Here is a 135,217-nt window from a genome sequence, read left to right as displayed (position 1 = left end):
CATTTAGTTTTCTCATATGCCCTTTCTTCAGTCTGTGTTCTGCTTTACCGTTTTTCAGCAACTGGGAGGCTGTAATGCCAACAAAGCCTGGTGTACCTGCAGATATACCATCTAGCTTTTTGAACACTCTCCACGCTTTCCAACTACTGTGATCATGTTAACGCTTTCTACAGTGTGTTGCCACTTCTGTCTTCTATTTTCAATCATTGTTGTTATGACTTCTTCACCGCCTCCATTGTACCTGGGGAGAATGGGTTGGCATCATAGAGATCACAATATGTTTCGTATTTCTCTTTTGTCTCTTCACTGTAGCTTGGAATGTATGATTTCCTACATTCTCTCGGTATACTGTGCCATGCACAGTATTTTAAAGCTTTAACAAACTCACTGTATTTTTCTGGTAGAGGCTGAAGAAATGAAAGTTTGTTGTCCACTCTTTTCAAGAAAGCTTCCCAGTTAGCTTTATGGAAATTAAATCTATTTCGAACGGGAAACTCTGTTGGTTGTATCACCGGGTTGATTTTGCAGAGTATTGGCCAGTGCTGGGACTTTGGGATGGGATTCAATATGAGCTTTTGGCTTATGTTTGCAAGAGTATTGCTAGTGAAACATCGATCTGGATTATAGCCTCTTTTCCATCTGCCGCTGTTGAATGATGGAGACAATTTTAGATTGTGGATCAAATGGAGCTTGTTGTTTTCAGCCCACTGTTCCACTAGTTCCCCTTCTTTGTTAGTTTGTGTATATCCCCAGGCCACATTGTGACTGTTGAAGTCTCCCATTATTATGTCTGGTACATCGTTGTTCTTCCCCAGGGGTGTACTGAACTGATATGGTACGTAGGGCGGCTTATATACAGAGTGGATATTTATGTTACCCAGCCTACAGAGACTATTTCTATGCTATTCTGATCATTAATTCTAGCTTCTGTGATTTTGAAATCATACTTGATGAAAATTGCACTTCCGTACTGGTTATGGGGAATCTCTTTGATTAGCTACATGCCAGGTATTTTTGGCCTTGTGGAGTCTGGCCCTCTGTGTGTTTCCTGGAGGCACAGAACATCACACCTATAATCCTTGCACATATTTGAAATAAGATCTTGTTTTGCCTGTGACAGTCCTTCTGTGTTGAATGAAATAATTGTCAGTGTTGGCTCTGAAATGAGCCTTTTGTGATCTCTCATTTTCTGCACTCTCATGAGGTTTGTAGTCGCTGGGTAGAAAGATTAGTCAGCAAAATGCCGTTGCCCATGGGATGCCTGAGTGGATATTTCTCACTCTTCTTGGAGGCTCTTTCTTTGTCCCCCCCTCTTCCCTGATGCCTGATCAATGGAAGGAGTTTGGTGGACACTACAGTCAATTTAAGTTGCTTTAAATTAGTGAACTACTAAACTCCCTTGGTGGTTACTTGGTTATCAGTGATGAACAACTGGCTTTCATTAAAGTACAGTCTTACTCGTTACACTAGGCAGATACTTAGGTACCAGCAGGCACTCTATCATCAGGAAACTGTTATTACTCAGTCTATTTTGTTGGGTGAGCTGTTGAACATTGTGGCCGTGCTTTGTTTAACTCTCAGTCTTGCACAGTGTCAGTTGCAGGCATTCACTTGGCTGGGCTGAGCAGGGAGGAGTGTTAATCCTTGTGCAATTAACTTGCACTATTATACAGGGTGAAGTGAAATTCATGCACTTAGGCTTTGCAACACGACTCCTTTCAAGCCACTGATAAGAAAATGTCTGTCACAAAATTTCATCCAGTCAGTACATCTGGCAGAAAAAGGATGTTAAGGAGTGGCAATCTGGCAACACTGTAACCACATGTATGGTAACTACTCCAGACAGCACATGTTAGTCATGCCATACAGTTGGTGCAGTAGACAGAGTTTTGGGCTAGCATGCAGGAGGTCAATGGTTCAGTCTGGTTGAAGCATTTTTTTTTTATTTGCTAATTTCATTCTGGCATTTCATACAGTAATACACACTGTTTCTTAGTTCACATGTATACTAAATTTAAAACATTTTGTAAAGCTGAACATAACAAATATGTGGTTAGACAAATAAGAAATAGACAGTTGAAACAAATGACCTGTCGTAGGACAGAATAACTACAAAAACAATATCAGTTTTGAGATGCTAAATATGATATTGCAGTACAATAACACAACATCTACTTGTCATTTATACTACATGTAATATGAGAGCTTAGTTGTCACACATTAGCAACAAGTGACAATAATAATGTCCATATTAATGACTACATGACCTTCACAATAGAACACATTGTCCTCAGAACAACAGATGCTCAAAGCAACCTCCCTGGATGTCCAAATATTGCTCAATCCACTGGATCATACAGCTCTGGACCCTTTGCAGCAAAGCTGCATCCACACTAACAGGAGCAGCATGAACACACGCTTCCAATTCTTCCACATTCATTGGCAGAGCAGAGTACACGTGCTCTGTCAGATGTCCCCACAGGAAGAAATCCAGGGTATTTAGGTCAGGTGAACGTGGTGGCCATACAACTGGACCTCCATGCCTGAACCATTTCCATGGAAATGTTCTGTCCAAATACTGTTGCACATTAATTCCAGAGTGTGGAGGTACACCATCAGGTTGGAACCATATCCTCTGCCAAACATGTAGTGGAACATCTTCCAGTGCATCAGGCAGGTAGTTTTAGAGGAATGCATGATACCTTCATGCAATCAACTGGTAAGGCAACATGCAGGGGCACAAACACCTGTCGCCCAATATTCCAGCCAAGATATTGATACCAAAGTGAACGAGTGAATGCTGCTTCATCCAACCATATTACGGTGTTCATGAAGTCATCATTGGTTTCCTGTTGTTGTTGGAACCATCCACAGAATTACATCAACTGATAGCAACTTGCAGGATGCAGGTGTTGTGTGAAAGCCTAATGATAGGAGTGCAGCCCATGCTTGTGCAGCACATCAATGACCATGCATTGTGAGACATGCAGCTGCCTTGCTACACTACATGTATTTTGCTGAGGTTCTTGGTGTATGACCTCCAGAATAGGTTCCTCAGTAGCTGGAGTATGGTGAGTCTGTAGATGATCTCTGTCACTCAGTGGTGGAAGGAGAGGACCTGACTCCTGAAGGTACAGCTCCAGACGACAAAACCCTTTTTATTTGGATGGCATTGATGAGGCTATCTAGCAGCATATTTATGAGTGCCAACACCAGCCCGGTTATCAGATGCACCAAGGACCAGAAGCATATTCACACATTCATCATTTGTGTGTGCCGTACATCTGCCACACTGGTTTAAATGTTTACATGAGAAAATTCGGTATGTGTACACATGTACATTGATGTCTGTCACAGATGCATTACTTCACTCGCAACTAGTCCCTGTCTGGTGGACAGCACATACAGTATAAACACGCCATCAGTCGTGCATACTGTTCCACCTAACGCACATTACCCCTCTAACAGATATTGTTCCTCATAATTCATCCCAACACCGCTAATTATGAAATGTTCAGTTTTGAATTACACTGTTTTCCTAATGGTAATAGACATGATGTTTCCACAATCCCATTGATAGAAAATAATAATAACCCCCGTGGAGGCCCGGGAAAGGAATAGGCCTCCGGTATGTTCTGCCAGTTGTAAAAGGCGACGAAAAGAACAAACCACTAATAGGGCTAACCCTCCTTTTAGTGTGATTAGTTGGTTCAGGACAGAACTAATGAAGCCTTGGACAAGCGCTGTCATGGTCGGGGACGACGCTTGAACGCTATGCCCGTCCACAATGGTAACGACACTGCTAGCCACATGGAAAATGATTTAAATCCAAATAGAGGTGTTTTGCAGGATATGCTTCCTGCAACCACTCTAGAAGGAAAACAAAGACAGAGGATGAGATGGTCAGATGAAGTTAACCGACACCTGATGTTCTGTTATTACCAAGCAACAAACTTAGGAACCAACACAACTGATTACAGATCTCAAGTATACACAAAATTTATTACCAGATACCCAGAATTAAAATTTTTAACAGAACAACGACTAGCTGATCAGATCCGTGTAATAATCAAAAACAACAGGATACCCCAGTCAGAATTAGAAAACATCAAACAACAAGTACAACAAATACTGTAACAAAATAATGTGCAATCAGAAGAAGAAGAAAATACAGTAATGGACTCAAACATCCCAGAGCAAACAAACAAAGAACACCACGCATCAATTCAACAATCAGAGGAAAACGACATCTTAAGACAGCCACCAGAACAAGCACAAATAGAACATGAAGTGACACACATGTTAGATATAGAAGAAAAATTTCAGCTAACATATATAGAATACAAAGACACAAATACAGACATTAGACCTTTCTTGCATAGACCACCAAATAACCCACAAGTCGAAACAACAATAACAACTATCAACACAATCATACACAACAAAATAAATTAAAATACAACTATGGCAGAGTTACAACCACTGGTTTATATAGGAGCACTCGCTACACTAAATATACACACTAGGCAGAGATCAGAACAAACCAACACACAGAAGAAACCCACAAAACCAGCATGGCAACACAGGCTACAGATCAGAATAGAAAAACTGAGAAAAGACATCGGACAGCTAACACAATTTATAAGAAATGAAACATCACACAAGAAATGAAAAAGATTAGGTAAAATCTCACAACAAGAAGCGACAGAGCAATTAGATGAAAAGAAGCAGAAATTACAAGCATTCGCCAAACGACTTAGAAGATACAAAAAAGTGAAAATAGAAGGAAACAAAACCAAACATTCAACACAAACCAAAAGAAATTTTATCAGACAATAGATAACACACACATTAAAATAGACAACCCACCAAACATAACAGACATGGAACACTTCTTGAGCAACATATGGTCAAACCCGGTACAACATAACAGGCAGGCACTGGGGATACAAGTAGAAACAGACACTTGTAAGGGGTGTCCCAAGAGTATATGTCTAACATACGATGACAAGAAGATAGAAGAAGTGGACAGTGTTAAATTCTTGGGATTACAGCTTGATAATAAATTCAACTGGGAGGAGCACACCACAGAACTGCTGAAGCGTCTTAACAAATCTCTGTTTGCAATGCGAATTTTGTCAGACATAGGGGATATAAAAATGAAAAAGCTGGCATACTATGCTTACTTTCATTCCATAATGTCATATGGGATTATTTTTTGGGGTAATTCATCAAGTCAAGCTAAAGTTTTCCGGGCACAAAAACGTGCAGTGAGAGTTATATGTGGTGTGAACTCAAGAACATCCTGCAGAAGCCTGTTTAGGGAACTAGGGATACTAACTACTGCTTCCCAATATATTTATTCCTTAATGAAATTTGTCATTAAAAATATATCACTTTTTCAAACCAGCAGCTCAATTCATGGAATCAATACTAGAAATAAGAATAATCTTCACAAGGATGTAAAGTCACATAGTCTTGTACAAAAAGGTGTGCATTATTCAGGAACACACATTTTCAATAACTTGCCAGCAGCCATAAAAAGCTTAACAACCAATGAAATTCAGTTTAAGAGAAGCCTAAAGGATTTATTGGTGTCCAACTCCTTCTACTCCATTGATGAATTTCTTAGTAAAACCTACTGATTTGTATATAAGTACAACTTAACTTCTGCACAATTTCAGTGCAGTAATGTGTTCATTGAAAATTTGTGTGTCTGTGTGTGTGTGTGTGTGTGTGTGTGTGTGTGTGTTAGTATAATCTAACTTCTGCACCATTTCAGTGCAGTAATTTGTTCATTGTAAATAAGTATTACAGTAGTTGTATTACTTTATAGATAAATAAAAAACTTTTTTATTTTAAATTCAGTGCATTAGTATTTGTAAAATGACTCTTAGTGTTCATTAAAAAATGACGATCATTCCACTTGGGACCTGTGGAATGGTACATTAGCTTATTTGTTTTAGTTGTAAATATTTGTCATGTATTGTTGTTTTTCTGACATGTTCCACATCCTGGAGGACCTCCTCACTACGGATCAATTGGAATGAAAGTAAATCTAATCTAATCTAATCTAATCATACAAGATGATACCACAAATACCCAAAGCGATAATTTTGCAACATGAAGTCACCCGAGCAATTAATTCTACGCACAATTGGAAAGCCCCTGGATAAGATAAAATAGCAAATTTCTGGCTAAAGAAGTTCACCTCAGCACATTCACATCTAACTAAATTATTTAACAGTTACATGGCCGACCCATACACATTTCCTGATACACTTACACATGGAATAACTTATCTGAAACCTAAAGATCAAGCAGACACAGCAAACCCAGCAAAATATCGCCCCATAACATGCCTACCAACAATATACAAAATATTAACTTCAGTCATTACACAGAAATTAATGACACATACAACACAGAACAAAATTATAAATGAAGAACAAAAAGGCTGTTGCAAAGGAACACGAGGATGTAAAGAGCAACTGATAATAGATGCAGAGGTGACATATCAAGCTAAAACTAACCAAAGGTCACTACACTACGCATACATTGATTATCAAAAAGCTTTTGATAGTGTACCCCACTCATGGTTACTACAAATATTGGAAATATACAAAGTAGATCCTAAATTGATACAGTTCCTGTACATAGTAATGAAAAACTGGAAAACCACACTTCATATCCAAACAAATTCAAATAATATCACATCACAGCCAATACAGATTAAGCATGGAATATACCAAGAAGACTCATTAAGTCCTTTCTGGTTCTGCCTGGCTCTGAACCCACTATCCAACATGCTAAATAATACAAATTATGGATACAAATTAATAGAGGGAAACATTCCACGTGGGAAAAATATATCTAAAAAAACAAAGATGATGTGACTTACCAAACGAAAGCGCTGGCACGTCGATAGACACACAAACAAACACAAACATACACACAAAATTCAAGCTTTCGCAACAAACTGTTGCCTCATCAGGAAAGAGGGAAGGAAAGGGAAAGACGAAAGGAATTGGGTTTTAAGCGAGAGGGTAAGGAGTAATTCCAATCCCGGGAGCGGAGAGACTTACCTTAAGGGGAAAAAAGGACGGGTATACACTCGCACACACACACATATCCATCCACACATATACAGACACAAGCAGGCATGTCTGCCTACAATGTGACGCATTCTATGTGGGAATGACCAACAACAAACTGTCCATTCGCATGAATGGACACAGGCAGACAGTGTTTGTTGGTAATGAGGATCACCCTGTGGCTAAACATGCCTTGGTGCACAGTCAGCACATCTTGGCACAGTGTTACACCGTCCGGGTTATCTGGATACTTCCCACTAACACCAACCTATCCGAACTCCGGAGATGGGAACTTGCTCTTCAATATATCCTCTCTTCCCGTTATCCACCAGGCCTCAATCTCCGCTAATTTCAAGTTGCCGCCACTCACACCTCACCTGTCATTCAACAACATCTTTGCCTCTGCACTTCTGCCTCGACTGACATCTCTGCCCAAACTCTTTGTCTTTAAATATGTCTGCTTGTGTCTGTATATGTGTGGATGGATATGTGTGTGTGTGTCCGGGAGCGGAAAGACTTACCTTAGGGGGAAAAAGGACGGGTATACACTCGCACACACACACATATCCATCCACACATATACAGACACAAGCAGACATATTTAAAGACCCCTGCCAGCACTTTCGTTTCCCTCTATTATATTATATATATATACAAACACAAACATACACACAAAATTCTAGCTTTCGCAACCAATGGTTGCTTCGTCAGGAAAGAGGGAAGGAGAGGGAAAGACGAAAGGATGTGGGTTTTAAGGGAGAGGGTAAGGAGTCATTCCAATCCCGGGAGCGGAAAGTCTTACCTCAGGGGGAAAAAAGGATGGGTATATACTCGCATACATACACATATCCATCCACACATATACAGACACAAGCAGACATATTCAAAGACACAGAGTTTGGGCAGAGATGTAAGTCGAGGTAGAAGTGCAGAGGCAAAGATGTTGAATGACAGGTGAGGTATGAGTGGCAGCAACTTGAAATTAGCGGAGATTGAGGCCTGGTGGGTAACAGGAAGAGAGGATATATTGAAGAGCAAGTTCCCATCTCCGGAGGTTGGTGTTAGTGGAAAGTATTCAGATAACCCGGATGGAGTAACATTGTGCCAAGATGTGCTGGCCGTGCACCAAGGCATGTTTAGCCACAGGGTGATCCTCATTACCAACAAACACTGTCTACCTGTGTCCATTCATGCGAATGGACAGTTTGTTGCTGGTCATTCCCACATAGAATGCATCACAGTGTAGGCAGGTCAGTTGGTCAATCACGTGGGTGTTTTCACACATGGCTCTGCCTTTGATCGTGTACACCTTCCGGATTACAGGACTGGAGTAGGTGGTGGTGGGAGGGTGCATGGGACAGGTTTCACACCGGGGGAGGTTACGAGGGTAGGAGCCAGAGGGTAGGGAAGGTGGTTTGGGGATTTCATAGGGATGAACTAACAGGTTACGAAGGCTAGGTGGACGGCGGAAAGACACCCTTGGTGGAGTGGGGAGGATTTCGTGAAGGATGGATCTCATTTCAGGGCAGGATTTGAGGAAGTCGTATCCCTGCTGGAGAACCACATTCAGAGTCTGGTCCAGTCCCGGAAAGTATCCTGTCACAAGTGGGGCACTTTTGGGGTTCTTCTGTGGGAGGTTCTGGGTTTGAGGGGATGAGGAAGTGGCTCTGGTTATTTGCTTCTGTACCAGGTCGGGAGGGTAGTTGCGGGATGCGAAAGCTGTTTTCAGGTTGTTGGTGTAATGGTTCAGGGATTCCGGACTGGAGCAGATTCGTTTTGCCACGAAGACCTAGGCTGTAGGGAAGGGACCGTTTGATGTGGAATGGGTGGCAGCTGTCATAATGGAGGTACTGTTGCTTGTTGGTGGGTTTGATGTGGACGGATGTGTGAAGCTGGCCATTGGACAGATGGAGGTCAACGTCAAGGAAAGTGGCGTGGGATTTGGAGTAGGACCAGGTGAATCTGATGGAACCAAAGGAGTTGAGGTTGGAGATGAAATTCTGGAGTTCTTCTTCACTGTGAGTCCAGATCATGAAGATGTCATCAATAAATCTGTACCAAACTTTGGGTTGGCAGGCCCGGGTAACCAAGAAGGCTTCCTCTAAGCGACCCATGAATAGGTTGGCGTACGAGGGGGCCATCCTGGTACCCATGGCTGTTCCATTTAATTGTTGGTATGTCTGGCCTTCAAAAGTGAAGAAGTTGTGGGTCAGGATGAAGCTGGCTAAGGTAATGAGGAAAGAGGTTTTAGGTAGGGTGGCAGGTGATCGGCGTGAAAGGAAGTGCTCCATCGCAGCGAGGCCCTGGACGTGAGGAATATTTGTGTATAAGGAAGTGGCATCAATGGTTGCAAGGATGGTTTCCGGGGGTAACAGATTGGGTAAGGATTCCAGGCGTTCGAGAAAGTGGTTGGTGTCTTTGATGAAGGATGGGAGACTGCATGTAATGGGTTGAAGATGTTGATCTACGTAGGCAGAGATACGTTCTGTGGGGGCTTGTTAACCAACTACAATGGGGCGGCCGGGATGATTGGGTTTGTGAATTTTAGGAAGAAGGTAGAAGGTGAGGGTGCAGGGTGTCGGTGGTGTCAGGAGGTTGATGGAGTCAGGTGAAAGGTTTTGCAGGGGGCCTAAGGTTCTGAGGATTCCTTGAAGCTCCGCCTGGACATCGGGAATGGGATTACCTTGGCAAACTTTGTATGTGGTGTTGTCTGAAAGCTGACGCAGTCCCTCAGCCACATACTCCCGACGATCAAGTACCACAGTCGTGGAGCCCTTGTCCGCCGGAAGAATGACGATGGATTGGTCAGCCTTCAGATCACGGATAGCTTGGGCTTCAGCAGTGGTGATGTTGGGAGTAGGATTAAGGTTTTTTAAGAAGGTTTGAGATGCAAGGCTGGAAGTCAGAAATTCCTGGAAGGTTTGGAGAGGGTGATTTTGAGGAAGAGGAGGTGGGTCCCGCTGTGACGGAGGATGGAACTGTTCCAAGCAGGGTTCAATTTGGATAGTGTCTTGGGGAGTTGGATCATTAGGAGTGGGATTAGGATCATTTTTCTTCGCGGCAAAGTGATATTTCCAGCAGAGAGTACGAGTGTAGGACAGTAAATCTTTGATGAGGGCTGTTTGGTTGAATCTGGGAGTGGGGCTGAAGGTGAGGCCTTTGGATAGGACAGAGGTTTCGGATTGGGAGAGAGGTTTGGAGGAAAGGTTAACTACTGAATTAGGGTGTTGTGGTTCCAGATTGTGTTGATTGGAATTTTGAGGTTTTGGAGGGAGTGGAGCTGGAAGTGGGAGATTGAGTAGATGGGTGAGACTGGGTTTGTGTGCAATGAAAGGAGGTTGAGGTTTGCTGGAAAGGTTGTGAAGGGTGAGTGAGTTGCCTTTCCGGAGGCAGGAAACCAAGAGATTGGATAGTTTTTTGAGGTGGAGGGTGACATGCTGTTCTAATTTGTGGTTGGCCTGTAGGACGATGCTCTGAACAGCCAGTGTGGATGTAGGAGAGGAAAGATTGAGGACTTTTATTAAGGATGGGAGTTGACGGGTGTGTTCATTGGCTGAGTTGATGTGTAGGTGAAGGTTTAGGTGGGTGAGGGCAATGGATTGTTCAGTTTGGAACTGGTATAGGGACTGATGGAAAGAAGGGTTGCAGCCAGAGATGGGAACTTTAAGTGTGATGCCTTTGGGGGTAATGCCAAATGTTAGACAAGCCTGAGAAAATAGAATATGGGAGCGTAATCTGGCTAGGGCGAAGGCATGTTTGCGGAGGGAATGTAAATAAAACTTAATGGGGTCGTTGTGGGGGTGTTGTGAGGGTGACATGGCATTAGAAGCTGGAAAGTGTAACATGAGGCTGAAATGAAAATGAAAATAAAAATATATGGGGAGAGATAAAGGTGAACTGGAAAGTAACTGGAGATCTGGTGCGAAAAAAGGCGAAAAGGTGTTGGTTACAGCTGGGCTATGTTGGACTTGTGTTGGTAGACAACGATGTGCACAAAGGTTAGGTGGTTGTGTTGCCGCCAAAACTCGTTAAGGGACGGAGAAATTCGGGAAAATTTCGAAAAAACTGCGTGTAAATGTATTAAAAGGAGTGGTTTTGTGGTAGCAGACTATGAAAATGAGGCTAACAATTGTCTAACGAAGAAATAATGACGTTAAAACCTGTGGGAAGCGGCTGAAAATTATCAGTGATGTGGGAAAAACGGGAATGGAAATAAAGCGAAAGTTATTAGAACTAGCCAAAATGGTTGTTTAATAGGTGAAAGGAACTGTTTGTGAACTAGAAACGGTGTATTTTATAGCAGCGGTAGTGTTGAAAGCGGAAAAAAAATTTTTTGGTTATGGTTTGGAAGTGGGTTACGTATTATTGAGTATATATAGGCGGGATAAAATGGTATAGTAGATTACGGTAAAATGGAGAAGGTGAATACAAAGTGAAACTACTGGCAAAAACAGAAAGAGAAAATAAGGCGACAGAAAAGATTTCGAAATGCAACAGTGACAATAACAAACGTAATTGTTGGGTTCAAATTATGATATCAATATAATAGAGGGAAACATTCCACGTGCGAAAAATATATCTAAAAACAAAGAAGATGTGACTTACCAAACGAAAGCGCTGGCAGGTCGATACACACACAAACAAACACAAACATACACACAAAATTCAAGCTTTCGCAACCAACGACCTGCCAGCGCTTTCGTTTGGTTATATATATATATATATATATATATATATATATATATATATATATATATCCCCCAAGATGCCATCGCTCATACCTCACCTGTCATTCAACAACATCTTTTCCTCTGAACTTCCACCTCGACTGACATCTCTGCCCAAACTCTTTGCTTTTACAAATGTCTGCTTGTGTCTGTATATGTGCGGATGGATATGAGTGTGTGTGTGTGTGTGTGTGTGTGTGTGTGTGTGTGTGTGTGTGTGTGTGTATACCTGTCCTTTTTCCCCCTAAGGTAAGACTTTCTCCTCCCGGGATTGGAATGACTCCTTACCCTCTCCCTTAAAACCCACATCCTGTCGTCTTTCCCTCTCCTTCCCTCCTTCCTGATGAAGCGATCGTTGGTTGCAAAAGCTTGACTTTTGTGTGTATGATTGTGTTTGTTTGTGTGTCTATCGACCTGCCAGCGCTTTCGTATGGTAAGTCACATCATCTTTGTATATATATATATATATATATACAAAGATGATGTGACTTACCAAATGAAAGCGCTGGCACGTCGATAGACACACAAACAAACACAAACATACACACAAAATTCAAGCTTTCGCAACAAACTGTTGCCTCATCAGGAAAGAGGGAAGGAGAGGGAAAGACGAAAGGATGTGGGTTTTAAGGGAGAGGGTAAGGAGTCATTCCAATCCCGGGAGCGGAAAGACTTACCTTAGGGGGAAAAAATGGACGGGTATACACTCGCACACACACACATATCCATCCACACATATACAGACACAAGCCAGGATGGATATGTGTGTGTGTGCAAGTGTAAACCCCTCCATTTTTCCCCCTAAGGTAAGTCTTTCCGCTCCCGGGATTGGAATGACTCCTTACCCTCTCCCTTAAAACCCACATCCTTTCGTCTATCCCTCTCCTTCCCTCTTTCCTGATGGGGCAACAGTTTGTTGCGAAAGCTTGAATTTTGTGTGTATGTTTGTGTTTGTTTGTGTGTCTATCGATGTGCCAGCGCTTTCATTTGGTAAGTCACATCATCTTTGTTTTTAGATATATTTTTCCGATGTGGAATGTTTCCCTTTATTAATATATATATATATATATATATATATATATATATATATATATCTAAAAAGAAAGATGATGAGACTTACCAAACGAAAGCGCTGGCAGGTCGATAGACACACAAACAAACACAAATATACACACAAAATTCAAGCTTTCGCAACAAACTGTTGCCTCATCAGGAAAGAGGGGAAGGAGAGGGAAAGACGAAAGGATGTGGGTTTTAAGGGAGAGGGTAAGGAGCCATTCCAATCCCGGGAGCAGAAAGACTTAACTAAGGGGGGGGGGGGGGGGGGGAAAGGGACAGATATACACTGGCACACAAACACACACACACACATCCATCCGCACATATACAGACACAAGCAGACATTGTAAAGGCAAAGAGTTTAGACAGAGATGTCAGTCAATGTGGAAGTACAGAGGCAAAGATGTTGCTGAGTGACAAGTGATGTACGAGGGGCGGCAACTTGAAAGTAGCGGAGGTTTAGGCCAGGTGGGTAACGGGAAGACAGGATATATTGAAGGGCAAGTTCCCATCTCCGGAGTTCTGATAGGTTGGTGTTGGTGGGAAGTATCCAGATAACCCGGATGGTGTAACACTGTGCCAAGATGTGCTGGCCGTGCACCAAGGCATGTTTAGCCACAGGGGATCCTCATTACCAGCAAACACTGTCTGCCTGTGTCCGTTCATGCGAATGGACAGTTTGTTGCTGGTCATTCCCACACAGAACGCTTCATGGTGTAGGCATGTCGGTTGGTAAATCACGTGGGTGCTTTCACACGTGGCTCTGCCTTTGATCATCTACAACTTCCGGGTCACAGGACTGGGGTAGGTGGTGGTAGGAGGGTGCATGGGATAGGTCTTACAGCGGGGGCGGTTACAAGGGTAGGAGCCAGAGGGTAGGGAAGGTGGTTTGGGGATTTCATAGGGATGAACCAAGAGGTTACGAAGGTTAGTTGGATGGCGGAAAGCTGGAGAACCACATTCGGAGTCTGATCCGTTCCCGGAAGGTATCCTGTCACAAGTGGGGCACTTTTGGGGTTCTTCTTTGGGAGGTTCTGGGTTTGAGGGGATGAGGAAGTGGCTCTAGCTATTTGCTTCTGTACCAGGTTGGGAGGGTAGTTGCGGGATGCGAAAGCTGTTTTCAGGTTGTTGGTGTAATGGTTCAGGGATTACGGACTGGAGCAGATTCGATTGCCACGAAGACCTAAGCTGTAGGGAAGCGACCGTTTCATATGGAATGGGTGGCAGCTGTCAAAATGGAGGTACTGTTGCTTGTTGGTGGGTTTGATGTGGACGGATGTGTGAAGCTGGCCATTGGACAGATGGAGGTAGCGTCAAGGAAAGTGGCGTGGGATTTGGAGTAGGACCAGGTGAATCTGATGGAACCAAAGGAGTTGAGGTTGGAGATGAAATTCTGGAGTTCTTCTTCACTGTGAGTCCAGATCATGAAGATGTCATCAATAAATCTGTACCAAACTTTGGGTTGGCAGGCTTGGGTAACCAAGAAGGCTTCGTCTAAGTGACCCATAAATAGGTTGGCGTACAAGGGGGCAATCCTGGTACCCTTGGCTGTTCCCTTCAATTGTTGGTATGTCTGGCCTTCAAAAGTGAAGAAGTTGTGGGTTAGTCGAGGGCCTCGCTGCGATGGAGCACTTCCTTTGAGACCGATCACCTGCTACCCTACCTAAAATCTCTTTCCTCATTACCTTAGCCAGCTTCATCCTTGGTTACCCAAGCCTGCCAATTCAAAGTTTGGTACAGATTTATTGATGACATCTTCATGATCTGGACTCACAGTGAAGAAGAACTCCAGAATTTCCTCTCCAACCTCAACTCCTTTGGTTCCACCAGATTCACCTGGTCCTACTCCAAATCCCACGCCACCTTCCTTGACGTTGACCTCCATCTGTCCAATGGCCAGCTTCACACATCCGTCCACATCAAACCCACCAACAAGCAACAGTACCTCCATTTTGACAGCTGCCACCCATTCCATATGAAACGGTCGCTTCCCTACAGCTTAGGTCTTCGTGGCAAACGAATCTGCTCCAGTCCGGAATCCCTGAACCATTACATCAACAACCTGAAAACAGCTTTCACATCCCACAACTACCCTCCCAACCTGGTACAGAAGCAAATAGCTAGAGCCACTTCCTCATCCCCTCAAACCCAGAACCTCCCAAAGAAGAACCCCAAAAGTGCCCCACTTGTGACAGGATATTTTCCGGGACTGGATCAGACTCTGATTGTGGCTCTCCAGCAGGGATACGACTTCCTTAAATCCTGCCCTGAAATGAGATCCATCCCTTATGAAATCCTCCCCACTCCACCAAGAGTGTCTTTCCGCCATCCACCTATCCTTCGTAACCTCTTGGTTCATCCCTATGAAATCCCCAAACCACCTTCCCTACCCTCTGACTCCTACCCTTGTAACCGCCCCCGCTGTAAGACCTGTCCCATTGTAATGGTCCGCCAAAGTCATTGATATCGCTAATTGCTGTAAACGCACTATTTCACTCCAATTTACGGAGCTTGTTAGCACTTGATGTTAGGTTGGCGCCATTACAATGTATTGTATTGTAGTAATCGCTGCTGCTTGCTGGATCGCTGCTGTGTCTCGATGCTGATGCTGGCTCTAAATCTGCTTGTCTAGGGTTAAAAAACATGAGGTCCCGTGTTTTTCATGTGCTTTTGATGATAAAGAACGAGCGAAACCAACACGTATGTAAACATCAAATATTTATTACTTTAGTGGCCATATTAATTCCACTGTCCACCAAAGACCATAACACAACACAAAGTAGTACTTCCTTTACATGTTCTTTGCCTTGTTTTGCCAAACAATAACACAGAAACACACTTCACCAAAGTGACATTCCGACTGCCCGACTGCCTCCGACTGCTCTTTCGACCCTTCTTGCTGCTTGTATTTATAACATTGTCAAAGAACTACTAAAAAGAGATATAGTTTATGAGTCACATGTACATCTGTTATCATAATTTGTGCAGAAAAGTTATTAATTTGCATCGAGTGACATAATTTAACATGTTATTAAAATGACAGACAGATTTGTTGACTTGACAGAATAATTCTTTGTTACAAAAAGGCCGTTTTTTAGAAGTTTGTCAACTGACTTCTCTAATTTGCATAAATAAGTAAGTAACATGAATTATTAAGAATTAAATTGGTTTTCGTCTAAAATAGGATTGATTACGTGAATACTGAGTGAAAACGCTCCTAGTGAACAAATAGGTTTCACTGGGTGATTTTTATTTAAGGAGATCCAAAATACCTATGTTGGCCACTAGTTTTCGTACTTCATATTAATTATTTAAGATGAACTTAGTGTTTTTACATGATGACATTTGCTGTATCAGTGATCAAGTGATATTAACTTTTGTGTGGGTCAGTTATTCAGTATAATTTAATGGGTTGACTGTTTATGGAGACATGTTATGCAATCATTGTTAACATACACAATAACTTTTCTATAATCATAAATACTCGTTAAACTGGTTGAATTTGGAAGGGATCGCATACTTCATTAAAGTAAAGCCTTTAATATGTTCCGTTACACCATGCACCCTCCCACCACCACCTACTCCAGTCCTGTAACCCGGAAGTTGTACACGATCAAAGGCAGAGCCACGTGTGAAAGCACCCACGTGATTTACCAACCGACATGCCTGCACCATGAAGCGTTCTGTGTGGGAATGACCAGCAACAAACTGTCCATTCGCATGAACGGACACAGGCAGACAGTGTTTGTTGGTAATGAGGATCATCCTGTGGCTAAACATGCCTTGGTGCACAGCCAGCACATCTTGGCACAGTGTTACACCATCCGGGTTATCTGGATACTTCCCACCAACACCAACCTATCAGAACTCCGGAGATGGGAACTTGCCCTTCAATATATCCTGTCTTCCCGTTACCCACCTGGCCTAAACCTCCGCTACTTTCAAGTTGCCGCCCCTCGTACATCACTTGTCACTCAACAACATCTTTGCCTCTGTACTTCCGCATCGACTGACATCTCTGCCTAAACTCTTTGCCTTTACAATGTCTGCTTGTGTCTGTATATGTGCGGATGGATGTGTGTGTGTGTGTGTGTGTGTGTGTGTGTGTGTGTGTGTGTGTGTGTGTGTGTGCGCGCGAGTGTATACCTGTCCCTTTTTCGCCCTAAGGTAAGTCTTTCTGCTCCCGGGATTGGAATGACTCCTTACCCTCTCCCTTAAAACCCACATCCTTTCGTCTTTCCCTCTCCTTCCCTCTTTCCTGATGAGGCAACAGTTTGTTGCAAAAGCTTGAATTTTGTGTGTATGTTTGTGTTTGTTTGTGTGTCTATCGACGTGCCAGCGCTTTCGTTTGGTAAGTCACATCATCGCTTGTGTCTGTATATGTGTGGATGGATATGTGTGTGTGTGCGAGTGTATACCCATCCTTTTTTCCCCCTAAGGTAAGTCTTTCCGCTCCCGGGATTGGAATGACTCCTTACCCTCTCCCTTAAAACCCACATCCTTTCGTCTTTCCCTCTCCTTCCCTCTTTCCTGATGAGGCAACAGTTTGTTGTGAAAGCTTGAATTTTGTGTGTATGTTTGTGTTTGTTTGTGTGTCTGTCGACCTGCCAGCACTTTCATTTGGTAAGTCACATCAGGAAGATGGGCTGCTGAACTGACAATAAGGCAGTAGTAGCATGAAGGCTACCTAGATGTCAAACTTGGCAACATATGTGTAAGTTACAGTGGATCTGTTAAGTTGCCTACTTTGTTAAATAATGTTCTAGGTTAATGTTGTGTGTAATGTGTTAATGAATTGCTCAGATTTTGAAAAGGGTTTATATTGTATGCTGTATTAGCTGAGCCAGAAAGAGCTACCTGTTAATTGACAAAAGGCTAACTAGTTACACTATTTCTTGTTTCACCTGCTAAGGAAATGTTTAATTTATAGGAAAAAAAGGATTGTAAGGTTGTCAGTTTTTCTGAGCCAGCTATTGGCAGAGGCTGAATAATGACTAATTGTCAACTTCATTATTACTATTTCTTAAAACTAAGAGAATACTTTCATTTTGGCTTTTAATTTTAAAATGGGTAAAGTTTGTCGTGAGGATGGCCAAGGTGCTGCATAAGGCTGCTTGAATTAACATCTTTCAATACTACCATTGTTTGTATGTCCCAACATAAATCTACCCTCTCCCTCACCATTTCTCTTATCTATCCTGATGTGTAGTGGCCCAGAATAGGTAGGGACGTTATGGATTGTTAATAAATGGGAGTGACAGTGTATTTCCCTAAAAAATGAAATGTGCTGTAGTAATACCCAGTTGTGAAAGTGGAGATAAGCATGTGGTCTCTAAATTATACAGTCACTCCCCTTGTTACTGTAAAGGTTTCTCTACTGAGAAAGCATTATATGGACTCACATACTCAGTTTTGTGGAACTCAACCATGAAAATTACCCTGCTGTCATTCTCTAAGATCTTGTCATGGCTTTGAAAGTGTAGTTTGCAAAATTCCACCAGGGATACTAAAATGTTATGTTGTTAAATACACTTTCTTTATCTAAATATTTCGATGACAGAAAAAATAGGGTTATATTAACAAATGATAAAATAGGACTAAACCAAAATTTGTAGTGGAGATGTTCTAAATATAGCATTTCACAAGGTTCAGTACTTAACCCATTCATGTTCTTGATGTACATAAATTGTTAGCTACAGATGATTTCGCCTCGCACCCACCATCTGCTGCCACTAAAAACCCAGTAAAAGACAGTATCATGCAGCATGAAAACTGATACTTGCAGCCATCCTTATGTGACAGATGCTGAGGAGGCTGGAGCAGGAGGAGCAGTGTGCAGTGGCGGTGGTCATGAAGCAATTCCGACAGCGATGATCTGTCTCGTGTGTGCGAATGATATGAGACGAGGAACAGTTGCAAAGCTTGATCCCTGGTGTGTGTGGAGTGAAGTTTAGCCATCTGCTACTTGAAGGTTCTGGCAAAATGTTCTGTTCGCCATTTGACTGTGGATAGAATGGTGCACTAGTTAGATTCTGTATGCCATTGCATTCACAGAATGTTTCAAATTCATTTGATGTGAACTGAGGGCCGTTGTCTGACACTATGACTTCAGGTAACACTTCAAGGCAAAAAAAATCAATGAAAACACCTGAATTGTGATATGTCATGTTGTCAAGCTCATTGGCACAGTAAAACAAACTTGCTATATGCGTCAGGCACAATCAATCAATGGGTGTTCCAAAAAGGTCCCACAAAGTCTACGTGCACATGTTGCCATGGTGAATGCGACTTAGGCCAAGCAAAGAATTTTTTTGCTGGAGCAGACTGATTTTCCACACTGTGATGTCATCTGTTCTATTTGGGCGTCCATACCCTGCAAGTACAATGTCGACATGCTAACTGTTGTACAAACAATACTCCAGTGTCCTTGGTAAGTAACTGCAATACTTTGTTTTGCTACACTTTAGGGATCAACACACTTGAATGTCCATTGTCATTTTGAAAAACAATTACACCTTTCTGTACAACAAGGCTATGCCAATGTGCAAAACATTGGCACACTACAGAGTTCTTGATGCTACACAAGGAATGAGGCCAAGATGTGCAAATGTAGGTGAGCAAAATGTTCAAATCTGGATCAGCTTCCTTGGCCTGTGAAGTTTTCCTATAGTCCAGCGGAAAAAATTAACGTATCAATATGACAACAAGATGCAGCAGAAGAGTCAAAGTCTGTATCAGGACCAATCGGAAAACGTGAAAGAGCATCCGCATTACCATGATGAGATGTCAAATGATACACAATCTTGTACTGGTATTGAGACAACAACAGAGCCCATCGTTGCAGTTTTTGGGCATTTCATACAGGAATTGATTTTGCTGGATGAAACAAGGACAGCAAAGGTTTGTGATCCATCAGCAAGTAGCATTTTCTGCTATACAAATAGTGGTGAAATTTGGTGACACCATACACAACAGCCAAAGCCTCTTTTTCAATTTGTGAATAGGTACACTCAGCTTTGGACAACAGTTTTGATGCGAAAGGAATAGGTCTGTCTTTACCACCAATTCTGTGTGAAAGCACTGCACTGATTCCGTAAGAGGAAATGTCAACTTGCAATACAACTGGTTTTCAGGATCAAAGTGAACTAAGCATCAATCACTGAGCAATGCATCTTTAAGTTTTTGATAAGCTCCTTGGCACTCATCTGTCCAAACGAAGGGGACATTCTTACAATGCAAGCAATGCAATGGTGAAGCCATTTGTGCAGTATTCTGTATGAACTGAATATAGTAGTTTATTTTCCCCAAAACTGACTGCAATTCTATGATATTGCAAGGAACTGGCAAGTCTTGTACGGCTAACAAATGTGACTGAAGAGGATGTACACCTTGACTGTTTATGACATGATCAAGATACTGCAACTCAGATTTTTAAAAAATCACATTTCTCCAGCCTACACTGAAGTCCCGTATCAGATAACACACAAAACAAAGCACATAAATTTGCAGTCTGTTCTTCACGTGTATGACCTGCTACCACAGTGTCATCCAAATAGTTTGAACAGTTTGGCACTTGAGCAGTCAGCTGTCCCAAATACCATTGGAAAATGGCAGGTACGGAAGCACTGCCAAAAGGCAAATGCAAATATTTAAACAAGCCCAAATGAGTATTTATGACACACACTTTTTGAGATTCTTCACCATGCGGTGTTTAAAGATATCCATCATGCAAATCAATGTTTGAACAGTACTGCCCAGCACCTAGTTTGTCCATAAGATCCTCTGGGTGTGGCAATGGATAAGTATCAATTACAGTTCGTGGGCTGACTGTAGACTTAAAGTCAACACAGAAGCGAATGCAACCTGAAGATTTGGGGAGCAAAAACAGTGGACTTGCCCACTGACTAGCTGATATGAGGACAAATTGGTGACACCATACACAACAGCCAAAGTCTCTTTTTCAATTTGTGAATAGTTACACTCAGCTTTGGATGACACTTTTGATGCAAAAGGAATAGGTCTTTCCTTACCACCAATTCTGTGTGAAAGCGCTGCACTGATTCCGTAAGAGGAAATGTCAACTTGCAATACAACTCCGTTATCTTGTAATTCTTGAAGTTCAGCTGTGACTTTGACCTGTAAAGCAATTGGAACAGTTCTGGCCCAGAAAAATTTCAGCTGAGCATTGTCTTTTAGAGTAATATCGGCAACAAAATTTTTAGCTTTGACTAAACCTTCAGGAAAGAGTTCTGGGAATTCTTTTAGCAAGCTAGTTACACTGTCTTTTGAATTGAATGCAGACACTGACAACACATTGTCCTGGATGTTAAAGCCAAACAAATCAAAGAATCAAGACCAAATATATTCTCACACTCGCAGGATTGTAGCACTGTAAAAGTCACTGTTCACATATGCAAGCGATACATGGCAGGCAAAGTGCATGTTCCGAGAACAGGGATGTTTCGTCCACGATAAGCCATCACTTGTGTGCTAATTTTAGACAGGTGTGGGGAGCCTAACACTTCATACGTGTGACAATTTAGCAGTGTGACAGAGGCACCCGTGTCTAACTGAAATTTCACAAGTTTCCCACAAATAAGTAAAGGAACAAAAAGTTTGTTTGACTGACATATCACTGTAGAAACTGCACGATTGCTAGTTTTGCTAATGGGCCATTTCAGACCAGGAATATTTTTGTGAGTGTACCAAATTCTTATGTTTATTCCATTGCAAACATATGGATTGTTAATGTCCTTTCCTACAACAAGCGTAACACTGAGCTTGTCACGAGGGGCAGTCTTGGCGTTTGTGCTGTGAGTAACACCCAGGGCAATACTTCACTCTGTTTGCCTGTGTAGCTGACTGTTTAGCAAACTGCTTACACAGTGTAGAAGATTGTTCACTTGAGAGGGCTAGCGCACACCGCCAGTGCAGAATGGGGCAACCATGAGAAAGGTACTCAACCCGACAAATAGATGGCTGCTCAAATGTGTGAGCTGACAAGGCACCAGAATTGTTCTGACCTAGCATTTGCACTACCTGCTCAAATGATGGATCGGGTTGTTTCAAAATTTGTTCTCTGAGTTTGACATCAGGCACATTTTACACGATTGCATCATGCAACATAAAATCTGGATATAAACCACGGCAGGCACATTTGAATTTACATTTCCTCATCATACCCTGCAAATCTGTTACCCACTCACGATAAGTTTGTTCTGACTGTTTTTTGCAATTGAAGAATTGATACCCAGCTGCTACCACATTCACTTGTTGGTGATAATAGTTTGTTAGGGAATGTACTACTTGGTCGCATGACAATTCACTTGGAGTGGCATTAGGATATAACTTCTGGTAGATCTGAACATTGCACTTCCTACTATTGATAAGAGATAGGGAAGTTTTACAGTACCTGGTACATTGTGGACGATGAGACAGGATTCGAACAGGGACAACCACTTAAGCCAGTCTTCTTCTTGTTCACGAAACTTTCGAAAAGCTGGTATAGCAGCTGTAATAGGTGGTGCTTGTTCCACCGGGCACGCAGTGTTGGCGAGTAGCTGCAGCACCATGTTGAGCAGTGCTGATATTTGCTGTATCTAATGATTGCAGCTGTGGTGACTGAGCAGGGGGCAGGACAGGTGAGAGGGTCATGTTGGAAGACACAAATGTAACAAAAAGACAAAAATATGTACAAAGAGATTTTCTGCAATGCCCACTTGAAAACACTGATTAGCAAAAATGATAAGAAACTTTTAAAGCAAAGCAATAAGTAAAGACAAGAGAGAATTAAGGCGCTGCAAAAAAATTTTCGTGGAATTCGGCTCTGGGTTCGGAGGAGACTCATCGCCAGTTGTTGGGTCCTGCCCACTCATCTCATATAGGGTGCCTAAGGGATGCTGTGTTCTCAGAATGCTATACAAAAATTCAAGCAAATAACATTAGTAGTTTTATTTCAATAAAGCATACTGACAATACTTAACTTGTATTTACAAAGGTGTCTCAAACGATGGGCTATATGCTATATAATTCAGAGTCCTTGGCTATATGCAATGTTCCTTCAAGTTGACACACGTCACTAATACTGCTCCATGAATGTTGTCCACTAATGTCTACTAATGTCCATATACTGAGCCGATCTGAGCGGCTGAGGCTGGCAGGAGCGGTGCCCATATTCACTTCGGCTTGAGCGTGCTCCTGTTGTGGCACGGTCCTAATCAGCGCACCATTCGCCGACTTCATTTCACCCCTTCTCTGGTCTGGCATCCTTCGTCTTCATTCCAGCACCTGTGGTTATGCCAGAACAGTGTGTCGTGGCCTTGAGGCCATAACAAGAAGATATCAATGAACCTGAATCAAACCAGGGGTTTGGGGTTTTGGGAGGCTAGGAAGGTTTCCTCTAGATGGCTCATAAACAAGTTGGCGTAGGAGCATTCCCATGTGGGTGCCCAAGTGGGTGTCCATGGCTGTGCCACAGCTGGTTGGTTTGTGGGATTTAAGGGACCAGACTGCTACGGTCATCAGTCCTGTGCCACAGCTCTATATGATTTAAATAAAAAAAAAAAAATTCATGTAGCCATTGCCTCCTCATCTAGAGCTCAGATTTGGGTTATGTTCTCTGGAGCAAAGGTACACAAAAAGAAAAGAAGAAATCGAAAAGAGCTAACAATTCAAAAGCAATTTAAAAAATATATAAACATGATTGGCCACTCCTACACATTATCTGATAGTGTAGCTTCAACAATACTTGTTAGCTACATGGTAAGTAGCATTGTTCATCGTGTAGTGATGCAACCCAGTTTGGTCAGAAAATTGTAAGTCCTTAACAGAACATAGGGGAAGTAGCATGGAAATGCAATAGGGCACACTACATTAGCAGCCATGAGCTGCTAGCCACCAATGTGGCTACATGTGAGTGACAATAACAGACATGCCAGTGGATTTCACAGCTAGGATAGCTGAGCTCAGCAGTAAATGGTGCTACAAAATAACCATGTGGCAAATGGGAAGCTGTCAGCACACCAGAGTAAGTCTGTTGTTACAGTAACATGACTAGGTACCTGGCTTTAACCCATTAGCGCCGGAATTAATTTTTTCTCGATTTTTTTTTTTAAATTGCGTTATTATGTCTGTAAAAGGCATAAATTACACAACAGAGTTGTTTTGACGAAAGTCATTACCGCCATTAGCGAGATATTTTATGTTGCCATATGGCAACGCTAGGCACTTTCACTACCTAAATTTAGATGGATTACAACTTCAAGTAAAATAAGTAGGTTATTGAAATTTCTTATTACATATACAAGTTTTGTGCAAATTTATTATTCAGTCTTCATCATACAGTTGATACTGTATAACACAGTACAATTAATAATCAAAAATCAAACCTTGAACTCAGCATTATTTGACATGAAACGGAATAAAACAGTCAATACACAATCCCACATTACACTTTGAACACATTGTTCTCACAATAGATTTACAGTCCTTGTGTGCACACCTTTTCTTCTTCTTTCCTTCTGTGTGCTGGACAAGGTGGTCAATCTTATCAAACCTAATTGAATCTGATATGTGGCTGTCGGAACATGCCCTTGATGCAGGTCTCCTGGCTTCTTTTGGTACAGCTTGGTGTCTTTGCAAGTACACTGTTGCTACTTCTCTCTTGAAATCAAGCTGAGAAATAGTTTAGTTTCTTGCTTTATTATACAAAATCCAACTGTTTTGTATGACGACATCTAATATCCATGTAAAGAGACACCAGTACCATTTCTTGCTTCTTATTGCAATGCGATAGCACGCTAGATTCTGATCCATCTGATCAGTACCTCCCATTATGTATTATATTTGGCTACCAGTTTTGGTCTGGGAATCACTATATTTCGCTTTTTTAGTTCTGAGAATCTCTTGACTTGGTCAACTTCTTGTGCACCACATGAAGAAGAGATCATTGTGACAACTGAGCTGTCCAGCCACCGCACATACAATAATCCATCATTCTTCTCTATCCGGATCTAGGGGATCAACAAACACATCGCCTTCAATATCATCATTATAAAGAATCTCCAGCGCCTCAGCAACCGAGAAACCTCTTCTAAAACAAAAAAGAGAAAATTCATCCTTTTACTGAGTACAAGTGCCTAGCGTTGCCATATGATAACACCAACGTTCAAATGGCCTAAATGAACGTAATTTATTTCTCAGCAAGCAGTAACCACCAAATAATATATATTTGAGTATTTAAAGCACAACCATACTAAAAAAACAAATTATATATTGTAAGTTTCTTTGTAAAACATACTTACTCAAACTTATACTCCATTTTTCTTCGTCATTCAGCAAACGACGACTTCCAATACTGCTTACGTCGCAGAATTTAAATGTATTGTTAAAACTGTAGCATTGCAATGATCTGTACAGTCTTGCAGAACGGAATCCAGCGCTGCTAACACTCTCGCTTCATTGATGTCATGGAATCAATTATTTTAAAAAAGTGTTACAAGCGTTGCCATATGGCAATGCACGGCACTAATGGGTTAATGAAACAAATGGTCATCAGAGGCATATAAATAAGTTTAGGTGTGAATCCAGCAGTACCACCATGACACTAGACAGACACTGGGCAGAGAGATGAATGGGCTCCTCCAGCTGCAGCCATCGGTTTGAGACTGGCCTGTGCCTGCTGCACACAGTAAGTCCTTCACAGTACTTGGTGTCACAACCCTCTCGGTCTGCCATCCATGCCTGCTACCACTAACGTTAGTTACAGTGGGACTTGGCACCACAGTGCCAGCTGCCTGCCAACTTCTGTCCAAGAGCAGTTGTTTTTACCTCGTACACAGAAGACTCCACATGCCATCACCATGGCCACATGAGGAGCCAAGGGCCCATCTCACACCACTGCAGCAGAACATGGCGTACTGCTGATGCCAAGGGTCATGGCTTACAGTGGCTGCCAGCCTCAGCGGCATGAGATCCCAGCTCAGTAGCACCAAGTGGAAGCTGCCATTCATCAACCCCAGCCAGGGTCAATGAGGAGAGGCATGCCTGCCTCACTACACAACATATTGAGATCAATAAAAGTTCTTTGTAAATGTTAACAGTGTTTGCACTGGACCCCCTGCCTCTGTCTCTATGACACTGCAGAGTGATGTCAGGAGAGCCGAAGTCACTGCAGTCAACAGCAGAGGGATGCTATCCCACAGCGCATCATCCAAGCCACAGCCTGCGGTATCATTGACAGGTTGAGTGAGAGTGTTTTTGTTCTTGTGTGATGATGGTGATAGTTATGGGGTCAAAGTTCAGAGGAGCCAGCTGACTTATCACAGTTTAAGGGGAATTCTAGAGATGAGTGTTTGGGGTCCATGTGTTGTACTCAGTGACTGGGTACTCTACCCCCTGTAGGCTAATAGAGTACTCAGCAACTAACTGTTCTGTCTAATTAGTTTTGTTGTTTCTTTTTGTTTGTTTGAGTTATGAAAATGAATAAGGTTGAGGAAGAGGCAAAGTCAGAGACACAAGGTGTTGCCAGTGAGGAGGTTTTGCAATCATTAGTGAATCAGATAGCCCATTTAAGAGCAGATAATGTAGTTGTAAATAATTTATTGGCTGAGAAGGAACAGAATTGTTGAGGTCTCAGGTTCTAGGGATGAATCAAGCTATTGCTAACCTTGTTTCTCTCTTATCTATCAAGGCATCTGATTATGTGATAGTATTTGTGGAAGATCTCAAGTAACTGGCTAACTTAGGAAGTTGGTCAGATAAGCAGTTACTGCAGATTGTAAGGTTATGCTTGATGGAGGAAGCAAAGTTGTTCATAAGGTGCATAGAAGCATTATGCAGAGACTTTTGATCAACTGAGACAGAACAATGGTAGAGAAAGCAGAATAGTGCGCATTTTTTTCGTAAGCAGCTGGGTATTGTTTCCAGAAGACATGATGAGGCATCAGAGGATATTGCAGATGGGATTAGGAAGTTGAATGTTCAAACTTATGAATTAGCACAGAATGATGAGGTGAACAAGATGGTGCTGCAGGAGGCCAAGTAGGGCACTTGTTTACTGGGCAGATTTGACTCCAGAGATGCTTAGGAGGGTGAGTACAGGGGTGCTTAAAGATCTCCACTCTGGCATTAGGTAGCATTGGCACATGAAAAAATTGATAGATTAACAGAGGTGAGGGATTAGAGGCATGTATTCATTGATTGTGAAGTATTTTAATTGTGGATAAACATGACATATGCATAGGCAGGGCTACCAACCACAAAGGAGTGATGGATTTAATTGAGCTGGCCAACAATTTAATGGGAATGGTAGTGGAGAAGATGTAGGTCACTGACAAACATATAGGGGTGGTAATAGAGATGGTCCAGGGGGAAGGAAGGGTCCATTAAACTTAGGAAGAAACACCAGGGCCACAAACAGAAGTATGCAGTAAAAATAAATTCAATAAGAAGCAGTGTGTGAAAGTGATGTCTCATGTAAATAAGGGCTAGAGCATGATTCTAGAGTTGAACTTCCTGCTTCCAAATCAAGCCATAATTGATTTTTGACAATGTGTAGTGGAACCTAGTGGGAAGACATTCTGGCTAGGGCAAACTGTTATCAATGCTGATCTGCCATTAGGAAACAATCCAGTTAAACCATGAGCAACAACATTAAGGATTAATTCACATGATTGTGTTTTAGGAGGTACGAGAAAGTCACTGTGGGTGACTGTGGAGCCTGAATTACCAGTTGATATTTTATATATAATAGAACCACCAGAGGGCAGTGAGATATCGGATGCAGCACTTTGTTTGGTGAAACATAGTATTGTATGTGTATAAGAGAGGGGCAGAGGCAAAGGAGTATCTGTCCATGTTGATAATTTTGGTGCCAATGTAGTTATGTTGTTAAATGAAACATTATTGGTTACACTAGAGATTCTGAATGAGGAAGATCACCACACAGGTGCTGCTGGCTATGATGGGCACAGGACTGCTAGGACTGCACTTTATGAGAAATTGAACCATTCAAAGGGCATAGTGAGGGCACAGATGGAGGACCTGTTGCTAGAATTTCGGTATTTGTTTTTCCTGCAATGGCCTTTGTTGGCTATGACAGTAACAGAACACAGGATTCCAACAGGAAATGAAGCACCACAATTGCTGCAACTAGCTTTGGAGGAATTTACAAATCAACAGTTTGCTGATGGAATTACAGAAGAGAGTATTAGTCCATGGGGGCAGGAGTTATAACTGTGCCAAAGAAGTCTAGATAGGCTCAAATCAGTATTGGATTTGTTGTAATTACCACCATTTGAACAGTAAGATTATGACAGATGCCTACTCAGTTCAAACATCGCAGAGATGATAGATACCCTAGAGCAAAGCCAGAACTTCTCCATAATGGACTTAAGGAGTGGATACCATCAGTTACAAGTTACTCTGGTTACTCTGAAAGACAGACCAGAAATGGTATTGAGCACCTTTGGGACACTATCAACATGTAAGGGTGCTCTCTGGGTTGAAGAATGCACTGGCAACATTCCAACTGTTGCTGGATGGAGTGATAAAGGGGCTGAAATCACATCAATGTCTTGTATATCTTGATGACATATTTTTCTTTTTAAGAGATATGTAAGAACATACACAATGTCTGAGTGAAGTGTGAAAAAGTTAAGATCAGCTCATTTGACACTCTAAAACTAAACTGAACTCCGTCTGAACAGGCTGTGAAGGGCCGATGGTACCAACTGGCCGCCATGTCATCCTCAGCATACAGGCATCACTGGATACAGATAAGGAGGGGCATATGGTCAGCATACCACTCTCCCAGCCATATGTCTGTTTAAGAGATCAGAGCTGCTACTTCTCAATCAAATAGCTCCTCAGTTTGCCACACAAGGCCTGAGAGCTTCCTGCTTGCCAACAGCACTCAGCAGACTGCATGGTCACTCATCCAAGAGCTAGTCCAGCCTGACAGTGCTTAACTTTGGTGATTTGATGAGAACCAGTCTTACCACTGCAGCAAGGCTGTGGGCAATTTGACGCTCAGTATGGACAAATGTCACTTTGTGCATGATGGGGTTAACTATGTGGGTCACATCATTTAGTAAGGATGGCATGAAGACCGATCCAACATTAATACAGCAAGAGCAAGAATTTCCGGTACCACAAGCAACTAAGGAATTACAATCTTACCTCGGTCTCACAAATTATTATAGAAAATTCATGAAGGGGTTTGTACATATTGCCAGGCCACAAACCCAGTTGCTGAAGCAGGGGGGTTAAGTTTGTATGGTAAGAAGATTGCCATGAAGTATTTTTAGCATTTAAGAGACTGTTGACATTGAGTCTGGTTTTGTGTTTCCAGATTTTCAGGAGTTCTTATTATCATGTGATGCATCGAGTTGAGCTCTGGGGAGTGTTTTGAGCCAGGAGATTGATGGTCAAGAATATCTCATTACCTACGCGTCAAGATAGTTGAACATGGCAGAGAAGAATTACTATACAATAGAGAGGGAAATGTTTAGCTTGACATATACAGACCACGCTGCTCCTAAGTGGTTAACTAAGTACAAGAGACCCATGCAGTATATTGGCAAGGTCAGCATTAAAACTCAGTGAATTTTAGTGTTGTACAAAGTAATCCCTAAACCAGGAAACCAGCTTGGAAATATGGACAGGTTAAGCAGAAAAACAATGGTAATATAAGCACTAGGTCACAACCTTGGGGAATGGGAAGTAGTGCAGAGTGCTGACAAAGAGTATAAGCAGTTTGGCAAGCAACATTGGTTTAGTGTGTATGACAGAGTATTATACAGAGAGACAAAATAGGGACCATGAGGGGTGGTGCAGGCCAAGCTGAAACTAGAAGTGTTATGTGAGATATCACATTTTATCAAGCCATGGAAAATGTCGGGCGATACATCAGAAAGTGACAGAAAAGTATTCGTGGAAAGGTAGGAAAGATTATGTCAATCGATGCATCAGGAATTGTGTGGATTGTGCACAGTGAGTGGATTCAAGACAGAAACAGGTACTGTTACAGAGGCTGCCAGAAGCAATGAAACAGTTCGTTTTGTAGGGGTGGATGTGTTAGGCATCCAACCAAACACCAGCAGGTAATCATTTGGAGCTGGACATAATAGACCTTTTTTTTCTTTCATTACATCAAGACGGTACCCATTCCAAACTGGCAGGCAGTCATGGTCACCTAAGCATTCATGAAAGACACATGAAGTTTGTGTTGTCAGAGATAATGGCTAAGGACTACGGGACAAACTTCACGCTAGACCTGATGAAAGAGTTTCCTGGGAAACTAGCCTGGACCTTCTCAATTTGCATGACAGCAGCTGAGAAGGGGCAGATCATTGCATAGCAACTGTTGCAGCATGTGGAACAGAACCAGGATGGTAGACATCAAGTAATTATGACCTTGAGTATCACAGTCCATAGCACCACTGTGATTGCTGTTTTGCTCTGCCTGCTCTGCCTGGAAATGGTGAACTATGTTGAAGGCCAACACAGAACCAATACAAGTTCCTGCAGACTTGATACTCAGAGCAAGAGATACAAGATTTATGGAGTCAGGGTTTAACACAGGAATTTTTGTAGCTGTTAAGAACAGCTGACTTCTTGTTGGGTATTAGGTTTATGGAATAAGGGTAGAAATAATTGAAGTAAAGAATCAGGCTGGGATAAGATCTGAGTGACCAGGTCTTCTCCACAGGGGTGGGCAGTGTAGTGCCACAACCCATTCATTGGTCAGAAAATTATTAGTCTTTAACAAAAGTGAGGAGGAGGAGCATGGAAGTGTCATAGAACATTGCATTATCAGCCAAAGTCAGTAGCTGCCAGTGTGCTAACATGTGGACCACAACAACAGACATGCCAGTGGGTTGTGCAATGGTAAATGACACTGCGCATCAAAGCAAGTCTCTTGTTATGGCAATGTGACTAGCCAATCGGTTTTAATAGAACAAATGGGTACTGGAGGCCTATAAGTAAGACTGGCTTTTAAGGCAAGGATTGCTCATCTTGGCTGGAAGCCAGCAGAATCACTACCTCAACAGACCAACACTGGGTAGCTAAGTGACTGAGCTCTTCCAGCTGTAGCCATGTGTTCAAGATTGGGCTGTGCCTGCCAGCTACATTAAATCCTTCACAGATTTGTGTCACCACCCTGACCATCTGCTGCTCTTGCCTGCTGCCACCAACACTGAGTTCCTAGTGTGGGACTTGGTGCCACAGCCCCAGTCACCGGTTGACTTCTGTCCAAGAGCAATGGGTTGTACCCTGCCCACAGCAGACTCCATACACCATCACTGAATCTGTGCAGCGTCCAGGGGCCATCTCCTGTGTGAGATGCCACTGCAGCACAGCACAACAGTGCACTGATGTCAAGGGTCATGGTCTACAGAGGCTGGCCTGAGCAGCATGAGGTACCAGCTCAGTTGCCTCAGGTGGAAACTGCCGCCCTTTCATCAGCTCCAGTGGGAGTCAAAGAGAGTTATGCCTGGTGTGCTTAGCCAAAATGTCAACAATACCATCCAGTGGCTTACTTGATTAGCACATTGGCTGGACTGGCCTCCACTGCCTATCTGCAGTAGTTATAAAACTTACAAAATTCACAATTTACATGCCACAGCAAAGGTAACTTGACAGACATTACCAAATCAGCACAAGATATCAATACTTTTGTTGAAACAGTGTCATAGCCAAAAGAGTTACTGCTTTTCAGTGAATGAATGATGTTTTGTAGTCTTGCTAACAGGTGATTTGGCAAAGCTGACATCTGCTGATGGAAGTATGTAATGCCTGTCTGAGTAAATCTTACAAATCTGCTTTTGTTTGTCCATTTCTCCTTGTTTTCTTTTTTTTCTTTTTCATGCACTTTTTTAATCTTATTTTTTGCTGGAAACAATGCAACCATCCAGGTACTATTAGGAAGAATAATTGAATTTATTGGACAATGATTTAGATCCATCATCGTCTGCCTTGCTTCTACAGTCAACTGGCAGTTTTGTATTACCAGACTTATGTGCTTCGTTTATAAGTGTGTTCCAAAACTATCTTTATCTTATTTTTGGAATTTAAAACCTTTTTCCATTGTGCTTGATTGCTGCTATTTTGCTGAAATGGTGAAGAATTGTGCATACTGCTTGTAGAACACATTTAAGTCTTTATTACAGCTAGTCTTCTGCACTAAATAAATCTTTCTCCCAGGCACAAGAGATGCAGAGGGGCACTTTCTCTCAGCTTGCTCTGTAATTGTCCTTAATACATTGTCACATAAAACTCGATTCATTGTGTTCTAAGAATATTTGTGAAACAATTAAATTTACCATCTACTATGTCTCCTTGATGAACTGCTTCCCATTGCCTGTCCATAAATTCTCTCTCAATAATAGATAAGGGTGGGGACTGTCAGATACCATATTGATTTTTGAAGTTTAACCTAATTAGAAAGTATTACTTTTTGTTAAAATTAAGTTTGAAGGTCATGCATATTTTGTAAAGGATATTAGGACATTCACACAATAAGCATTTGCCATATAAATTGCCAGGGCAAAATAAAAAGAATATCAGCACTGATAGGGAGAGAAGATAATGTCAGATACAAATATCATCCTCACATATGAAGTGCAAATGTGCACTTAAATTGTATTCATATCATAAATAAGTACTTACAATAATTTCTCTCAGTGTCTAACAGAAATAACACACAAGTTGTTGATTCTATGCATCTGCGCAATCAGCATGGTACTAGTCTTCACAGATAGTACATTGCACCCACTGCTCAACTTCTACATTCTCAAAGAATTTTCCTAAGCAATATGCACTTGTTGCATTTTGAGTTTGCTTGTCAGCATTATGGACATTAGATGACAAACTGCTGCTCACATTTATAGTTTTTTTATTTTGTTTAGCAGTGTATTTGGGCATCTATTGTGAGTTCCCTTACTAATGGAATCCTCCAATTGCTGCTTGTAAGGGGACCATGTAATTAAAGCTGCTGAGTTTTTGGGTCTGCTGTGTCTGAAAACTGTATTTTTCAAATTAGGAACTGGTGATATTTCTTCAGGAATGACATAAGTTTTTGAAGTTGGTGAAACTCCACTGGACTGTATTCAGAAGAATATGGTTGTTACAAGAAAACTGAGCTGACTGATGAACGGAACCAGACGTAGAGATATTCAAATTACCTGTTTTTTAGGGAGTGATGGATAGTGGCATAGAGCCATTGCTGTTGAATGTTGTGGATGCAGGATCAGAATTTACAACTGATGTGCTTCGTGCAGTGAGCTGTAAAACTGGGATACTTTCTTCCTCTCCTTAGGCCACATCAAAATCAAAATCATGCAAAATCAGTTTGTTTACTGGTAACCCCATAGCCTTGAATGCATTCAGAGCTATTGCAACTGCCTGAACCTTTAAATATGTTCTACCAAATGCCTCAGAAACTTCATATTATGTTACTACATGTTTATTTTGCAATTGTGAGTTCCTGATTTCCTCACTGGAGTAATGTCTTAAAAAATGGCCCATGAAGGTTCCACCAAGGGGTTGGAGCTTGTGATTAGTATTTATTTAGTTTATTTATTTAGTCCTTCAAACCCTACATGTATAAAAGATTACACAGATATTGGACACAGTTAGGTAAGACGTGATAGGCAAAGAATATTGAGATGAGATTCCTGAGCTCTGTTGATCAGTAGAAGATTTCTTATATGGCTGAAGCGGCCATCCAAGATGGGAGCTGGATCTGCCTCTGAACATAATGTAGTGGAAACAAAATGATCAAACAAGTCCAAGAACATTTTTTCCATGAAATATCATAAGAGGAGGAATAAATATTCCACGTGGACTCATTGATACTACAATCATAATTATGGAGCCCCTTTCAGCAGAAATCATTGACCGTGTTTGTCTTTTATCTTTCAAAGCAAGGATTCTGAGCAGTTTGCTCTGGACTACAGAGAGCCCTTTTCATACACGTTAAATAAACATGACAGAGGGTAGTTTTGGGCTTCTAATGCTTCTTCATGGAGGTCAAAGAACTTCCCCACTCTTTCTCTATTGTAGCTCTTGACCCTAGCAACGGATGTACCAGACAGAGTATGCAGCAACAATTGCTGATTATGTCTCTGCATGAAACGTTTGAACCAGCCTTTAACTGCGACTTTTTTATCAACAGAAAATGAATTTGGAATATTATTCAGTTCACCTTCTGATACGCAACCCTCTTAACATCATTCCTTGTGCAACCACAATATTTCTGCTCCACCATTACCAAATATTCATCCATTTTTTTTTCTTTAATTTCAGCTGGTAATATTGGTTTACATACAAGTTTAGACTTTACAGCTTCAGTGGGCTCATAGTTCAATCATATATTATCAAAGAACATTGACCAAGGTACATTGAATCTCTTGGAAGCTGCAAGATAGCCCATTCTTTTTTCCTGGACTGAAATATAATATTTATCGTATTATAAGAAATTCACATTTTCAGGGTGCTACTTCTTTTTTTATTTGGATTCAGGCATCTGCAAATATTGCAAGAAGAAATAATTTGTTGCTTTCAAACTTTTGAATGGTTAAGCATATTTAATAATTAAGTAAATATTTTTATTTTGAACACCCCTTCGAGCAAGTCTTTTAAATATTGTTACACCTTGAAATAAATTTTGTTACTTATTTTATCAATTATGAACAGTTTATTAAAGATTTCTAGCAATATATGAAATTTGATTAATTAAATTGATTGAAATAAACATGGATAAAAATGTTGCGAATCCCATTATTCATGGGTTTGAACTAGCTTTTAAAAGCCATGCCGTATTGAAATGCAGCAGCTAATGTTGGATACTATTCGTCATTGCAGTAGGCTACTATCCGAGTTTAGCCAACTCCTCACAAACAGAATAACAAGCCATCTACCTGAAATACGTGGTCTGCAGAATTTCTACAGTTAGGGGATTAAGAAGCCCCATTCACCCATCAAACAGTGCATTTTATTTTGGGTGATAACTTATAACCAAAAAATCATTTTACTTGCCCTTCAAAGATTGTTACTTGCAAAGAAATAGAAAATACACTTTTCACGCATAATGAAGCAGTCAGCAGTAATGACTGCCCTTGCATACATTTGCCTAGGTGTAGAGAACATAATTCATTACTCTCATAATTCATTACACCAGGTGGCATCACAGGATGGACAATATACCAGCCATCTGGCAGTATAAGATCTATAATTCAAGAACAGACTTAATCGCATTTATTATTATTATTATACTGCCAACCGGTTTCAACCCGACGTAGGGGTCATCTTCTGGGCATTTACACCATTGGTCAACTGCTGGTGGTGTCACTCCTGTCTACATAACGGCAGGAAACTAGTTGATAGTTTCCTGCTGTTATGTAGACTAGTTGATAGTTTCCTGCCATTATATAGACAGGAGTGACACCACCAGCAGTCGACCAATGGTGTAAACGCCCAGAAGATTACTCCTACGTCGGGTTGAAACCGGTTGGTGGTATAGTAATTATAATAAATGCGATTAAAACTGTTCTTGAATTATTGATTAATCATACTATTCGCTGCTTCTCTCCACAACCATGTTGTCCAAGAATCAGTATAAGATCTATCCAACAGTACCCCCCTTACTCTATGACTGAGACAGCATTTATGATTTTGTGGAATTGTACTTTTTCCTTTTTAGCTAAATTTGATTGTTGAGGATCTGTTATTGCTGTCATTTGACTGCCTTCGCCAGATAAACCATTTATTTTGTGGTTCACATTTATTTCATGAAAGACAGTTGACTTTATGAGGGACATTCAATAGGTAAAGCATTACATTTTTTCTCAGCCAATTTTGTTTGCAAGAAATGTAGAATTTGTTGTGGGACATCGTGGAATATTCCCACTTCAGCCACTACAGTTTCATGAAGTTCCAATAGGTGGTCGCACTATACATAGCCTTCAAAATGGCACCTGTAATGGAGGAGCATTCTAAGGAGAGAGCTGTCATTGAGTTTCTTTTGGTGGGAAACCAGAGCATTACAGATTCTCACAGATGCTTGCAGAATGTCTACAGAGACCTGGCAGTGAACAAAAGCACAGTAAGTCGACAACTGGATGTCTCTGTTGGTAGTGCTGACACACTCATCTACCAGCTCACAAAACTTTAGAGGATTGTTCTTCGTCATCCACCCTACAGCCCAGATCTCGCACCTTCCGACTTGCATCTGTTTGACCCAATGAATGATGCACTCCATAGGAAGCAGTATGGGGAAGATGGGAATGTTATTAATGAAACAAGACATTGACTCTGAAATCAACCAGTAGAGTGGCACCACGTGGACATACAGACCCTCCCAGTAAGGTTCCATAAGGCCATTGCGTTGAATTGATATTATGTTGAAAAACAGGGTTTTGCAGCCAAACAAGAGTGAGGAATAATATAATGAATCCTGAATAAAACCAATCTGCTTTCAGAAAAAAATGTGTTCCATTATTTACTGAATGCCCCTTACTGGAAATAATAATCAACCACTGTTGCTCTATGTCAACCTATTCTTGTTGGAAATGTTGCTTTGGGAAGCAAAACAAAGCTGGACATCAGTACACCATATGCTCTTGGTCAGTATCAAAGATAAAACTGATAGTGAAATCACCTCATACGATTTCTCAGTTTTTTCTACCAAGTGTTACTGATACTCTCAAATTGCCTGATAAAATAAAAAATTCCTTTTGGGGAATCATACCCTGACAGAACCAGAATCTTGTATGTTTCCAAGTCTATTACCAAACCACAAGTTCCAAAGATCTATCCAATGCAGTAACCTACTAATTTTGGTCCTTGCCCTGGGAATTTCACTTTTTGTGAATGTAACCACTACTCCTTTATTTATATTATGACTGCAGTAATGAATTTGTATCCGACTAGGTGCATATGTTGAATTTCTGTGACTTTCAAATTATGTTCCATTGCCTATAACAGACCTGGAGAAATATTTTTAGATGTTTCAGTCCCCTGTAATAATACAGAAAGTTCATTTTCCTTATTACAGAAATTCATCATGTTTTGAAGAAAACTTTCAGAAGTGTTTTGAACTTAACCCTTTGTGTAGGCCAAGCTACCACTTATTTTCACCCAAATTGCTGATACTGTGTCTATAGATAGTTGAGACTTCTTGTTTGATAACATCAAATCTTCATAAATAAAAAAAAAAAATGGCTCTGAGCACTATGGGACTCAACTGCTGTGGTCATCAGTCCCCTAGAACTTAGAACTACTTAAACCTAACTAACCTAAGGACATCACACACACCCATGCCCGAGGCAGGATTCGAACCTGCGACCGTAGCAGCAGCGCGGTTCCGGACTGGAGCGCCTAGAAACGCACGGCCACCGCGGCCGGCCTTCATAAATACCTTGACAAAATATTGGAAATCACAAGGATTGGGAGACAGTGCTCATGCTACACTAAAACCTTTCAAAAATTAGTGGTTCATATAAATGAAATGAAATGAAATGAAATGAGCGAATGGCATTGTTGGCCAGGAGGCCCTGTTTGGGGAAGGGGAAGTTTGGCCGCCAAGTGCAAGTCTTACTCCGCTCGATGCCACATTGGGTGACTTGCGCACTGGTGTTGAGGATGACATAATGATGAGGACAACACAACACGCAGTCCCCAAGTGGAAAAAATCTCCAACCCAGCTGGGAATCAAACGTGGGCCCGCTTGCATGGGAGGCGAGCATATTACCACCCAGCTAATCAATCAGACCGTGGTTCATATAATCTCTCACCAAAAGCATTCAGTCATTTACTATGCTACATCTGGTGCAATTGTGTTGGACCAACACATCAGTTCATATTCATGTGTAATTGCCTCTTCCTATGGGCTAGCTCTTGAAGCTCTGCATTTACAAGTTTGACAGAGCATTTTATCAAGCGATGGTCATATTGCACAATGAATGACACAAATTCCACATTAGCATGTGGAGCATTCTCAGTAATGTGTCTGGTATCATCCTCCAATATGTATTATCAATTTCATAAAGACTGACACTTGACTTTGAGTTCATATTCAGGGTACATCACATGACAAACATTAGTGTGTTGTACCTTGCCAGAACTGTGATAATGTTTATATATTGGTGTGTGGATATTACATTTCAGTTGAAAAGGGGGTGACTTAATATTGTAATATTAAACAGAAAGCATACTTTTTTCAAATATTTTTTGGCCAATGTCAGCTCAAGTGTCACGGAAGCCTGACTGAAAGTAGGAGAAAAATCTTCCTTCCATTGTTTAAATATAGAACCCTTTTCCACTTGCAGATGGATTTCCATTGTTTTTTTAATAGTGTTTCATTGTTATAATGATAATACAAGATGCTGAAATTGAGCTTAAGGTTGAAGCTGTCATGGTGGAGAGAGCACAGGTGTAAAGCTTGAACTTTTGACAGTTACATCATATGTTATTACCAATGAATAATTCCCCATCTGTCAGCTATAAGACTGTAAAGCAGTTGAGTTAGTAGCTGCAATCTATGTGAGGCTGTGGCAGAGCATAGTTGTCATATCAGCATGTTGCCCCAGTTGTAATACGCAGTAAGCACATATTCACTAGTGGAGAATGGCAACTTTATATTTGCATTCCAATACAGCATTGCTACAATCAGCTGTTGTTGCTAGTGGAGGGCAATAAAATGGGAAATTGCAAGTGAGCACTTGACAAACAAGTAGCTCTCAATAAATGAACAATGCACATTTTAACTGTAAATGAAAGTCAATTATCTTGAATAAATTTTGCAGGGAATTTTTGAATGCAATAAAATTTACCTTAATCAATGTCACTATTGGCAGAGGTCTCACTGCTGCTTGCATCGTCAATGGTTTTATTGCTGTTTCAAGACCATTGGCTTTCTGTGCATTCTTTTTTCAAGTTTGTGCTCATAACTCACTGACACTTTGGAGAACTTTTTCCAGAGTGGAGGGACACAATTGTAAAGTATCATTTCTCTCAAAATCTTTGTTCTTCTTTGTTACTTTATTCTTGAGAAAGGCCCAAATAAGGGTGTTGAATACACGCTGTGTTACAGGCAACCATACAATTTTAATTTCCTTGTCCATTGCACAGTAAACTTTCTGAAAGATAGTCTTGTGGTCTGAAGTGTGGTCGCATGTGTTCCACTAAGACTTTCTTCCATACATTCCTCATATGATGTAGCATTAGATGGAAGCTCTAAGTCACTGTTTTCCACACATTCAATAACAGCATCCTTCCTCCATTTCATAGATATATTTTGTGGTATTGGATTTATCATCATGTAATATAGAGCCTGATCTATAACAGCCAAAGAGCTGTTTACTAAATTTTTGAAAATGCTTTTAAATCACTCTCATAGCGTGTGAATTTCATATTGGAATGATAATGTGCTTCTCCTTTTCACCTAGTAAAAGAAGCCAGTATTTTGCGTAACCCATCTTCATCTCCAATGTGGCACACGATAATCATTTATCCAGAACGAAATTGTGTTTGAATTCCATCTTTCCAGCCATTCCACTCTTGAAGAGTTCCTCTGTGGTAACTGTGTACATTTTCTGATGCATAAAGCATTTTTCATTCCTGCCATTTAAATTTTCTGGGATGATCTGCAGCACACCATCTCTCACCAGTGTAATAAACAGTCCATCCAGTGTTTCACAAGTGTCTTATTTTCCACAAGAACTCATCTCTTTTTTACTGTTGCTCACTTATTTCCCATCAATACAGGCTTTTTGTTGAACTTTTTGTATGTGATGCCTAATTTCAAAATAACACACCAAGAGATATTTCACTCATTTCAGGAAAGTCTTCCATTTCAGTCTTCAACTTTTCCAATATGGCTGGTACAACTCTGTGAATGATGTTTGGTTTAACAGAAGTACAAGGCAACTAATTATATCAAGAGGACTGTCTCACAAGTCGGCTACATAACATCGAATGGCAGCACAATTGTTTCCCATCTGATAGGAAGCCCTGATACAAACATTGCAACAACGAACAATGAAATGGAAATACTCTCCAGAGGTTCAGCAACATAACATCCACAAGCCCACGGTTTATAAGGATGCAAAAGCAAGTGAATTAAACATCTGATATTAGATTCATGTGCATAAACACACAACAGCTGTGAAAGGCAACTGGAGAGATCATATTTACAGCTTTGGTCTTGTTCATATGCATCATCAACAATGTAGGAAAAGACATATTGCTACTTAACATAAAGAAGATGTGTCAATTTGCAGTCAGACACAGTTAAAAGACACTTACATGAAGCTTTTGGCCACACCCTTCATCTCTAAAGAGAGACACACACCATTCACAAACAAGCAGGTACACCTAATGCACACACAATTGCCAAATCCAGCATCTCAGGCTGGAATGCAACTATCACGTGGGATGCAAGCAGCCATCTGGAGGGGCCAGGGAAGGAAAGGGATAGGGATAGAGTAGTGCACAGATTGGAAGAGAGATGAATGCTATCTGGTGGAGTGTGCAGGAACTAGACTGCCAATAGGCACAGTGTCAGGAGGTTGTGGGGCAGTGAGGTGGGGGAAAAAGGAACAAAAAGGGAAAGGAATAGGGGGAGTTGGGGGATGTGCTGGGGGAGGGTTGCAAGTAAAGAGGGTGGGAGATGAGAATTGGGAAGAGATGATAGGACAGATGGGGGGGAAACTGTTGAGTGGAGGATGTGAGGGACAGTATATTACCTTAAGCTGAGGCTGGTATAATTACTATCTGATTCAATATGTCACTTGGTTAAATTAATATCACATTAATAGACAATTTTCAACAAAATATGTTTACTGATTGTGATTTAGTAACTAACACTACAGCAGAGAATGAGATTAGATTAAGTTACATTTGCTATAAAAGTAAAAAGGGAACAGAAATTTCAAAGTACAATAACAGTATTTGATACAGTTCCTCAGCATTGTTTCGTAAACAAAATATGTGTATGTAGAAGAATATCTGCAGAAAAAATTAATATTAGGGTCAACATTTGTAAAACTCTAATTCCTCTCTCTCAAACTTCAGCCTATGGGGAGAGAGGGAAAGTTTTAGTTTTAGCGAATCAAAATTTACAAAGTAAATAAGTATTTTTTATTTATCTTTAACCATTTTCCATGCAAAAATGAGAACATGGATTTTCTTGAATTACAGCACCAACTACTAAGAATCAAAACAAATGTTTAAGACAAAATGTACATAGTTTTTTATTTAGAATCTGATCCTGCAATAAAAAAATGGGGATTCCCATTTGAAATTTTAAAAGTGCCTCCCACCCCACCCCCAGGGGGCTGCAGTGGCGAGCTAATTTTAGCACCAGCAGATGTCCCCCTCAAAAATAATCAACTTTGGATTCTACACATTTTTTCGTATGAAGCTTATTTTTCAAATTATAGTGGTTTGTCAACTTAAAATTTACACTCTGCATATTGCAATAACTTTTTCTATGTACTGAATAGTATTGAAAATATTCTCAGTAAACTTCTGAATGTGAATCTATTTGTAGCGAAAGGATGACTGAGTTATGTAAAGGATCATAAGCATCATACTTCATTTTAAACTCTCGTTGTTACATTACCTGCCACCTTCAAACCATTCTCACTTAATATGTTGTTGTGAGAGTACTGTAATACTAGTCTTGTGCAACCAAGAATACAAAATTGCCCCTATTCAGTCTGGATTATTTGCAGTGAAAATTGCTGAGTAATGCCTGCAGGATAAAAACAATCTTTCTGTTGTACCTGAAGCATCTGCTGGCATCTCATTGTTCCAGTATAACAGAGGGTTAGTAGAAGGAAATACAATCTAAAGCAGATAGAATAGTAAATGATGAAGGATAGTTATACAGAAATCTAAATATGAAAGAATTTAACAATCATTTCAAGCCTTGCACGCGACACTCTACAACATTCACACAGATTGTGAATCCCCTGAGGACTAAGTGCACACAACTACAACCACCCCATCCCAGTGGCATTAAAAAGTGTATCGCAAGAGGCATTTCTGGATACATCAGTCAACGCATACAAGGTGCTCAGGAATTCACATCACAAACATCTTGGACTTGTAGAGGGGAGTGGTTAAATAATATTTTAAATAGGAATCCATGTCCGAAAACATACCATTTCTGCACTACAGCCTTTGAAAGCACGTTTACTAGATAAGTATGCAACAGGATAGTCATGGCGGAACTGGTTATGTCGGATAGGATGACATCATTTGACTTCTATCCTACCTCTATGACATGGTTCAAGCCTCATTTATATGTCTATGAGTGTTAGAGCAGAATGGTTGAATACATGTTTGCAGAATACACCAGCATGATTCTTCGCCACAATTGTGCAACAGCTTTGAAAACAGGTACCTTCACTGTCAGCAGGCATGTCTGTGGTGTTCAAAAGAGATGCTGCACACCCACATTGAAAGAAGCTGTACTGCATCATGTTGAAGAGAACTCATCAACGAGTATGTCAGCCATTTCTTTGGCTATTAAAGAATGGAACTGTAAAACAAATGATGCACTGGGCCACACCTAAAAATTACTTATTAAGTGGTCGTGTCAGCCACGTTTTCAAATTGTTGCAGATCGGATATGATTTGTTTCCAGGCATGGGTTCTAGTTCAAAATATTATCTACTCACTCCCCTCGACAAGTCCGACAAGCTTGCAATGAGAATTTCCAAAAACCTTGTATATCAGTTTGTGTAATGAAGGCACGAGGCCACCTACATTCCACTTCAAATTTGCCTTTTTATTTCTCTTCAATTTTCGACAGATATTTGTAGCTATCATTCGTTGTAACTTACTGTTTAAATGTAAATGTGCAGATATCCTTTTGTTGGTAAACACTTCAACAAATGTTAACATTAAGTTGTTGTTGTGGTCTTCAGTCCTGAGACTGGTTTGATGCAGCTCTCCATGCTACTCTATCCTGTGCAAGCTTCTTCATCTCCTAGTACCTACTGCAACCTTGGATTCTACACATTTTTTCGTATGAAGCTTATTTTTCAAATTATAGTGGTTTGTCAACTTAAAATTTACACTCTGCATATTGCAATAACTTTTTCTATGTACTGAATAGTATTGAAAATATTCTCAGTAAACTTCTGAATGTGAATCTATTTGTAGCGAAAGGATGACTGAGTTATGTAAAGGATCATAAGCATCATACTTCATTTTAAACTCTCGTTGTTACATTACCTGCCACCTTCAAACCATTCTCACTTAATATGTTGTTGTGAGAGTACTGTAATACTAGTCTTGTGCAACCAAGAATACAAAATTGCCCCTATTCAGTCTGGATTATTTGCAGTGAAAATTGCTGAGTAATGCCTGCAGGATAAAAACAATCTTTCTGTTGTACCTGAAGCATCTGCTGGCATCTCATTGTTCCAGTATAACAGAGGGTTAGTAGAAGGAAATACAATCTAAAGCAGATAGAATAGTAAATGATGAAGGATAGTTATACAGAAATCTAAATATGAAAGAATTTAACAATCATTTCAAGCCTTGCACGCGACACTCTACAACATTCACACAGATTGTGAATCCCCTGAGGACTAAGTGCACACAACTACAACCACCCCATCCCAGTGGCATTAAAAAGTGTATCGCAAGAGGCATTTCTGGATACATCAGTCAACGCATACAAGGTGCTCAGGAATTCACATCACAAACATCTTGGACTTGTAGAGGGGAGTGGTTAAATAATATTTTAAATAGGAATCCATGTCCGAAAACATACCATTTCTGCACTACAGCCTTTGAAAGCACGTTTACTAGATAAGTATGCAACAGGATAGTCATGGCGGAACTGGTTATGTCGGATAGGATGACATCATTTGACTTCTATCCTACCTCTATGACATGGTTCAAGCCTCATTTATATGTCTATGAGTGTTAGAGCAGAATGGTTGAATACATGTTTGCAGAATACACCAGCATGATTCTTCGCCACAATTGTGCAACAGCTTTGAAAACAGGTACCTTCACTGTCAGCAGGCATGTCTGTGGTGTTCAAAAGAGATGCTGCACACCCACATTGAAAGAAGCTGTACTGCATCATGTTGAAGAGAACTCATCAACGAGTATGTCAGCCATTTCTTTGGCTATTAAAGAATGGAACTGTAAAACAAATGATGCACTGGGCCACACCTAAAAATTACTTATTAAGTGGTCGTGTCAGCCACGTTTTCAAATTGTTGCAGATCGGATATGATTTGTTTCCAGGCATGGGTTCTAGTTCAAAATATTATCTACTCACTCCCCTCGACAAGTCCGACAAGCTTGCAATGAGAATTTCCAAAAACCTTGTATATCAGTTTGTGTAATGAAGGCACGAGGCCACCTACATTCCACTTCAAATTTGCCTTTTTATTTCTCTTCAATTTTCGACAGATATTTGTAGCTATCATTCGTTGTAACTTACTGTTTAAATGTAAATGTGCAGATATCCTTTTGTTGGTAAACACTTCAACAAATGTTAACATTAAGTTGTTGTTGTGGTCTTCAGTCCTGAGACTGGTTTGATGCAGCTCTCCATGCTACTCTATCCTGTGCAAGCTTCTTCATCTCCTAGTACCTACTGCAACCTACATCCTTCTGAATCTGCTTGGTGTATTCATCTCTTGGTCACCCTCTACTATTTTTACCCTCCACGCTGCCCTCCAATACTAAATTGGTGATCCCTTGATGCCTCAGAACATGTCCTACCAACCGATCCCTTCTTCTAGTCAAGTTGTGCCACAAACTTCTCTTCTCCCCAATCCTATTCAACACCTCCTCATTAGTTATGTGATCTACCCATCTAATCTTCAGCATTCTTCTGTAGCACCACATTTCGAAAGCTTCTATTCTCTTCTTGTCTAAACTATTTATCGTCCATGTTTCACTTCCATACATGGCTACACGCCACACAAATGCTTTCAGAAACGACTTCCTGACACTTAAATCTATACTCGATGTTAACAAATTTCTCTTCTTCACAAACATTTTCCTTCCCATTGCCAGTCTACATTTTATATCCTCTCTACTTCAACCACCATCAGTTATTTTGCTCCCCAAATAGCAAAACTCCTTTACTGCTTTGAGTGTCTCATTTCCTAATCTAATACCCTCAACATCACCCGACTTAATTCGACTACATTCCATTATCCTCATTTTGCTTTTGTTGATGTTCATCTTATATCCTCCCTTTAAGACACTATCCATTCCGTTCAACTGCTCTTCCAAGTCCTTTGCTGTCTCTGACAGATTAAGTTATTAGTATATAATCTTATGAAAACATGAGATATGTTAGATAAATAGGAATCAAATGCCACTAGACAGTGAAAATCCAAATAACCATTCTAAATTGTTGACTAAAATCTGTTGTGTAATCATTCCGTCAGTTCAGTTGAAACTGCAATCCAAAATTAAGTAATGTCTGCCAAATAGATCGATTGTGTCATATGATTAAAGAAGTGTGTCAACAGGTAATGTAATATTTTTCCTGTTCATTTCGAACAACTAAATGCTCTTAACCCTTCTCCAAAGTTTCAGAAGTAGAACCTGACATTGCCGTTACATCTAATTCTTTATTCTATTCTAATGCATTTTAACTGATTTCAGTGTCTGGGACTTATTTATGTACTTTAGTAAATTCTAGTACAGTAAAATCTTTAGCCACCTTAAATCTTTATTCAGGTCTCTAGATTGTTCATTAACCTCAGTCTTCACTAAGTCACATTTTATAACAATTTCAGAGTGTAACTACTGTATTGAAATTGAAATTTCAGCTTGTAATTTACCTGTTTTAATATTTATTTTGAATTTCCTCGTTTCATCTCAACTATGTGCTCATCTAGTTTTTATTTCGCTACTTACAATTCCCACTTTAAGTCATCACTTTGAGCCTTTATACTAGCGTTAGTGGTATTCGACCAAACACTTTTTGTGCCTGTTTTCACATTTGACTTAGTTAACTGCTCAGTAAATGTTCTGAATATATTTTTTAAACACTGCTCCATATGCATAGTCAGTCCAGGCTTACAATTCTAACAATATTCAGTTTAAAGCTAATGTTCTCTAGCTAACAATACAACTACACTAGAAAAAATATCTTTTAAAACATAAATACTTTTTAATTGACTAAAACAAACAAACACACACACACACACACACACACACACACACACACACAGAGTAAATGTTGTCTGAAGATAGCCTTGTAAGCCGAAAACCGGTTAACAATAAAAGTAATATTGTAGAACAAAATCAAACTGGTGCTTTTCATTTATTATAATGTTGTTCTATCAAGAACTGATGGAAGATTCTGTTAACATTCAGTTTGACTTTAACACAGCTCATCAGAGTTACTTGTGTTGGCTTGTAGCACCTAAGTGATGATGGGAAACCACATGAACTGGGTTGCTGTTGGCAGGTGCACAGCTGACGTTGCTACCTTCTGCTGCTGTGGCTTAGTTTTGGACCTGAGGGACACGTCATTGCCCTTAATAGAGTCGGATACCAATCTTATGAGTTCTAAATCTTAAAAATTCTTTGTAGTTGTAATAGTTGTTGATTAATTTGGTTACTGTTCATTGACAATTATTTCCTCACAAATCTTATCTTCATAGATGTAACTTGTTACTTATTTCGTTGTAACTTTCGGCTGTTGATGTACTTGCTAGTGACAACAGCAAGAATCATAGGTAAATCTTCAACTGTATATCACATTCTCGATATATTCCATTTAAAGTGGATCTTTCTTCTTAATTTTCATTGATTTATAGCACATCATTAAGCCAGGTCCAGTTGCCATGGTGTCAGAATGCATTGTTCCCCTTGAACTATATATGTGTACAAATTCAAATTTGTTATCTTGAAGCTCTGAATTGCTTCATCTATAATTAAATTTTCTTCTTAGACCATGATGGAACTGCTTGAGGGAGTTTGTTACTGCTGCAGTTTTGCTTGTGCTGAAATCTGATTAACATCAACCAATTCTTGACTTTCTACAAACGAATGTGGAATAGTTCTTCTTTCAACAACTCCTTACATTGTACCACACTGCACAATATTACTTACCAAATTAAAACATTTAGTAATCAGGAAAATACTTCATATGTACGATTTGAGATGGTACACCAGACTGTTGAAATTTTTTACAATTCTCTAGACATCTTCAGTTCCGTCGTAATGTAATACTACATTTTCATGGTGCACTCTTTACTCAGTTGCACATTATACTACTCCAGACCGGGGCATCAGCTCATGGAGGTTGCACAAACCCCACACAGACATTGCATCTCATAGTAATACTGTAATCATCGTTCCAGCTTGAGGGTGCGTGGTGTACATCCATATGTCACATTCAAAACCGTTTACAAAAGCCCACTAACACCTTTCTATGCTGGACTATCATATGATTTCAACCATTCTAGACATCAGTTGTTGGCTAAGTGGACGCAGGGTTACACATCACTGCCAGAGTGATATGTTGAAACACAAAGCTCTTGCAATAACTCAGATGTGGAAGAAAACAATGCCAGTTTGAGTATTATAATTTTTCTGAAATGCAGACAGAAGTACTATAAACTATAGTTTACAATATCATGAAAAGGAAACTTGCTACTCACCATATAGCAGAGATGGTGTGTCGCAGATAGGCACAACAAAAAGACAGTCACAAATTGGAAACGTTCATAACTGGGGAAAAAGGGAAAGAGAGTAGCCATTTTGCTTCAGGGCACTTTCCTCTCCTGTGATCTTAGGAGAGGAGTAAGTCTCATTTCACTTATACTTTTGCCATTCCTCATCTTTCTTCCTATAGCATAAATGTCGTTCATCTAAAACGGAGGCAATGCTTTTCCAATGCATGTGTGAAGCAGCTAATCCAGAAAGGATTGTCGACATAGGGCGATGAACGTTTGATCATGGTTTTAAGGGAGATGGCCAACATCTGAGATTTGATGGAGATTTAGTCACAACAAATTTCAGCTGCATAACTACACACATCAAAAAAAGTTTGGATCACCCTGGTTGCCAGAACTCCTGAAGGCAGACGTTGTCTGTGGATATTGTATCACAGACACAGTCCCTTTGACTGTGCGCAATAGGCTGCAGCCCAACTTCACTCCCAACATCCATGGCAAGGTCCATCTTTGCAAACACAGCATGCAGTGTGGTACAGCTAAGCCCCAACAACATGCCGAATGGACCGCTCAGGATTGGCATCACATTATCTTCACCAATAATGGTTGCATATGGCTTCAACCAGACAATCATCGGAGACGTGTTTGGAGGCATCCAAGTCAGGATGAATGCCTTAGACCCACTGTCCAGCGAGTGTGCAGCAAGGTGGAGGTTCCCTGCTGTTTTCGGTGGCATTATGTGGGGCCGATTTACGCCACTGGTGGTTAAGCAAGGTGCCATAATGGCTGTATGTTACGTGAATGCCATCCTCCAACCGATAGTGCAACCATATTGGCAGCATATTGGCAAGGCATTCGTTTTCATGGACGACAATTCAGCCCCTAATCGCACACATTTCGTGAATGATTTCCTTCAGGGTAACGACATCGCTTGACTAAAGTTGCCAGCATGTTCTCCAGACATGACCCCTATTGAACACGCCTGGGATAGATTAAAAAGGGCTGTTTATGGACAAGGTGACCCACCAGCCACTCTGAGGGATCTACGCTGAATCACCATTGAGGGGAGGGACAATCTGGACCAACAGTGCCTTGATGAACTTTGTCATATTGTGCCACAGCAAATACAGGCATGCAACAATGCAAGAGGATATGCTACTGGGTATTAGACGTACCGGTGTGTACAGCAATCTAGACAACCACCTCTGAGAGTCTCGCTGTATGGTGGTACAACATGCAATGTGTGGTTTTCATGAGCAATAAAAAGGGTGAAAATGATGTTTTTGTTCATCTCTATTCCCATTTTCTGTACAGGTTCCGTAACTCTCGAAAGCGAGCTGATGCAAAACTTCTTCTTCTTCTTCTTCTTTTTTTTTTTTTTTTTTTTTGTTCTAAATGTTTGTCATATTTTGTTTTCTGGCATGTTCCCCATATGCAAGTATCCCCACATCTTTGAATACATGCAATGAAAAATTAATCTAATCTAAACAAAAAACTATTTATTTGTTCATAGTGTATTATACACAGATATAATCAGAATAAAATCCAACAAATTTGTATATATGTATTATGTGTAATCTCCAAGTATTATTTACAGAAGCTGAAAACTCTGCAATCTTTTAGCTTCTTGAAAAAAATTGAAAAACTCTTTATAGTCATAATCAAAATTGATTTCAATCATAACTTTGATTTCATCAGTTTGCTGCTGTTTCTCTGAATACTCCACTTATTGTTTGTATGTGAAAAAATTCTTTTGAAGCCTTGTGAAATGTTCTCCTGTTGTATGAGTCAATTTAGAAATAAATAACATAAACAGCACATTTAAACATGAATGTCTCTATAAGCCTCTTTCCTGAGTCCTTGTTACTTCCTTGTGTTAGTTGTACCACAGCTGCTGATCAGTACCCAGCAAGCACATCTGTGGGTTGTCAGGACTGAGCGAGACACAAGTGGATGTTCTCCCTCTACACATTATGTTGTTCTTTCTCCACTCCTCACACTCTCTTACAGTCAAACCATCTTCCTTCCATAGAAACAAGTACCAAAAAAAAAAAAAAAAAAAAAGACATGTTGACAATAGTATCAGTTATTATACGAAAACTTTTCAAGATCTGTCAGTGACGGGACTTTAACAATTGATAGTACTTCATGGGTACAAATTTTTCTCTAGTCACCAACAATATCTTGTAGAACAGGCTTCACAACGGGCAGTTGGTGGCTAACAATGCTCAAGTAGGTTCCAGACTAAGTACGATACAGTAATTGAAAGGATAGTTTTGATATAGGTACAGCTGAATACTTTTTCGCATCATTCCTATAAGCAGGGGAATATGTGGTGTACATTTCTTTTTGGCATAGTGATGTGTAATCTTTTGTCTGTCTAGCCAACAAATGACGGTCATGATAGTTGAAACAATATGATCGTTAAACAGTGAATAGAAAGCTGTTTGTGTATTTTTATTACCTCTTTTGCATATGACACTTCTATGACGACCGCAGTATTGCCACTAATTGTGGGAATCGTGTGAGTGATTTACGTGCCTCCCTGAGTCAGTGTCCCGGTTCAAGGTAGCATAGTGAGCCACCAGGTAAGTAGCATACCAGAGACAGCCCAGTTGCATACTAAAGTGACCTACAATTGCTTCACGGTAAGCTGTTGGTCTTCACGGTACAAAGACTCACATTATGCATGTTTAAACAAACAAACAAAAGTTGGTTCCAGAAGCAGGCATTAAAGTTTGTGCCCGAAATGAAACTGTGTTAGAATTCTTTGTGGTCCATTGTAGTTGGCCCTTGATTAGCATGCTTCCATCATCATCAAATGTTACAGATATTGAACAGTCCTTTAAAGCAAATTAATTTTGATCAAGAATAGTGGGACTGGCATTTTATATGCTCCATTGCGAGTTCAGTTTTATTCAGTTTGCCCACATATGATTCAGTTTTCTGTTAAGGATGTGTGATTCCATACATGAAAGAGATATACCACTGTATCATAATATTTTAGTTTTTGAAGTAAAATTTTATTGTTCTTACAACCAAACACCTAGTAAAATAACAGAATAGACAAAAAAGAGTTGTTTTCTCATTTAGTTATGGGAGGAATTTACATAGTTTTCTCTGCAGGGAATCCTTTGCTGGAGCCAAACAGAAGCAGACAGTGAAATGCTGTGGAAGATTAAACAGTGTTCAACTGCACAGCCTTTTATCATTTTTTTAAGACTGGAAAGAATTTAATTAGAGGTGACTGACTATATTCAGTTTCTGGTATGGCGTCACTACAGGGTACTGGGGACACACAAAAAAACGACCCTTAAGTCACTGACTGATTGCAGAGATAGCTCACAAGTAGTCCTATCAAGTCAGCATAAGATTGAATATTCTGCCATTAATAATATCACAGCCAGCAAAATTACCACTTTCTACTAGTGATTCTTGTAACCACCTAAGGATTCGTATGTTTGATGCTAGAGACAGTTAGTGGTGTACACTGTGTCTATTGGAGTGCATCTAATGAGTACGATCCAATCCAACATTCTGAAACCTGCTCTGAAATATTTTTATAAAGAATACACCAAAAGAAACATCACGTCAAAATTTTAGCTGCTAAGATGAACTGCAACTATATATATCACCAGGCGGCTGGAGAAATGTACACCCCTACCTCAGTTGTAGCAGACAGCATATGCGCAATACGGATCACACTCATCCTCAGTTGTCTTCACATCGGTAAAAAGGTAACATGGTAAAACACATCCGTAATTTGTAAGGTGATTTTGTTTTCGTCAATAGCTTCTCTGTTACAATTGTTCACAATTACTATTCACTAGGATTTTCAACTCATTTAATATCCATAATTATTAACAGTTCCCTTTGTTGTATTGCCATTAACAATGGAGATGAAACTGAATTTAATTCTCTTTGTCTCCTCTTTGTTTGTGCTTGCTATTAGCATCTGTCTGTGTGTGGGTTAAAGAGTTTCACAGTAATGTGAAACCCAATATATTTTACATCTTCCAAAGATAAAACATGAATATCGAAATCATACATTTCTCCTGAAGACCTATATACATGTTATTTATTAGTTAATAACTTGGAAATTTATTCCAATGACATCAACATTTTATCAGGAATAGTGTAAGCATTAGAAGAAACTGGCAATAACTGACGATTCCATGAACTGCGGTTTGCACAATGACACGTGCTAATTAAAGTCCAGAACAAAAATACAATTACCTTCCAAGCTCAAAGAAACTTTTACAGTAATAGCTTTCAGTGACAAGAAAAGGCTGTAAAATTTTTGGTTAAACAAAGGAAAGAAAGCACTTAAAGTGAACTGTTTCGCTTCATAAAATCTGAAAGTAAATTGTATAAATGGAAGAGAGATTTACCTAAATGTAAAGTATGCATCAAAATGAAACTCTGAAAAGAGTGAAAAAAACCTATACGAAAGATTTAGAGCTGCTTGTGATAGTCAATGCACTATTACTGAGAGAGATGTACGAGACTGCGCCATCTGGTTATACAGATTCAGGAAATCACACAGAAAAGGAAGTTGCAAAATTATTTACTTTACTTCAGGTAAACATCTACAAATGTCATTAATAGGTAATACTATAGAGAAATTTGTAGCTGACGTGATCCTGTTATCCCTTAAAAAGGTAAGTATAAAGGCCGTCAGTCAACTTCGTGCAAGATCTATGTGCAAACTGCACTTGAAAATGATAAAAGAAGACAGAGCCGCTGTGCAGTCATTGAATGCTATGGCACATTAGTATACAACAATGCGAGTGATAAGTATCAGTGGATTAAGGTTTCCACAACTTTATATCCGTTTTCATGAACCTCAAGGCAAATTAGGACCAGTTGCAGAAGTCTTGTAATTGACACAGTACTAATAATTACAAAGAAGTGCCTGAATGCATTGATTTGTATCAGGTGTGGCTGATGTAAAGAAAATTGCTTGTTTCTGTCATCCAACAGACACATCATTTTTGACAACTGCAGGGAACAAGGATCTGTGTCACTGTACGTAAAATATGTGTTATTCAAAAATTAACATAAGAACTGCGTTACAGGGATTGCTATAAAATATTTCATGTCAATAAATTAAAGTCCCATTTAATGGCAGTCTTCTGTAATGTAATATTACACACTGCCTCGATTTTCTCACCGCTCGTGTAACAATTACACATCCAACAGCTTAGCTGTTGAGTTCATGTTGTTCAAAAAATTAATGATTTGAGACATTTTTGGTATGATTTAAGCAAATTTATCTGTGTGCACTTTTGACATTACGCAATGTTACTTGTCATCACTGTGTCTGCGTATTCACCGACTCGCTCAATATGCAGTAACAGCTGTGCAAACCACTGCTCTAAGAGGTTCTCCATACAGCAAAAATAAGGAACTTCAACATTAAAAAAAAAAATCTACTTGCAGTGAGTCTTGGCAGCTAACATTTTGGCAGTGTCTTACTTTCAGTGTATTCTTCTTGTGAGAAAAGTTTCAGGGTAGGCTTCAACATGTCGGGTTGGACCATGCCCTTCTAAGGCATCATTACTTGGTTATTTGTTACCATATGCAATGTTTGCTGTGACATTTTTATAAATGGGTGGTCAATGATTTCACTGGATCGTTGTTTCTGCCACTTTTATGATTTCAGCACTCAAAGTAACCGCAGTAACTATTTGTATTTGATTAATGAGTAAAAAAGCTCTAGATTATATCTGTCTCTTTCTTCAACTAATTGATTTCTTGTAGGTAATTTTTTAACAGATTAGGATTTAGTAATAGTTGTAGTATTAAAGTTTTGATTGTTAAAGCCACACAAGAGTGACAATCAAAACTTAAGTGTTGTTCACACCTATCATATGACAATGCTAGTCTATTTAAGAACACAGAAGCAAATATTGTTGCAACTGCAGTCCTCCTTTCTCAGATGTAAAGATTAGTAATTATTTTTACATTGAAAAGGTGAGGGGTTTGCACAGAAAAGACTTTATTTTTCTGCTGCACTTATGTGAAAGTTAAAAACAACAGATACAAATATATATATAAAAAATTTATTTGTACAAATAACAAATGACAGTGCCTGGGCTGCCATTTTTACTTTCACTGTCTTTAAAACCACCACGCCACATTTATTATCTGTTTAATTTAAACAGAATAACCACACAATATAGCACTCATAAATGAAAAACCTATTTCTCTTTCAAATGGCTCACTCCATAAATTTCACGCTGCCTCACCTTCTTCCTTCCTTTTATCTTTATCTTTATCTTTCTTCTTCTTTTTCTTTTTCTCCTTAGTAGGTTCCTGAAACAAAACACCATAAAGGACTTACACATTTGTATAATCAATTATATTTTTACAATGTGTCCTCTTGTGGGTGTTAGATCAGCTTTTTAGACTGTTAAGCCCAAATCATTCGTACCTTACTAAAAACCTTCCATGTTTTTACAGCTAACGCTCCCAAATGCAACATTGTAGAACACTGCCTCAGAAAAACACAACTAATAGTTATCATAAATTCATGGAAATTCAGAAATAATGGACATAAATACTTGATTTGTAGAAAAAATGTTCAGTAACATATTTGGTAACCTGTTAGCAGCATTGCAACTAATACTGTAAGAAGTACCACTGGTAAGTATGCTGACAAATAAGAATAGGATGCTTCACAATGTTCTTTTCAACAATTAATTTATCTAAATAGTACAACAGCAGACAGTTACAGCATGTCACAGCTGCCTCTCTCGGGATATGTATAGTTTACACCTTGAGGAAGGCAACTGTAATACTCTTAAAAATCTGTAATTTGAGTATCATTTTAAATCATGATGTAGCTATACAAACATAAGGATTTTAATACTTTCACCAGTCAGAAAATTCTATGTGCTTTCTTTAATGACAATATTCTACACAACTCAGAAAGAAATACTTTCCAATTGCTGACAACTGGTTCATATTTAAAAATGCAAGTTAACCTTCAGCCTACCAAGTGGTGTAAGTCAAGAACCCAAAGCTATATTTTTTCTTATTTTGACATGAAATCAGTGGTTGTACTTAATGACACTTTCTCTTATTTTCAGATAGACTCGTTACCTCACGTCTCTTGTATTGGTTACATAACTAGGTGATTAAGATGAGAACTTATTTTTCAGGATATGATTTGTCTTCATTCCACTGGTGTGCCTGATCAAAGGAAAATGCCGGTCTTTGTCATCCAATAAACACTTTGCATATTTGTGACAAATGCAAGGAGCAAACAAGGAACTGTTTCATTGTTAGTAAAATACACATTATTCAAAAATCATCATAAGAACTGTGCTACAGGAATTGTTATAAAATATTTCATGTCACCAAATTAATTATGCCACTACCAAACATTTCAGTACCTTCAATATTGGCAGCATGACTAGTTGTTTTGTCCAACTTCATTTAGTTTATTATTTGGCACTTATCTGAGACCTCAGAGTCTTCGCGGCAGCATGCCTGAATAAAATAATCTCCATTTTCAAACCGCGTCAATTTGAATAAAATTCTCGAGCTTTTATGGGCTCTCTCTGCCATCATCATCATCATCATCATCATCATCATCATCATAATCATCATCAGTAAAACCACTGACTGCCAGGTTGGCATGGTTTTCCACTTATATGTGATTGCAGCCTCTGACACCAATCAGAGAGGGCCAAAACAACACGTGCGGAAAGTGAGTTCGGCAGCTCATAGCAGCTCCAGCACCCCAAGGACCAAGTGACATCAGGTGATGTGAGGGGCCGGAGCCACATTTGAAACTGCCATTCTGCCTCTGTACAAGCATCAAGCATCTGTCTTTGTTTCCTTTTGACATCTGAGGCTCACTCCCCACACCCTATGAACTGTATATCCCAGGGTCTCTGTTAAAATTGTTGCTTATCATGCATTTCCCAGTCGCATAATATTCCAATATGTTGACACAAGAGCCAAAACTCCCATGTTTTCAAACGGCATCTGTGCCCCTTTTCCAAACAGTGCTGAACATGGCCAACTTGTACTCACTTCGTTTAATATTCTGCTTGTACTCTATACAACACTGTGCAACTGTGCAAACCTGTGATCTACATAGATGTTATCGCATTCGCAATGGACACCATATATACTGGACACACAGAGAACTGTGTCGTCTTTGACAGGGTGCAGACACTTTGTTTCTTGGCGGCAGAACGGAACACCGGTCTAAGTCCATGTCTCTGCAGCACACATCCTAACTTGATGCTCTTTGTCAAACATTATGGCAGGAAAGCAGCTGGCTTGGCCTCTTCTGCTGATTCACAAGGCATCCATCTTTGGTGGCACCTGAAAGTGTTTGCAATGTCCCTCTTGCTATAACCATTCTCTCTGGATACATGTCTCAAGTGCTGCAATTCAGACTGTAGGTGGTTGTCATCAGAAATAACTTTTGCTCCATGTATTAAGATGTTTAAGACCTCTTTCTTGTGTACGGGTTGGTGAAATCTATGGGCGTTGACGGATTGATTAGTGTGGTGGTGGTGGTGGTGGTGGTGGTGGTGGTGGTGGTGGTTAGTGTTTAACGTCCCGTCGACAACGAGATCATTAGAGACGGAGCGCAAGCTCAGGTTAGGGAAGGATTGGGGAGGAAATCGGCCGTGCCCTTTCAAAGGAACCATCCCGGCATTTGCCTGAAACGATTTAGGGAAATCACGGAAAACCTAAATCAGGATGGCTGGAGACGGGATTGAACCGTCATCCTCCCGAATGCGAGGATTAGTGTGTGTCAGTTTCCTGTATACTGAATGACCAGGCCGGCCTCCTGCCTTTTCCTAACTAAAACATACAAGAATGGTAGCTTGCCATCCTTCTCCATCTCGATGGTAAATTTAATGTGGGAATGGACACTGTTAATGTGATAAACGAACTGCTGTAGTGGACTTTCACTGTGAGGCAATATCAGGATGGTGTCTTCAACATACCTTAGGAAGCAATATGGACGCAATGCTGCGAAGTTCAGAGCAAACTCCTCAAAGTGCTTCATAAAGAAATTCACTACTGCCAGAGACAATGGTGATCCCATCACTGCCATCCGTCATTTCATAGTATTCATTGCAACACAAGAAGTCTGTTGTCATATGATGGAACAACTTGACGCTTCCAGATGGAAACTGTGGTGCCAAAATATCCAGTGTATCCTGAATTGGCACCCTTGTAAAAAGTGACAATGTCCAGGCTAACCATTACATCATTTTGGCCTATTTTCATTTTCTTGAGTATTTCAACATGGTGTTCACAATGTTTCAGTTTTGGCACTAATAATTCTGCAAAATGTTTTGCCACTCTGTAGGTGGGCAAACTGATCGCACTAACAGTGTGTGTAAGGGGGACATTTTCTTTGTGTATCTTCAGCAGTAAATAAAGCCTGGGAGGTCTTTCAGTACAAGGCCTTAATTTCTTAACCACCTTTTCTGGTAACCCACAGTCTTTTAATAACTTCACTGTCTTTCTGATGATGGCCTGTGTCGGACTGCGACTAAGCTTCCGGTTTAAGTCATCTAATAAATGTAGTACCTTCAGTGTTCAGAACCACGGTGTCATTTCCTTTGTCAGATGACAAGACAGCCAAGTTGTCATTCTCATGCAATAAGCGTAAGCCATGTCATTCCTCTTGGCTAGTATTAGATTTCGGTGGCTTAGCTTTCATTAGTATATGGCTGGAAGTTAGTCTGACATCCTCAGCTGCAATCACAACCTATATGCAGAAAACTGTGGCAGCCCCGGCAATCATAGGGTTTACTCCTAACAATGGCAGAAACAGCCATCAAAAGCTCGGGAATTTTAATCCAATTTACGCGGTTTGAAAACTGAGAAGATTTTATTCATTGATCTGAGAGGTTAAAAGTGTTGTTTGTGTTACTGAAACAAAAATGTCATAAAGGTACCACAACATGTATGACCTAAATAACCCAAGAACCTTAGTGAAGTAATTTCCATGACACGGAATGATAGTGATAGCGAAGAACTAAAGAATAACATTGAATCAGAATCTTCAGGAACTGAGTATATGTTAGAGGTAATAGAAGAAATAGCAGATGAAACAGAAAATAGTGTTGATGATGATACTGATAATATACCAAGTAATAAAAATTTTGTAAGTAAAAATGGAAGATCTTGGTCAATAAATCCACGAAAACCTACGCATCAATCAGTTCATAATAATATTGAAGTGCTTCCAGGAGTTGCAGGAGCATCTACTGGAGCTAAATCAGCAAGTGAAGCTTTCAAGTAGTTCTTTGAAAACAGCATTTTAAAAATTCCTTGTGGACTTCACCAACAAAAAGGTATACAGATATTATGAGGAATGAAATGCAAGATATCCAGAAAAAGCAGAAACAATGGTTGCCGAAAGATGTTGATGAAATGTACTCATATTTTGGAGTGCAGATAACTGTGCGTGTTCAGAAAATTAAACAGGAGTCTATAGAATTGTTGCAGATCACAGATGATATGTACAAAGGAGACATTTTCCTTGCTTCAATGTCTCAAATTTGATTTCAGCAGTCGTCTATGTTCGTCAGATTTGATGACATCACTACAAGAAACAAAAGGAGAAAAAATTATGAACTTGCTGCTATCAGGGACAACGTCAAATTGTTTGTCAACCAACTCAAGTCAAATCACAATCCTCGTTCATGTGTTTCAATAGATAAACAATTTTTCTCTTTCTGAGGGTTATATGAAGTCGAAACCTATGTAGAATGTGTAAGTATGGGCTTTTGTTGAAGCTGAATCAAATTATGCACTGAGCTTGCAAGAGTACACTGGAAAAAGAAGGGAGTGCTCCAGAAGAAAACAAATTAAGGACAAAGCGTCAAGCTGGATCTAACTAGCTCTCAGAGCAGGTTACAGCATCACTACCGATTTTTTTTTTTTTTTTTCCTCTTCCAATTGCAATTTAATGTTGCTAGAGAATCAATGAGGAAGAATAAGCAAGAAATACCTGAAGCTTTGTTACCAAACCCTATAAAGAAAGCAATGTCATCTGTCTTTTTCATTTTTTCATAATGAGGTTACTTTGGTGTACATGTCCCAGTGCTTTGACTTTGCGTAGTACTGAGCATAACAACATAAATGTAGGAGGCAACACTGAAAGCTACAAACAAAACATAATTTTGCTTTATAGCACAATCAAAGAGGATGTAGATACAACAGACAAGATGTGAATGAATATTCTTTGAAAAGAACCACAAGAAGATGGCCTTACTTCTTATTTCTCAACATTGTCGACATAGGATATTTGAATGCTTATATGTTACGGAAAAAAAATCAAATTCTTCCATGAAGTTCTACGCAAGATAGGAGAAATTTTCTGCTGAATGTTGGCAAGGATTTGAATAGCCCAAAGGACATACGAAGATGATAACTGTAATCAAAAAGGTCTTGTTCGAGAACCTGGGGTACGGGAAGACAATATAGTGAACCTCCCACAGAACTCCAGCTTTCAAAAAGACGCCGATGTCAGCTGAGTCCAAGAAAGTTTGACAGAAAGTGTGGTACATTCTGTGAGATGTACAAAAAAGAACAAGCATAAAACATTCGAAGAAAATTACAAAAACTGCTTGTGTTCCATGCAGTGACAACAAAAAAGTAGACAAATGCTTGGAAAACCTTAAATTTTGTATTCACAGCCACAGCATTGTAAACTTCATTAATTGTTTAAATGTGTTATATTAACAAATAAAGTTTCATGTTGCTTAAATAAAGTTTTCTGTTACAGTTTGCAGTCATTTCTACTCAAAAATCACTATTATACTGATTAGAATCTATGAAAATCAAAGGTGCACCAATTTTGTGATTTGAAGTTGTCACATTCACTGTCATCGAATTGTTGGAAAGGTATGTTAGAAGCTAATTAATAAATTTTTATGTGCAGTCAAAATATTTATTTTTAATCGTGTCCTGCTGAAATGAGGTCCATTCTATACAACAGGAGAAGGAAGCATCTGCCTCCGCCTCCTCCGCCTTCTCCTCCTCTCCTCCCCCCCCCCCCCAAAGAGGTTTGTCTTTTAATCTTTTAAAGACAACACAGAGTAAGCTAACTACTTGCTTCTGAAACTGCTGTTTATTTAAGTCCTTACTATTGAAGAATCATCAGTTGTTAACACCAACCACAAGCCTGGAATTTTGTTGGATAACGCTTGCTACACAAACTATTGCAATTTGAGTAGTTTACAAAGCTGTGGAATTTTATCTTATCTTTTCTTCTGTCAAAAGCAAATCCATCCCCATAGTTCAACATATTCTACACTGGAAAATAACAGATGCAACATGTACAAGCATTTGAAAGATGCTATTTGGCTCTCACAGCTTGAAGAATTGGGTTTTGAATTTAGAACACAAGAAAAGCAAATTTCAACAACTATAGGATTACTTACTTTATTTCAGTAAGCAAAGAGGACAACTGATTTAGACCAGGACTATATTAGCTTGTAGATATTCAAAAGAAGAGCTCTGAAGCAGCTACAAAAATGAGATAAAGCAGTAAATGAACACAAATCAGTCAAAGAAAGAGTGGATAATGTGACAAGTGGCAAATAATTAAAATGTATGCTGAAACTACCACACAATTTGCACCAAGCAATTGTTGGTCTCTTCTCCAAGAAAGGGGTCACCTGGCTTCAGGCACATTCAAATTTCATCATCTCTCCTGAATAGTAATGAGGCAGTATTTCAAAGCTAGGCTACTAATCCCACAAACAGCCTGTAATTATTCTTACCACCCACCACACATTCTCTGTGACAACAAGACTACAGCATAGAAACTGCCCTTCATACCACCATGTCAACCACACAGGTCTTCTTGACATTGCTCATTTGTCGAATATGAATGTAACTGGTGACTAGCAGCACGAGTACCATTTTATAAGCATAGTTAGACATAAAACAGTTGTGGATGTTATAGGTGTGTTTTTCTCTTGGGCATATTGATTGAACTGCTCTAAGAATGTTGAAGAAGATTAGACATGTGAGTGGTGGACGGACTGCATTTTAGATGCTACATTGCTATCATGATTAAAATATATTGACATACATCCAAGGAAACAACAGACCCATTGCCCTACTATTTGCAGGCAATTCATGAAAACCTACTTAAATTGTACGAAATGACACAGAATGCTACTGCTGAGGAAACAAAATGTAATGGATCTGAAAACCTAACAGAAGCCTTTTATATTGAATCAAATGTACTTATGGCCTGCAACAGAAGTATTTAACAAGTCTCATAGCTTTGATCTTTCTTCTACGCATAGTCCATATCAATTCAGGCACGCTAGGAAAAACTCTTACCTTCACAGTCTCGGACATTATTGAATTTAACATATGTTAAAATGAAGGACACATATTTTTTTTCTGTTTTCCCAAAAAAAAGGGGGGCGGGGGGGGGAAATGTACTCAGAAGATAACACTGCGCATACCATTTTGAAGATGCAAATTTTGGAAAAAAATTTAAAATGCTGTATCTGTGGAACAATTCTAGATATTTTGTTGTTTTTTTTTGTTTTTTAAGGTAACTGCTTTATGATTACAAAGAAATCCTCCATTTGGAGTTCTGAACTTTCTTTACAATTAATAGTATTTTTTTTTTTTTTTTTTTTTTTTTTTTTTTACAAAAATACCAATGCATAAAATTTTGATTTTTTCCTGTCAGTTAGTGCCATATAGTTCTACATTCTCTGAAAAGGAGAGCTTCCACTTTTAGATGGTACAAGTTTTATTAACAATTGAAATTTCTGCCATACATAAAACCTGTTTTATTACCACATTATTACATAACAGGCTCATAAAAATCAAAACCTAGCCTTCTTTAACATAATTTTAGTTTTGAAAGATGAGTAAGAGACTCATGTTTCAAGCATTTTAAATGGTTCCAAAATGTATGTGAAATATCCAAAGACAAAGGTTTCAATTTATACAACTTCTGTGGACTCTGTTTTGTACTCAAATTAGCCAGTCAATTAATTAAAAATGTGTTCCACTGCTTCAGTATCTCCCTTTGATATAGAGTGATGCCTTCCTGATGAACCAATAGGAACTGGAGCACTTACAATCTTCAAAACATTGTGAACAGGAAGTGAGCACTGATGGCATTGTTGCTGTCCTCCAGCTGGAAACCTATATAGAGCAGCTGGTTCATGTGGTACCATTAAGTTCACTACAATTTGATTTAACTCATAACTGGTGTCTATAATCTCTGTCACCATCCACAGTCACACACACCACAAGCATACCCCTTCTCAGGTTGTGAATCTGAATATTATCCTGCTGTTTCTGAGGTGTTCGCCGAATGAATGAAATTTCTTCTTACATGCTGTTAAAAGTGCATGCATTATAAGTTCGTCAATCACTTTGAGTCCAAAAATGTGTCTTCTGAATTCCTTTCACAGGAGTAGTTTGTTTGGACCATTCTTCTCTTTTCTGCTCACGGAATTCTTCGATTTCCTCTTTGGACAAAATAATGAGGGTTGTGGATGTGCAAAATTTCACGACTCTCGTAAAATCCTCAGCATTCTGAATCGCAGCTGTATTTGATCTGGAAGGATTATGTTTTGTAGCATGGTACTTCAGCAAGCCTCCAACACCATCACAAGGCCCCTTCCCATGACCAGTACCACTGCATACCCGGTCAGTTAGCAGAAGTAATTTGCTCAATTCAAACAGCTGGTAATAATTTTTAAAATGGCTAAGAGCACCATCAGAAATGATGATGATCTTCTCTGTGCCTGTTTGCAGTTGAAGAGTTTTGCGCATTGCTAGTAAAGCATGTGCTGAGTCATGTCCTGTGTCATCACTTATAACTGCAACACTTGTGGGCTTGTTTTGGAAATATGTCACTCCTGTAAAAAGTGAAACCTGGTCATTACTCCAATGATACCCTTGTACTTCCTTTGGGAGAATTACAGTTCAGTTCTCAGCAAAATCACAGTGAAGCACTAAACATAGTTCTTCAGCCTGTACACACCCTTCCACTTCTGCACTGTGTTGTTGCAATTTCTTCAGATGCTGGTGTGTTACTGCTTTCACTGACCATTTGCCAAGTTCATCAATGAAATTGTCACAGGCAACAGTTTTCCTAATTAGTTTATTTTGCTCCAATGTCGCATATGTAATTTCTGCAGAGTTATCTGCTACGTCTTCCAGGCCAAGTGCCTGTAAAGACAGTCCTCCCTTCCCAGGGTAGTCACCACATTCTTGAAACAAACAAGTCTTGGGAGAATTACAGTTCAGTTCTCAGCAAAATCACAGTGAAGCACTAAACATAGTTCTTCAGCCTGTACACACCCTTCCACTTCTGCACTGTGTTGTTGCAATTTCTTCAGATGCTGGTGTGTTACTGCTTTCACTGACCATTTGCCAAGTTCATCAATGAAATTGTCACAGGCAACAGTTTTCCTAATTAGTTTATTTTGCTCCAATGTCGCATATGTAATTTCTGCAGAGTTATCTGCTACGTCTTCCAGGCCAAGTGCCTGTAAAGACAGTCCTCCCTTCCCAGGGTAGTCACCACATTCTTGAAACAAACAAGTCTCTCGCTTTATGTCAGAGACTACTAATGACTTCACATGCTCAAGCAAGGTGTCATACGTCACATGTTCTGGTAAGTTCTTCAAAGTTACCACACAAAGTTCAAAATTCACACAGTTCACACCAAAACAGACATCTAGGTGGGTGTGGAACTAACCACTCAGTTAGTACATAACATTTTGATCTTCCAATATTTGAAGTTGTATAGTTGCTCTTATAAACTGCAAAAGTTTCTTTAATGCTGCGAGTCATGTACCTCTTCACTTTCACAACTATTTTACCTTTAACTGTTACCGTTATAGTGTCTTTTTTGTTGTCACTCTGGTGAGAACAAACCCATTTATCTTAGGAGTTCTGCACTATCTGAACTTGAGATGCTTCTACAGCATGACCAAAATAGTGATCTGGTCTTCCAAAGACTCCTTTTACAGACCTCACATTTCTTGATTTGTCTACCATGTACTTTGATACTGATGGAATGTGGTTCAAAAATGTTCTCTTTGAAAATGTCTCTGGAATAATAGTTAAAACTTGCATTTTTTTTCACTGCGGGATGCACAATATTCAACAGCTGAATTGATATTTGTGAAAAATTCCTGGCAAGAGGTGCAAGAGTGCTTTAGTTCATTTTCTTCTGAAGATGGAATTTCTACTTTGAAGAGTGTGGTCAGTTTTGCTGTGGTGTTCATCCATAGCTTTAGTAAGTTCTCTGTGCTTTCTTGATGCATAGAGCTTATGACTCTACTTCATTGACCACTGATTCTTAACAGGACTAACACCTCCCTCTGTAGTAGGGTATTTAATTCTTCCTCTAGATGCAAAATCTGTATCATCTACACCATGGGAGGCTTCACCTTGTTCAGATACTATCATTGTTGTTATTCTGTCAAAACATTGATGTCTGTTTTTTTTGTTTTTTGTCTTATGTATCACTCTTTTATAGATATGCAAATAGTCAGCACACTTCACTCTCCTGTGGCCCCAGTCAGAAGACATTTACACCAGTCCTTTTCACAAAACACACTGCAACTGTATCAACTGGCAAATTCCTCACAAAAACACAGAACCAACTGGATGCTCTAAGATTTTTTAGAATCCTCTTCAGTAAACAAATTATCACTAAACAACTACAATGCAGAAATCTGCAATGAACAACCACGACAAAGAAACTAACAAGAAACTACAACAAAGTGTAAGAAATAACTGCAACAAAGAAAGTGCTCATAACTGCAACAAAGAAAGTGATAAGAAATAACTACAACAGAAATGAACACTGTAACAAAGAAATTAGTAAGAAACAACTTCAGTGAATACACATTACCTTTGAAAGTTAAAAAAAAAAAAAAAAAAAAAAAAAAAAAAAGCTTTTTAAAAATAAAATCTGTCCAACTTAAAAGTGGAAGCTCTCCTTTACATAGAATATAGTACTACATGGTATTAATCAACAGAAAAAAAACAAACTTTTCTGGATTGGCATTTTTCAAAACAAAAATTTTTTCTGTAAACTATAAAAAAAATTCAAAAGGTGACAGTAAAAGAACTTTGTTTCACAGATATGTCCAAACAGAGGATACCATTGTAATCATAAAGCGATTATCTTAAAAAAAAACCGACAACAAAATATCTACAACTGTTACAGAGATACAGAACTTTAAAAACTTTTCCAAAATTCGTATCTTCAAAATGGTGTTCACAGTGTCATCTTTTTGGAGGCCTGTATCTCGGGACAGGTTTTATTTATCTTTTTTTTTTTTGTTGAGAAAACCAAAAGTACGCATTTCTTACTTACTCCTGAATTTTAACATATGCTAAATTCAGTAACACCCGAGACTATGAAGGTAGCCCCCCATTGCATGAAGTGATACGGATTATTCCTCTAATTCTTACAATTCTGCTCATCGTGCTACGTACTACATTAACTAGAATTGTACTGTACCTTTACAACACCAGGCAAATTTGTCAAATGAGACCCCTCAAATAATTACAAAAAAAGAAAATTGACAACTTTTTCCATTTTTCCTCCCTCCCCTATTCTTCTCCAAATACTATCTATAATCTAACTGGATGTACATCCCTACAGTTTCTGTTAATCTTTTAACTGTTGAGGCATTGTCACATAGACGGAAGAGAAGTCTAACAATGGAAAATCCAGGATGGAATGTAACAACATGAGGGAAGGAAAGTTACCACTCACCATATAGCGGAGATGCTGAGCCGCGATAGACACAATAAAAAGATTCACACAATCATAGCTTTCGGCCATTAAGTCCTCTGTCAGTAGTACACACACACACACACACACACACACACACACACACACACAACTTCCACACACATCAGCAGTCTCAGAGAGCTGAAACTATACTCTGGAAGAGCCCCCCTCCTTTTTTTTTGTTATAACACCAGGCAAATTTGTCAAATTAGAGAGTTTCAGCTCTCTGAGACTGCAGATGTGTGCGCAAGTTGCGCTTGCGTGTGTGTATGTGAGTCTATTGCTGAGGAAGGCCTTAATGGCCGAAAGCTATGATATGTGAATCTTTTTATTGTGCCTACCGCGGCTCAGCATCTCTGCTATATGGTGAGTAGCAAATTTCCTTCTCTCGTATTGTTAGATGGAACAGAAGCATAGACATGTAAATATACATGCAATATCATTAACAAGTAAGTACTCCATAACTTCTAATGATCGAGCTGGAGTGTAGTTTTACTTTAAACAGAATTATGAGGGATACCAATCTCAGTGTCACAACTATCTGATATGACATCACTTACACAATACCTAACAGAACTGATAATACACAGATGGGTCAAACCAATGACTGAGGAAATGCACACTGCATGTCTACCCAGACATCATGTGTCACTGAACTTGCCGAATGTATACTAGCTGATCAATTTCTTGCATTCCGAAACCCATGGAAGGCCACAGCAGACATGCTACAGGGTCTTTCTGATCCATTTAGGACAACGTTATTTTACTGTGGTATGTAAGACCCTCACCGAAATTCAAAAGTCATACTGTAATTGCTTTATTGTAGTATCAGGAAAGTGTTCTACCAGGCAGAAAGCAAATATAAATTGGAAATATAATTTCTTTTTAGCAATTTGTGAGGCTTTGCAAGATATTGTAACAAATATGAACGAGGTGCATTGAAGTAACTCATGTAATTTACAAAACTGTTTCATATTGAGAAATGGGAATTATATACCATAGTGCAGATTACAATAGTCTCATAATTGCCATGCTATATGTTACCATTGTAGTGCAGAAAAGCTATGTCCTCTTGCATGTGTGTCTTGATATACATGTGTTTTAACTGTGGCAAAAGACTGTCCCCAGAAGCTTAGTGAGTTTTTATCCTTATCTACATTCCTGTTACTCAGTGTGGGAGAAGTGAACTGTCCAAATACATAATTACATTTCATTCTGCATGGTTCACAATTTTAGGATTACAAAATACTAACCTCTGTACTAGCCTCTAACCCTTCTGCAGCTTGTGCTGTTTCCTCTGCATTTTCTAGCTCCAGTTTGGCCTTCTTTTTCTTCTTCTTTTTCTTCTCTTTTTTTACTTTCTCAGTAGATGCTCCTGATTTATCTAGGTCACTCTGCAAACCCGAACTGCTTGTACTCAATGTTCGCTGCAAATAAAATGATGTAATTAGCCATTTAATATACCAGAATTATCTGATTTTGGTTCCATAGCATATTTAGTTAATTAATGTTTTAGTCTTCTGGATAATTCCTGTGCATATAAGTCATTATACATTTAAGAGCAGCTAAAAGCTACTTATGTATATACTGATGAAACATACTAAAGTAACATTTGGAACTACGGAGCACTATTTCGTTACACCAGCCCCTGACTTTCAGGTGTATGGGCCCTGAGGCAGAGTAAACATGCCAACAATAGACTGAATATATAATGCCCAATGAATCATTACAATGGTTAGTTGGGCAGATTTTGCTTAAAGAAAGATGACGTAATGCAGTGCAAGACAAAGTTTCCATCAGACCTGTGTGATCAATCCCCTCTACGGGATCAGTTTCCAAGCTACACCTTTACACGATCACCATATGTTATTATGAAGCTTATTACGTTATCTTTGTATCGTGAACAGCAACATCTTGTCACGTATACAATGTTTGTGTATTACTGTAGTCCACAACTGATCAACTTTACAGGAAAGTAGCTATTCCTCCACAAAGCAGAGTGAAATTGATGTCCAACATTCCAATGAATTATGTTCAGGTCTTTGTATGCTGTATTAATGAAGTGACAAACATGAATGTTAATTGTTTTGATAGTGTACAAGTCACAGCTGAAATACAAACAAGATTTTTATACAGTTAGTACTGCTGTATTCTGAAGATCTAACATATCAGTCTGATAGTGCTGAATTGGGGAGGAAGGTAGCTACTCAGCTAAAGTTTTAACTCATCATTCCAGGTCATACCTGCGGGCCTGTTCAGTTCGCTATTATAGACACCAGGTCTATTTTCCAGTATGCATGGAACATGAGCTATTCTCCAGAGGTGATGGGGGTCATTCTTTAAATAATTCTTAAAAATTGGTTTTGGTTGAAGCCTACTATGCTGGTGAAGGGGTAACAACTTTCTCATGATGGCATAGGGTGGAGACGCTTGTGTATGAACATATATATGTGTGTGTGTGTGTGTGTGTGTGTGTGTGTGTGTGTGTGTTCAGAAAGCTTAGTCTACTTTTATATGTGTGACTACCATTCAACATCTCTCGTGTGGTGAGTACCAATCAATCACAATTCATATTGTTATTACTCACACAATATTATTTCAAGTCCATTTGCAAGCACAAAGGGCTCGGAGAAGACATTTATTTTGTAAACACTAGACGAAATGTTCAACTAAAAGTAGCAACTGAAACACAAAGTTGAATGACATTACAAACAGAACAGTAAAACCGTACTCGCTGTTGTAAGGAGATGTCGCTCCAAAAATATTGAAAAAGTCATGCGAAATATTTTTAAACATGGGTGGGAGAACAGAGACCTCTCACAGATTACATTATTTCCATCATTTTACAAAGTAGTCCATGACAGTCTGAAGTACAGAATTTTTATGTAATTAAAATTCAGTAGATTTCTCTGAGTCAGACTTGCGAAGTCTTCCATTCCCTCATCTTCATTTTTAAACAAGTAATTGTGTCGTTTATTGATAGTATACTAAAGTGCACATTTCAAACAGCACATAGCTCCACATTTTTGCATAGAATATGCTAAATTAGTTCAAATAGTTGTTTGTGTTTTGTTGTTATTGGTTTACGTGGCATGCAGTGGCAAGAGTTTGCCAGCTGACATATTTACAGCACAGAAAGTACAACATGGAGTTTCCAACACTGCACAGACACAGAAGGGGAGCCTCAAAGGAGGCAACAGTGGGGATCACATTACAAGATCGTATATTAAAAATACAATTAGGATAAAAAGGAGAAGCTATTAGTTTTGTTTTAACTGTACTCAGATATCCACACTTCAAGTACACTAGTAAATCCTCATGTAATAAATGCAAATTGTTATACAAGCCAGTGGAAATTCATTGGAAATAGTTCAACCTCTGTCTTCTTTCCGTAAAGAACAACCAACACACTGTCATTCTGGGATAACTAAGACAGTTTTGGCAGAGTTACATAAAAGACTAATTTTCTGTGGTGTCACCAAGACAATGAATATTCACATAATGAAATTTTATGAGAGAAATTAAAGTGGTGTATTGACCTCTCATTCCCTTCTTGAAAGACTGAAGTCTTACCATCATCATAAAAAATATAACTTTAGATAACAGGACAAAAAATGTATTTCTGACATTATCTTAAGTGTTTTTTGACATACCTAAGCCTGGCTCACAGTTACTCTGTATGTGTCTGCTTCCTTAGATCTATTGTAGATGTACTTAGTACTTCCCGGAACCACTCAGTACAGAGCAGCATTTTGTGGAGCAGTGCAATACAGCACTGTTTCTTCCGACATATGGTGCAGTATTTTTCGATCAACATGATTCAACTTGGCAGAATCAAAGTGCCACTGCTTTTTATGCCGCTCTATTTGTTTGTGGTTTAAAGGAATTTGAAAGTGTAGTGGTTGTTGCAACAGTACATACACTCAAAAAGATGTAATCTATCAACCTATTGTCACAAGGCTTTGAAAATGACAGACTCAAACCCCCCCCCCCCCCCCCCCCCGCCATACAAACAACGAGAAATCTCAATGTCTATCATGTAGTCAGTCACATAATGGCCAGGCACTGAAAATTTGCTGTGAGTGTGAGTGGCATTACAATACAAAGTATAAAGAATTTAAAAATTTAGTTTGCAATGACAGAGAAAAGGAGTTGGCAGACCTAAAAAGACGCAATCCAATCCCAGTGTGAGAAACCCATACAAATATACTAATCACAGAGTTTTTGCTGTTTTTATTTGTACATATTTGCTTGTAGAACTCCTACGTGTTCACAGTCAGTTTCACTGTTTCTTGTTCTTAGCCAGCAACCAACTACACCAGGCCACCATTAAAAGCAAGCTACAGCATACTGCTTAAACTTTCCATATCAAATAAACTTTTCAGTTCATAAAAGAATGATTTACTGAGGCGGCAGAACTCGTGAAAAGTTTATGTACGTAAAAAAGTTGCTACTGTGAAAGTACAATGCCTGAAAAAGAATTCCACTAATTTCCCTAAGCTCTTTGGTCTTAAAGAGAGTAGAATTTTGAAGAATTGATTTTGGTTTTGAAAAATACGGGAACAGTTTTCAAAACTTTCCAGGATCCTGCCAACCTCACATCAGTTTTTGTGGTCTTTTGGAGATTGTTTGCAATTTTGACTGGAAGCACCCCTGTGCATTTGCACATTGAACTGATCGGCCTGCAGCATTCAGTTTAAAAAACAGGTTATTTCACATTAAAACTGTCCTGGAGTTCTACATAGGTTTGTTTGGGAAGATTTTCCACGTCTGCATAATGAGGCTGCAAAAGTGGTCAGTGATTGGATCAACACGTGTGTGACAGTTTTCTCAATAATTAAACAACATGGATCATCATTATAGAGGAACCTGAAAGATGACGTTTGGTTTGTGGGGCGCTCAACTGCGCAGGCATCAGAGCCCGAACGAAGTCCCAATTCTCTACGAACGAAGTCCCAACTCTTCGCACAGCCCAATTCTTCACACAGTCCAATCGAGTCACTGTCAAGAATAATGATGATGATGATGACAACAACACAAACACCCAGTCCCCGTACAGAGAAAAACTCCAACACGGCTGGGAATCAAGCCCAGGACCCCGTGATCCAGAGGCAGCGACGCTAGCCACTAGATCACAAGCGACAAACACAACCTGAGAGAGGAAAATCTGTGAAACTGTCTGCACCTATCTGTGTGCCAATCTTCAGTAAAACAAAAATAAATAATGGTGAAATTTTGAGAGGTATATTGTTGAAAATTTTAGCCACTGAAATGTCAGTAGAGATGTAGATAATAAAATTTGTTTCTTTCACACGTAGTTAAAATCATTTATTCCATCTTTAATAGCACGCTATAGAAATTATTTGCTTTTGCCTCTTATTATATCTCAGCTTAAATGTTGCACGAATAAATTTTAATGTTTTTAGGTATATTCTCTTGTACCCACCGCCAGTAACAGTACAATATTGCTCATCATGGTATGTTGTACATAGCTTCAGATTTTCGAATTTGCTAATACATCATAATAAGAAACGTAGCCACACACAATCTGTTCAGTGTTCCATGAACAGTTGCTCTACCATCAAATGCAGCATGTTCGTAGTTAACCCTTCTACACACTCAAAAACCACAGTGAAGGGGGAAAGTGAGTAGTTAAGATGAGATACATCCACATGTGTGCAGAGTTCTTGGCTGTCCCTGAGCTACACAGAAACTGATACAATGTGTCTCCCCCCTCCCCAAGTCCAACAGTAATTGTGTCTGCAGTACAGCTTATGACTGCATTAACAATATAAGCAGTCTGTCTACCACATTACATTTTACAGGAGGTACAAATTTGTTCTTGCTCTCCCCCTGCTACCCTATACTACATTCTTTTTCACAGGCCCCACAGAACGCATGTTTAATATTTAAATCTAAAAATATGTAAGTGTGTGCTTTAATGTGCTGTTGCCATTCAGACAAGAAAGAACAGCACCACTTATTGTATTTAATTTTAATATTTCAGTATTCGTTTGTGGTAGCTGTAAATAACTACAAGTAGAAAAAATTAATGAATATCACTACCTTTCTTGTCTCTGTTGTTTCTTCTGGAATTTCAGATGGAGCCGCTGTTGCAATCTCACTCTCTGGTTTTGGAAGGCTGCAAAGTATTAGCAATGAAATAAAACATATGCTGCAAAACATCAAATAACAGAAAATTGGAAATGGAGCTCCTTGGAGCTGACTAGGGTTGCAAGCTTTAACTTACATAATAAAATCTGGTTTTTAAAAATACTGTCTTGGTTAGTAATTGCATATTCACTAGTGGCAGAAAATCCCTGTAAAAGTTAAGTTTGGTAAGCATTAAGCACTGGCATCAGGAAGGTAGGAGACATGTTCTGGCAGAAGAAGAGCTGATAGGTTGGGTCAGGAATCATGCTTGAATAGCTTAGTTGGTAAGAGCATTATCCGAAAAAGGCTGAGCTGCAGGTTCAAGTCCTATATGACACAGTTTTAATCTGCCAAGAAGTTGCACAATACCACACACACTGCTACAGATTGGAACATTCATTCTGGATTTCTTATCATACACTCACTAATTTGTAAATTTTTGTCTTTGTTTACAGAAACCCCAACATTTTCAAAGAATACATAAGAATCATATGAATACATTTCTTGACATCAGAGTGTCACAGAACGGAGGATGAACAGTTAATGAATGAATGAATGCTGTTACACATACAATGAATAGATCTAATTGATAGCAATTTCAATATACAAGGACTCTTTGTAAGTGAGTATGAAGTTGCAATAGACAATGCCAGCCTCAAAATACCATCAAAACACGCTAAACATTGTTTCAGATAAGTTGATAGTCGAACATATTCTGTTAACATGAATCCTTATGAAAGATGCTAGCACATGTAAATGACATAACACTCTACAATACACACATTCCAACAATCTGCAGGTAAAGCTACTAAAGTACATGAAAGTGTTGCTATAGACATAGGAAAACCACTCATCTCTTATCTGAATTTGACAGGCTGAAATATTTTTCTTCAGTCTGTTCCATATTTTGACCATGGCATATTCTCCTCTGTGTATCTTACACACAGCTGAAAGTAAGAACGAATGAGTTATTTGTGAACTGCAGGAATGTTGATAAGTCCAAGAATTAATGTTACTTATTTATGGTAGTAATTTCCACATGCTACTAGCAATAGGAATCTGACCAAAATCAGAAAAGAAGAGCACCAAATCTTAAATTCCAATTGAAATCTGCACACTTTTGGAGCCAGTTGCTCCCTCCTCTGGCAGAAGCGTTGAAGGGGGGGAAAAAAGGGGTGAAGGAAAATAATTGGTGATGTTTAGAAAATGAGGAGAGTTGAGAAAAGTTGTCCAGAACCCTTGGTCAGGAGAGACTTACCAGATGGGATGAGAAGGAAAGTGATTGTTGGGGACTGCACCAGACGGTATTTTAAAACCTGAGAGCTTAAAGTTGGAAGACAGGGTAATGTGCAAGACAGAAATTACTGCTAAAACATTGAACACAAGTTAACAATAGCGGAAAGCTAAATGCATCATATGCAATGGAGGTGGGGGGGGGGGGGGGGGGGGGGAGAATAGCTGGGTTAGGAAACAAAAGATATAGAAAACTAAAAGGGAATGAAGAAAGGAATAGTTACTAAGAAGAAATGCTGAAACCGAAGAAATTAACAAAAATTACAGCCAAGTTGGTGGTGAGAACCAAGGACATGTAGTAATGTCAGCTCCCATCTGCAGAGTTCAGAGAAAAAGGTGTCTGGGGGAACAATCCAGATGCCATGTGTGGTAATACAGGCACTGAGGTCACAACTGTCATGTTGTACAGCATGTGTGTTGCCATTATACAGCCTTGGCCTATGTCCATTCATTCTAACTGGTAACTTGTGGAAGTCATTCCAATGCAAAAGGATGAGCAGTGTTTACATAACAGCTGGTTTATGACATCTGTTTCACAGGTGGCTCTCCCTTTGATAGTATATGTTTTGCTAGTTAAAGGGCTGGTACAGGTGGTGGAAGATGCACAGGCAAGTCTTGCAATGCGAAGAGTCTGAGGGATAGGAGTCATACGGTAAGGAAATGAGTGCAGAAGGAGTACAGGGTCTGACAAGGATGTTGCACAGATTGGGAGGTCAACAGAAAGCTACTCTATGTGTAGTGGCCAAAATGTCTGACAGAATGGATCTCATCTCAAGACACAATTTTAAAAAGTCGCAGCCTTGTAGAAGTAGTTGCCAACTTCTGCTGCTGCTTGGTAAATATTTTTTTTTAAGTTATCCAATTACATTTATATTTTCAATAATTGGTTGCTTTTGTTGATATATTAAGTTCCAAGATGGTTTATGTCACAACGATAGGCTGGATGCCACATGCAACAATATTATTTATTGCAATAAATAACTACATTATATCTATTGACATCATTACAGATTCAGAATACAAAATAGCCTGGGTGATGGCATCATCAAAGGTGGGTCAAATCGGTTGCCTCTAGAGGTTTAGTGCCACAGGGTTCAGAAGGAAACTGGAAAATATTGTGGCTAAATTTCCTGCTCACATTACTGGAGCAAGGTGACATTTTAATTTTACAATTACTGAACGAGAAGGTTATGAGGGTAAAACAGCCACTAGGGACTAACATTTGAGAGTGTGTTGTAAACTTTTATTTCTATTAAAAAAATTATTGTCTTGAGCAATTAGAAATCTATCAGGGGAAAAACTTTAGATATCAATAACTAACAGGCCCAAATTTTTCCATTTAATTAATGCAGAGGAGGGAAAAGTCATGATAAGGTCCTTGTCAGATGAGTGACTACTAATGTTACGAGGGATGTAGAAAGTTGATACAAACGCAAAAATAGCTACAGCACAGATTTCTGCAAAGCTGAAGCCTCATTGACAGACAAAAGGTGAATGAAACCAAAATGAATACAAGGTAAGCAATGTGATAAAATGTTAGATCTACACCCAAGTAAAATTTTATCTGCCACTTTGATGGAAAATATTGAATTTCAATAATAAATGAAATTAGTCAAAAAATTAAAATCAACTATACAGTAGCCCAGACCATGTACTAGCCCTGAAACAGAGGATAATGTAGAGAAAGCAGAAGTACTGGATTATATTTCCCAAAAATGTTTCACAATACATGATCCAAATACTCCTTCTCTTGATACAAGTTAAGCACCACATGGATACAGTGAGATGTTATGGAAGAATAGGAAAGCAACAAAAATCATTTAGCACAGGAAACATTTCTGAGGTGTCTATAGAATACTAAGACCTTGCTTACACTGCAACTGCAGTTTGACATAGCAGCCCATTCAATGACAGTTGAACAGTTTTGTACAGCAGTAACAGGGCATATCATAAACAAAATACTAAAACCTCCACTGGTGGGGTGTCAGCCTGGAGGTGGAGCAATGGTAGGGGGAGGGGGGGGGGCGGCATTTAAAGATCACTTAAGTTTTTCTTCAATAACTAAAACTGTGATTTCTAGTGAAAATGTTTTTCCGTACAAAATTAAACTACATTAAATTTTCTACAAAAAAGGTCCTATTCATTTTTATCTAGGAATAATAGTTTCTGTGTTGCAGAGCATAGAAAATTCACAATTATTAAAAATAATGTATTAACATTATAAAATTAATAATGCTTACTGTTAAATGAAGTGGGTTAAGAACAAATATTAAATTGTTGCCATATCTAAGTGTAATAGAGCCACATTAAAAGAGAAATAGTGTTCTGCAGGTGTAAGAAGGTGGAGATCTCAATGGTAAAAGCATGGAGGAATGTAGGTCACCGGATTGTGGTCATGCACTTCCCTTTTCCATAGGTCAGCAAACTTAAGGTGAGCAGGTGATACCATGCTCTATCTATACCACTACATCGCAAGAAGCAACTACATGGTGTTTCATGGAGATATAGAGTTTTCTATTGTGCTTTGTCAATCACTGGTGACACAATGCACAGACATGCCAGAGGATGTTTATTTTCCCAACACTACATGGAATACAAAAGATTATTTCAACAATAACAGAAATACTGGATGAAGCAGTATGGGAAATAAGGTAAAAGTAACCACTCACCAATAACGAGTCAATGCTTGAAGCATAGAAACACATAGCAGAAAACAGTATTCACACTAGAATTTCAGCATTAGCTCTTTTTAAGGGACAGTGCGCAAGTGTACACACACGTGCGCACGCACACACAAAACCACAGTCTCTGGCTGCGAAGGCCACACTGTGAGCAAATTGCATGAAAAGAGAAGCAATCTGGGTGGTTGGGATAAGGAGGAGGTTGGGCAGGAAGGGGGAGGGTTGGCAGGTTAGGGGTGGGGTATGGTAAAGTGCTATTTGTGGGAGAATACTGGGATGGGGTGGAGAGAGGGTAGGGCAGCTAGGCGCAGTCAGGAGGTTAGGCAGAGGGCACAGGGAGGGGGGAGGGGGGGGGGACCAGCAGAAAAGGAGGTAATTAAAAGGACTCAGTGCACTGATGGAATAGAGGGCTGTATAGTGGTGGTGGTGGTTAGTGTTTAACGTCCCGTCGACAACGAGGTCATTAGAGACGGAGCGCAAGCTCGGGTTAGGGAAGGATTGGGAAGGAAATCGGCCGTGCCCTTTCAAAGGAACCATCCCGGCATTTGCCTGAAACGATTTAGGGAAATCACGGAAAACCTAAATCAGGATGGCCGGAGACGGGATTGAACCGTCGTCCTCCCGAATGCGAGTCCAGTGTGCTAACCACTGCGCCACCTCGCTCGGTTGGCTGTATAGTGGCAGAGTGGCAGCAGGGAAGAGGATAGTGGGTGTAGGATGATGACAAACGAAGGTTGATGCCAGGAGGGTTACGGGATGTAGTATATACTGCAGGGACAGTTCCCATCTGCGCAATTCAGAAAAGCTGGAGCTGATAGAAAGAATCCAGACTGCACAGGCTGTGAAGCAGTCACTGAAATGAAGGTTGTGTTGGGCAGTGTCTCAGCAACAGGTTGGTCCAGCTGTTTCTTGGCCACAATTTGTTGGTGGCTATTCAAGTGGACAGACAGCTTGTTAGTTGTCATGCTCACTTGAAACACAGCACAATTGTTCCAGCTTAGCTTGTAGATCACATGACTGGTTTCGCAGGTAGCCCTGCCACTGACAGGACAGCTGATGCTTGTGACCGGATTGGAGTAGGTGTTGGTGGGAGGATGTATGGGACAGGTTTAGCATCTAAATCTATCGCAGGGATATGAGCCATGAGGCAGGGTTGGGAGCAGGTGTGGTGTATGGATGGACAAGGAGTGGGCAAAAGAATATCACTGTGGGAGGGGTGGAAAGGATTGTTGGTAGGACATTCCTCATTTCAGGACACAAGACAGGTAGTCAAAATGCTGGCAGAGAATGTTGGTTGGTTTGGGGGGATTAAAGGGACCAGACTGCGATGGTCATCGGTCCCACAGAGAATGTAATTCTGCTACGCAAGTCTGGATGGTACTGAGGAGTCACAAGGGGAATGATCCTTTGTGTCCGGATGGTGGGAGGTGACTGGAGAGATAAACCACAGGATTTCTGTTTGTGTACAATTAGAGTCCTTGAAGGCCTCGGCAAGATCCTCGGTATATATTGAGAGGAACTGCTAGTCTCTACAGATGCAACGACCATGGGTGGCTAAGCTGCATGGAAGGATATTCTTGGTATGGAATGGGTGGCAGCTATCAAAATGGAGGTATAGCTGGTGGATGGTAGGTTTGATATGGATGGATGTACTGCCGTAGCCATCGCTGAGGTGGAGATCAACATCAAGGAAGGCTGCTTGTTAGGTCGAAGAGGACAGGTGAAGTGAATGGGGGAGAAGGTGTTGAGGTTCTGGACAAATGTAAATAGAGTGCCCTCAACCTCAATCTAGATCATGAAGATTTCATCAATGAATATGAATCAGGTGAAATATTTTGGATTCTAGATGGTTAGATAGGATTCCTCTAGCTGGCCCATGAATAGTTGTCTGTCCACATGAATGGCTACCAACAAACTGTGGCCAAGAAACAGTCAGGCCACTACACACAGAGTACGCTGCCCAAGGTAACAGTCTCCATTTTAATGACTGTTTCACAGCCTGTGCCATATGGATCCTTTGTACAAACACTAATTTTTCTGAATTGTGAAGGTGGGAACTCTCCCTGCAGTATATCGTGTGTTCCCTGGCCTCAACCTTCATTTGTCATTGTTCTACATCCACCTATCCCCTTCCCTGTTCGCATTCTGCCACTAAACAGCCCTGTATTCCACCAACACACTCACAGTCTTTTTACTTCTCTACTTTTCCACTGCCTCTCCCCCTCTGCCCCCCTGCTTTCCATCTACCCTCTCAGCTGAATCTAGTTGCCCTACCCTCTCTTCATCTCGTCCTAGTATGTTCCCACAACAGCACTTCACCCTTCCCCTCACCACCAGAGCTGCCTCCTCACCTCTACCACCACCAAGACTATTTCTCCCATTGTGCACCGCTGCTCGCAGTCTGGCCTCAGCAGTGAGAGACTGTTCATGTGTGTGTGTGTTGTCTGTTTTTGACAAAGGCCTTGTTGGCTGAAAGCTTATTGTGTGACAGTATTTTTGTTGTGCCTATCTGCGACTCAGCATCTCAGCTACATAGTGAGTAGCAATCTATCCTTGACGTAGTATTGTCATTATTAGTGATAATCTGCAATTTTTCAATACCGTACAACAAAGAAGCTAGTATTTCTAGACAAAAAAGAATAGGATATTTTTCATAGGAAATGTACTGTAGTTTAATTTTGTACTGACGAACATTTTTGCAACAATTTTCGAGTTATTCAAGAAAAACATAAAAAGTGAGCTTCGAACACCGCCCCCCCCCCCACCCCTCCCGCCTCCATGCTCACACCCTCTGCCTTTCATCCTCCACCAGCACAACCTTATATCTCTGCATCCAGTCCCCGTCATGTCACTGCTTGCTACCACAGCAGCACATCTTCCCCCACACAATGCCTCCTAGTTACCCCCACCACCCACCTTTGATTACTGCAGCTGCTGCTTGGCACCGGCACAACCACAGTCGGCTCCAAGCAGCAGTAGACGGTAGCCGTGTGTGTGTGTGTGTGTGTGTGTGTGTGTGTGTGTGTGTGTGTGTGTGTGTGTGTGTGTTTTCCTTCTGCCTCTGGAGGAGGACTTTGTGTGAAAGGTGAAAGCTTAGCAGTTTTTCCACTGTGTCTGTCTGTAACACACCACCTACACTACATGTGATGAGTACCAATTTATCCCTTTCATAGTGATTTTGTAATCATTGGTCGGAAACGAGAAACAAAAATTATGTAGGCCACTGTCTGCCTTTATGTTTCCCATCTGTCTTGAGAAAACCCTGGAAAACAACGTAATCAGAATTGCTAATCTGAACTGAAACTTAGCAGTTCCTGAATAGGCGTAGTTGCTCATTAAGCTTTATCATCAGCTTTACATTAAATTGTCTTCATATTTCTTTTCAATTAAAAATATTTAATATATTTTAAATCACCTACCATAAACCTGTTCACTAGACATCTGAAAAAAAGGGAGGAAGCAATATTTAACCTTACAATCTCTTGTCCTCACCTGTAATCTTCATACTCATTTAGCCATTCACCAGGAGTTTTATCATTGGGCTTTCCATATTTGTCCAGAAGACCTTGCTTAATCATGTTCTTCTTCAGTGATGCCTACAATCAGGAAAACAAAGGCTAATTACTACGGAGAGAACCAGTGACAAATGTCAAATAATTCACTCATTCACTGATTTACTATTTCGATACAACAACATTAGAAAAAGTGCTGAAAATCAATTCGTCAATACAAGTAACAATTCTGGAAGCACTAAATCCCAGTCAGACTGAATTTGATCAAAATTCAATTTTTTTGCAGCTGGCCTATGTTGGCTCATCGCTGCCATGAAAAAGAGCGGAGACTTACATTGTAGTAAGACGATCAGTTTGCACTCTGCTGTCTTCTTGTGAACACTATAGTGTTATGTTTATTATTTCATTTCATTATTTCTCTCATAAATCAGTATCCTTGTGGATCAGACGCAATCAGCTTTTAGCTTGAGTAAATATTTTGCAGATTATCAAATTATGATGTACTGTATAACAGTTTTGCATGCTGTGTTTAGAAAATTACTGTGCACTGGATTACAGATTTAGATTACATCGGAAGTTCAAAACAAAGTTGGCAGAATGTTTTTTCATATATACATGACTGTTTTTTAATTTGTTCTACTGTTGCACAATATTTAACTGTTTCATTCTGCTGACAAAAGCTACATAATTTGTTTATAAACTATGGCACTTTCCACAAAGGAACACTTTTTATTTTTGAACATGTATTTCAACAAGGTGACAAATACAAAGATTTTGTGCAGGAAGCATCCGATGAATAATTCCCAGAAAGAGCTGTACATCACTGTAAAGCGGTTTGTCGACTTTCTGAGAAATTTTGAGGGGCAGGCTCAGTGTTAGGTGCCAAATGAACCATAAGACAACCTAAACTAAACAGAACGGTTGGATATTTCTGACTACACAGCAGAGCCCAGCAAAATAATTGCTAAACTTGGCAAAAGAAAATGTTATTGGGCTTTAAATCACAATAGGTAAACAATGAAATTGCTCCCGAATTAAGATACAGCAGTGTATGAATTGAAAGATGCGGAATGTAAAAATCAAATCAGTACTGCAAATGGTCACATTTTATTTAGTAGAATACCATTTATATTCTTGATGTCACCTTCTATACAGATGACACCATGGTCATCTTTCTGGCCACGTTAACACACAATTCTGGTCAGTTGAGATGCCTTGTGTTGTGTTTGAAACGTCACTGCATGATCAGAGAATTGGAATCAGGGTATCAACATCCAGTGGGCACACTATTAAACTTTCTTTAAAAAATTCATTAACAGAAAATAGAAACTCCATCTGTAAGGCACCCCACCACAGTATATAATTTCTACAGAATGTATCTGACCAAGTGAGTACAGCCAAAAAGTCACTAGGCAACTACAATATATATTGTTTACAATAAATCCAGACATTTTACACAACAATAATCCATTACTTCCCCTTATTTTTAATTTACATACAAAATTACTTATTTTGTTTGTGAATAAATTTTAAAGGCTTTAAATATTCTGCTCAAAAAAATTAGGGGGGGGGGACAACATTTTAAACACCTGCATTACATTTCAAGAATGTTTGGAGTGAAACAGATTTTTGATCTGGAAAATAAAACCTTTAACAAAAATGTACAGATCCTGTTCTCTTCTCATCACACATCTTGATGCTATGACCAGAAATTCATCAGAATGTCATAATCCAAAGTGGAAACTTTTTCACTTAAGTCACATGATGTGCAAAAAGAAAAATTTAAATATCTGCCAGACCCCTTATGTGCCTGGATTACTGCCTCATATCTTCGAGGCATGCTCCTGGCATGTCTGCAAACACATTCTTGTGAACTTTTTCCTTTCTCCTAAATAAAGACCTCTGTGACTTGTTCAAGAGTCTGAGGCGCCATAGGACAGGCTTGAAGTCGTCTGTCCAGGTTATCACATAATTGCTCAATAGGACTGAGGTCAGGAGTCTGAGTGAGTCAGTCTAACATTTGAATCGAGAGGTCCTGTAACGCTACCACGTTGGCTGCTGCTGAATGCACTCTCACACTGTCTTGTTGCTGGGTGAACTGCGGACCCAGCACAACTATAATGTGCATACCGTAAGCCAGTACACTCTTGTTGATGTACCTTTAAGTGTAACGTCGGTCTATGAATATCGGACGGTCTGATCAACCATCAATAGTGACACCAACCCAGCCACGACAAAACCACAGCCAAACCTGTCCATTTTCTGGACCACTCCTTCATTGTAACATTTATTGTGACAACAACATACATGTATAAACCCATCACACTGTATCAGATGACACTGTTGCCAATGCCTACGTTCCTCAGCAAATCGAAGTCTATCTCTCACATGCCGAGCAGTTAATCGAGGGATGTGAGGAAGTCTTCTTGGTCTTAAAGCAGTCTCTCTGAGTCTGTTGTGTGTTGTCTGACCACTGACACTACAACCAGCTACTGCTCTTCGATCTTTTTTGTTGGTCCCAGGCAGTTGCAATATGCCAGCAGAGGTAACAATTACCTACATAACCATCATCTCTGGGAGATTTTCCATTTTCTTACTTGCCCTGGCTGTCTTATGTATGTACTAGTTTCATGAAATCATTTCTGATCCTCCCGACAACAGATAAAACTACATTAAGCTCTACAGACACTGCACAAATAGTCCAACCTTCCTGCAGCAATGCCACTGCCCAAACACATTCTGTCTCAGTCAGATGCCTGATGCTGACTGATGAAATGTACACAAAGACTGCAGAGACATACTCACTACTTACATTCATTAGGTGGCAGAGACACTGCTCATCCATTTCACTCTTAGGCGCAGCATGATACTTTTGAATACCACCAATAAGACATGGCTTTCAAATGTATTGTGGAGGATTAGTCTCATTACTAAAACAATTCGGAAGACAAAGAGTATCTGTGTGTATTTGTATATTATCAAATTCTTGTCCCTCTAATTGTTTTGAGCAGTGACGTGTGTCCCTTGTCATAAATATAAACAAAAATTAGAGAGGTCTAGAACATTCTACCACAAAATACATCTGTAGGACACCAGGCAGGTATAGTTAATGGAACTAATCTATACCTTAGGTCCCAGACCCCACTTCCTGGGGTATGTGTCCCGATCCATGATAACACGTTTTATCTTGGCAACAACGCCGTGGTCACAACTTGCAATAGTAGCAGTAGTCATTAGAGCAATGCCTGAAAAAACAAAACTCCACACTTAGTTAGAGTAATCTACAAAAACAAACAACAAGTTTTCTAATTGGAAGTGATAGCTCTCACCCAGCGCAATAGCTTCTCCCTTTGTTGTAACAATAACAACTTCCATGTTAAGCTCAATGCCATCTTCATAACGGAGAACTCCAGGAAGCATTATTTTAGCACCATAGCAAACAGCATTCACCTGTAAAAAGTAGATAGGAGAAATGAGGAATACGAATAAAAACCATCTGTTTGCACGGAAAGAATCAGCTTTAGAGTGGAGAATACGACTGGATGGAAGGATGGTTGGTTGGATGGGGGACCAAACAGTGAGGTCATCAGTCCCATGATCTAAGATGCCAGAAATCAAGGGAGGAACGACACAAACAGCACAGTCCAGTCACGGGGAAGGGATAATGGGCAAACATGGGGGAAAATGGACATCACGGCAGCAAAAAGAGGAAAGAAGAGGAATGGGGTTGGTGGAAACCGGGAGAGCAGGGGTGACGCAGAAACGGTACCTGCTGTGGGACACCAGGAGCCCCACCAACCTGTACCAACACCCACACCATACAATTATCACAATACAATGGGGACAACAACAGGAAAGAAAGGAAAGAATACATAAGAAAAGAGGAAACAAAACTGCATAACAGAGCAGACAAAATGGAGGGAAAAGGAGGGGGCGGTGCAGGGGGTCCAGCCGTTGTGGATGCAAGGTCAAGGTCTCCATAAGCAATGCTTACGCTAACTGAGAGACTCAAATTCCAGAAGAAAATTCAACAACTTACACCTGAGAGGACAAACCACTTTCACAAAGAAACCAGAGGACAGATGCAACCATGCAAGGGTCGTCCACTAAGAACCAGAACAAGGAAAAGGGGAGGGAGGGAATAGTAAAAAATCATAGGTCAACCTAGTATGGCGTATACGAAGACAGGAGAGGATGGTAGATTGCTGAATGAGGCACAGGGAAGAACACCATGTGGTGCAAGCCTCCTTGAGTGCATGAAGTTCATTAAACTGGGAGGGGACGGTGGTAGCTTCCCAAGAGTCGGCCCATGACTGAGCAGAAAGATATCTGAAGTAAAGCAACAAATCCGCCCCCCAGAGGGGGCATGGAGAACATGGGGAAGGTGGTCACTCCCCCAGTCAGATGATCAGCAAGTATCAACCGAACAACCAGCATCATAAAATTCATCGAGAAGGTTGTAGATCGCAGAGACCAACGGGTGGTTGGAAAAACTCCAAGTTATAGCTCCAAGTTATAACCTGAAGGCCACTACTTAAGTGAGCAAGAACCATTCAATGAAGCACAAGGCCCGATAGATTGCCATCAACCTCACAGTAAACCGCACACACGTGGCAGGCAAGAGATGGTGTTCCATGCCAACAGAAGACATATCCCACATTGATCGGTAGATTTAGAGCCATCAGTGTAAGAAACAATGACATCCCGAAACACCCATAAGAGTGTTTGGAACATACAATGGAACACCATTGGAGCAATGGAGGCTTTCAGACCCCAGGCTAAGAAATTAACTAAAAGGGGATAGTCAGTAGAGAATATGGGGAAGAGGACTGGGAGCGGAGATGGAAGTCACGGCGGAGAGAAGTGAGACAAAGCCCAGTCAGTAAACCGATCCGAGGGCGGGCAGCAGGCTGGTGACAGCCCGAAGCCAAGAGATGAACAGAATAGGACAGGTGTGTAGGGGAAGAGGGAACAGTGATGGCATAGGAAACCAGGAGATGGGACTATGAAATCAGCCGCGCGATCTGAGGCGCCTTGTCACAATTCACATGGCTGTACGTCGGGAAGACGTGCCCGAAATGTAAGCACTGAAAGCACCAAACACACATGGGTGGCAGGATGCATGCCATCACATCACACTGATAACACACAACCTCGACATACTCTGGGAAGGTACCTCCCTCAAAAGCCAGAAAAAATGGCCCAGTATCGACATGATTTCCCTTACGACCTTTCAGCAAATGCCAAACAAAAGAAAAACCCCATCGCTCCAGATTGATCAAGAGTTTCTCATAGTTTAAAGGATGAGGTCCCTATGTAAAATGACTCCTTCAACCACATTCAAATACTGGTGAGGTGTAATGGACACCAGGACATCGCCAAGATGATCACAAGCATGAAGGGCTGCAGATTGGGCGGCAGAAGAAGTTTTAATCACCAGTAAACCCGCCAGCATCATACTGAAAGACTCCACGTCGCCAAACTTGTCTTGATAGTTTCCACAGAAAACAAAAGGTTTGTGGCAATGAATGTATCACCGTCCGTCTTAGTACAGACCAGGTAGCGGGCAATGTGTTTCACCCTAAGCCGGCAAGCCTGGCCCTCTTCCCTGAGAGCAGCCATGGAAGGAAAGGCTGTAAGGTCGTAAGCATTCAATGACCCATTACCAACCACAGAGATGGGTAGATTTTTGGAACTTGATAAGTTTCATATCCAAAGAATCTGCTCTGATACCGTCCACTCCGATCAGGGGCCTCTTCCCATTGGCGTCACCAGACACAGGGAGAGCCGTCTGGCATAGCGGCCATTGCCTGGAGTTCCAATGGTCCAGATCGACAAGCAACCTCTGCTATGCGTATCTGGAGGGGCAACAGCTCAGCTATCAGTAGTGTGATCCCTGTGTTGTCAGGAGGGCTCAGCCAGATAGGTACACAACAACCACACCACACAAACTGGCTATACGCACTGATGACCTAGCAGACTGAAGGGGGGGCTGTGGCGGGAAATGAAGAGAGGAGAGGAATCCATGCCATAAACACTAGGGAGGAAGTTCTTCCTAGAAGTAGAGGTCAATCTCCAAAGGGGAAGGATAGTCAGGTCAACTTAAGTAAGAACACGAAGAGAGGGGAAAAAGATCCATATTTATAATCAGGTGTCAGACTTCAGTGCATCAACTGTGATCAAGTGTGTGTGGGACAGACTGAAAGCAAATTTAACACAAGATTCAGGAAACATATTTATTTGAGTGAAATAATCACTCATCTTTTGGTCTCACCCAAGACAACAAAAACAGACTGCAAGAGACCTTACTGTCCGACATGAAGCAAATAAAATGAGATTACTTGGTGTTATGGGGAAAGAGAAATACACAGACACATTTATTTACACACAGGTATTACTCTTAATGAATTGAATGAATTGAGGAATAAGAGTTTCATAAAAGATTTTAAAAATTAGCAGCCAAGACACACATTGGGGAGACAGTTTGTGATTACTATTCAGCCACATTTGGTGTTACCTTATTACATAAATTTTGAACTACTAATTTAGCTTGAAAGTATTAAACTAAGTGGCGGCTTTGTGTTCAAATGACCAGTTATTTTGGATTCTGTGTAAATTATATTTCAGGTGCCTGTTATGAATTACGTTAACGATTATAGCCCACTTTTCTTGTACATAACACTGATTCTTGTAACTATTATGCCAATTGTTGGCACTCAACAAAAACGGTTGATGACCGGATCAGTAATGAACAATATTTAGATTTTATATGACCCATTTCATATTTTACTGCATTATATTGCTTAAGTAACCTGCATCACTGCAGCTCAGATTTCACTTGGATATTTGTGCTGATACTGACAGATGGATACGATTGCTTACGTTTTTAAAAATGCACCTTAGTTGCAAATAACCCCAAGTAATTGAACAGGGCACAAGCAGGAATGGTCAATATTCAGGGACACGACAGGAATGATCATTCGAAGCAAAAGTTTAGTAAACACGTGTTCTAAAATGCACACCTCAAGAGCTCTGTTCAGTAGATCTGGTACATACTGCACTCACAATTGCTAAATTGTGAAATGTGAAACATTTTGCCTCCACCATCCACTTGTTTCCAGAAGACTTTAGTGTTTATGATATATGATGCTGGTACAGTGTGGCAAGTTTCTACTGGTTGACTGCGTGAGATGTATCAACTTATATCATAGAGCACTACATAGCATAGATTCAGTACAACTGATCTTATGCTGAAATTAGCATAAACTGTTGGTTCTATCTATTTAAGTTAATGTGTTCATGGAGGTGTATTCCTTCTTTGAACCTAAATGGAGGACAGTTTAGAATGGAATACCAAGAATATCTCTCTGCACTGAAATGATCTACACTCTTGGCATGATGGCTGAATCTTGTAGCCACCAGCATGAGAAAGCCACTTTCACTGCAAATTATCCATCATGGTGCCCTCACTGACTGGAGGATGTCACCATGTGCACCACCCTGCCACACCAACAGCTGCTTGAAATCCCCTTGCACCAAACATGACTAACACATAGTCCTCCGAGTGCAAGCGGAACTTTCAGCATCTACAGTGCACTGCTTGCACTTTAAAGGAGGGGATAATGGGCAGGTAGATAGGTCTGTGACCTGAAGAAAACCCCGTCCACACTCTAAACCCTCACTAATTGGCTATCATATTGAATCTGAGCACCTAATTAGATCCATTCACACAACCAGTGGTTAAGATAGCATTGCCCAGTGGGCAGAACATGCACGACATTGGGCTGTTGTGTTTCCGTGAAAGCCTTTGACTTCATGCCTCTTCAGCGTTCAGCATGAGTGCGTGTTCCTTTCTGAAGAAGGCTTTGGCTGAGAGCTCAAATGTGTAACGGTGTTCTGTTGTGCCTGTCTCCAACTCAACGTCTCTCTCTCTCTCTCTCTCTCTCTCTCTCTCTCTCTCACACACACACACACACTCACTCTCACTCTGCAATACAAGTGTTTCATTTCTTTTATCCATGAAGCCTCTTCAATGGCCTGTAATATTTGTTTTAAGTATCTATATTTAGAAGGAAAGTTGCTACTCACCATACAGCGGAGATGCTGAGTCACTGATAAGCACAACAAAAAGACTATCACAAATAAAGCTTTCGGACATTAAGGCCTTTGTCAACAATAGACGACACACACACACACACACACACACACACACACACACACACACACACACACATACCTGCAGTCTGAGGCAACTGAAACCAAACTGCCACACATATTGTTACATTCCATCTCGGATTTTCCATTGTTTGTTTTCTGTATATAATGCATTCCACATCAGTTACAAATATATTACTACATGATGTTCCCTCTTGTTAGTCATGTTAGAAACAACTTTTGCAGCCGAACTTATATGATTAGAATTATATATTAATACCTTCATCTGCTGACGGGCGTTGATATATATGAATGGGGACAGGTGAAAATGTGTGCCCTGACCGGGACTCGAACCTGGGATTTCCTGCTTACATGGCAGATGCTCTATCCATCTGAGCCACAGAGGATAGCGCAACTGCAGGGACTATCTAGCGCACGCCTCCCGTGAGACTCACATTCTCACCTTATATGACCATACACTACATTCGTAGTGTCCCTACTCTACCAACTTATATGAGGTTAAATTATCATTTGGTCTTACTTACATTTTCTGATGACGTTAATCCAGAGTGTTTCATTCTGGAGATGTATTCACTCAGTCCACACACTCCAAATGGTTATTTTTTCAGTGGGTTCTTAACCACTTTTATTTCAACACTTCACCACTTCATTTCAGCAACTTATCATTGTGTACTGAATGTGTGTGTTTACAGTGTGTAGAGTTACCAACTGCCATTGTGTGTTTATCCTTCGTCTTTTATATTTAATCTGGTATCTAGGTGTAGTTCAATATTTGTTTATTTACTGTGTGTGTGTGTGTGTGTGTGTGTGTGTGTGTGTGTGTGTGAGTGAGTGAGTGAGAGAGAGAGAGAGAGAGAGAGATGGATGTGGATAAGCAGATTGGCTTTTTTTAACATTTTTAACCTCATGCAACTTACACTGCAAAACTTATTTCTAACATGAAAAACAAGAGAATAGCAAGACAAAATACAATGTAGCGACATATTTGTAACCAGTGAAGAATACAGTTATTATATACACATTACAGGGCACTGCATATGCTTCACAAATAAAAGAAGTGATACACTTGTGGCAAAAAAACATACTGTCTTTCATTTAGCTGGAAATGATGGAATACATATTCATGAATATTATTAAGCAACTAAGAAATCATGTAAATGGGATGAAATGACAAAGTTAATATGTACTGACATGGCTAAATTGTTTGTGGTAATTTTCTTATTGGCAATTTCAGGAGGTTTACCACCATCAAAACTTTCTAAATGTGGTAATGGAATGTCCTTGGCAGAATATATATGATGGCAGAACTGATGGTAATAGTAGAGGTGCTGAGGTATTGACAGACACAAACAACAAAGAGCATTCCTGGTTTTCAGGCAAATATTTCTTCTTCTTGCCAAGTGATAATAGTAACACAAACAGTTGCTAGCCAGTATAAATGATGCCACCTTGGATGTGATTATTGACTGTGTATGGTGTGTGTACTTTTTATTATACCCTTTTAATATTTGGCTTGACAGTGAATCTAGCATGCATATCACATATTCTCAACCAAAACCAAATAAGTATTTATTATGGATAAATGTTTATACTGATTTGCCAGACCCAATTTTCAAATCCACTTGAAAATTACCTGGATGTGAAGGCTGAAAACAGTCACGAACATAAGCAAATATCATATTAGCAAAAGGAGTGGCAATTAATTACTCAATTAATAAATTAATTAATTTTACTTCATGTCAAGAGCACAATATGACATGTCAGGAAGCCAAGTGTCATTCCCCTGAGGATCGCATTTACTTTTATTTTTTCTATGTATCAAATTTACTTCTCTACCTATTATTAAAAAACCAGCCTCCTGAAACACAGGAAAGGACAGATTTGTAAATGCACAAGGAATAAATGGAATGGTTTCATTCATAAATTTGTAAGTTACATGATACATTTGCAATCTTTTTTTATTAACAGCCAGATTTGCAAAATAAAAAATTGAAGTAACGAACCACTGAGTAGGCAGGTCTCCCAACTTATTTTTTAAACAACTTATTAACACTTTTCCCCCCAAAATGCACAGAGGGTAAAATTAGTCTCCAATGTAGTGCATTATTGTTCCAAAAGATTTAGAACACTTCTCACAGGTATATTAAAATGCTTACAACAGGCTTCTGAAGTAGTTTTATGTTACACACAGCATGGACAACCTGTGTTTTCTTTCTTTTTCAATATTTTTAATCTGGAATCCAGCATTCTAATAAAAATGACATTAATTTTTAGTTGTTGTCTGAATACTATTTACTTTTTGGTTAAAGGCAAAAGCTAGGTATCCAGATGCACATTTTCTTTTCCTATTTCTGAATTCCAATAATGACAGAAAAGTTTAATCTGTCCTGCTTGGTTTCTATGGCATTCTCATGTTTTTAAAGAGGATCTGCTGAGTGTGTGCACTTCTAACAGATTAAGTAGTACACTACCTGTTTCTTCAACAGATATAAGCACAATGTATAACATACACTACTGGCCATTAAAATTGCTACACCCAGAAGAAATGCAGATGATAAACGGATATTCATTGGACAAATATATTATACTAGAACTGGCATGTGATTACATTTTCACGCAATTTGGGTGCATAGATCTTGAGAAATCAGTACCCAGAACCACCACCTCTGGCCGTAATAACAGCCTTGATACATCTGGGCGTTGAGTCAAACAGAGCTTGGATGGAGTGTACAGGTACAGCTGTCCATGCAGCTTTAACACGATACCACAGTTCATCAAAAGTAGTGACTGCCGTATTGTGACGAGCCAGTTGCTTGGCCACCATTGACCAGTTGTTTTCAATTGGTGAGAGATCTGGAGAATGTGCTGGCCAGGGCAGCAGTCGAACATTTTCTGTATCCAGAAAGGCCATTGGGATTCAGCACAGCGTTCCGTATTACCCTCCTGAACCCACCAATTCCATATTCTGCTAACAGTCATTGGAACTCGACCAACGCAAGCAGCAATGTCACGATACGATAAACCGCAATCGCGCTAGGCTCTCAATCCGACCTTTCTCAAAGTCGGAAACATGATGGTACACCATTCTCCTCCTTATACGAGGCATCACAACAACGTTTCACCAGGCAACGCCGGTCGACTGCTGTTTTTTATGTGCGTATCATTACACCTATGTCTGTTAATAATGTCTGTATATATCCTTTTCATAGGTGTGCAGTGAGCAAAACAGAAGAATTAAGGAATGAATGATGCTTCTGAATGGATCACAAATACAACAAACAACATGTAACTACATTGGTTTGGGAGGGCTTTATATTTTTCATTAATTTATGACCTCTTCAAAATGTATTTAGACCTGCTTGCCAACATATCAAATTTATTGCAAACCACAAACAAAAAACATAGGCAACTTACTGCACTGTCCTTCATAATTATCCTCTTATGTGACGTCAGAAGTTCTTCTAGTGGTCGAACAACTCTACGTAAATATGATTCATCTTTATGGTTCTCATACAACCACTGTGCATCCATGACGTCATGAAGAGTAACCATTCCCTTTTTCTCACTCTGGATCCCTGTAATAAATTTACAATATACTTAAATATAAAGTTCCCTCCTTTGTAAACAAACTGGTAAATGTTACTTTCAAAAATAAGGATCTGATGTCACAGGAAAACAAGAAATTACAGGTCAGTTAAAATTCTATTTCTTACCTGATCTGTTTCTCCTCAGTTCCAACATTTGGCCACCCACCCCCAACATCAGCCCTAGGTGAACACACAATGTACGGACGTATGTTCCAGCCTCACAACTGACCCAGAAAATTCCTGAAATAGCAAATCAAAGCAAATAGAAGGTCAAATTTAGAAATATTTACACTTTAGAGCCCAAAAGTAGCTACAAGAACAGAAACTCTTGTTTCCCTTGGAATTCTGAATGAAAAAGTAGCTCTGTTGCTATGGTGCAGTTTTGTTCATTATATTATCAGGCACATCTCATGGAAGTGTAATACAGTTGTTTCAATGGAATTTCTGAAGCCAGGATGAATTAAAAACAAACAGGTGACAAATGTATTTTAGATATGTTGCAGACCATATCTACAGACAATAACTAAAGCTAAGTGCGATCCAATTGTCCAACAAGGGACACACATATCACCATCACCTTGCTCAGAGCTGATGCTAAGGATCAGTTATCAAAAACACTGTCGTCAGGAAGATTTTAATTCTAGATCACACTGCCAACCTCACTTTTATTACTTGATACACTCAGATTTATTTTAAACATTCTTTCACAAAAAAGAGACTTTTTAAGCACTGTAACACACAACTTGGATACTATTAAGTTTTAAAAGAACTTTGCTAGAAATCTGAACCTAAAACTTTGAAAACCTAATTTTTTGCATACACAAAACGATGTTGAGGTATATGTTGAGGTGACGGTTTAAGAAATCTTCAACCTTCAGTTTTTTAAACTCTTCAAATGAGCAAAAATACATTTCAAGTTCTAAAAGCCTTAGAGTGAGAATACAAAGAAGGAATCCTGAATCCCCAAGTGGAACATTGCAGTTCTGCTCACATGAAGGTGCATTCAGATGAGACTGGTTGCCAGTCCATGCAGCAGAATCAGTGTGAGTAGCATGCCACACATAACCTGGCTGGTCTGCTATCTTTCTCAGAAGACTGAACTGTATATATTTTCGTTCACGATCTTAATTATTGCAGTATTTCAATACCATATTTTACACTATACGATGCACCTTTTTCTTTAAAAAAAAAAAAAAAAAAAAAAAAAAAAAAAAAAAAAAAATCGCCTCCAAAATTCAGGTATGTCTTATACTTGAAATTAACATAAAAATGTCCTGTGTTTCTTTTAAAATTTCCGCCAGTCTTAAAAGTGCCACATGAAACCTATCTCTGTCTGGTAACATTGGATTCAACAGGCAGCAGTAGTGCACCAATGCAACAAACATGAGTTGTGGAGTATTCAGAAGCGTGCTAAGACTGTCTTTCTTCCGCCCCATCATCACAAACCCAGAACACTGTGTGCTCTATGATGCATCATTGCAGTCCATGGTCCCACGAACTTTAATTGAAAGCTATTTGTAATCAATAACAGTACAATACTTTCGTTAGTAGCTACAGAAAAAATTAAAAGGTATTCACAAGATGCAGGCTATAAATTGAAAGTAATAGCATATTCAGAATAACATGGAAGCAGAGTAGCTGAGTGACATTTTGGCCCTCCACCAACAGAAAAAAATCTATTCATGATTGGCAGACTAGTAAAGAAGAAATGAAAAAATGAGGAAGACTAAATGTGCAAGTAAAGGACTGAGTGAAAAATGGACAAAACTAGAAGATGATGTGTTAAGACGGATTAAATGACACCGTCAAAATGGTATTGGAATTAAAACAAAGATAAATTCAAACACATGCTCGGAAGCTAGCACTACGTGGAACTTAGGCTAGACTAAGGGTGGAGTTGGTTGGTGCTAGGTTTATTTAGTGTCATGGACTTAGCATGTGAACCAAAACCAAAATATCTCAGAAAATGTCACAACATTATGAAGAGAAGATACTAACTTTCCGTCACTTTATTATTCAACATTGAAAGAAAACCAGTGTGGAAGTAAGCCAAATAGTGAATAGGGACAAAGTCCCTCCAACATTTGATGTGGTGGGTAATAGAACTGTTGCCATGAAAGATGTTAAAACTGTAACTATAAAAACAAGTGGACAAGAAAAAGTGCACTACACTGTTGTCCTTTCATGTAGTGCTGACAGTACTAAATCCAATAACCGTTTTCAAGGGCAAAACAATGCCGAAACCTTCTGAAATACCACCAGGTGGTGGTGTTCACGTACATTACAAGGGTCGATGGACAAAGCTGGTATAAAATTTTGGATTAACAGTGTGTGGGAGGGAAAGACCAATTTAGTAGTCATTTGAAAAACTTTGTGAAAGAGAAACTGAGACAGGGAAATTAAGAGCTTGCTGTTGCTCCAGGAGAACTTGCTTCTTCATAACTGCAACCTCTTGATGTCTTAATAAAGAAACCATTTAAAGTGAATAAGAAAGAGGAATGGAACAAATGGATGAAACCCAACATAAATTCATGCCGAAGGTAGCTTTAAAGTGACCTACCATCAAACAAGTGTGTCAGTGGGTAAAACAGTCTTGGTCTAGAGTGAGAGAAGACATTATTGTTAAATCTTTCAAAAAGTGTGGCTTATGTAACATTCTCGATGGTAGTGAAGACCATCTTAAATATGTGAAGACGATAATGATGCCATAGGAGGAGGAGGAGGAGGAGGAGGAGGAGGAGGAGGAGGAGGAAGAAGAAGAAAAAGAAAAAGAAGAAGAATGTTCAGATCACAATTTTCAGGAATTTTAAAGGTCAGTTTGATTGTGTGAAGTAAGAATCTCCTTTAGTCTGGCTTTGCAATCTAATAATAAAAATGGTAAGATTTCTTAAATTTAAAAAAAAAATTTAAAAAAGCTTAAAAATTAAGGTGCATCTTTTAGTCCGTGGTGACTTATAGTCCATAAAATATGATAACCTACCATACAAAACAGCATAAGTTTGCAGTAAAAACAGCGAACTTACATTTGATGGTAGTTAGGTCATACACTGCAGCATACAAAACGAGGCAAAATCTTGAATTTTTCTTTAAACTTGGCAGGAGATATCTCAAATCAGAGAAAATTGACTGTATGTAGTGCACTCACTTCTGCCTGTGTGCCCCACAATAGTGACAGTAAATTATTCCTAATGTCCATCACATCATATAAAAGTTCAAAACACTTGAAACTACTTTTTGCCACATGGTGGCATGTAAAAATGGAGTATTTTGTCATGTGGTTAATATGTGAATTTTTGTTAAATATTGGATTACAGAAGTTAACTACACATTTTCCAATGGAAAATTTAATTTTTAGGGGCCATCAATAGTTGGAGAAAGGAAAATTTGGATGGGTTTGCAACAATGTAACAAATTTATTTCTATACCACAATTGCGCTTTTCACTAGCTATTAGCGTATCTTGTCCTTAGCTGCCTTCTAACAACAGACGCGTTTCAGGATTCCCTCGCAATTGCAACTGCAACTGTGGGTATAAACTAGGTGCATAAGAGAGTATTTCTGACCATTTATTTTGAATATGCTTCCCCTATGTCATGTCCAAGGAAGGGAGAGTCCTGGGATCTTATCTCTCTGTAGTGAAATAGTCTATGCTCTCTTGCAAGATGGTAGGATCTTGCAGCCACCAGCATGAAAAAGTTGATCTCTTTTCACTGCAAATTATTGATCGTGGCTCCCTCACTGACTGGATGATGTCCCCAAGGGCACCACTCTGCTACAAACACATATGCTCAAAGTCCCCTTGCAAACATGACTAACTCTTCCTCCTCCAATTTCACGAGGAGTTTTCAGCTCTGGCACCTACAGTGCACTCCTTTCAATGTTAAGGGAGGGGGTGGTGGGCAGGTAGATATGACTGTGACCTGAAGAACACCCTCCCCACATGCTAACCCACAAATAACAGGCTATTGTGTTAGAATTTGGCCACCTAATTTGATCTGTTCACACGAGTGGTTAAGACTGGGTTGCCCAGTGGCTGGAACATGCACCTCATTGAGCAACCTTCCCCGCATGGCCTGTATTACTGTATAATTTTGAGAGACTGGAAGTCAAACCCAAATTTTGGGATCAAATGTAAATTAGCCAAAATGTGTGGGTAAAAGTAAGTCTGGAAAAGGTAAAGTAAGCAACCATAGCCTGGTTGTCGACAAGGAAGCCGTCTAACGGACGAAGTTAGAGAAAAGGAACATTCGGCAAGCAGGATTGCAGCACAGGAGAGGAAGGCATACTGCTATGGCTCAGGGGGCACCATGCTCGCCATAACACATACACAGTCACAAGAAATTGAGAGGTCCATGGAGGAGGGCATAGGGGGAGAGGGCATGTTTTGCCAGTGCAAGCCTTTCTACGTGATGCCCCTTCAACATCTTGCACAAAAAACTGCACAATTCATTTTATCAAGCAATTCCTTATTTGGTCATGCACACACACACACACACACACACACACACACACACACACACACACACACACACACACACAACTTACTGATCTTTCCCCTCACATTAGACAAATGATCTGGTTGACACAAAATATAATTTTTTCCTTGTGCATTGGGTGTTGCACACCCAACAGGCCACATATATAGAATAATCAGCAAATATGAGGTAAAACCTCAATTTATGACAGTCAATGACAGCACTGGTCAAGAAGTTAAATGCCTATTGCCATTCCTACAAGAGCTTCTTAGGGAATGTGATGTGTTGCGGTGCTTCCATTTCTGTGGCTCTCTTGGTCGCTGTACACATATTGTCACTAACACAGCAGTAACTTGAAAACATGATCTCAAACAGGGTAAAGGCCTTTACAATGTCTGCTTGTGTCTGTATATGTGCGGATGGATGTGTGCGCGCGCGAGTGTATACCTGTCCCTTTTTCCCCCTGAGGTAAGTCTTTCCGCTCCCGGGATTGGAATGCCTCCTTACCCTCTCCCTTAAAACCCACAGCCTTTTGTCTTTCCCTCTCCTTCCCTCTTTCCTGATGAAGCAACCGTGGGTTGCAAAAGCTTGAAATTTGTGTGTGTGTTTGTGTGGTTTTTATTGTCTCCTATCAACATACCAACGCTTTCGTTTGGTAAGTTACAGTATCTTTATTTTTAGATATATTTTTCCCACGTGGAATGTTTCCCTATATTATATATATTATTAGGCCTATGAAAGGAGTTCTCTGTACCACAACACCCACAAGTGCATGCCACATGTACGTCACTATCCTAGTAGCAAATTCCCGCATGCAGTGCACCAAGGTGCTGAAGGATTCACCTCAGATGCTCAAACATCACCACAACTCATGGCAGCAGCCTGAAGCCTGTCATCCATGACCAATACAGCGCCCAGCATTTTATGGGCAGTGGCCAATTCTCCTTGTATGCATATACAACAGGCACAGTAACTAGATGGTGTCTATACCACAAGGACCATAGAACTTCCCAAGAAATCACTGGTTTCAATCTAATTTGTTCTGTGAAGCTGCTTTTGGTTTGTACTACACTCCAAAGAAAGCTCACACAATCCCAACACACTATTGTTCACACTAAAACTTTTTTCTCAATTAGTGCACACTAGTGAGAACAGTAAAAAACACACAACAAATTTCATTTCTTCGCAGAAGTATGTGAGAACAAACCTGAAGAAACTAAACCTTGTACAGAAATAGAACTACTTCTGTTCCTGGCATGTCCATTTGGTTTCCCAGTGATGGCTACATGTAAAATGTACTGAATATAGTTAGACATGCCATCACTTTCTCCAGTGCAAGTAACATTTTCAACAGCTAAAATGCCTCTGCGAACTGTTACTGTTCCTTATATCCTCACAATTACTGCAGAATCATCATTCTAAAGTATCTAAATGAGAGAAGCAGGATGACCAAATGCCTAACTTCTTTTAATGTGAAAAGCGCTAAATGTGGAGGGTTTTCACAACACTGCAGTTATTTCCAGCACCAGCTGTGTTACCAATATATACAAAAGTCAGTAGACAACGCAGAAAGATGTACTGTTTACATACAGCCTAAAGCCATGCAAATCTAAGTCAAATAGTAAAATCTTTAATGAAGTAAAGAACAAACTCCCAAATAAAGAGTAATTAAAGAATACACTGCTACAGAGTAATTTTGTCCCAACAAGAAGCATACCAAACTGAAATGCATTCTATATTAATGACACTCACTAAACAAGTAACAACCAAGCACAAAATTAAGTTGCTTATCATTTCACTCTAAGATACACTGAAACCCTCTTTACAAATTATCTATGCTGCCACCTCCAAACCACCACCTGAATCACTACTTCCATGACAATTCTTTCTGAATGACGTACCCATGTTGCTTTCTTCATCATACTCCAGAAGTTTACTATCATATATTGTTCTGACCCTCAATTGTCTTTTCACTGCAGATATCAATGGGGGTCTCTGGAATAATGCGCCACGAAGTTTCTCCAACGTCTGGCTGACCTGTAAAAATTGATAGTTTTGTAGTACCAAATCGAAAAAAATATGATCAACTAACTATTTCACCGTATAATCAAAAAAATTAAGATATGCTGTTTCACTCCCTCACAAAATGTGAGGTGACAATGCTTATGTGGATTTTATTAATGCAGAACTTCAGAATCACAATCTACAGCATGAACTTCAGAATTTGCTTATTTCCAACAAGTAAAAAATTGCTCTCTTTTAGACAGCATTGTGGTGAGGGTGGGGGAGGAGGATGACAACTAATACACACACAAAAACAAAATAAATTTAGCCATTTTCTGATAAATTACTGAAAATTGTGAAAAGTAACAAAATATGAAACACAATCAACAGCAACAACAATACTGTAAGTCAGACTGTTCCAGCTTGCTTGCATGGAGAATGCACAAGGCTGGGTCCCAAGCCTTATTTAGTTGGAAACCAATGTGTTTACAAGATGATAATGAAGTCTGATCTCCATTGTTTGTTTTATAAGCGACTACCTCAGATTATTTATCCTATTGTTATGACCCTGTGCGCTGTCATAATTCACAGTATGTCACTTAAACTGACAGTGCTTGCAAGATCTTGTTGTTGGTTGTCCTTTACATATGTGGCACTTACCCTCTGCACTATTCTGATAGTCTGGGGTATGTATATTTTCGAATCTGGCACAGGACACTGTAAATTCCTGACTTCCAGAGTCCTATATCGCCCTTAATCGAAATCACCAACGCTTTCATTTTACATTGTGGCAAAATATGCACTTCACATATTTCCAGTGTAGTCTTGCAGTTTTCACCGATGTATTCGCAATGTAAGTCTGCCTCCAGAGCTAAGTGGTCAGCGTAGATGGCTGCCATGAAAAGGGCCCAGATTTGGTTCCCAGTATTGCCAAGGATTTTTTCTTGTTAGGAGGACTGATATGGGATGCAATCAGCCTTGTGATGCCAACTGGTGAGCTACTTTATCAAATATAGTGGTTCCATAGTCTGGAAATTCTACAAAATGGTCCTCCATACCACATTCACATGACATTGCATGGCAGAGGACGATACAGCGGCTGACAGACATCTCTTAGACCATAACAGCCTGGTGAGGCATTCATTGCCAACACAAGGGATATATACTTTTATAGAATGTATCTCGTTTTAATCTGTTAAGTACTAGCCTAGGCATCTTTGGCTTTATAAAATGCTGAATCTGACAGTTGTAGCAACTTTTCTTACAGAAAAACCATATGTATTTGCTGCAACTCAACCATTAAACTCTCTTGGTTTGAGAGTTTCCGAGTCCTGTGAACTAACATGTTTAGGGCACATACTTATTGAAAGATAGCTTCACAGCTATAAGCAAGCTAGTACAAGTTGATGGAATATTAATTTTATTCTGTTAAAATATTAGTAAATTCATATTTGACAGTCATGTGTGTCAAAACACTGAGCACAATGAATTCAGTTCTACCAGAGGCATCTTACAATGAGATGTCAGACCTTACTATCCACCAATTTCTGCAAGCTTGTGCACACTAATCTGGGACCACACTAAATTAATTTCTGTAAAAAAAGGATTTTAGTCACCATGAGTCTACTTCGATGGAATCATTAGAATCCTTTAAATATCAAGCCTGCAGTTTAAATGGTTCTGAAGAAAAAGGGGAATAATTAGTGATTCTTGCCAATTTATGAAGTTTCAAAATTCTGATGGGTGATAGGACCATTAACTTGGGCTATTAAAATCTTTATTTTCCTTCAATAACCATCACAGTTGTGATAGTAAGTCACTACTTTGTAGCTACTAGTTTCAGAAAATCACATCCATTTTTCAAACTGTGGCCTTAGGTGGAAGTATAATCATACAACTCCCACCAACGTATATGTGAATAATCAAATATGCACTATTGCTCACTATTAACCACTAAACAGATACAACGTGACAAGTCTCTTATGAGCATACAATGTCAATTTCTTCCAATTTGACAAAAAAAAAAAAAAGGCATCTGAAACTGGATTAACAGTATCAGCAAATTCATCTCTTGATATTGTCCTACATGTCATTTATTACGTTGTGGTGAGCTCCCATTACATATTATCTATAGGAGCAGTAGCTTAAATGGCTCTGAGCACTATGGGACTTAACATCTGAGGTCATCAGTCCCTATAGGAGCAGTATTTACAATTACAGGTGGTGTCATTTAATGAGAGGTCATTATTGCCCACACGGATATGATTATTATCGCAACTGTGACAGATCGTGAAGGAAAATAAAGATTCTCACCAATTGTTCGTATACTTAGAAAGATAAGTCCCTCAAACTGGGGTGGTGATCAGGTGATACAAGGCCTTCTTTAAAGTAATTATCAATTCACACTTCATACAATATTTTTTTAAACATAAAGATACAAACCCTTTTATGAGGGTTAGTCACCATTTGGTTAGTCACCATTTCAATTATCACCTTGTCACTCAATATCTCATCTTTACAGTGAGTTGATGTTCCAACCTGGACTTTCCATTGTTTGAAAGTTATGTAATTTTTTTAAATTTGTTTGCAGGTATATGTCACCAAGCCTGGTACACATGGAAAACACTATACCACAGTGATATAGCATGCCACTTGGAGAACTAGGCCAACATGATGCTGCCCACTGATGAAGTCGAGTGTCATGCAGAAATTCATTTACGGCACCAGCTGAAATGTTACAGCTGTGTCAGGCCAATCCATATATCTTTAGCCATGCTTATTTTTGATGGCTTTAACAATTCCATCTGATCCTGCATAACACTCCAATTTTCAAAAACTGAATTTTAATGGCATAAACCCTGTCACAGTAGTTACTTTCGGCTGTTACAGGCTAGTAGTTCACCAAAATCCGAAAGTTGCAGGGCCTAACCTCTCCTTCCTAGCCGCAAAAAAGTGCACAAACAGTAGCCATGTATTAACACACATGACATGGTCAAATTTAATAATTTGAAATAATATCTGAACACTTCGGAATGTTCTTCCTTAGCTGAAGACTGTCCTACAAGGCACAGTATATTTGTGCTGGAGTGCAACTTTAAGAACTGTATCACACTGTATTGTGCTTGAGAAATGTTACCTCCAACTAACTGCAATGTTTCCATGTATTAGTACAAGAAAGCACCTTGCAGTTTCTTTTTCGTAACAGTGGAGAGGGTCTCTCTCTTATGTTGAGAAACGTGTGTACAGATTTCAGCTACAGTCTACTTATGTGAAACTGTTGGTAGACAACACCCTTTTTACAAAATGGTTTATAGAAAACAAAAATAGCATTACACACATTTCAACTATGCAACTTACCTTTTGAGCACTCTCTACTGCAGAATGCAACTTGAATATGCATATGTACTCTTTCCCAGCATTTTGCTGTGATTTTACAAGTCGCGTAGCTCTATCTATGCATACTATTAAACAACCTGTGAGCAAACAAACAAACATTTTTTTATAAAGTATGCTAATTTTACAGTAGTGCGTATGTTAACATATTTAATGGCTGTTTTCTTTTATGAAGGCAAAATAAACCTTTTTATTATGTTACGAGACATTACATGCAGATTTAGTTAGATACCTTCTTCAATATTTATAGCAAGATACACACAGAAATGGAAACATTAACTTGCACACGCTAATTAGTAGTTCTCAGTTTACTGAATGCACTCAGATGGGAAAAGGCCATATGCTATCTTAAGAAATATTCGCAGCTATTGTCAAATAAATAGCTTATCTGTAACACTGGTTGCTGGTTCCAGAGGGATCAATCACAGGTTGTGAAGCTATACAACTCCATAATTGGGAAGTTTCTCACATATTCACTCTAACATTGTAACAGCTAGTCTTTCTAAGCTACAAGAAGCATCTGGCATAAGCAAGTTAACATATCGGAGCCCGACAGAAACATCCAGATAAAACAAGTTACCAATTATCACATTATACACCAATTAAAATTGCTTTGTGATTGATATTTCGGGGAGTCATGTGGTAGGGGCCAGGTCCCAGCCAACTGCAGCCATTTCTTTGCCTCCACAAGCTCGCTGTGTTGTGTGTTATACAGGCACAAACCTTGTAAGGTGATGCTTCCAGCAGGGGTTATTAGGGGCCAGGTAGTGCAGCCCGCAAATACAGAAGGGGAGGGGGAAAAAAACATCAAATATACAGTGACTTTTTCATGTTCTGTTGTCACTATAAAAATATCTCTATGTAAATGAGGAAAAACTGTGTCTGCTGCTGAAGTTAGCACTTACGTAAACATTCTAGTGTCTGCATAAAAATATTGAATTCCTGTAGCATTTGTCGATATCAAAAATTTAAGCCAACCTTCAGTATCAGTTATGGACATTGCCTTATGTCATTTGAATATCCTTGATAAGGAAATGCAGACATTATCAGCCATCTACAACAAAACATTCCCATGCCAGAAGACTGTAGAAAGGGTGAATTACTGGACATCACCTTTGTGTCTATGGTGTCGATAAACTAGCAAAAACTATGGCTCTACGGTTCTCAGGTTGCCATCAAATCACTGTCATTTCAATTCCATTGAACTCATATGAGCTCAAGTTAAGGGTTACGTGGCATGGAACACCAAAACTGTATGCTCACAGAAGTGTAATGACTAACAAAGAATGCTATAAACCAAACTTTGTCAGATGGTAGAATTAATGTGTGGTGGAAAATAATATTGAACAACTTATTATTTCATTCAACCCTAACAGCACTTCTAGAGACCACACAGGCAATAGTGAAAGTGATTCACATATAACTGCCTTGTATCCATTTCGCCATTTATTTAGATAATTTGTTACTTTGAGATGTGTCTAAGGGAATGCTCATCTTATTGCTATTATCTGTCTATAACGTGACAGAGATATCTTGTGCATCGTCATACCTACAGTTCCCACCACAGTCCTCTCTATTACCTGCAAAGACATTGGCAACAATCAAAAATTAGATGACTTTTTTCTGTTTTGGTGCATCCACAACTATCGACTGCACTAGCATGTGGAATGTTGTGCATGTGACTGCAATTCTGCTCCCCACACTGCTATCTGTCAATCACCAATTAATTTTAATCCAAGTATAGTGACTTTTCAAAAGTAACAATGACTGTTGTTTAACAGCAGTTCACCTGAAAAAATTACAGTCCCAGCAGTCCCAGAAAAACTATTGAAACAACATTTACGATGCATTCTTCAAAAGCCAACTACTCTCAGCAATAACGGCAAAAGCACCTCCCATATTTATTATTTTATTGTTTTCACACATTAAACTTAATTTTTAATGCCCTCATGAAAATTGTTTACATCCAACACATGCCACCAAGTATACTCTATGGCGTGGGGGGGGGGGGGGGGGGGGGCACACGAAGGCATTATCCAAATAGGACGGAAATCAGTAGATGTGATGTACATGTATTGGACACAAATGATCACAATTTCAGAAAAATTGGATGATTCATTCAAGACAAAGTTTTACAAACTGACCAAGCCATTAACATGCTGGTTCTCTTCTAGCCAGTATGCAAGACGTTATTCAGCTTGGCACCAACTGATGGAGTTGTTGGATCTCCACTTGATGGTCATCATGCCAAATTCTGTTCAATTGGCATGTTATATCATCAAAATTCCAAGCTGGTTGGAGGGCCCTTCCCCGTAATGCTCCAAACATTCTTGTTGAAGAACAGATCCAACTACCTTGGTGGCCAAGGTAGAGTTTGGCAAGCACGAAGACAAGCAGTAGAAATTTCGATGTGTGCAGACAGGCTTTATCATGTTGAAATGTAAGCCCAGGATGGCTTGCTATGAAGGCCAATAAAACACAAGAATATTGTCAATGTACCACTGTGTTGTAAAGGTGCCACGACAGCCAAAGAGGTCCTGCTGTGAAAAGGAATTGGGTCCCGGATCATGACACCTGGTTGTTGGGCCACGTGGCAAGCGACAGCCTGGTTGTATCCCACACAGTACGAGGCATCTCCAGACATATCTCTGTCCTGGGATCTTATTGACTGGGATAGGACTGTCTTCAGTGACTAGTCCCTCTTCAAGCTGAGGCCCAATGACCAGCAAAGATGTGTCTGGAAACACCCCAGGCAGTGATGGGGTACCAAGCTGACTATTGCCTGCCATACAGCCCAAAAACCGGGAGTGGTAGGCTAGTGTGCCATTTCATTTGATAGCAGGACCCCTTTGGTTGTCACCCGTGGCAGCCTTACAGCACAGGGGTACACTGATGATATTCTACACCCCATTCTGTTGCCCTACAGCGCAAGCCTTCCCGGGTTTATATTTCAGCAAGATAACATCCACCTGCACACAGTGAGAGTTTCTATTGCTTGTCAAACCCTACTTTGGACAGCAACATCGCTGGATCTATTCTTAATTGAGAATATTTGGAGCATTTTGGGCAGGGCCCTCCAAGTGGCTTGGAATCTGGCGATATGACTGAACAGCATTCAGCACAATATCCCCTAGGGCCTGCAACAACTATCAGACAATGCCAAGTTGAATAACTACTTGGATAACAGCCAGATGTGGCCAAATGTACTACTGACTTGCGAGTTTGTAAAGCTCTTTCTCTTGAATAAATCATCCAATTTTTCTGAAATTGTAATCATTTGTTTGTCTGTGCCTGTATATCACATCTATTGATTTCTGTCCAATTTGGATAATTCGTTTGTGGTGTGTCATCCTTTATTTAATGAGTGTATTATCTTTTACCAACTGCAGAAGTGGACTGATTTTCATAAGCGTATGACAAAGAGCACGGGTTTTGACCCAACCAATGAGCAGAATAGCAGGAGATCAGTTCTAACTGTAGTTGACTTTCCCATGTGGCTCCTGTCAAACAAATTTATTTTTTCTGCACATTCACAAGGTAAATGGAATGGACAAGAATGTTGGCATGAAGTTATCCATAAAAAACACATCAGTAACCAGATAATACTCTGAAGAATCAATATAAGTTTCATGTTCTGGTCCTAGATTGGCTAATTGGAACCAACAGCCCACAGTGACATCCTTTGCCAATGGTACCACTGGACGCATTATGGAGGGGCATGTGCCCAGCACACCACTCTTCCACTCTTCTGGTCATTGGCAGGTGTCTTATACTTGTAATGGTTACTTGTCTGTCGAGTAGCTCCTCAGTAGGTCTCACGAAGCTGAGTGCACCCAGTACCATTATCAACATACAGCCATCATTTTTTATTTTTTGAAAACTATACTGATTCACCACTAGCTGCTACAAAAAAAACCTAAACTGAACATCAGAATCTGATACATAACATCAACATATTGACTCTGTCAACAACGATCTAAAACAACAAACCACAGTACTAACCCAACATTTCACAGCTGCCGTCTGAAGAAAGGTGCCAGAAGTGTTTTTTTTTTTTTTTTAATGTTTATAGGCCTAATTTTCTCAAGAAAATAAAGTTTTTAAATATCAATTATTTTTGCAAAACTTTTCCAATTCTCATTAGTGATCATTATTTAGGATAAAATCCTTCAGATATTGTGGATTTTGATTAGGCCATTAATAAATGCTGCTACAATTGTTATTTCCTCAATTTTGAGACCAATGAGATGAATGGTCACTCATTATTCATACCATCTGAAACTGTACAGTCAATATATGCTTGTTATCACATCTACTTGACAATAAATATTTCATAAATGTTCACTTGCTACACAATGTCCTCTTAATATACATGCTGACAAAAAAAAAGTGAATCATCTGAAAAGGACTCAAGGAAAAAAAACTTCGTGGCTTGAGAGGGAATTTGATGTCATTTCAGCGATTAAAAATTAAGTCAAATTTACAAACAATTTTGGGGGTATGAAGTCACATACCAGTACAGTGTTTCATCCCCACTGGCATGGATGCATGAACTGATTAATTGGGAATGCTGTCAAGGCAGTTTTATCCTCTCTGAGGCAAACTTGCCCCAACTGGTCCTTGACATTCTGGGTACTGGCACGGAGACAGAACTGACATCTGAGCAAGGACCACACTCATTCTAGTGAGGACAGATTTGGGAATTTCACTGGCCACAGCACCTCATCAAGCACACAGTTCACAGAGACATATGCCACATGTGGATGAGCACTGTCATGTTGAAAACTGGCACCACAATGCTGTCACGAGCGAGGTAGCACGTGAAGACATCATGTCTTTAATGCACAACTGTGCTGTCAAAAGTTCACTCAATCACTACCAGCTGTAACCTGAAGTCATACCTGATGGGCCCCTACACAATGACGCCAAGATTGACACTACTGCCTTTCTCCAAAACAATGGGATTTCATTCAAGGCCACTGCCATACTTGCCAATGATGATCTTCAGGGATAGTGCAGAACCATAATACATCACTGGACATGACACAACACAATTCTGCATCTACATGTATATTCTGCAAACCACCGTGAGGTGCCTTCATCAGTAGTCCAAGCTTCCCGGCCACTGCACCACTCCAAACGCAGCTGTTTGTATCATGGTATTAACAGCAGTCCATTCACAGGACAGTAATTGCCTAGTCCGACTGCTGCTAGTCTCCAACCAATGATGTGGAGTGACGGAATGTTACAGTGAGTCCATTACTTGCTCTTGAATGGCAAATCCAGATGTGTATGGGTTACAATGTGCTTGATGCATGGAACAGCAATCCTCCTTTAAAGTGGTCACATGTGCTTGTCTACAACCTTGACAATGGGTTCATCTGTCCTCATACTCCCATCATTCCAACACAGGGCCACTTGTCACATTTGAATGCCCCACAAATCTTGATATTGCACAATTCAACCAGTGAGTCAAACAGAGACCCACAATAAGGACTTCTTCAAGCTCTTTCAGTTGCTGATAATGTCTCACATGTGCACACATCACCTCTGCGTACTTTGCTCTAATCACTCAACACCTGATCAAGTTCTAGCCCACTTGTATACTCTAACAGGAATGGTAACAACAATAAATACAAGCAACAGTAATGCACACTGGTGTACATTCTACCGGTCTTAGAGAATTGCAATTCTAGTCACTTACACACCCACCAATGTCATATATGTGTCACAAGAAGTTATACTGATTTCCGCATGCTTCAATTCTCCCCTCCCCATCAGCCAGCACCTTCACAGTTCATAAATATTCAAAGAAAGTTAGTTTTCTGCAATACAATGAGCTGTTAATGAACAAACCTCTCTTGTAACCAGTATCAAGTTTTACAATCATAAGGCAATACAAATATACTTTATTGCCTTCTACATAGTACTATAGGTGAGTGATCAATAATGGAAACAACGTTATGAGACGTCATTATAAAAAGTGTATCACCATCTCCACTAGTCCTATATATATATATATAGAGGCCTGAGAATGTGGATAGCCGCAGCAATCATTACCTCGCAGACAAAAGTGTGAGCTGTTGCAGATATGTGCGTACATAATTATTTCTTTGTAGTTAAAAATTCAAGGGCAATCACAATAATTATTACTTTTTAGTTAAAAATTCAAGGGCAATATAATGTGGTAAGTGAATGAGAGGCACATTTCACACTATTTTGGACAAGATAGGTGTATTTTAATTTTCAAGAAACTGGCATACGAAGTGAAAGGTAATTTTATGTACTTTCCAAATATAACAAAATTAACTGCCAGAAACTCATGTACGAAGACTGGTGTAACAGTAAATAAGTAAAATTGCTGTTTGGCACATGACAATTTTTTCTCCTTCCCACATCAGGGGGAAAGGATTTTCAAAAGCTGGTGCCATTGATAGTTGCATACAGCATCCATGAATCTTATATGTCAACACCACCTAAATTATTCAAAATGGGTGACAACACTGTTTGGACACGTGGTTCTGGTCACATGTTTATAATCTAAGTTAATTTTTCCATGCTTGAGCTGTGAAGCAATACCTTCTGGATTGAGAATTTTCATGTTCTAATTTCATGAATAATTAATTCTCATCCAATTATGTTTGTTTCTGAAATATGAGGTGGAGCATTCTCTAAATTTCATTTTGTTAGGCGTATGACAAGCCTGTTCTTCCTCCAAAATATTGACCAAGTCTAGTGGCCATGTCATGCACCTGGGAATGTAAGCTGGCAAAATTGGAGGAAGAAGCTAGCTTGTGTAGACAAAAAACATTCTAAAGTGAAGCAGTAAGAGAGAGGCAGAGTGTGTCACCAAAAGATGAAAAGTAGTGCGACACTGGTAGGAAAAGAAGAGGTGCAAAAGAGGCACAGAAAGGAAACTTGAACAGCAACAGTGAAAAACTTCCAAAGCAGGAACAAGATGCAAATGTTCATAAAATTTCTGTTGTGGACTGGCAAGACAGCCAATCCACAATGGACGGGAGACCGAAAGGCACGCGTTTAAGCTCACGCAGGCTGGCGTGAGGTCTGGAACAGGACACGGAATGAATACTAGAAAATAAAGTACGTAGCTTCTGGAATACTTAACTTTAATCCATAATTGGTGAACATCGCTCTTGATGGTACATGCATCACAAGATAAATAGCAAATGATAATGGCGCCTTGCTAGGTCGTAGCAAATGACGTAGCTGAAGGCTATGCTAACTATCGTCTCGGCAAAGTGAATGAGAGGCACATTTCACACTATTTTGGACAAGATAGGTGTATTTTAATTTTCAAGAAACTGGCATACGAAGTGAATAAAGTCGGCTGTACAACTGAGACGAGTGCTAGGAAGTCTCTCTAGACCTGCCGTGTGGCGGCGCTCGGTCTGCAATCACTGACAGTGGCGACACGCGGGTCCGACGTATACTAACGGACCGCGGCCGATTTAAAGGCTACCACCTAGCAAGTGTGGTGTCTGGCGGTGACACCACAATTTCTCCACAATAAGTGTGAGAAGCAAACTGTACAGTAGGCATATTTATGCCAATCATAAAAAGACAAGGTATGGATTAAAAATAAATAAAGATAAGAGTGGAGTAATGGTATTTGGAAGATAGAAAGGGATCAATGGAAATATTACCTTGAATGGAGAATCCCTCAATGTGGTAGAAAGTTTCACTTATTTAGGGAGTGAAATATCTAGGGATGGAAGAATAACCAACGAAATTGATAGGAGGTTACAGATGGGAGGCAATTTCCACCAAATAATAAAACACCTGATTTGGAATAAGAAAGTTTCAGAAAAAGCATAACTCCTTATGTACAAGAATTATTACTTCCCTATCGTCACCTATGGTGGAGAAACATGGACAATGACAGAAAGGGACTGGAGCAGACTGCAAGCAGGGGAAATGAAATTTCTCAGAGCAGTTACTGGAAAAACATGAATGGACAGAGTAAGGAATGCAGAGATTAGAAAGGACCTTAAACAAGAAAGTATGAGAGAAGAAATTGAAAAAAAAGAGATTAAGATGGTATGGGCATGTTAAGAGGGCGCATTGGCAGAGACTCCCCAAAATTATGGAAGAACTAAAGATGGATGGAAAAAGACCTAGAGGGCACCCAAGAACACGGTGGAAAACGGGAGTGAGAATATCTGTGGAAAGGACAAGTGTGACCTGGCAGCAAGTGGATGAAGAAAAGTGGTGAGAGGACCGAGTCAAATGGAGAGGACTCATCAGCACCCAGACCCAGCAGTAGCTGGTGACACATCGTGCAAGAAGAGTTCCGATAATATTGTGCAAGATGACCTGTGATGTGATTAATAATAATTTTTTTTAGTCTCAATTAGGCTTACGTGTTATCTCAGTTGTTATGCCAAATGTAGGTGAAAACTGAGGAGACTGATTTTGTTAAAAACTAAGGGTGCCATCTTTGTATAGCCAGGTAACAAGGATTATGCCGACAGTGTCTGTTTTATCTGAACCAACATTTTTTTGCTCTTGAGTTTTCTGGATACAATGCATGTTAAGTGGTTGGTTTAAGTATACTGTCGTATTGTTTGATAGTTATGTGTGTTTATGATTGCAGCCTTATTTTCATCTTTCAGTGAAGTGTATCATCATGGGGTTTCCTGGTAAATTCATAGAATAAATGAACTTTTAGTCATGTTTTAAGGTGTTCTTGTGGTATATTTCAGTCATTTTTAAGCTCTATGTAATTAAATTTCATGTACAAATTGTCACATACCTTACAGTCACATGCCTAACATGCACTAACATCTACAACAATATACAGAAAGTAGCAGAAATGTAGGAAAAGTCTCATTACCGTGCACTCATAATGAAAGGTTCTGGCTATCATATCATATTATTCATCAAATATGTAAAACTTCAGATTTTCTCAAATTTCTAAAATGATCTTTTCCTTGTCTATTCTCTGTCACGTGCCTAACATTTACAAACTAATTTATTTAATAAACAAAAATAAAATTCTCACTTGTCATTGGTGGTTATCCTAACTGTTTTAATTACTATGATTATTTGTAAGTTAGAAAATGCATCACAACTATTAACTACCAGGAGCAGTAGTAAGCTTAACTTTTAAAAGTCACATGCCTAATGAAAAAAATACTGTGAAATTCCCCAAGATAGCAATGATAAGAAGAGTGATGTACACGAGTAACAAATTCTTATCAAGCTGTCACAGTCTTTTTTTATGACCTACAGAAGTTGATGAAAAGGGGGAATGTCACATGATACGACAGAAAACTAGAGATGTTTTAAGTCACTTAACTTTCAGTGGTTCGAAGCTCTAGCAATTTCATGCGAGACACATCGACACAAGTGACTTGAATGTTGACGAACGAGTTGGAAGATGTAATAAGCTTTGTGACACCTTTTAGAAATGCCTCACTACAGATATTTTTGGTATTTTTATTACTCTCAACATGAAATTTTGACTTAAAATTTGTGAAATATCATGAAACTAAACAATGATGATCTGTCAAATGCCTACTCAAACTTTTAAAATGCACGATAGTAATAAAAGACTATTATTCTTAAAAGGCTGTTCCAGCTTGTGGAACACTGTTGCTCCCTGTGAACAATTTAGTGTCCAGGCACACTGTGAGCAATGCTGCTTGCTGAAAAACAATCTAATGTGCCAGCACAGCAGAGCCCTGAGAACTGTTGGCTGCATCTAACATGATCGCCAATCTTATACCCCTAGCATCCACACCACACAACTTCCACACCACACAACTTCACACACACTGCATCGAGCATCCAGAGAGCTCCTGCCCCGTGGCACTCACTGCACCTTACTCAACATTCACATGAGCAAGGAACTCTGCCACCTTGAGAAATCCATTTCCAAACACAACTCTGGAAAATAACAGGACTTTGCTGAGATGATTAATAAGGCAGATAGAACTCACAGATGCAAATAAAGGGTCTTGCGGATAAGGTGCAGATAGAATTTTTTGTATCTGCGCAGATCTCTACTTATATGCATCTATATCTGGATAATAAGAACAAAATGATTTACATCTAGCTGTTTACAAGGCTGCTACTGTAGTGCAAGGCAATCAGAGAATGCACTCGGTCACACCTTCTGTTCCATTCAGAGTTATCAAATTTCTCTTTGCTACTGCTACTATAGCCAGCTGCAGATAAAGCTTGCAGCTGGAAACCTTAATAGTTATGATCTATTTTGCTGTGTGCTGTCTCTCTGTGCAGCAAGTTTATTTTACGCTAGAGAATTTCTGAAACTTGCAGTAGACATGTGTGGAATAGTGTGGTTGCTGAACGGAAAGTTCAGTGATCTGCATGTTTTGCACGGGCAGGCACAGGAGTTTGTGTGCTCAGCGTGCGAGTATTTCGATATGGAGAGAGAGAACGATGCAACTACCATCTGTAATGAAGGTAGCCTAAAGAACTGCAGACACTTTGAAGACACACAGAAACAGTGTCATCAATGTTTGTAAGGAAAAATACATCACAGAGAAGGGAGAGCCTCGTTATCTAAGTAACGGACACATAGTATGAGCTGGTATTCAAAAGAAAAGGTACGAAATAATAGTGTTGGTATAATTGAAGTCTTATTCAAAATTAATCACCAGATGCCTGAGCACAAGTATCCCACTGTTTCATGAGCCACGAGATTCCCTGTTTCCAGAATTCCTGAGCCTATGACAGAAGCTAGTACAAGGTGAAGCACTACCCTTTGATATGCAATTTTAGTGAACAGATGCACGGGAGTTGCAGGATAACATGTCTAGGCTGCAGAGTGGATGCTCAACTTGCTCCCACTTTTGCTTAGCCATTACACTTTTGTGACCTTTTAGACATGTGGACATGCACTATTATGGAGCAGAATCACTCCCACCTTGAGCAGCCCGAGCCACCTCACAGAACAAATCACTGTTAATAGTTTTTCCTTATAAAGGAAATTGATGAGTATCATAGCTTGGACATAAAATAAGACAGTGAGTATCACCTTGCCAGGGCACAGCTTTGAAACTTTTCATGCGCACATGACAATACTATGTTTACATCCCTAGACATCTCACTATGTTATCCCAAAGCAGCATATACAAATTCAACTTGTCTGGTTGTCATGACTTTTCATTTGACTACTCTTTACAGAAAGAGGCCAAACCACTTTGACTTTAACTAATTCCTAAACTAGGCTAATTCAAACAAGATGCTGTTCATCACCACATATTTGGATATTATGAGAGAAAAGAACATGTTACTATAACAGAAACTGTACCTTACTTTCCGCGAGCAGAATTATTCTGCGGCAGCATGACTTCTTTGTTAATGATTGTCTGAACCCTCATTTTTGGTACAAAAACAATTAATGGACACAAAATTATGATGGCGAGAAGTGATATTGGTGCTCTCGGTTTTAAAAAGCACTGTTAAAGAGTCATTTGAAGACAGTGTGTGGCTTGAGGAAACATGGGTAAACGGTGGTGATTCTGCCAGAAAAGACTTGACAGATGAAAGATTTGGGATTCAAGGGGCCAACTACTGGAAAACTTACATCAGCGATCTGTTACTGTAAAAGAGAATGCCCCATACCATTTTGTCACTGAAGATAAAGCTCCAACAACAGAAACTGAAAAACCTGACACTGCTGAAACAACAAAATGTTTTAAGTTCAGGATGATTTACGTAAGGCAGAGCACGTCAAAAAGAAAGAGAGAGAGACAGGGAGTTGGCTAAAGAACATGGGCACAGGGTTCTTAGGCTTCCACCACACCACTAACACTTCAAATCATTGAAATAATCTGGGCACAAATCAAACATTGTGTGGCAACACATAACAAAAGCTTCACTGTGGCAGAAATTTAAAAAAAACTATTAGCAGAAGCAGTGGCACAAATGACATCAAAGAATTGGAGTAATGTTGTACATTAAATAGAAATGGTTATTAAAGAGTCGTGGAAGTGTGAAGATACTGCAGAAAGTAATGTTGAAAATATAATATCATTTGAGCAACTCCAATGACTCTTCCACAGACCACAGTAAAGGTAACATCAGTGTTGACGAAGAAAGTGCCTGTGAACTAAGTGCCATTTCCTTTTGCATGATTAATCTTTATTACAGTGTTTTGTTTTTCCCATTTCCGCAACAAATCTTATCTTGTTATTAAGGAGTACCACTATGAACAAATGTCATATACTACATACACACTACAGTATTTGATAAGTACTTAAGCTGTTTATATTAATTTGATATTATGAGTTATTGAATTTACATGAACGATTCAGCTACATTTCAGCAGCCCTTTCGTAACGAATATGTCAACCAAATGTGATTCATTTTGACAATTGTAAGACAGTATGTTCCCTGTTCAAGGTTGCCACAAGTTTCCCCAAGTGAAATTCCCTGGTTTCCAGACAAGTCTTAGCATGTTTCCCTGACATATCTTGAGGTAAGCAGAGGCATAAGCTGACAAACAAAATGTACGGACTTCCATATTTCTCTGCCATGTGAGTAAAAATTTTAAGTACTAACATCAACATCTTGCGGAATGGACTCTTTTTAGATGGAGAAAGCAAGCCAAATGTTATGTGTGTCATTAAGACCCTGTCGTCATTTTATTTCAATAAAACGAAACATTTGGTGACAAAAATATGCACTTCTTTGGAGCCACAAGACAGATTTAAAATACCTCAACAAAAGTAGGCCTCTTGAAAGAGGTGTACAAGCTGGGGATGAGTTGTGTAAACCAACACTACAGGTGATCGCCAATAAAATGTTGGTTCTACTATGTTCATCATTGTCGGTTATTACCCATTGTGTTATGTCTATTCATTTACAGGTGTTGTGCGATTTTTCTTTCAAGAAATATATGAGAACATAATGTACAAACTGCCAGCCACTGCCACAATTTTCCACTTCTTATCGTCCAAACTTTCTAATATGTAAACCAATTTTGAAGTCTTAAAATGTACTAGAATAAATAAAAGTCTATCACATGCTGCACTGTGTAATGTACTTGCAGTGAGACAGTCCTGAAATACATTGCCCGTGACCTCTGGCCTGCCAAGGAGCACCACAGTCCTGGGACCATAGATAACCAATAAAATCTGCTGCATTATGCCACACACAAACAGACCCAGCCTGTGGGCAGATCGGTTAGACTAGATCTGACAGGCAGGGCCTACAGCTTCACATTGGCAGGCCTGATCCGTTAGAAGTACCCACAGAAATGGCCTGCTGTTTCCGCCCTTCGTGGAAGTCCTCTCATGTGGCCAGCTATTCACATGTCACAGACACTGTCGATGAAATGAGACCGCAGTGATAAATCCATGCAGCAGATAACTTGCGCAAATACTATGAGTATTAATATAGGGTGTGAATCAAGTCCAGGAGCACTTTCAATTATTTATTGCACAAGAGCCAAACACTGTACAGATATCATACATATGCAATTTTGAAGAGAAGCCCTGAAAGTTTTTTTTTTTTTTTCATGTATACCAACCACACCGTAGTTTGGTAATTTGCCGATAGTCAGCACCAGACGCAAACATGGGGAGTTCGGGTGTGGAGCGAGCTTCCTGTGTGTTGGAGTTAAACAAAATAAGTGTGCTATAGCTGTTCAATGGATGTTTAGAAACAGGTTTGGTAAGAAGCCACCAACAAGGAAGGCCATTTACCACTGGCACAGCAAATTCTTTACGACAGGTTGCCTGTGCCCGACAAAGAAAAGCAGATGTCCCAATGTAAGTGAAGTGAATGTAAGAGTGCATAAGAGAGACATTCATAAGGAGTCCAAAGAAATCGGTGCGTCGTGCATCCTGTAAACTCAAAATGGCTCCAATGACAGTGTGGAAAGTCCTGCAACAGAAGCTGTCTATGAAACCATTCAAATTGGAGCTAGTGCAGAAGCTCAATGACGACAACAAAGACAAGTATTTTGAGTTTTGTTTGCAGTTGCAACAACTGAATGAGGGTGGGGATGGCATTGTTAATCGCTTAATTTTTCTTGACGAAGCAACACTAATGGGAAAGTAATCAGGAATAATTGTCGACTCTGGGGTACAAAACATCCACATGAATGCACTGAATTTGAGCACGATTCCCCAAGGTAAATATTTTTTGTCTCTTATCATGTCGAAAACTGTATGGGCCATTCTTCTTCGCCGAGAGCACTGTCACTGGATATTCCTACTTGAACGCGTTGGGGCAATGCCTGATGCCTCAAATGTAATTGGACACTGTTCATCTTTCAGCAGGATGGGGCTCCAACCCATTTTCATCGTGAAGTTCGTGGGTACCTGAACACGGACTGCCGCATCAATGGATTGGCTGTGCTACAGATGGGGACAACTGTTTGTTAAAGTGGCCTCCCCAATCACCAGATATCACTCCGTGTCACTTTTTTCTATGGGGACACATTAACGATCTGATGTACGTACCGCCTCTACCACGTGATGTAGAGCTCCAGGAGAGAATACAGGAAGTGACTGCTACAGCTGATGATGTCACGCTGGGACAGGTATGGCAAGAATTCGATTATCATATTGACAACTGCCAGGTCACTCATCGTTCGCATATCAAATGTTTGTAAAAAAACTTTCAGAGTTTCTCTCCGAAATGCAATATGTATGACATCAGTACAATGTTTAGTTCTTGAGCAATAAATAATTGAAAGTGTTCCCGTACTTTGTGTACACCCTGTAGTGACGAGGATAGGTAGCAACTCGCCGTAAAGATGATCACTGAGCCACAGATAGGCCTGTAGAAAACACAATCACACTCTCACAATTAAATTTTCGGTCACAGCCTCTGTCAGAATACAAGAGCACACACACATTCACACAATGATTCAGACACAACTCGTGCACACATTCTCTGTTATTTCCTGATTTCCAGAACTTGTGGAAACCATGCTGTAGCATTTGTTCAGAGAAAAATTATAGGAATACTGTACTATTTTATACACAGAAGTGTGTTCATTATGCAGCAAGTATATTATGATTCTGTGAAGTGACCTAAATACTGCACATTAAATGCAGCAAGATTTCTATGTTTTTCATGGCAGTGACACATAATGGCCTCTTGTAATTTTATTTTCGTTGGAACCACAGCACTAACAGTGATACATAGGTTACATTAAGAATTTTGATGTTGCCTGATGATCAAAATGACACACTGATATTAAATAAAAGTGTGTGTATTAACAGAGCTCATATTTTTTACATAAAAATTACGCTCTAAATATCATCATTTTTTGTTTTTTTGTTTTAGAAATTAATTTACTGGTTGCTGCATTAGCCCACAATTATGAGAAAATGAAAAAATTGCTTCTCATTTGTGTACTTAGGCCTACTGATTCTTATCTGAAAATGCAATAACAGCACTGACCTATGAAATATCTTCTCTGAAATCAAATCAAACTTCACAGATTGCAGAAAATTTAAATACTACAGAAATCAGCTACAGTTTATAATGGGCCGCACATGCAGATGTTGGATATGTCTAAAATAGTATGATTAAAAGCGAATGTATTATTAATAAAAACTGAAGTAAGTAAAAATGATTAGTTGGTCCTAAGGCCCACTCACTTATAACTGGATTTTGATTTAAATTTAAACCATTTGAATAAGTATCCCAATGATGGTACGACAGGTTAAATTTATCATACTACTTACTCTAACAAACCCACCTTTATCTCACACACTTCTGTTTCAACTTTTTCTTCAAACAATACTTTCAGTTGCAGTGCAATGAGCAAACAGCCAAATTATTTGTAATTCATCAACTCAATAATTTATAATGAACTAAAATTGGCACTGTATTTACCTGTAACTTTTGGATCCAATGTTCCAGAATGACCAGTTTTTTCCACCTTGAGAATTCTTTTAATCCATGCAACTACTTCATGGGAGCTTGGATTGGCTGGCTTATCAACGTTAATGAATCCATACTTAATGTAATCCTTTATGCTCCTTTGAAGAGGAGAACATCCAAATGGCAACGGGGTAAAGTGGTTCGTGCGAACATTTAATTTGTCAAAGTTCTGAAAATAAAGGAATTAACTCTTACTGACGACACCAAGATGCACAATCTTATCGAATATTTTCAACATCTAATAGTAATTACTTGATGCGAAGTAGTACTAACAACGTTGTTTATACACAATTCACCCACGATTAAACAAAAAATATACCTTTAACAAAAGTGGCCATTCAGATGTGTCTAGCTTGGCTACTTTGTCTGAAGACTGTAAATGAAACGATTCCTCATGCTGAATATCTGCAACTGACTTCTCCCTCTTTTTTTTCTTACTTTTCTTCTCCCCAAGCACAGGGTCTGTTAACATGAGAGCATCAAACATAAATTACACGCTCACATAAAGTACTTTACAATATAAAGAAATTGAATGTTAACTTGCGTGTACAATGCAATTACTTGTAAGTAAAATAAATATACGACGTTTACCACATCGTAATGGTATGAACAGGTCGTTCGGATGTGTAGGAATCACACGTTCTCACAGAATGTAAACAAAAACCGGCGAATACAAACACAAACGAAAGCAATACAAATACCGATCTAGCAATGTATAATTTCGAAAATAGATCAAGATTGACATCAGCTTTCGACATATCCACTTATTTCATTAACTTATACAACTTTTAAAACGAGTAAAACATAAGACCTCCTGGGTGAAGTTAAACTAACTTAACCTATTATCTGTGAATTACAATCCTAACAAAATATTCCTCATATATCTACAACAAAAACGTAATTGTAAACTAAACGGAGTTGTAATGAACATCCTTCATACCTGTTTCTTCCATGTTTTCAACACACGTGGTCTACAGGCGCCACTAAATTCAACTTTCGATACATTTGGCAACGTCGGCACCTTAGTTTGATCACAACCAGAGCACGCGGCAACGTAAATAAAATGTAAGTACCACCAACTGCTGGAACAGGGAAGGAAATCGATTTCACGATATAAATAAAAAAATTACTTAAAGGAACACTTATTATTCTAAACATGTATAACACGTTTTAGGAGTTAAAATATTTTATTACTTGGCTTGAGAATAACAAAAGCATTTTGTATACGTGGAAGAACCCTGGGAACACCGAGAGATCTCGAAACTAGATTTTACACAACAAAACATTCCCTGGCATGGATGGGGATTTGTTGCTTATGAACTGCGTATTAAAACTGTAAAGTGCAGAAATGTAAGAAATTTAGGAGATGGGGCATGGCTAAACTTAAAAAAAACAGTGTTTATTGAAAGTTTCCAAGGGAGCATTCTGTAGAAATATGAGCTGTAACATAAGATACTGAATTACGTTGTCGAAAGGGAGACAACATGAAAAAATTCAGTGAATGTAGCAGCGAAAGGGGAATACAGATGTCTCATAAATGAGATTCGCAGCAAGTGCAAAATGGCCAAGGTGGAATAGTTATGGAAGAAATGCAAGTATGTTGAAACATGCATGACTATGAGAAAAATAGATAACACCTATAAGTAAATTGAAGAGATCTCGGGATAAAAGAGTATCACATGTAGGATATCAAAAGTTCAGAGGCAGGCCAGTACTTACAAAAGAAGGGAAGGTTGAAAAGTGGAAGGAATACGTTGAAGTGTTATGTGAGGGAAAAACATTTTAAGAGAGTATTGTAGAAGATAACTTAAGGAAGGAGGGAGACACCATACTGCAAGAATAATGTGACATAACACACAAACATCTAAGTTGAAAGAATCTGGGGTACGCAACAATCTTCCAGAATTATTCAGATGATTAGGGGAAAGTACCGTAATCTGGGGTGAAGTGATACGATGGGGTAAACTGAGACAAAATGCAACATTTGTTGTAATATGTCAGTGTATTAGCAACTCAAAGTAAATGTTGGCAACAATTATGTTTCTCTGACCATCAATGTCTGTTTTAAAGCCTGCAGCAGACAACTGTTTTTTCTCACCAATTTTTTGCTCAGCTGTATTGTTTACTTTGACAGATTATGTTGTGCTTTTTTTAAGGTACTGGCAACTTTACTCAACTAACACAAATCCTACATTTGAATAAAGCTGAATTTCTCGTAAAAGATAAGGAATATATCTAAGATCAATAACTTGCTATTGTTATTACATATTTTAAAAAAGTTTTCTAAAAAATAAAAATTTAAAAAAAAATTGTCTTGCCCGGGGTGAAGTGGTACATGTATTACTTAACCCCATTGAATGTAAATTCTATGCAATTCATTTTTCTTCTATCTTTTGGCTAGAAAAAGATGCCTAGGTTTTACAAGAGCCCCTTGGGACAAAATCAGTACAATGCTGATGACTTAGATGCAGCTGTGAATGATGTACAGAAAGGAAAATTAACTTTGCATGCTGCTTCAGAAAAGTATAACATAGACAAGATGAAGATATATCGAAAATGCAAAAATATCCATCAAACGTCTCACAGTGGGCAGACAACTTTGAATTCTGTGGAAGAGTATATTTTGAATGGTAGGTCTTATTAATTTGCTGCACTAAAGTACAGTACAGTACAGTACCGGTTTCATTCCAAGTTATTAACAATTGCTGTAGATAATCACAGTACCACTACCAGTGTCAGCGTTGTAGATACCATCTTTAGGTAGAACCCATCTAGGCCAAGTGTAATATACAATTATTATTATCTAATAAGACAAACATACCACGTTATTTAAACGTTTTTCATTTTCAAATAAAATTCTTCTTCTCAGAGAATGAGGTTTTCCATTAACATACATGGATTTGTGTGTTGTTCTTAAAGTATATTAGGGCAAGGACTGTAACGAAGTTCAAAAATAATCTACCAGGTGAAGACTGGGTCATTTCCTTTCTGTCGAGACACAAAGAGCAGCTTAGCTCAAGAATGAGACAAAATATCAAAAGGGCCAGAGTGGGCATTTCTACATAAACAATTAATGATTATTTTGACAATCTTGAAGAAACACTTAGTGGTGTAGAGTCTTGCAGTATCGTAAACTAAGATGAGACAAATTTGACAGATGATCCTTGAAACAAAAAAATTATTTCTAGAAGGAGTCAAAAGCACCCTGATAAAGTAAATGACTTTGCAAAATCAGCAACAAGCTTGATCTTTGCTTGCAGTGGTGATAGTAAATTGCTAGCAATTTATGTTGTTTACAAAGTTGAAAATGTGTATGACTCATGGCGCATTGGAGGGCCTAAGGGCACACATTATGGGTGTACAAAGAGTGGCTGGTTTGACCGAAAACATTTTGAGGACTGGTATTTTACAATAGCTTTGCCTTACCTGCAGAAACAGCCCCAAGTAAGAGTTTTCATTGGTCACAATTTGTCAAGCCATTTTTCTGAAGCTGTTTTGACATCTTGTGGAGGTGATGGAATTACGTTTACGATGCTCCCCAAACACTCGACTCATCTGGCCCAGCCTCTAGATGTGGCCTTTTTATGCCTTTGAAAAGTAAGTGAAGGTCACTCCTCCAAATATGGAGAAATGAGGGTAACCGAGGCTCTATGACGAAGATACATTTTCCACCTATGTTGAATAAACTCATTGAAGAGCTGAATAAAAGTTGTGGAGACAACATTAGAAGTGGTTTCAGAAAAACGGGCATTGTTCCATTAGATCGTCAGGAAATACTGAAGCTTTTTTTTTCAAAGAAAATTCCGCACTGGCTTTATGAATGATTTTTATTTAATCTGCGACCAGTTTCGCACCACTTATCGGTGCATCCTCAGAATTGGGGGATCGAATAGTTTGTATGAGCTCTTATTATATTATTTTTTGTACAAATTGCCTGAGGATGTACCACTAAGTGGTGCGAAACTGGCCGCAGATTGGAGGTGATGGAATTACATTTACGATGCTCCCCAAACACTCAACTTTTCTTCGAAAAAATGCCAAAGTTTGGTTGTGGTTGCTGCCCTACAATACAACATGTTAAATACTGAATCTGCTGCCTAACAAAGTAGTGGATGCAAATCTTGTTGGTATTGAAGAAAAATAACCAAGACCGAGAACCAGGCAGACGGAAAAGCTCCACATTGAACCAGGAAGAAGTGTCAAGAACGTTAGAAAAGATGAACCAGAATTAGAAGAAGAGATGGTGACGTTTCAGGACAGCAATGACGAAAATGAGGGATACTCTATGGCTGCCCCAGAAGAAAGTCAGAAAGAAACTGAAGTAGTTGAGCCAACCAGAGAAGTTGATTACATGACACACTGTAGGAAACTTTTTGCTTGTAAAACTAAAAGACCAAATACCAAAAAAGGACAAGATGTACTGTTTGCAAGACAGAAACCAACAATGGTAGTAATAGTATTATAGAAGTAAGTTTTCAAAAACAGTATAGATGCCATAGAGACACTTTTGTATGGGAAGAAGTCAAGTATTGTATACCCTCATGAAGTTATTACATGTCTTCCAAAGCCAGCACTTCTTCGCTATGGTCACCTTCAATTTCCAAAAAGGATTTTCTACTTTTTTTGTCAGTAAATAGATTTTTAAAAACATACTATGTGTTTCAGTTTACCCCAGCACTGTTAGAACATGATACAGCAGCCACTTTATATATTGAATCACTTCATCCCCTTACCTGGGGTGAGGTGATACAAGGGGTTGTATAAAAAAACAGTAGGTAAAGAAAATAAGAAAATTAAAAAGGATGATATTGACAGATATCCTAACATAGATCTAATCAGCCATTGGTTTAAATAGATTATTAAAAAGTTATATGTGTTAATATGTTTTAATTTGCAACCTGTATCACTTCACCCCATTTTACAGTACTGTGGCTCATCTATTCCACCCAGCACAGAAGACACTTAGGCAGATGAGATACCATCAGACTAGAAGCAGAAAAATTCCAATTCTAAAAAAGGTAGGTGCCGATAGATGTGTATATTTATTTATTTTGTAGTGGGCCTGTGACATCCCATCCAGATAGAGGTCATTAATAACAGAAAATTACGTGTATATAATAACGTTAGTGCAATTTACCCTTCATGTAAGGGATTGCAGAAATTACAGGTTCATATATTATTGCATGTGACTAATATAAGTGTTTCCCTGTTAGTTCCTAGGTGAGGTCTTATTGTTGTTGTCAGGTTGACAAGACCACATTTGTTGATAAATAACATTATATAAATCTTTGCTTATATTGCACATTAAGTAAGTATTTTGTTCTTGATGTGGTAGCAGATGGGTGTGATTCTGCCAACCACTGATTTGATCAACTGTTTAGGTGTGTAATTTAATAAAGTTATCTAGGAAATTAAAAATTCAGTCAGAGAACTTGTCATGTACATCACATCATTGTGGACAGTTAGTGAAGCCATTGCACGTCTTTACAAGTACAAATGAAGACAGCGAAGAGGGAAAGTATTTCGGTTGGCACATGCGGACAAGGAGAAAATCATAGCTGAATAAAAATAACAAATCAAAAAATTAACTGGTGCAGAGAAATGGGCAGCAAGACTTATTCCCACAAAAGTTATATTGGAATGTGAGGCAGTTTATGATGTGGTAAGTGGTATTTTCATCAAACCACAACTAAATCCTGAAGATTAAGTTGAAAAATTAGCTAACTGGATGAATGCGAATCACAAGCCAAAGAAAGGTTTCGCTTTGTCATTAGATATAAAACAGCAACTTTGATTTGCCACATGTGAAAATGCAATATATATATATATATATATATATATATATATATATATATATATATATATATATATATATATATATATATATATACACAAAGATGATGTGACTTACCAAACGAAAGTGCTGGCAGGTCGATAGACACACAAACAAACACAAACATACACACAAAATTCAAGCTTTCGCAACCAATGGTTGCTTCGTCAGGAAAGAGGGAAAGACGAAAGGATGTGGGTTTTAAGGAAGAGGGTAAGGAGTCATTCCAATCCCGGGAGCGGAAAGACTTACCTTAGGGGGAAAAAAGGACAGGTATACACTCGCACACACACCCATATCCAACCGCACATACACAGACACAAGCAGACATTTGTAAAGGCAAAGAGTTTGGGCAGAGATGTAGTGTTGAAAGCGGAAAAAATTTTTTTTGGTTATGGTTTGGAAGTGGGTTACGTATTATTGAGTATATATAGGCGGGATAAATTTCGTCTTTCCCTCTCCTTCCCTCTTTCCTGATTTTGAAGCAACCGTTGCCTTTACAAATGTCTGCTTGTGTCTGTGTATGTGCGGTTGGATATGGGTGTGTGTGCGAGTGTATACCTGTCCTTTTTTCCCCCTAAGGTAAGTCTTTCCGCTCCCGAGATTGGAATGACTCCTTACCCTCTCCCTTAAAACCCACATCCTTTCGTCTTTCCCTCTTTCCTGATGAAGCAACCTTTGGTTGCGAAAGCTTGAATTTTGTGTGTATGTTTGTGTTTGTTTGTGTGTCTATCGACCGCCAGCACTTTCGTTTGGTAAGTCACATCATTTTTGTTTTTAGATATATTTTTCCCATGTGGAAAGTTGCACAATATCTGTGATTGTAAATGTGCACAAAATATTGCCTTGTTGCGATATAAGTTTCTTTATATCGAACAGGGATACAAAGATTCCTACCCTAAATAAACCAATAGGCGAAGCTGATTTGTGTACATCTACCACAAGAGGTGAAAAACTCTCATAAATTGCAGAAAAATGCTTAAATTACGAGTTGCACATATAAGGAACAGATGATACAAATCTAGCAACTGCAATGTTTTCAGAATCCAAGAGATGATATCAGCACAGCAAAAAGGCCAAAATTCAAGCAAACATGATGTGAAGAAGTAGTAAAAATGGACATATTTCGAAAGATTCCAAAACAGTTTTAGTGTGCTTTAAATGCAAACATGAAGGTCATCTAACCAAGAACTGTCCTAGTCATGGTGGATCAGCAGTTCATTGCAATCATGCTGATTCTATGATGTTATCAGCTATGAATATATTATCAGCAGTAGTTCCAGCGAAAACTATGTTTGAGAAATCTGATATACCTGCAACTGTAGATATATCAGTGTGTGACGAATGGTGCAGTGATAGTGGTGCTACACATCAAGTAATGGATCTTTAAGCCCGGTATGTTTCGAACAATCCTTTTCATATGCCAAAGTAACTGGGGAGTCCTAAGAATAATGTGCATATCACAGCGTTTGGAAGTGACCATACTAATGTTGAAATGTTTGATGGAAAAATTTGGACTAGACAATTCTTTCAATATGTGTGGTACTTTGTAGATGGTGCTTGCAAATTATGTACTGTTAAAAAGGCTGGAGAGCAACACACTGATCAAAGTATCAAAGATTGTGGCAAAGTAAGGCTATTTTATAGAAACAACATACCAATTCAAATGGTTCAAATGGCTCTGAGCACTATGGGACTCAACTGCTGTGGTCATCAGTCCCCTAGAACTTAGAACTACTTAAACCTAACTAACCTAAGGACATCACACACAGCCATGCCCGAGGCAGGATTCGAACCTGCGACCGTAGCAGTCGCACGGTTCCGGACTGCGCGCCTAGAACCGCGAGACCACCGCGGCCGGCAACATACCAATTGCTGTTGTTTTATCTGATAACAAGAATGAACTTGGTCGTTTGGTAGTGAAAGTCGTTCAGCAAGAAAGTCTGTTGTAAAGGAAACTAGTGGTAATCTTCAAAGGTGGCATGATAGATTTGCTCAGGAGAGTAAACGTCATGCACAGTCATTCTTTACAGGACATGGTATCGATGTAATGTTGATGGCGAATTTCGTAAAGATTGTATGTTAGGTAAACATAGTACCTAGTTCTTGGCAACGAAGTCGATAAATCAAGTGGCTCAGCACAATTAGTCGTTGCTTATCTCGCTGGTCCAGTGGAAGAAAAGAATTTAGCTGGCTATCGGTATTTTCTTGTTTTTAAGGAAGATTTTTCTGGTTTCAGAGTGACATATGTTTTATGACAAAAAGGTGAAGTTTAACAGAAGTAGCCAGTATTAATTGAGGTGATGAAAACACGAGCTCAACTAAATATTAAAGAATTGTGAACTGATGGTGGCAGGGTGTTTCATAACTGTGATGTAAAAAGATATGTTGGGTCAGTTAGAATGAAACATTCTCTGACCACACAATATACACCACAGATAAATAAAGTTGCTGAATATGAGAACAGGATTATCTGTGAGGTGGTATGTTTGTGGCTTGTGGCTTCAGTCATCTGGGCATATGCCAAACACATTGTGTGGTGAAGCTGTACTTCCTGCAACTCACACTCTGAAAGGAACTGGACCAACAAGATTTAAATGGGAAATACCAATAGAATTACTGAGAAGAAGACTCACTTTGGTCAACTGAAAGTATTTGGGAAAAAATGTTTTGTCTGGATTTCAGCACAGAAGTTCGATGATAAACCTTTGAAAGGTTGCATACTTGGCAATGACAACTGTGGCTATCATGTATTCCTTCCAGACAGGTATTCAGTTACTATTAGCCAAGATGTAAAATTAAAGAATGGAACATTACAACCAGCACTAATGAGTGATATTAACAAGTTAGTTGATGTCTCGACTGTGGATGATTTTAAAAATTGCAACACCATGTAATTTAAATTATGAGGAAACCTCACAAGAAAATGTTACAGTGCTGAATCATCACAATCATAGCGAAACTACTGAAGATGCACATCACATCTCTTTAAATGGAGCTGAAAATATAGATGGACAGCAAGTACTGAGCAATACAGAAATTATTACCCAAATGAACCTGAGCAACCAAAGGTGATGATGCTGCTGGAAGTTTCAGAGGACTATGATGAAATCGTGAAATCTGCAGATGGATGAACAGATGCATTCACATCAAACGTTTTGTACCTGGAAATCAGTTTATTTGCCAGTCAGAAGAATAGCTATTGGCAAACACTGGGAGTCTGCAACAAAATTGAATAATAACAATGATATCATCTGCTACAATGCAATATTAGTTGTAGAAAAATTTAGTGAGAAACCAGGAGTTGATGTCATTAGATCTGAAACAATGAGAACTCTTTTGTGTGTTGTAGTTCAACGCAATTGGAGGATTAAACAATTTCATGTCAAATCATCATACCTGAAAGGCACGTCAACGGAAGAAATTTACATGCAATATTCACAGGGTTTTGATGATGCTACAGGTCGTCTTTTCGGTTTGTCGCAAAGCTTGTATGGATTGAAGTGAGCAGCAAAATCTGGACATGAGTGCTGAAAGGGTGCCTTAAGAAATAAAATTTACAGGAGAACAGTGCTGATTCATATATGTGAATTTTAATGAGCATTGAACCCTTTTATTCCATGTCGATGATGGATTGATAATGGGATTTGATAGAATGGTTCATAGTTACAAAAATAATTACAAAAAGACTTTGATATTGTGGTAAGTAAAGTGGATTACTATCTTGGTCTCCAAATCCAAAGATTTGAAAATTGTGTGAAGATTAATCAGACTAAATGTGTAAAAAGAGTGTTGGCAAGGTATGGTATGACTGATGAAAATCCAATATCATTACTGACTGAAACTGGATGTGAACTTGGTGATTCACCACCACCTTGCGACAGTGACACTTACTGAGTGATTATTGGTAGTCTCACATATTTAACGTTGGGAACACAAATCTAACATACATTGCAATGTTGCTTCATGAGCACAACATTCACCTGCTGAAGCCCACCTTCAGTTGGTTAAAATGAATTATTCACTATTTAAAAGGCACAATTGAAGATGGAATTCAGTTCAGGGAATTAACGGATTCTGTTATAGAAGCTTTTAGTGACACTGCTCATGCAGGTGAAAAGTTTGCTACAAGTTCTACAAGCGGAGTTTTAATGAAGTATTGAGATGGACCAGTAATGTGAAAAAGCAAACTTCAGAAATGTGTTACACAGTTATCAATGGAAACTGAATTTATTGCTGCAAGTGAGGCAAGCAAATCATTAGTGTAGCTGGATCATTTATTGAAGAACATTACAATTATTGAAGAAAGTTCAATTACTAAAGTACGCAGTGATAATGAATGCAGTATTAAATACATAAAAGGAAGAGGGTTCTACAAAAGCTCTAAACATACTAAAACACGTTATCAGTATATACGGCACTCATGGCAGTGAGCAGAAGATCAATGTAGAATATGTTTCAGTAAAAGATCAAGCAACAGACATTTTTACTAATTGTCTACCTGTGAAGATGTTATCAAGAATAAAAATATTGATTGAAATGATTGAGTTACACCTTTGAGTCAATAATAAAATATGAACACTGCTGCAGAGTGTAAAGGAAAGTATAAATTACATTTTCACATCTTAATATATATGTAATGATATAATTGTTGCTAAGTAAGTTCTTAGAGGAGTTGCTGTTGATCTTATTATGTTGCCACGAGTAACATGCTGTTATACAACAATAAAGCATATTTGTCAGGTCTTTTTCTCCTGACAACATATATGACTGCTATAACATGACTAGTAATTGCAAATTGTACAATATGGTGCTCCTCTACATTGTGTGAGAAATTCATTTACAGAGTAAAAAATTTGGTCCATTAAAAGTGATTTCAGATTTTTGAACAACTTTTCTTTCTTTACTAATGTGATGTTGTTAGGATGGTGACTGTATAATTTTGTTCCATTATGAAGGATACTTTTCTCATAATCAGATCTTCTGGCACCATAGACATGAATTTATTGTCATTTTTTCTTGCATGATTGCATGTAGAGCTCTTTTGCTAACATACATTGCAGATTCCATTAACCAAAGTATACCAGGTGTCTCTCTTATGGGTTGTCAGGCGCATTTTCTCTGTTGTTTCGGTAGATATTTGCGATTTCGTTATTGCAATGTGTAGCTTGTGTCACCCAAAACAACAAGTACTGCTCCTCACTTCTTTTTACCACACCCACCATTGAGGGAAAGAGTTTGTTTGTTTCCCATTACCAGCAAAATTATTGGTCGAGGCCAATTACAAAGTAAAATTAAAGCAATATAATACATATATATATATATATATATATATATATATATATATATATATATATATATATATATATATATATATATATACACATGATATTTAGTTCTATACATGACATGTGAGTACTGCTTCCTTTTTGTGCTTTTAGTTAGCACTTAAGACTTAAAAAATTTTTCCTACAATTTTGTAACTATGTTATAGGCCAGTTTGAGTGTTTTACTTCTGATGAAGACACTCATAGCGATGCTGAAACCTAGGTCTAAAGACTTTTTTTTTTTTGCTACCAAGGGCTGCTATTGCTTTAATTTTATCCTGTTGGTCCTACGACTTAATCCTAGAAGACAGACTGAAGAAAGGTAAAACTATATAAATAATTGTTGCAGTCAAACAGAAATGTTTTGCCAATGTTGACTGGAATATTCTCTATGAATTTTGAAGGGAACAGGGATTAAATTTGTGCAACAAAAGTTTATTTACTTGCACAAGAATCATAAGAGTTGAAGGACATGAAAGGAAAACAGTAACAGGGAAATGTGGTTGCCTTTCTCTGATGCTGTTGAATCTGTACAGTGAGCAACAATTTGAAAAGGGAATTAAAGACAAGTGAAACGAAATAAAAATTTTATAGTTTGCCAATGATACCATAATTCTGTCAGAGACAGGAAAGGACTTGAAAGAGCAGTTCAGCAGACTGGATAGTGTCTTGAAAAGAGGTTATAAGATAAATGTCAGCTCAAATAAAACAAGAGTAACGTAATGCACTCGAATTCAATCAGGCATTGAAGAGAGAGGTAAATGAGGAAATGGAATCTTAAGAGTAGTAAATGAGTTTTGTTGACTATGCAATTAAATAACGACTATGGCTGCATTAGACAGGATATAAAACTCAGATCGACAATAGCAAGAAAAAGTATTTCTGAAAAAAAGAAGTTTTGTTGGAACCAGCATGGCGAAATAAGTAATTCTAAACACGAACAATGTAGGTATATTTCATCATCCATATTTACATAAAAGAATGCATTAGAGTACATCGTTAAGGTAATGCCATGGAGTATACAAAACATGTGCATAGAGGTCTATTACACTCCTTGCAGTAAATGTTGCTGCACACACATTCACATAGAGGATATATTGTTTAAATATACCCAAAACTCCCTTTGAACAGATGTTTCTGTTGTCACTCTCACAAGTCAAACCATATTGTCTCACTATATTCCGAAATTTCTCCTAGGGTTTGATTAGTAGATCAGCCAACATCTCTTATGGACACAAATAGTCTACTTCAGCATTCCTTGGTCTATGTTATCGCTTACAAAATGGTGCTGTATATCAGTGTATTTGGTTCTGGCACTAGTGACATAATTTTTGGCTAAGTTTATTGCTCCCTTTTTGTTACAGAATATCTTGATGGGTTCCATACTGATATTTGGTGCTATATCATTTATTAGAGTCCTGATCCACAATGCTTCTTGAATTGTGTGTGACTGAGCCATTCAGTTTCTACAGTGCTCAAAGCTATTGTTTTCTGTCTCTTGTAGGACCAGGATATAAGTTCTCCTATTAATCTAACACAACATCCAGTAGTGGAATGTCTGCTGTCCAACTCACTTTGCCTATAAGCATCACTATAGCCCTTCAGTTTTACATTTCCCTTTTATCAATACCATAATTTATAGTCTGTTGTGCCCTTTAGACACCTAAAAATTCTTTAACAGCTCTCCATTGTTTCTCTCTTGGGCGTTTTCAGAATCTGCTTAAAATATTTGTGGTGAAAGCAATATCTGGGCTTGATGTTTGTTAAAATATAAAAGAATCCCTACAGCCTCTAAATGTTTTCATTGCACTAAACACCTTACTCATTGGTTGTTAACATGGTTCCTGGATCCAGCAGTGTAGAACTGGGTGTACAGTAACTCATGCCAAACTTTTTCAACATTTTCTTCGTTTAAGACGATTGGTCTATGCATAAATCTGCAACCTTCCTGTTTTTAAAAATCTTGATACCCAAGTATTGTTTCATCTCTCTCAAGTCATGTATGTTAAACTTGTTTTTAATTATCTTTTAAAATTGTTCTAATTCATCTTTAGTTAGAAGCAATAAATCAACCAGTCACATAGCCATTGTTGTGACCTCTTATTTACATCTTCTATAATAGAGAGCAGGATCTATTGTTTCATATCCATCTTTATTGAGGTTTCACGCAAACATCTGTTCAACAAATGGCTACTCTGTTTCAATCCATTAATACTTTTTCTAGAAGAGTTTTTCTAGTTTCTTCTGATGGGATCACATCCATTTCTTCATTTAATTTTCTATTTCATCAACTGTCTTCACATCCATTTGGTAAATTATTAATCCTTATTTCGTTGTCAGGGCTAAAATGTGTCTAAGTGATTCATATTTTACCACTGGCGAAAACGTTTCTCTGTAATCTATCCCTTCATTCAGTGAACATCCCTTGACTACAAGTCATGCTTTACATTGTCGTGTTGCACTCTCAAGATTTTTTATGTTAAACGCCCATCATGACTGTAACGGTGTTTTCCTTTCTGACATTTCGACCCAGTTTCATAAAATTCTCTTTCCTTAGTTACCCTCTATTGTTGAGGATTCAGAGGGCTCTTAGCCTCTTCAATTGTTGTAGGTCCAACACTAAATGGTTGGGCTACATACATTTCATAATCAGTGTATGCTTTAGGTTTAGTTACACGAGAAGAATGTCTCAAAATATTTTCTTCTTTTCTTGATCATCTAAAACTTCGTCTTCGTAGAATGTATATATGTGTTCGTTGCCATATTTTCCTTCCTCATCTTCGTTTTCTGTTTCTTTTCTAGAATTAGTATTTCATGGACTTGACGACGTTAATGAAGTGTTTGCACTCTCTTGCGATCCTCTTTTATTTCGTTTTTATTATCTTCAAGAAAAACAACATCTCTACTAGTCAGTTCTTATTTGTAGGATTCATGAGTCAGGTAACCCTTTGAGTAACAGCCTACAAAAACATATTTTTAAGAGTTTGGATCCCTGTTTCATTTTAACTGTTTCGGGATCTGTACCATAACCTTGCATCCAAAAACTTTTTAGTGCTTGTGTACAGCTTCTTCCCTGTCCATACCTCATAGGGGGTCCTATTTCTTACCACTCTGGGAGACCATCGATTGATCAAATACACAGCTGTCGACACCACCTCTGATTAAAAGCATTTAGGTAACCCAGCATCAGTTAACATATTTCTTGCTTTTTCAACAATAGTCCTATTTACTCTCTCCGCTACTCCATTCTGGGACAGACAATATCTAATGGTGGTTTTGTATCTACGTCTACATCTACATGATTATTCTGCAAATTACATTTAAGTCTGGCAGAGGGTTCATCAAACCACCTTCACAATTCTCTATTATTCCAATCTCGTATAGTGCACAGAAAGAACTAACAGCTATGTCTTTCCATACTAGCTCTGATTTCCCTCATTTTATCATGGTGATCGTTTCTCCCTATGTAGTTCAGCTTCAACAAATTATTTTCGAATTCGGAGGAGAAAGTTGCTGATTGGAACTTCGTGAGAAGATTGCTCCACAACAAAAAACGTCTTTGTTTTAATGATGTCCATCCCAAATCCTGTATCATTTCAGTGACACTCGCTCCCCTACTTCGCGATGATACGTTTTCGATGTACTCCGTTAATCCTATCTGGTAAGGAACCCACACCGCGCAGCACTATTGTAAAAGAGGACGGACAAGTGTCCTGCCACTACAATGCAGTTTTTGGTTAGACTTCTCCACAACATTTTCTATGTGTTCCTTCCAATGTAAGTTGTTCATAATTGTAATTCCTAGATATTTAGTTTAATTTACAGCCTTTAGATTTGACTGATGTATCGTGTAGCCGAAGTTAAATGGATTTCTTTTAGCACTCATGTGGAGTCACACTTTTCGTTCTTTAGGGTAAATTGCCAATTTTCACACCATACAGATATCTTTTCTAAATCGTTTTGCAACTTGTTTTGAACTTCTGATGACTTAGCTAGTCGATAAACGACAGTGTCATCTGCAAACACCCTAAGATGTCTGCTCATATTGTCTCCAAAATCGTTTATATAGATAAGGAACAGCGAAGGGCCTATAACATTACCTTGAGGAAAGCCAGAAATCACTTCTGTTTTACTCGATGTCTTCCTGTTAGTTACTATAAACTGTGACCTCCATTGCTATCACAGAGAGATACTTGAATTATATTCTGTCCCATTATTAGGTCTGACAGTTTTAATCTTCTTTACAGTTTCTCTTTCTACCTTATTACGAAAGTTCTCAAAATATCACTCACTTGATCTTTAGAACTTAAAATATAAACACGGTTTTATCTTGAAAAGTAGCAATAAAGGTTATAAAATCATGGCTCCCTCCTATAGATTCACACTCCATCAGTTCACAAACATCCATATGTATTATCTGCAAGATGTCTGTACTTCTCCTTTTGCTAGGCTTAAAGTGTAGTATAATCTGTTTCCCTGGTACATATATTTCACAGATTTCTTTATATTTACCACCATCTTCCATTTCTGTCACCATCATATCCTTTAATAACGACATATCTTTTCTGTTTCGGTGCACTAAGCCTTCTATGCTATAAGAAACCTTTTGCATAGTACACAGAATGGTTTGCAACTTTACCTATGTCTTTAGCAGTATCTAACATGAAAATTCCCCTTTCATCTGTCGCTGTAGCTATAACTTGCCCATATTGGTTAACTATGTGTGCTCCCTTTATATTAACGGTTACTCCATTTCCCTTATTGACTATTTCACATCCAGATAACAAGCTAGTTGCAATACATTTTATTTAGTAAATATCCTGTGTCGTAACATTCTTTCGTTCTCCATTTACAGCTATCTTAAGATCAACTTTCCAGAAATCGAACACTGTAATGTAGTATCATTAACTGTGGATGTACCCATACAAGTTTTATTAGCAGCACCATAAAGACTCGTTTCGTCTCTAATAATATTCACTGATGCTCTTGAATCTAATATCCATTCTGGTTTTCTATGACTCATTACTCCAAAAGTGTAATAAATAGAGAGTGCCTTACCTTGATCAGCAGTTCTTCTCCATAGACTATTTGCATCATACCCTTTTTCCTTTGTACTTGGACATTGGGATGTGATGTGACCCATCTTCCAGAAGTTGTAGCACCTTCTTAGGATAAAGAGCTGTAGCTGTTTCCTTCTCCAAATTAAGGTACACTGACATACTTTTCACATCATACAGGATCTTCACTTTTATGCTGTGTCTCATAATCAGTATGCCCAAGCTTTCTATCCTCACAATCATGTGTGTACATTTTTCAGGCAATCCTGCTAGCAATAATGTCCCATTCCAAATGTGCTCCATAACTTGTCACTAATTCTTTTTGCCATTACAGCTTTCTCTATGTCTACCTAGTTCATGTAACATCCCCAGTGAAATATTTCAAATAACTTGGAAATCACAGTGAAAGAAAAACAAAAAACATTTTAATATTAGATTATAAGTGAACAATAACCGCTCAAGCGAGATACAATTTTCTCTCATGCATATTATTATTATTGTATAAAAATATTGTGAATCATTTTCGAGTGCAGAGAATAAAAAGATGCACTCGAAACAAGAACGGACCAGATAGATGAAAAAGGAGCTATATTTGTCTTATTTTAGCCATTATCACTTCTTCTCTTGCCTTTGTTGTGAGTAGACGGACATCTTGGCCAGTTCCGGTGCATCCAAGCAATACAGTATCTTTAATCAGATAATATATTAGTTGCATGTTATTCACTTTTAATTTCTAAGAGGTGAGCCCTATCTCATGTCTGCTTCCTCGTCCTTTAAGTGATTTACAGCGTAACAATTGTGACGGCTGCTGCAGCCAATGACGCCATTAGGTGGCAATCTTAACTTATAAAATTAGCGGAAGCGAAAAACTCGCCCACTACAATTATAATAACATTTTTTTTTCACAGCTGCCAGACACTGCTGCAGAGCATATAGTTTTTAGCTTTCTATTTTTGGTTCAATAGCTGATATCCAGAGCCATACCCCAGACAGCAATGCAAATAATAATTAATGATCTCATGCTTGATTAAAAAACCTAATTAGCTGAGCCAATAATCTGAAAAATTTATTTTATTTTTCGACATATATGTCCGTGTTCTAAGATCAATGTGTCTTATAGTTAGTACAGTGACAAATAATTTTGCTAAAGATTAACTTTTATTAAATGGACAATTTCCACAAAAGCAACTTAATGTAACTGTAAATTAAAACCAAATTATCAATTATTTTGAGCAAAGCCCATCACATTACGACAACAATACTCCATCATTATCATCGCGTAATTTGTGTAAAACATAATAAATCAAATTGTAACCCAAGATTGGCAACCCAGATGTGGCGCTCGAAACAAGTACAAATGCGAGACTGATGCTTCAAACTCGGAGCTTTAATTATATATTGATTTGAAGTGTATGTTGTTACAATGAATGTCATTATATATGTGCATAATTATTGTAATATATTAATGCTTATGTGAATTCTTTTACATTTATAACCAAACCACACCCTGAAGAGATCTGGAGAAGAAAAAGAATATAAAGGAAACGAAATTGCTTGAAAGAGAAATCATAAAAGTAAGACCTATTGTGCAAGCATCCTGAATAGCTCTGTGCGGAACACCCAATCCATATGCGAATGAGATATCTTTTGGTGAAAAATAGTAAGTAGAGTGCAAACTAAAAGTGTCTGCATTTGTGTATTTATGTGTTTATTTTTGGAGGGAATAATTGTTTTTATGTTTTAGTGTTAGGATTTGTAACTTTGTTAAAGTAAATTTACTATGGGTAAGATGGGACAACCTAAAGCATCCGTACCAGATGAACAAAATTTTGTTAACATGGAAAGTGAGGATCGTGTGCAAAACGTGAACGAATCCCAAGCCACCGCCTCAGATAACAAAATTTCCGGAGCGGGGGGGGGGGGGGCGGAGCTAGGATCTGTATCTGTGGTTGGTGAATGACCTTCACAGGAGCATGGGAACAGACTACTAACAACAACTCCACTGCATGCACAGGGGGGGGGGAGGGGGGGTCAGACGAGTATTAGATTAGGTGAGCCACCAGTATGCACACCAATTGCAGATCCTTTTACTGAATTTCTGCGTAGGCTCGAAGAAAGAGACAGAGAAAGGGACGAAAAACTGATTCAGATGCTACATGAGTAGGAGAAAAAATTGATGCAAAAGCGCAGTGAGCAAGAGCAGCACAGTGAAGCAAAACTAGACAGTATCCACAGCGAACTTGTCGAGACGCGGGACGCTTGCAAAGAAATACCCGATCTTGTGCAAAACTTGGCTGGTGAGATGCAAAAATTACATATATCGCAGGCTAAGCTTGAAGATAATGTCCAGACCTTAACAAATCGCGTAGACAGTGTAGAGCTAGAAGCACGAGAAAGTATTGATACATATTTGGAAGTACACGCTCAAAAAAAGGAAAAGAATTTAACAAATAGTTGAAGTTAAAGGACCATGAAATC

General features: G+C 39.1%; 1 protein-coding gene across 2 annotated transcripts; it reads right to left on the bottom strand.

Moving 5' to 3' along the window:
- Nucleotides 1-53,608: 53,608 nt before the first annotated feature.
- On the bottom strand, nucleotides 53,609-117,604 carry LOC126262952 (H/ACA ribonucleoprotein complex subunit 4). 2 transcript variants are annotated; one of them, XM_049959897.1, is made up of 13 exons: nucleotides 117,463-117,604; nucleotides 116,842-116,984; nucleotides 116,475-116,691; nucleotides 100,593-100,708; nucleotides 97,133-97,268; nucleotides 90,884-90,997; nucleotides 90,585-90,745; nucleotides 82,325-82,445; nucleotides 82,122-82,240; nucleotides 78,976-79,079; nucleotides 71,423-71,498; nucleotides 66,610-66,783; nucleotides 53,612-53,880 (listed from the first exon to the last, which is right to left on the bottom strand). In XM_049959897.1, exons 1-13 carry the CDS (start codon nucleotides 117,473-117,475, stop codon nucleotides 53,800-53,802), a joined length of 1,575 nt encoding a protein of 524 aa, XP_049815854.1. In that variant the 5' UTR covers nucleotides 117,476-117,604; the 3' UTR covers nucleotides 53,612-53,799. The 2 variants fall into 2 exon arrangements, with proteins under 2 accessions (XP_049815853.1, XP_049815854.1); XM_049959896.1 differs by lacking the exon at nucleotides 117,463-117,604 and having other exon boundaries at nucleotides 53,609-53,880; nucleotides 116,842-117,009.
- Nucleotides 117,605-135,217: the final 17,613 nt, after the last annotated feature.

The sequence above is a fragment of the Schistocerca nitens genome, chromosome 6, assembly GCF_023898315.1.
Source record: "Schistocerca nitens isolate TAMUIC-IGC-003100 chromosome 6, iqSchNite1.1, whole genome shotgun sequence".
Taxonomy (NCBI): domain Eukaryota; kingdom Metazoa; phylum Arthropoda; class Insecta; order Orthoptera; family Acrididae; genus Schistocerca; species Schistocerca nitens.
Note: the sequence above shows the minus strand (reverse complement) of the source record. Positions and strands in the feature narration are given on the sequence as shown.

Excerpts from the sequence above, each read along its gene's own strand:
- LOC126262952 (XM_049959896.1), bottom strand. The coding sequence starts at position 117,009 with ATGTTTGATGCTCTCATGTTAACAGACCCTGTGCTTGGGGAGAAGAAA. Across the intron at positions 100,709-116,474 it reads ATTGGATCCAAAAGTTACAG|GTTGTTTAATAGTATGCATA; the intron begins GTAAATACAGTG and ends GTTTGCTCACAG. Across the intron at positions 82,241-82,324 it reads GGGAGAAGCTATTGCGCTGG|GCATTGCTCTAATGACTACT; the intron begins GTGAGAGCTATC and ends TTGTTTTTTCAG.